The sequence below is a fragment of the Phacochoerus africanus genome, chromosome 6, assembly GCF_016906955.1.
Source record: "Phacochoerus africanus isolate WHEZ1 chromosome 6, ROS_Pafr_v1, whole genome shotgun sequence".
Lineage (NCBI taxonomy): Eukaryota > Metazoa > Chordata > Mammalia > Artiodactyla > Suidae > Phacochoerus > Phacochoerus africanus.
The window spans coordinates 42,341,107-42,485,285 of NC_062549.1; the positions used below are offsets into that span (position 1 = coordinate 42,341,107).

A 144,179-nucleotide genomic window follows, 5' to 3' on the forward strand; every position below is an offset into this window, starting at 1 on the left:
GTTAACCAACTAGTATCCATGAGGATGTAGGTTCGATCCTGGGCCTGGTTCAGTGGCTTAAGGATCCGGTACTGCCGTAAGCTGTGGCGTAGGTCGCAGATGCAGTTCAGATCCCGTGTTGCTGTGGCTGTGGTGCAGGCCGGCAGCTGCTGCTCCAATTCGACCCCCAGCCTGGGAATTTCCATATGCAGCAGGTGCGGCCCTAAAAAAGCAAAAAACTGAAAAAACCAAAAAACCCCCCAAAGTTCACTGGATGTGAGTGAAGCCTGGAAGGATCCTTAGGGTGGGGGGCTGGTAACTGGAGTCCTGATTGCCATTGGATAACTGACCCCCAGGCCCTGAACTTTAATTATCATGCAAGCAGCCACCAGAAGCTTAGACTCATTTGTTAGCAACAGGAAGTGTGTGGGCTATTCAGAGCCTCCGGAAGGACCTTTTAAGGGAGCCAGCAGCTCTGTGGAGTTAAGCAGAGCAGCCTGGAGATGAATGGCAAGCAGCGGGGCCCCAGGAGTAAGGGCTCTGACGGCTGGTGAAGTCACCCTGGGGTGTTGGATGCTAATGGACAAAGGTCTCAGCCTCCACGGAAATGCAAGTGACGCATGCATCTGTGAGTCATGGGGGGAAGAGACTCACAGGCTTGCCCCAAACCCAGGGACCCGAACCAAGCTGTCACCAAATCTGCCCTCCCCTAAAATACATGATTAATTATGATAAAAGCTGCTTACAGATGTGGGGCTCCAAGCTGGGTTTGCAATTAGCATGGAGAGAAGGTGCTTCACATTCAATTAATTTTTATCTGACCTGCCTGATCTCCTGCAGCAGAGCTTCGCTCCCTGTGTAAGGATTAGATTTTCTGCCAGGGCAGGAGGGAGATGTGGCTCCAGGTCCTTCCAGACTGGAGAATGTATTTGTGAGCTGTGCAAACCGAACAGATGAGGGAATAATGAGCTTAATTGTCCTCCTGCCTACCCCCTGGAGACCCGGGGAGGCACAGTCAAACCTGTTCTTTTGCAATATGAAAGGCCAATCAGGTGGCAGTTTTTTCCTTAAGAAAGCATAATTTTTTTAGCAGAAAATTTCCAGCATACAGAGATAATGTTGACACTGCAGTGGCAGAGGGAGAGAGGCAGGAACACGAGCGGTGGGTCCCTGATGTTCCCTGCGACCCCTGGCTTTAATATGCACCTGTCTAGACATCCCCCTCCCCTGCACCAGTGCACATGGGGAACATGTTAGGCTGGCTCTGGGCACAGCCAAGAATGGGCTCTGGAAAAAGCCCACACCTTGGAGAGGGATTGGACCACCAGAGTGAACAAGGGATGCTAGGGTGAGCCCAGGCAGATCTCCTGATCTGAGAGCCCCGTCCCCACCAGGTGGGGTAGAGCAGGGTGGTCACAAGAATCCTGAAGTCCTGGCTTTTGTTGAAAGCAGGGATGGGAAAAGCCAGTGGGAATTGTCACTAAAGAGGAAAGTCCCAGGTGGCTGGTGGGGATGACATTTGAATGGATTGGGAGGATTTGGCTCTGGGGATTTGGGGTCACTTTATTCAGCCTTCCAAGAAGGCCAGGGAACAGTGAAATGCTACATCCAGGGAAGCCCTGGAGTCTGGAGTTTCAGGAAGAAGGGTTCAGACTTCTTACCTCCTAATCAGATTTACTCAGAAAGCTTGAGTCACACAGACCCAGTTCCACCTCTTCCCTGTTGAGTCATCTTGGGGAGGTTATTTAACCTTCTAATCCTTACCCTATAATGTAAAGGTAATAAATATCTCCTCATTGGGGTTGATGTGAGGGTCAAGTGAAATAATACCGTCATACCTGGGGGTCTGTTACAGGGGTGTCCTGAGCCCTGCAGCCCGAGACTCACCTTTTCCTCATTATCCTGAAAGACTTGCCTGAGGCCCAGCCCACACACTGTGGCTTGTCCCATCTCCCTTCCTTCAGGGCTCTCCGAATTCATGGGGGGGATTTTGTTTCCCTCCTGTTGATCTCTCATTCTGATTTCCTGCCTCTGCAGAATTTTCAAGCCCTTTCTGCATCTTTCCTGCTATAGTTGCCCTGCTGTTACTGCCCTCCATCCCCTCTCTTCACCTGGAAAGGTATCATTCACTAAGGAGGTCGAGTTTACTGAAGATCTGGGCCTAGTCAGGGGGTGGGGTGTGGGTGGTTCAAGAGTGCTTATAGTATAGCCAAGAAAACAACCCAAAGCTGAGTGTTACCCTTCTAATGTTTCTCAGCTATTCCACAAGCCATTTCACTGTATCAGGTTTCTGTATCAGTTAGCTATTGCCACATAACAAATTACCCCCCCCCCAAACATAGTGGTCACACGTCTGTACATTAGTAATTGAAGATCAGTGATGTGGCTCTTCTGGTTTCAGCTGGACTCTCCTATGGATCATTAGTGTGCTGACCTTGACTGTGGTCAATTTGCTGATCTTGGCTGAACTCTCACACATCCAGGGACTTGGCTGGGACACATAGGCTCTCTTTCATGTGGTTTCTCAACTTGCAGCAGATAAGCCCAGACTTGTTCATAAGGCAAGTGAGTGGAAGCGTACAAGGTTTCTGAGATGTAGGCTTAGAATGGGCATTCTACTATTTTTGCCGCATTTTATAGGTCAAAGGAACTCACAGGATCAGCCCAGATTCAAGAGGAGGGGAAAAGGAATCTAATTTTGGATGTGAGGAGCTACAAAGCCACAAGGCAAAAGGTGTGGATACAGAGCAGAGTGAAGTACTGCATTCATGTTTGGAATTCACCACCCCATCTTTTCCCCTCAGGGTCTCTCCTATTGTATCATTGTTGGACCTTCAGTCTCTCCTCCTGGACTGTCTGGACTCTTTGCAAATATTCTCTTCTCCTCTTTCTAATTTCCCCAACTCTTCTTCCTATTTGAAGAAGACTCCAATTTCTTGTAAATTTATTATGCAAAATGTTTACTTTTCTTTGCCAACAAAGTTTTCCTTTCCCATTATGTTCTCACCAAAAATGGTCTTAAAGTGTGTTGATTAAAGTATACTAGTGGTCCTCGACCCGGGCATCTGTCATCTGTAACAGTCACCTGCAAAGCTTTAAAAAATGACTGATGTCTGTGTTCCGTGCCCTGGTCTAAGGTAAGCTTTGGATGTTAGTTGGTTAGTTTGTTTATTTATTTACTTATTTAATGCTGCATCCATGGCATATGGAAGTCCCTGGGCTAGAGGTCGAATGATCTGCAGCTGCAGGCCTACCCCAGAGCCATGGCAATGCTGGATCTGAGCTGTATCTAAGACCTATGGCACAGCTTGTGGCAATGCCAAATCCTTAGCCCACACAATGAGGTCAGGGATCGAAACTGCATCCTCATGGATACAAGTTGGGGTCTTAACTTGCTGAGCCACAATGGGAACTCTGGATGTTGGCATTTTAAAAAAATCTCTCCAGGTGGTTCTAATTCATAGCTAGGCTTGAAAACCACTGGAATACACAAAAGCATCCTGTATCTCTGAGATGAATTTTGCTCCTTTTTTAAAGTATGGACATCTTAGAAGCTGGCTTTTATTTTTAATGAGCAAATTACCCCTTCATATTACATGTGTATAGTATCCAGAGCATTGCAGGTACTCAGAAAATGCAAGCTCTCATCGCTGTTGCTATTGCCATCTCTTGCCATCGTGGATAATACAGTGTGGTGGTAAGGAATGTAGGCTCTGAAGTCAGACCATTTCACATCTCTCCACCTCAGTTTCCTGATGTGTAAACAGGAATAATTAAAATTGCTGTTTCATAAATATCTACTTACCTCGTAAGGTTTAATGTGGAGATTAAATGTCATAATCAATGAACTTAGACACAGAGTAAGTATTCAATAAAGGGTGTGTAGTAAGTAATTATTGTCTTATTCTTTCAGCACCCCATTGTTTACAGAGCTCACCCTCAGTTTGCTTTCTCTTTGGTCCTGATTTCAGATCAAATACGATGATAACGGATGGGGAGAGGGGGTGGTGAGGTTATACTGGAGTGTGCTTTTGTCCAGGTTGCAGAAGAGGGACTTTTCCATTGCTTGGGGGAGCCCTCAGCTTTGCCAAGGCTAGATTAGTCACAGCAATAAGAAAATTCTCTGGAAAACTTGGGAATCTTCTTTCTTTGCCAAGGTGAAGTTCTCTACAGCCCAAACCTTCATTTTAATAGAGGCAGCTTCAAACTTGTGCAATGACTTGCATAGTGCATAACTGGCACATTAAGCTCAGTTCAGATGTCCCGAGATAATAGATGTGAGCAAGGATGCAAAGATCTGCCAGGAGCCTGGACCGGGTCTGAGTGCCAGCCTGGGTGGTGGGGTGCAGTCAGCACACAAAGGGAATGGTGGGCGGGACAGGGGACATCTTCGAATCACAGAATCTGTGGGAACCTTTGATGTCCAGACCCACATACAAGGGAAGAGAATCCTAGAAGAATTAAGCATAACCAAATCCACATAACTGATGATGGGCTGAGCTCACACCAGGAAGACTCATGAGATTTTTCACTGTCATTGCGTCCTTCCTTATACCAGGCTTGTGTTGGGTCTTTCTCTTTACTACCTCAGTAATACCCACGGTTCCAAGAAGTAAGGATTATTGGCTCCTTCTTGTAGTTCAGAAAACTGAGGCTTTAAGAAGTTACCATGTCACAGGAACTCAATGAAGCGTTAGGTCACCATACAGCCTGTGACATCACAAAGATGGTTTAAGGTGTTGGAATGATCTAAAAAAAAAAACCCTCCTATAAAATTCCCATTCACCTGAACACTGCTCGCCTATCTGCAAATGCAGAATGAGATTATCTCCATGGTATGATTTTAGGAAGACCCTAGGAAAAGACAAAATGCTTTCCAAAAACTTGGGCAGCTCAGTACACGTCACAAATATGGAGAATTCAGAAGGGAAGGGCACGAATAAGATCTCTGTTGTATGTATAACTGATTCACTTTGCTGTACATCTGCAAGTAATACAACATTGTAAATTGGTGGTGCTCTATTAAAAACTTTTAAAAAGATCTTTGTTGGAAAAAAGTCCAGATTCTAAAATATTTAGAAAATATACAATTTTATTATTGTCTCTGTTATAAACCAACATATGTAATATTGTTATGCAGAATAAGATGGAATAAAAAAGATACATCCCAACAGCCTTATTAATGCTTCATACTGATTAAAAAAAAAAAAACCTACAAAATTAGGGTGCCATGTAGTAGAGCAATTAAGTTTTTAGACTTGAGAATCACACTTCCTGGGTTCATATCCTGGTGGTATCGCTTTACTGGTTGTGCTACTTTGTGCTTAAATTCTCTGGGCCTGTTTCCATCTAGAAAATAGTGATAATGATAGTGTGTAGTGTTGTTTTGAGATCTCAATGCGTTCATGCATCATTATCTTCTTTCCAGTGCAAGATTCTCTTAATAGGAATCCTCTCTGAATTACTGCCTTATTGCTAGTAATACGTTTTTTGAAGCAAGGCAACCACTTTCCCGGTTTCAGGTTGTTATCTTTGCATCAGACTGTCTGGGATTACCTCTTGTCAACTTTAATTTACCACTTACCCATGGTTGCCTTGGCTTAGAATGATGCTTTTGCATTACTTTTTATATTAGTTATAATAATTTGCATTGGCCTACTGTTTGCAGCAAGAGGTGCCATGGAGGGGAAGGCTGGTTCTCCCGAGTCATGCTCACCAAAAGAGAGTCGTGAAGGATCTGGCTTGTGTTGAATGTACCTGCTGGGTCACACCTCATGGATGGGTGTGTTGTTTTCTGGTCTGCATCCAGCATGCCCGTGGCTGTGCTAAGCACTCAGGCTCTTACCTACTCCTGGTCCCCCTGGAGATCAGGCACTGGACTAAAGCAGGGATAGGGTTATTTGGCGGGCATGGAGAAAAGAAAGACACAGATTGCTTTCTTTCTTTCTTTTTTTAGAAAAATTTTGTTTCTATTTTTTTTTTAATTTTTAATTTTTGTCTTTTTAGGGCCACACCTGCAGCATATGGAAGTTCCCAGGCTAGGGGTTGAATGGGAGCTATAGCTGCTGGCCTACACCATAGCCACAGCAACACAGCATCCGAGCCACATCTTCAACCTACACCACAGCTCACGGCAATGCCAGTCCTTAAACCACTGAGCGAGGTCAGGGATCAAACCCGTGTCCTCATGAACGCTAGTCAGTTTTGTTTCCACTGAGCCACAACGGAAACTCCAGGCTCAGACTGCTTTCTTGGCCCAAATAACAACACAAACTTTAAAAGCAAACAGCACAAGTGATTCTCTGACCATCCTCCTGTTATGCATCTCCGCCTCAATGTTTCTGCCAGCAAAACACTCAGCCACTAACAAGGGTGATTCTGAGCATAAGCCAAAGACACGGTTTCCCAAAGGGAGCCCTGATACGGGTCACATGGCTTTAGAAGGGACCAGCCAGAGATCAAAGAGCAGCCTTGCCTCTGGCTGCCTGCCTCTCAGTGAGCAGCTCTTTGGAATAGCTCTGCCACAAAATGCCAGCAACCGTTAGTCTGAATTTGGGCTGGCAGAGATAAGACGCCAGGGGGATGGTCTGGGTGACAGTTTTTTCAGGGCCTCTGTAAGATTCTGCAATAATTGACGGTTACCAAGAAGGTGTGATGCAGAGTTCCTGTTGTGGCTCAGTAGGTTAAGAACCTGACTAGTATCCACGGGGAAACAGGTTCAATCCCTGGCCCTGCTCGGTGGGTTTAGGGTTCAGCGTTGACATGAGCTGTGGTGTAGGTTGCAGACGTGGCTCATACTGGCATTGCTGTGGCTGTTGCAAAGGCCAGCTGCTGCAGCTCCGATTCGACCCCTAGCCTGAACTTCCATATGCCGCAGATTTGGTCCTAAAGCAAAAAAAAAAAAAAAAAACAAAAAACAAAAAACAAAACAAAAAAAAACAAAAAAAAGAGGGTGTGGGGCATTCTCTTTGTGGCTCAGCAGTTAATGAACCTGACTGGGAGTCATGAAGATGCAGGTTTGAGCCCCAGCCATGCTGAGTATGTTGCCGTGAGCTGTGGCGTAGGTCGCAGATGCAGCTTGGAACCTGCATTGCTGTGGCTGTGATGTAGGCTGGCAGCTGCAGCTCTGATTAGACCCCTAGCCTGGGAACTTCCATGTGCCACAGTTGTGGCCCTAAAAAGCAAAAAAAAAAAAAAAAGAAAAAAGAGGGTGTGATGGGTTGGAACATACAGGCATATCTTGCTACCAAAAGCATCCCTGAATCTTTTTAGAAGAGGAGGTATGGTTTGTAGTCTACAGGCTTAGATGTTTATCTATGTATTTCCTAACCCGCCCCCCACCAGGTCCCCTAACCAGAGATAAAATCGTGGAACAACAGGTAATAGTAAATATTTTCCATCCCTGGTTTCTTCTGTTGGAGGTATTTTTCTGAGTTGTTTCCCTTATCTCCAGGGCAGCATGCAAAGAAATCATAGGCCATATGGAAGCTGAAGACCAGTGTTCAAAATTTAGATTCTTCTGTCTATTAGTGGATGGATGCTGGGGCCAGTCAGTTAAATGAAGAGTTTCTTCATCTGTGAAATGGGGATGATATAACAATATTTACCTGAGAGGTCCTACATATAGCATCTTAAATAAATACTGCCTGTTTTCGGAATCAATGGGTTATTTTGTCTCCTTAAAGAAAGAAATAAAATTGTACTTTTGAATTGAGGAGATCATCAGGCATGTGGCCTCTTTGGAGGGTCCCAGAAGACTCCTGGTGTTTGGTGTTATAATCTGGAGACTTCCTTAGTCACTTTTTGTTTGTTTGTTTGTTTCTTTCTTTCTTTCTTTCTTTTTAGGGCCATACTCATGGCATATGGAAGTTCCAGGACTAGGAGTCAAATTGGAGCTACAGCTGCCAGCCTACTCCACAGCCACAGCAATGCCAGATCTGAGTCGCATCTGTGACCTACGCCAAAGCTTATGGCAACGCCAGATCCTTAATCCACTGAGTGAGGCCAGGGATCAAACTTGAATCCTCAGGGATCCTAGTCAGGTTCTTAACCTGCTGAGCTACAACAGGAACTCTTTAGATGTGATTAAAATTTAAATTGGTGGGCTTGAGTAGAGCAGACTGCTCTCCCTAATGTGGTGGGCCTTACCCAATCAGTTGAAGGCATGAATAGTGCAAGACTGATCTCCCCTGAATGCGACTGAATTCTGTCAGTTGATGACCTTTGGACTTAAACTGGAACATTGGCTCTTCCTGGCTCTCCAGCATGTAAGCCCACCCTGCACATTTTGGACTTGCTGGCCTCTGTTATTGCATGAGTCAGTTCCTTAAAGAAATGTTTTTCTTTTTTTTTTTTGTCTTTTTGCCATTTCTTGGGCCGCTCCCACGGCATATGGAGGTTCCCAGGCTAGGGGTCGAATTGGAGCTGTAGCCGCCGGCCTACGCCAGAGCCACAGCAACGCAGGATCCAAGCCACGTCTGCAATCTACACCACAGCTCACGGCAACGCCGGATCGTCAACCCACTGAGCAAGGGCAGGGACCGAAGCCGCAACCTCATGGTTCCTAGTCGGATTCGTTAACCACTGCACCACGACAGGAACTCCCATAGAAATGTTTTTATTTTGATTCTGCTTCTCTGCAGAACCTCAACTAATTCTTGGTGAGACAATGAGAACATCAGCATTTTCTGCTGCCTCTTATTAGCTGAGGGACTTCCCTTGACAATGCTGCTCTTTTTCCATAAAGTTTCTGCATTTTAGAAATACTGTAGTCTTTTCATTATTTCCTTTTTTGGGGGGATAAGTTAAAAGCATAAAACAGGAGTTCCCTGATGGTCTAGCAATTAAGGATATGGCATCGTCACTCCTGTGGTTCATGTTTATGTTGGCCAGAACGCTTTTGCATGCTGCAGGCATGGCCGCAAAAAAAAAAAAAAAAAAAAAAAGGAAGAAGAAGATAAAAGCATAAAACAGGGGACAACATGGTCATTATTAGATTGTAATATGTTCATGGGAATCTTACACTAAGACTGAAGACACAGCTCATGCCTCTTTTGAAGACAAAATGAGACCATACAGCCAGTTTCTGTCAACATACTTCATAATAAGGACCTACAAGGCAAGGATCATTTTAATAATTATAATAAGATAATAATAACCATAGCTGCTACTTAGGAGTCCTACCAATTATTAGGCACATATAGGACTTTACATATATTATTTCCTCAAACACGATAGTAGATTTGGGAAGCCTCCCCAAATTCCTGGGCAATCTCAGCAGGCTCCCAAGATATGGTGATTAATTTCTGTATCAGTGGCAATGATACATTTTGAGAGAGCGCTCTTCAGATCATTTTCTACTAGATTCTTCCCAGCTCAATTTTATCTTCTCCAAATTTCCCATGTGATGGAGTAAATATGTATGGTGAAGGTCATGTTTATCGAGAGCCAATGGCAGAAAAGCCAGCATGTTATTCTGGGTCGTCAAGTATTCTGGTTTAGAGATATCATATAACCATATGCAGCTGAACAGTTGTCAGATATATTTAATTCAATAAGATTCATTTAACACTCTGCCTCTGGAATAGAATTGCATTTTGATGAGTCACCAGCCTCTTTAGGATATCTCGCTGCCTTTGGTTCATATTTACGGTCATCAATTCTCGTTGTATTGTGTCATTCATTTCTAAATCAATAGGATGCTAAATAAATGAGCCCTTAGTGCATTACTTGCTGCAGGGGGTAAGGGGTTGTGTTTGTCTATAGAAGTATCACTTGCGATCTATTTAAAAGTGATATAAGGTGAGGGAGGAAAAAGAGCTGTGAAATATTCTTTCTCTTCCCTCATTGTCTACCAGCCCCTACTGGGCTTTCTCGATGTTTTTGTCCTGGATTTGTTGCCTTGATCAGTGACAGAGGCATAAGTTGTCTTCTGAACTCACCTGCCTTCTACAACAGGCGTTCCTCCCTTCTTTGCTGGTGCCGTTGCCCTTATTTCAGTGGTTGGGATCTTCACCCAGGAATTGCTCTGCGCGTGATGTCTGGAGTGACACCAACCCCTGGTGTCTGCACAGTGCTGCTGTGGCCTGCCAAACACAGACAAGGGAGAAAGGGTTTTGTAGGCAGACTTCCCAAGGTGAGAGGACAAATGAAGTCACTTACTGGCTGTGTGACCCTGAGAGGATAACTCAACCTCTCTGAACCCTTTTCTTATCTCTAAGAAGTAGGGGGTGATAAAGCCTATGCCATGGGGGAGGAGGAGGACCATGAAGATTCAATGAGATAATTAATATAAAATGCTTAGTACATGGTGTGGAATGAAAAGTCAGGAAAGGCAGTGAGTATAATTGTTTGTAACTCTGCCATCAGCTCGGATTTCTCTGACCACTGGAGACAGAGAAGCCCAAATTGTGCCGCAAAAGGCTAAAGACATCCCCACGAGGTCTGCAAATTCCTGAGGCTTAATCTCAAGTGGACAATCTGCCCCTGCCCTCTACAACCCCCTTTGCTCCCAGGTCACCGGCTCCTGTGTCTACAAGCGCGATTTCTGTTTCGCTCTGCATCCACTGGCCATGGGGTAACTCAGGGAAACTCTTTACATCATTTAGACGCTAAGGAGAACAGTTCTTATGTTTCAATACTACTATTTTAGTACTTTGACCTCCACATTTGCCTTCCAATTCAGGAGTTTTCATTTAAATTTTCGGAAAGGACAGATCCATAGTGTGGAATGAGAGGATCAGCACATGGGGTGATGGGGGAAGAGCCTCTTCTTTGGCAGCTTTCCAGTGAGAATATGCTCATCACTGTCTCCAAAGAAGTAAATGGCCTTGATTGTTTGAGCAAAAAAAAAAAAATCAGAAATCACTCATTGCTGACCCAGATCCTTTGCTCAAAATAAAAACAAGAAGGTAGGGATGTCAGGGTGTGTTCGTGTGTGCGTGGGTGTGTGTAACTTAAATTTTTTCATTTTAGGAGTTCCCATCATAGCTCAGTGGTTAACGAATCCGACTAGGAAATATGAGGTTGCAGGTTCAATCCCTGGCCTTGCTCAGTGGGTTAAGAATCCGGTGTTGCCGTGAGCTGTGTTGTGGGTTGCAGACTCGGCTCGGATTCCGCATTCTCATTTTAAAGTTTTGTAATATAACATTTCAAAATAAACAAAAGTGGAGAGAATAATGTAATAAACCATCATCCCCCAGTGGCTTTGGCAATTACCAGATCATGCCTAATCTTGTTTCATCTCTGCCCGCTCTCATAGCCCAAATAGATTCCTCTGAAGCACACCTCATACAGCAAACTACTTCATTCACAACTCTTTTCATACATACTGCTAAATGAGAGCTCTTTAAGAACTGAAACCACGTAATCATTTCACCCCTGAAAATGGACAACGATGGACTTCCCATATTTATATAATTTTTAAAGAAGGATTGGTTTGTTTCAGTCAGGTCCAAATAAGGTTAAATTTCTTTTAATCTATAGTCCATTAATCTTTTTTCTTTTCCTTTTCAATTTATATCTGAGAAGAACAGAGTCATCTCTCCTGTAGTTTTTGTTTTGGATTTTGCAAACTCGGGTATCATTTATTGGTAAGCTGTTCCTCTGACCAGCATCTCCTGTAGACTAATGGTTTAGATCTATAAGCTGGAATTGAAGGTTTGATCCAATTTAGGTATGATTTTTTAATAAAGAATTCTTCATAAGTGGTATTGTGCACTTTTCTCAGGAGGCATGTGTTGTGACCAGTTGTCTGTCTGTTGCAGTTTATAAATCTTTGATTAGGTCCATTTTTATTAGGGGCTGCAAAATGGTAATATTCTAATTCTAGTATTTATTTATTTATTTATTTTAGGGCTGCACCTGTGGCATATGCAAATTCCCAGGCTAGGGGTCCAATTGGAGCTACAGCTGCCAGCCTACGCCACAGCCACAGCAACTCAGGATCCAAGCCATGTCTTCGACCTACACCACAGCTCATGACAACCCTGGATCCCTGACCCACTGAGTGAGGCCAGGGATTGAACCTGCATCCTCATGGATACTAGTTGGATTCATCTCCGCTGAGCCACAACAGGAAGTCCCAGTTCCTTCATTTATTTACTGGAAGACTTCAATAAAGAGAAACTTTTCCTTAAAATTATTTGGTTATGCTAAGATAGAGTTTGTATAGCAAGGGAAGGTGAAATCCTTGATTCTGACATGTTTGGAGAATAATGAATTTGTCCTCAGGCATCCTCTAGAGGTGATCAATGAATTTTTGTTGTTGAATATAACTAAAACTGCATGGATTTTTTATGCTGTGAGCCATACAGGAAGTCCCCACATGGATTTTTTTTTAACATATTTGATGTGCTTCAGTTTATTGCAGTCATTATTATTATTTTTTTTCTTTTAGGGTTGTGGCTGTGGCATATGGAAGTTGCTGGGCTAGGGGGTCGAATCAGGGCTACAGCTGCTGGCCTACCCTACAGGCATAGCAATGCCAGATCTGAGCTGCATTTGTGATCTATGCTGAAGCTTACCATGAAGCCAGATCCTTAACCTACCGAGTGAAGCCAGGGATTGAACCTGCATCCTTGCAGACATTATGTTGTGTTCTTAACCTAATGAGCCACGATGGGACCTGCAGGAGTCATTACTCTTGTTGGGTCTCAAAAATTTCCATCTTTTGCTTCCAAGGGCCTCTTCCTGTTTGCTTCTGAAAACTTTGATACAACCCCAATAGTTTTTCCTTGCTGTCCATTATGACAAATGTTCTAGGCACATTTTGTACATTTTCTGCTCCAGACTTAGAATCAGCAATTTCTCCAAGGAGGCTTAGTTCCTTTAGGGCTGCTCATTTCTTACGAGTTGGTCATCCTTTCTTGGCTATTTCAGTGGACAGAATGATAAAGAATATTTAGGCAAAAATGCATCATGAATTTCTGCTAATATTTTGAATTTGAATTTAGTATTGCAGGTTTTTTTTCATTTAACTTCTTTGATTTTGTATTTCTATATTTTCCCTCTTCTGCCTAAAATCTTGGATCCAAACAATATTAATTTAATTACTTGTGGCTTTACTATCTATACTTACTTATTTTTTTTATTTATAATGGTTTTTATTTTTTCCATCATAGCTGGTTATAGTGTTCTGTCAATTTTCTACTGTACAACACATCACATGTATACATTCTTTTTTCTCACATTATCATGCTCCATCGTAAGTGACTAGATAATTGTTCCCCATGCTATACAGCAGGATCTCAAAATAATGATAAGATCATTGCTAGCAGAAAGATTTCAGAAAACACTTAAATAATTTTTTTTGTTTGGTTTTTAGGGTTGCGCCCATGACATATGGAGGTTCCAGGCTAGGGGTCAAATTGGAGCTGTCGCTGCCAGCTTATGCCACAGCGGCAACAATGTGGGATCTAAGCCATGTCTGCAACCTACACCACAACTCATGGCAATGCTGGATCCCCGACCCACTGAGCAAGGCCAGGGATCAAACCCACATCCTCATGGATTGTAGTCAGATCCGTTTCCACTGAGCCACAACAGGAACTCCTGAAAACACTTAAAGATTTTTAAAAAGTGATTTTTGTTCTTACAATCTATCCCACTGGGGTTCACAGTCATATTACGGTTTTAAAATTACTTGGATTAGTTCCTCTCAGGTTATGCTTCCAACTCAATACAGGGTGAACTTCATTTGTTTCACTTGTTTTATGCTTTTAGGAATTGCTTTCTTTTCATTTTGATTTAATGTTGCTTTATAGTTAGGTGAAAGTAGTTACATGATTCCAATGCCAATTCTATACAATCAGTTACATTCAGAGAAGTTCTAGCTTATGTTCTCTTTCCACTTTGATCTCTCTCTTTCCTTATGGCAACGATTAAACAAATGTGATTTATCCATTTTCTGAAGTATAACAAAGTGCACACATATTTGCGCTTATGTATGAACATAACTTTTACACATACAAATATATGCATGTGTATATAGTTCAATATTAGATAAATGGTGGCATACTATATATACTTTTTTCTGTCTTGCTTATTTTGCTTAATAGTTAACCTAGAGATTGCTCCATAATGGAATATAGAAATCCTCCTCATTTCTTTTGACTGCACTATTCATTCTGTGGATGTATCGCATTTTATTCAACCAGAACCTTATTGTGGGTATTTTGGTTGCTTCCAGTTTTTGTTTTTATTGTTGTTGGCTTTATTTTGTTTTGTTTTGGTAGTAACAAGAGCTGCATTGGGAGTTCCCATTGTGGCTCAGCGGGTTAAGAACCCAACTAGTACCCACGAAGATGGGTTCCATCTCTGGCCTTGCTTAGTGGGTTAAGCATCTGACGTTGCCGCAAGCTACGGCGGAGGTGGCAGATGAGGCTGGGATCCCGAGTTACTGTGGCTGTGGTGCAGTCCTGCAGCCGAAGCTCCAGTTTGACCCTTAGCCTGGGTATTTCCATATGCTGCAGGTGGAGCCCTAAAAAGAAAAAAAAAAAAAACCCAAAACAAGTGCTGCAATGAATAACCCTGTCCATACATGTTGGGATAATTTTTCCAGTGTATCTGTGGGGTAAATTTCTAGCAGTGCGATTTCTAAGACAAAGGGTAAATGTAACTTTGCCAGTATTATCAAATTCCCATCCATGGGGTTGTATCATTTTGCATATTCCCACTAGCAATGCATGAGAGTAACTTTCCTTATAGCCTCTCTAACAGGACATGTATTTTAGGTTTTTATTAATCTGATAGTTAAGAAAGTGTCTTCGATTTCAATTTTTCTTACTTTTAGTGATGTGCAGTATTTTTTCACATGTTTTAGGGCCATTGGCGTTTCTCCCCTATAAATTATTATTGTTCATTTTGCTTGTCCTTTAATCTACTTTTTTGGGGTCTTTTTTGTTTTTCTTTTTAGAAACTCTTAGATGCTAAATATTTCAAACCTTTCTCTGTTATATGTTGTATGTGTTTTTTTCTTCCAGTTTATCACTTATTTTTTCTTTCCTCTTGGTGTTTGTTTCCATGCAAAATTAAAAAAATAATTTTAATAAGCTTATTAATCTTTTCATTGTTGCTTCTGGATTTTGAGTTATGGAAGTTTTCCATTTCCTGATTGTAGAAGAATTCACCCCAATTTTATTCAGGTTTTTTTGTTGTTGCTGTTTGTTTTGTTTTTTTAAACAAGGCAAAGACTCAGATGTTTGGTTAAAGCCTGGAAGGCAGTTATTCTGAGTCATTGATTGAAGGCCTTATATAGTTTGTTCAACTCATGAATTTCTGTGGTTCAGAGTCAAAACTCATGAACTTCTGTGGTTAAGAGTCAGAACTCAGCAGATTTCCAGTTGTGGCTCAGCGGTAAAAAACCCAACTGGTCTCCATGAGGACATGTATTCAGTCCCTGCCTTGCTCAGTGGGTTAGGGATCTGGTGTTGCCCCGAGCTGTGGTGTAGGCTGCAGACACAGTTCAGATCCCGAGTTACTGTGGCTGTCGGGTAGGTAGGCAGCTATAGCTCTGATTCAACCCCTAGCCTTGGAACTTCCTTATGCCATGGGTATGGCCCTAAAAAGACCCCCCCCCCACAAAAAAAAAGAGTCAGAACTCATCCATTTCTGTGACTGAAAGAGCAAAATTTCCTCAAAAGTGTCTACCGTACATGGATGATACTAAGAGTAACTTGCATGATACCCCTTCAGCCTTGAGGACAAATAGAATTGGAAAAAGCCTCCAAGAATCCAGCTAGTTTCAAAGGAAAAGAGCTTCTGTTCTTTGGATACCAGTCAGGCAGAGAGCAAAGCTGATATGATTTCATGAAATGATAAGCCTGGCTTGCATTCCAAGTGTTGGAGGACAATTCTACGTCTAGCAGAGTTAACCAGAGGGTTGCATCTAGACAAGACGACCATTTTTGCCCCCAGAGAAGCCGATTTGGATGCTCTCCAAATTTGGGGGTGGGCTGGGGCTCAGGTGGTGTGGTTCAAGAACAAGATGAAACAAGACTGGACATAAGCTGATAACTGCTGAAGCTGAGACGCGGTACATGGCTTCATTACCTTATTCTCTCTACTTCAGCTTTTGTTTAAAAATTTCCATTGCAAAATGTTGAAGCAAGAAAATTCAAGTCACACACACACACACAGCCTGGCTGAAGCATTTGGTACCTAATTATAGACTACAGATACTCCTGTGGGCCTTTTACATCTATTCTTGAATCAAATTAATCACCAGCAGAATGACTAACTTAGATGAACCTGATTAATTTATACTCTTGTGGAAAAGTCTTTACTAAGTTACCTTTTAATGTTATATACCTTGCTGTTACCAGTGGTGGATGTAAACGATGCCCTTATAGAAAATATTCCTGCATCTTCTATGTAATCAATGCAAAGAGATCTTATCCTGTCAGATCTATATACTCTAGAATTGAAGGCTTGATCTGATTCAGATACATTTTTTTTCAGCCATACCAATAACAAATGGTATTGCACACTTCTCCCAGAAGGCATCTGTGACCAGTTTGCCTATTTGTGATGTGGCAGCCATTGATGGTCTTTGCCTAGACTCATCATCTCAATGATATCCTCACCTCATTTATTTACTGAAAGATATCTATGAGAGTAATTTTTTTCTCGTGACATTACACTTCCTCTCTATACAGCCTGGTGGACACATTATAAACCTGGAAAATGCTATGAGAAGCTGCCGCCTTCTTCAACCTCAGGAGACCCTTACTGAGCCCAGGAGTCTTCTGGAATGGTGAGCACGGCATTTGGACAGTGCAGACTAGATGAATTCATATATGTCCTGGAGGGATATTAGGGGCGGATGAATAAGTAGGTCTGCTTTAACCTTGTCTATTTGAACATTAGCCAGTTTTCCCAAAGCAACAATTTCAATGTTTTTGTTGTTGTTGTTGTGCTTTTTCAGGGTCGCTCTTGTGGCATATTCCATATGTTCCTCTAGTTCCCAGGCTAGGGGTCCAATTGGAGCTGCAGCTGCTGGCCTTACACCACAGCCACAGCACCACCACATCTGAGCAGCATTTGCAATCTCCACCACAGCTCGAAGCAATGCCAGATCCTTTAATCCACTGAGCGGGGCCAGGGATCCAATCCGCATCTTATGGATACTGGTTGTGTTCGTAACCCTCTGAGCCATGACAGGAACTCCCAACAATTTCAGTTTTGACATAAATTCTCCAGAACTTCTTTGGACTATGTAAAACAGAGTTGGTTGTATACTAAGACCTCTTCTGGTTGGTGGCAGTAAAGCCACGCAGGGCTAAGCAATGAGAGAAAGGGTGTAGTCGTGGTGCCAGGGTAGAAGCTGGGACTAGGACATCCCTATAAAACAGGAGCAGTCACAGTGGCAAAGATCTGAAGTCAATACATTTGAGCTCAAACCCTAGCTCTGTAACCTACCAGCTATGTGTCCTTGAGCAAGGCATTTGGCTTCTTTGAGCCCCAGTTTCCTCATCTGTAAGTGGGGCTTGGACATTGCGACCAACCTTTCAGACTTTAGAGATAACATAAGCCAAGCGCTTTGCCCAGTGCCTGGCAGAGAATAGACACTCGCTAAATAGAGATCATCAAAGTACCTGCTTAATGATCAGGGTAAATAGTTAAGCAGGAATGGGGGCCCATCCCTAAATTCAACAGATGGACACATCCAGTGGCAAAATAACTTCTGGAGTAATTGAATGGGTTACATTTGAACTGGGCTGGGAGACTTGTAGGCGCCACAAAATATAAAGACATTGCTGCAAGATTATCAAGTTAGGGCAACTCTCCCGTCAGCTACCAACAGAAATCAGAGTTCCCACCACACTTCCAGGAGTCATTTGGTGGGAAATATGTCAAAATCGTGTTCACTGTGAAGTCTAATGACTCATTTCAAGCTTTCTCAGTGATGTTTGCTGTATGTTAGCTTTTAAAATAGAAACGTACAGAAGGATTTGAGCTTAACTTTCTGTGGCTTCCTTTGTATTCGGTTTGGTGTGGTAACACCACCAATTTTAGTTTGCTAGCAGACTTTGTAATCTGGTCAAGCCTCCTAGTTACCCAGGCTTGTGACAGATGAGGCTAATTGCTGTTGCTTTCTGGTCTGAGTGTTGGTTGGGAGGCAGATGGAAACACTCTTTAAGGAGGCAGAGTGGAGTTGAAAGGCTCTTTGAAAAGTAAATAATGGAAAATGTTGGGCTCTCCTCTTTCCACCTTCAATATATACTTAAATATCTTGGCACCACTTTTAGACAGTTCAGAGCTCCCTGCAAACACCCCCTAATGCTCTTTAGTTTTCCAGCCCCTTAATTGAGCCATTGCTGTTACAAGTTCAAACAGAGTAGGGGTTGTGGTATGGAGGATCTGGTCCAAGACTTCCAAATCCATGTTGGTAATAAATATTGAAGTGAAAGGATAGTCTTGGAATTGAGATTTGGATCCTAATTTGCCAGTCTGCAAAATTTGTGGTCTTAAACACTCTGACTCAAATAAAAGTAGACTTGTTTATTAGGGAGCTGAAGAAAGATGGAGAGAACTAAGTTCTGGTTGTCTGTGTCAGGCTCAGGAACTGTGCCATGGAGACTGTGGGAGTGGTTCCCTGATAATTCTCCCTCCATGCTTTCCCTTATGATCAGCAAAGAAAAGGACCAAAGAGTCCTACATTCCAAAGACGGAAGAAAATGAATTTTCAAAGTCCAAGGTGCCTGGAGACCAATGTTGAATTCCAGAAGGAAGGTCAGCCTGTTGGCATTGTGGCATTGTGATACCCTAGTATCAGAGAGCATGTCCGTCACTGAGGAGAGGATACATTTAGAAAGCCCACAGAGATACCTCTGTGGAAAAAGTGCACCAGGCATCATGTCTCTAGACATATTGGCCGCTAGACCTGGCTGGTCTGAGCTGAGCTCCAGTAAAGCAAACCACTTCCTCATTGGTTCTGAGAGGGGGTGACCTTGCTCCAGACCAGGGGTGACTGGATCCGAGCCAGCCAGGTGATGCTCTTGCTCCATAAGGAAGTCAAGGGTTATCTAAGAGGATAGCAGCTGGGGAAGAGATTTGAGTAGACAGCTGGTGGGAATGTCATCGTGGTGGAAGTATTGATGTTTTGGCCGTGGCTCTGTGAGCTGATGCATCTTCTTAGTGGACCTGAGCCACTCGTCTGTTTGCTGTGTCGGGCGGGTAAGTAGAACCTCACAGGGGACCGTTCTGCAGGCTATTACAGGAGTTCAGCCTTGGGTAGCTGTGTAGGGCTTTGATTTTTTTTTTTAATTTACACTTGGATTCAAGCCTTGGAGAATCTATTTTTATCTTCTTTGTTTCTCAGTTCCCTTATTTGTAAAGTAATAAAAATAATAACCTCACAAGGTTGTCATGGGGATTAAATGAGATGATATGCGGAGAACAGTTAGGAAAGTGCCTGGCAAAGGGCAAGCTTTGGACCAGTGGGTCCCATCCTCAGCTGTGCCTTTGATACCAAGGAGAACCTAGAAATGGTTGCTGTCAGGTCACTAGAAATCAATCCAGTCAGAATGCTTATGATTCTGTTCCTCCAGGGCTGAGAACCCTGCTACTGAAAATTACAACTTGTCTTCAGAAAACTCTTTTGGGGGCTAGAAAAGAGTGGTGGCTTTTGGTTAACTTTCAGTCAAGGCCTGTGTTCTTAACCATTATTGGGTTTCTTTTATATAAAGTGGTAACTTAGAGAAGGTACAGCCACCTCTGTCTTGTAAATCGATTTGGATATAGTCCTGGTTCTAGGCAATGCCCTTTGCGTCTAAGGCTGAGGGAGCAGGATTGGGAAGGTATGGGAGTGAAAAAGTCCCTCTGGAGCTCTGCCCCTGTGAGACATTGGTCAAGCTCATCAGGTTTAAACTGGGGACAGGTGGGATTAGTGTGACTCCAGCAATTTAAAGATGCTCTGCGGGGGCCTCCACCATGCTGTAAGAGCTTGTTTCCTGAGTTCTTATTTGGAGCTTCAGAACCTGGAGCATCTCAGAACCTGGAGCATCTCAGAACCTGGAGCATCTCGGAATCTGGAGCATTCCAGACCTGGAGCATTCCAGAACCTGGAGCGTCTCTCCCCAGGAGATCCCATCCTCTCCTCCTCCTTCCTGTGCACTGTAGGGCCCCTCCTGAGGACTGGCTCAGGCAGGGGAATTAAGTGGATTGCAGACGTGAGATTCCAGTTCCTGGGTTTTCTCATGTAGTGACTGGAAAATTTCAGGCTGAAGATAACAGGGCTTTTCCAGGAATTCTCCTGGGTTGTTACCGACACTAGGCTTAATGTTATCCTGAGCGGGAAGACCAAAGGGAGAAAAAAAATTTCTCCTGTCTCTTGGGTTACTAGGTTTGGTTACATAGAAAGAAAATCGTCTTCCCTTTTTGGGTGAGCAGCAAGTTCAAAGGGTTTCTCTAGTGCTCAGCTGCCTGAGAGAGAGACTGAAGCGCCTGTGATCACATTGCTGTCTTCCTCTTCCTTCTTTGTTCAGGGCAAAAGTAATCTCAAGCACTGAAATGTTCTTATTCACATATTAAAATTAAAACATTCATGGAGATCCCATTGTGGTGCAGCAGAAACGAATCCGACTAGGAACCATGAGGTTGCGGGTTTGATCTCTGGCCTCGCTCAGTGGGTTAAGGATCTGGCTTTGCCTTGAGCTGTGGTGTAGGTTGCAGATACCACTCGTATGTGGCATTGCTGTGGCTCTGGCGTGGGCTGGCAGCAACAGCTCAGATTAGACCCCTAGCCTGGAAACCTCCATATGTCACGGGTGCGGACCTAAAAAGACAAAAAGACAAAAAAAAAATAAATTACAACATGTGGGATTTCCCTCTGTGGTGCAGCGGGTTAAGGATCTGACATTGTCTCTGCTGTGGCTTGGGTCACTGCTGAGGCGTGGGTTCGATCACCAGCTCGGCACAGTGGGTTAAGGATCTGGCATTGCTGCAGCTGTGGTGTAGGTTTGCAGTTGTGCTTGAATTCGATCCCTGGCCTAGGAACTTCCATATGCCGTGGGTGAGACTGGAAAAAAAGAAAAGAAAAACAGAAAAAAAAATCTGAAGTTCAAATAAAATGTTCAGTAGACTGTGAAAGAAAAAAAGTCTGAGGGAAGATGAGTATATTTGTGTCTGCCAGATTCAGCCTGCATGTCCAACATCAACCCAACTGCAGTGTTGTCTCAGAGAGATCCTGCAGAAATGGATCCTAAATGGTGTGGGAAAATGAATCTCCAAAACATATTTGCTAAAGAACATTTACTGGTGGATAAAGCACAGAATCCCTAAGCTGTGTTTCTCTTAGAGTACAGAAGGCTTTAAAAATGTTGATCCCTCCGATGCAACCCAGACCTCCTGAACCTGGAAGGCCCAGTTTTAATAAACTCACCAGATTCAGAAAGCTCTAGAAGGCATTTGTCCAATGTAGGGCTCAGGATATGGCTATTGACTAACCATTCTGCTCACAGGATTCCCCAGCAGTTTCCTGACGTGGGTAACTACAGCCAGATTAAGGACCTTGCCTGGAGGAACCATCTATAGATGGAGTTAAAATTTTCCTGAAATAAACAACTGCAAACGAGGTCCAATCTGTTCAAATAGATAATGGGGGTGGGGGCGGGGGAGAACCCTTTATTAGCCTCAGACTCTCTTTGGGGAAATTTTTAGGCTGAGCACATGTGACTATTAGCTAATAATCTGCAGCTGCGTTATGTATGTTTCAGTGTATCTTACTTGGCATTAGCGATTTATTTTACTGAGTCTTAAATCATTTATTGATTCCTTAAAGTGTTGTGGTTTGGAAAATTGCCCAAAACAGCAAATCCAAATTTTTATAAAGTTTTCATCTGGTAGGCTATCCAAACTTTACTCATTGCTAACTAGCACTGTCCATAAATTACACATTACTTAAATAGTTTCTAGGGCTAAGGAGAAATGGATGAGACATTATTATAGACAGAAGGGCTAAAATATTTAAATACCATGAAGCTGTTAGTCAGAAGAATTTGCCCACGTCTTTTCAATTCTCCACTTGTTTCCATCATATAATTTATAACTACTTTGCTATGATAAAGGGAATTAGTAATCTTTATCAATTAAATTTTCTTATTCTTCCTCTTATTCCTGAATCAATATTAAATTATTGAACTAAGGTGTTCCTGTTGTGGCTCAGTGGTTAATGAACCCAACTTGTATCCATGAGGAAGCAGGTTCGATCCCTGGCCTCGCTCAGCAGGTTAAGGATCCCGTGTTGCCATCAGCTGTGGTGTAGGTTGCAGACGTGGCTCTGATCTGGCATTGCTGTGGATGTGGTGTGGCTGTGGATATGATTTGACCCCTAGCCTGGGAACTTCCATATGCTGTGGGTGTGGCCTTAAAAAAGACAAAAAAATTTATTGAACTAGAAATGCTTCATTTTCACATGAAAATGAGTACCTAAAATGCAGTCGTGTTTATCTTGAATCACGGGGCAGAACATGCATGCTCTTAAGCTTTGGATTTAATCCGGAATGATAAAATCTAGATAACTTTATAAATTATAAATGTATGATTTAATATATAAATGATGAAACACACATCTCTGAGAACCATGCTAACCCGTTATCGTAGAGAGTACAGAAAAAACCTTTATAATTATGAGATGCAATCACCTCTGCATTTCTCTGATGGGTAGTTTGGGCCTTTTTATTTTTTTTTTCCTTTTTCAGCTGCACTGATAGCATATCGAAGTTCCTGGGCCAGGGATTGAATCTGAGCTGCAGCTGCGACCTACGTCATGGCTGCAGCAATACCAGATTCTTAACCCACTGTGTCAGGCAATACCATGGAGACAAGCTGGATCATTAGCTCACTGTGCCACAGTAGGAACTCTGATTTGGAACTTTTTAGAGTTTAAGCAATTTGATTCTTTGACTTGGAAGTTACAGCCTAGGAGTAGCATAAAATATATAAAGCGAAGCCCAATTTAGGTACTTAGCCATCTCCTGTTAGGAGCGGACTCACATAGAGGAACTTCTTCATATATATATGTGTATGTGTGTGTGTGTGTGTGTGTGAGTGTGTGTGTGTGTTTTCATTATAGCTGGTTTCCAGTGTTCTGTCAATTTTCTACTGTACAGCATGGTGACCCAGTTACACATACAAGTATACATTCTTTTTTTCTCACATATATTTTTTATTACTTCCATGGAGCCAGAAGGAAAATAATCTGGCAGAGTCCACAGTTGTGGTGAATAGATTGGACTTTGAATCAGAGAGAATAGGGTGGGAGTCCTGAGTCTGCAACCACAGGCTGTGTGACTTGGGCAAGAGGTAAAACCCCTCTGTGCCTTTGTTTTCTGTCTATTAGAATCCATTTCATGGCTGGTTATAAAGATTAAATGTATATCATATTTTAAAACTGATATACCAACACGCTATGAATGTAGCTGTATAATATCACTAAGAAATGATGACTATAATAGCAATACATAAATACATAATATACATATACAGAATATATACATATATACATAATATATAAATATATATATATACATAAATACATGAATAATACATAAACTCTTTTTGTCTTTTCAGGGCCACACTTGCAGCATATGGAAGTTCCCAGGCTAGGGGTTGAATTGGAGCCGTAGCTGCCCACCAACACCACAGCCACAGCAACATGGGATCTCAGCCACATCTGTGACCTACACCATACCTCACAGCAATGCTGGATCCTTAACCCACTAAGCAAGGCCAGGGATCGAACCCACGTCCTCATGGATACTAGTTGGGTTCATTAACCGCTGAACCACGACAGAAACTCCCATAAACTTTCTTTTAAAGAAAATGTTATAGGTTTAAAAGTGCTTTTTGCAAGCATTATGAACAAGTCTCCAAAGAAGAAGCAAACTCCTTTCAGAGTAATACCGCAAGATTCTTGTCATTGATTCATGAAATGAAACATACAAGTGGAAGCTGTTTGAATTTGTGGGACAAGGTCATTTTATTCAACTCTTGGGAAGGCAGAGGTGTTAAGAATGTGCGAGTTGCTTTAGCCTCCCTAACTTCATTTCCCTAAATGTAGTTATGTTGATTGTGAGACAGAGGAAGAAGGAAATTTCTTGGGCTTGTAGGTCAGCCAAGCCTGCTAACCACTGGCATGCAACTAGGTGGTTTCATTTCAGGGTCCCCAAGACATATGAGGCTTAGAGCAAGCAAAGGGTCTTCTCCAGGGCTCTGGGAAGGAAGAAGCCCGTCTAGGCAGTAGGCTGGGCTCTTGTGCTTTCATTGTGCTAGAAATCTAGATGCACACCTAGAGATAAATGGAAAACACGACACAGCTCAGGAGAAGCCCAGAAAGGAATGTCAGAATGAATATCACATTTGATATGAAAATAACTTTGATTTTCATCTTTAGTGTAGATTCCAAGAGTGACTGAGGGGCGGGAATCAGAATCTGTCTACAAGAGGCCTTGACTTAAGAAATCTGGGGCTCTTGGTTTTTGCTGTTTAATTGGAAACCTCATTTTGAGTGGAAAAAGCAGTCACTTTCTCAGAGTGGTAAGAAAAAAGGTTTGTGTCTTGGGGGAAGGCTCCTGCTGGTTGGTTGTTTTATGCAGACTTTGAAGTGGTACCTTGGATTTCAGAAGCAGGTGCAGCCAGATGGCATCATTGGTTGTGCCTTCTGAGACATTCCCCATATCTCTTGTGGCTGGTTATCAATGAACTGCATCACTGCTCAGACATGGCACCCTGTGCTCTGTTTGTGTTTGAGAGGGAATCTACATAAATATTTGTCAATTGAGTCTTTTATGCAGACACTGCTTGGGAGCAAAATATGGATAAAACTCTGATGTCATGGAGCTCACCCTCAACAGATGGTTGAACATACAGAAAGTTTTTCCACTTTAACTTCTTGTCTTTTAATTTATGGAACCTTCTAAAAATCAGAAATCAGAAATCAACTTTGAGATATATTAAATGTGAATTAACTTCTTTTCATACAAACCCATTTCTTTCCTGGAGTGCATGTAGTAATACCTTTTATGACATCTGATGGTTCCTGAAAATCAATAAACCAGTCAATGGTTAATGTTTGACTGAAGGCAAAGGGAGAGGCTGGGGAAGTGGAACACTGCAGAGGGAGTGTCCTCTGGGGGAGCTACTCAAGTTCCAGAGAGACTCTCAACAGCTGACTGGAAGAAAATAACTTTTAACAACCATTTTGTTACCTGCTTACAGAAAGGTAAGGCTTGACATGTCTTAACTACGTGGATAACATATTTCTTTATGAATAGCAGAATAGATGGCGGAGGGGTTCCTTAAGAAGTTGCTGGACAAATTTATTCCTTGAGGGGTGCTATGTAGTGTTTGTTGGGAAAGGAATTTTATTCCTGGTATGACAAGTTTTGCTGATGGAGCATAATTCCTTTTGTGGTTTCTTTCTTCTCATTAGTCTATATCTTTTCTAAATTCATTTGATGAAGCAGTTTGGGTTGAATCAAGCTTGGTAGTGGAGTGAAAGAAAAGACTAAGTTTTGGAATGTTTAAATGAGGATGACACATTCTTTGTAATTAAAATGTAAAAGTGCCTAGCCTTGAGATGCCCTGCAGCTCTTATAGTCTACAGATCAGAACTGGAATTTCATTCTCACGAGGTGTCATTTCTCAGATGTGGTCTTCAATTAATTGAACATTTGCAGTTCCTACTGTGGTTCAATGGGTTAAGAACCCGACAGTGTCTGTGAGGATGATGGTTCGATCCCTGGCCTCACTCAGTGGGTTAAGGATCTGGTGTTACCACAAGCTGTAGCATAGGTTGCAGATGCGGCTTGGATCTGGTGTTGCTGTAACTGTGGCATAGGCCGGTAGCTGCAGTTCTGATTCAACCCCTAGCCTGGGAACTTCCAATGCAGGTGTGGCCATTAAAAAAAAAAAAGAAAGAAAGAAAGAAAAGAGAAGAAAAAGAAAAGAAAAGAAAACAAAACCCTGAGCATTCTATTTACTTCTCAGAGAAGGAGATCCAATTTAGGATTTTCAGGACTGTCTGGGACACAGAGGGGGAAGGGGAATGAACAAGAGAAAAAAAAAGCAGTGGAATAAGAATTGAGAATGGAGAGATCTGCCTTCCCAACTGGGAAAGCAAAGTTGATGTATGTGTTGGTTAGAGTCTGGTCTTTCTCTCAGCAGAGCTGGTGGTGGTGATATTAGCTAATGAGTGATTATTCTGAGATGTCAAGCGCGTACAGCTTATTGGTATCTTTAAATGTTATAGTCCCTGCCTCCGTCCCAGTTTTTTTTTTTTTTTTTTTTTTGCTGTGAGTGACTTTCTGGGAACAGATGCCCTCTGTGACGGGAAATGCCAAGCAAGAGATAAGAAGGGCATTGCATTCTCTAATATTTTCTTGTCTTGATTTTTTTCTTCAAAAACTTAGATCGCAAGGGAGGACCCATTTGAAAAAAGGAGAAAGCACATGTGTAGATGACATGGAAGATTTATCTCTCACCAGGAAACAAAATGAGTCTTCCTGAAGGTTTATTATAGATTATAGGAAATAGAGTTTATGAGTCCTCAGGGTTGGTTAGATGGGTTAGGTCAGTTTCATCATTTACTAGCCAGTGGGCACTGAGAAGATTGCTTAAGCTCCCTGTGCCTTGATTTTCTCATCTATAAAATGCAGACATTTGTCTAACCAAGTAGTTGTTAGAGTAAATTAGATAAGCACGTAAAGAACTCAGTCCATTGTTTGACACACAATAGACATTCAATGAATGTTAACTCTCTTTTCCAGTAGAAAGTTCAAGCAGGTGACTCAGGTCAAATTGAGAAGTGGTTTCATTCCCTTGAGAAAGAAATTCAACAGTAATTCTACTATAACTACAACTTACAATGTACAAGGGAGCAACTAATTCTTTTTTTAAACCAGCAATATAAGCCTATTTATTTATAAATTACAGATGTACGATTGCACTACTATGTGTATTATAAATGATACACAAAAGCATTTAGAAGGATGACATGAAAATTCAACGCAAATAAAAAAATTTTCTCGATTTTTTTTCTTCCTGGTTCTTATTAGACTGTCTTTCGAACCTCAATTTGGAGAACACTTTTTATTTTGTTTACTTATTTATTGACTTTTACAAGAACATATGGAAGGATATTTTTTACTCAGGATAAGAAATGATTTCTTAAATCCAAAAAGCATGGCTGTAAGGAAAATCATGATAAATTTGAGTACACTGAAATTACAACCTTTTTTTTCGGCACTTTAACTTTGTTTATTAAGGTTTTTTTTTTTTTTAATTAAAATGTAGTTGATTCACAATGTTGTGCCAATTTCTGCTGTACAGCAAAGTGACTCGGTCATGCATATATATGCATTCCCTTTCTTATAGTATCTTGCATCCTGGTCTAGTCCAAGAGACTGGATATAGTTCCCTGTGCTCTACAGTAGGACCTCATTAGGGAGCCATTAATTCAAAGAAGTGAGGTCCAACAAGATGAGAGAATAAGAAAACACTTGGGTTTTGCTATTTTTGGTAGTTTTTTTTTTTTTTAAATGAGGCATTTTAAAGCCTCTCTGATGTTTCCTGTATCAGTCTTCCATTGAGGTGTGGGTGTGGCATCCTTTGAAACCTGCTAAGATAACCCTGGAAAAAAGCCATCATCCTTCAAGGTGAAGACTGCATTTCCGGTGCCTCCTCCCTTCTCTTATGAAAGGCAAAATATATCCTGGCAGCAACTCTACTTCCTGTTCCATTGTCAAAGTAATGCTCTGAAAAGGAGCCTGTGCTCCCACTTTTCTTCCAAATGAAAAGAAATGACCCTGAGAAGAAAAGCTGGGTATCAGCGTGCTCCTTTTTCCAAGGACCCACATGTGACTGCTGGTTTACATGGGCAGAAATACCCAAATGTATTTGTTGATGTAAGAGCATATTCCTTCAGAAATCCCTGGTGTCAACGTTAGAGGGGACTCGTTGTTCTGTGGTCTCTTCATCAATTAAACAAGGAAAGAGGTACTGAAGATCTTTGGGGAAATATCTACCTATCTCCTTGTTACTAGTGAGAACAAACAAGAATGTTTACTTTGGAACAAGAAATATGAACTTAACAAAAGCAGATATTCACCCAATGGTTGAGGTTTTAACCATACTGAAGAGGGTTTTTCACCTAATATAAAAAAATACGTAACAGACCAAGCTTTCCTTGGCTATCATGTATGTGGCACAAAGAAAACTTAATTTCTCTTCAAATATTCTGTAAGATTGACATTGAATTCTCTCATCCATGATATTCTGAATCAATGATTTCTTTGTATTTTAATTTTTTAAGAAACATTAGGACTTGTGTTTTTGAGTAAGAGACAAAGAGAAATCAAAAGGATAGATTTGTGCCCTTAAAAAATGTCTAGGGGTTCCCATTGTGGCTCATTGGGTTAAGAACTCAACTAGAATCTGCGAGGATTCAGGTTCGATCCCTGGCCCTGCTCACAATCTGGCATTGCCATGAGAGCTGTGGTGTCATTCGAAGATGGGGCTCAGATCCCATGTTGCTGTGGCTGTGGTGTAGGCTGGCAGCTGCAGCTCCGATTTGACCCCTAGCCTGGGAACTTCCATATGACACAGGTACTGCCCTAAAAAGAAAAAAAAAAAAAAAAAGAATGCTTAAACTAAAGATGTGATATCTTCCTCACAAGGAATGTTCTGTGCTTGGTCTCTGTCAGAGTGGCAGCCCTTCCTCCACCTCACTGAGCTGTTTCCTGCCCTGTAGGATGACAACAGGCCTTGTCTTGTAGGATTATTATGAAACTTAAGGAAGTCGTCCAAAAGACTTAACTTAGTAAATGCTCACTAAATGCTAGCTTAAAAAAAAGTTTCAATTATAAAAACTAACTCCTGAGTGTGATTTCATGCTGATATGGTAAACTTTATGAAGATAGAATTAAATTCATTTTCCCTTTCCTCTCTTGCCCATGTCAGTTGTCAATTATGACTTAATTACAGAAATCAAAATGTTAGGCTACTGTACTTGAATATGACTGCACAATTTTGTCATTAGAATTCTTGCTTCAAGGTCATCTTATAAATGAGCTTAGTATTACAGTAATTCTTTTTTTAAGTATGTTATTGAAGCATAGTTGACTTACAATGTTGTGTTAATTTCTGCTGTACAGTAGAGTGACTCAATTACTTTTCATATTTTCCATTATGGTTTACTACAGAATATTGAATATAGTTCCCTCTGCTGTGCAGTAGGATCTTGTGGTTTATCCATCCTATACATAACAGTTTGCAACTGCTAATTCCAAATTCCCAATACTTGTCTCTCTCCCCCTCCCTCCCCCTTGGTAACCATCGGTCTATTCTCTATGTCTGTGAGTTTGTTTCTGTTTTGTAGATAAGCTCTTTTTCCCTTTGTTTTAAATCTCCATATTTAAATCCTGGGGTGGACCTAATTTAGATCTAGCTCATACTGAATTTCTAAGGCCACACTGTGTAATTTTATTATCCTGACACTCATCTGCACCTTTTATAATACACAAAGAAACGTATAACACTTGAAGAAACTCTTTGTCAAAAATAACGAAGCCACTTTTTTTGAGAAATAGCGATTTCTTGCCTCCTCTTTGGGTCAGGAATGACCCTTGTGATGTTGTTCTGCTAGATGTGGAGGAAAGGAAGTCCTCCCTCTGCCTCCCTTGTAGGGTTTCTGAGATGTAAACCTGCATACTTCTGGGAACACAACACCAACGTCCTTACTGGCAAGTGGCTTAAGACATCAGAGAAGCACCATGGTGGAGTAGCCACCTGCGTTCCCAAGTGGGTGCCTCCCTTCCCTCTGACCTAGTCTGGACACCACTGGCGCTCAGGACTGGGGCACCCTGAGCCACTTCTAGGAGTGGGCCTCTCACTCCAGCTGCCCCTTCCTTTGCTCCCTCTGGGGAAGTGCTGGTGGGTCTTCTCATGATTATTTTCTTTAATAATTATGCTAGTAATTTGTATATACATCAATTATATAAATTAATAAATTTATATAATTTATATAAATATATTCATATAATAAATATGTAAATAAATAATATATAATAAATATATAAATATATAAATGTCTATAATTTATATAAATTTTATAAATTTAAATTAAATATAAATTTAATTATAAATCAATTATATCAATTATATAAACAATGATATAAATTTAAAATATTTTAAGAGGAGCCATCTACCCCTCCCATGAGCCTATTTCCTCGCCCGTGAACATATTGATTAAATAAATAATCACCCCCAATTTTGCATATGCATAAATCCAGACTTTCATATGCTGAAAGGTTGGCATATTTTCATTGCATAGTCTAGTGAAAGAAGAAAGTGCTGACATTTCTGTGTGTGTAGGGTGGGAAGGGGGCAATCCACCCTTCCTTTCCTTCCTTTCTTATTCCTTGTCAGTCTGAAGTGCAAGGCAGCAGCCCAGATTTTATGCCTCCCTCTTTGTTTCTAGCTTATTAATGGCCACTTTAATTGGATCCCTAATTTGCTATGAGTGCAAATTGGTCAGATCCTCCTGTGGTTTTTTCCTAAATCTTAAGAGATGTAATTCTTACAGAGATGTATGTATCAGGGATTTGTGAGTGAGACCACAAAGATGGGCATGATTGAGCTGAACATTTCTTGATGAAGAATGGTGTGAGCAAGTTTTTAATCTGATCTTTATTCATATCTGGCCTTGCTGTGTAATTTATGCCACTCTTAGCAATATACAATGCGGAGGTGAACTAAATGGCACCCAGGATATTTGGCACTGTTTGGTCCTGGGGGTTTTATGAATTCTAGTCACATTCTTTCCTGTCGACATTACCTGTGATAGTTGAAACAAATTTTGCAGCTGTCTCCTCCTGTCCCTTCTTTGTTTCAACCTCAGAGCATGGTGAATTATTTTACTTCAAAGCCTTTAATATATATATATTTTTTCTTTTGAGAGCCACACCTGCTGCAAAGGGAAGTTCCCAGGCTAGGGGTTGAATCAAAGCTGCAACTGCCACCCTACACCACAGCCATAGCAACACTGGATCCTTAACCCACTGAGCAATGCCAGAGTTTGAACTTGCATCCTCATGGGTAATAACTGGGTTCATTACCACTGAGCCACAGTGGGAACTCCCAATACGTGTATGTGTTTTTTTTTTTTTAAACCAAAAAAGATGAGTGATGACTGATTCTCTTTGGGTTTTGCCTATCACTTAGCTTTTTGTAAGTGGGGGGAAAAAATCAATGATTGTGTATTGATTTACTTGTGGGTTTTGAGAACTGAGACCTAGAAATTCCCTATCCTTACTCAGATAAATGGGGAAATGACAGGAGTATCCAAAAATGCCTCTTGGAGGCACTGGAGCCCAGCAGGAGCTTGGAGCAGACTTTCTGTGATGCCATGGGCACTGCATATATAACTGAACAAAGCCTCATTGGAGGCCACCTCTATCTGGGATGACAGCGTCTTTGTCAGTCAAAACTAGAGTTCCTTGATATATTAGTTTGCTAGGACTGCTTTAACAAAGCACCACAGCCAGAGTGGCTTAAGCAACAGAAATTTATTGTTTCACAGCTCTGGAGGCTGGAAGTCCAAAATCAAGGTGTCTACAGGGTTGGTTCTCTGAGGGCCATGAGGTTTGGTATGAAGCCTCTCCCCTTGGCTTACAGGGGCCGTCTTTCCCTACATGTCTTCATACTGTCTTTCCTCTGTGTGTGTCTCTGTGTCCAAATTTCCTCTTTCCATGAGGACACCAATCTATTGGATTAGGGCCCACCCTTATGATGTCATTCTGCCTTCAGTATCTCCAGAAAGACCCCGGCTCCAAATCAGATGACATTCTCTGGTACTTGAGAGTTAGGACTCCAACATGAATTTTGTGTGTGGGGCAGACATTATTCAACCCATAACACTTGGCTTGATTAAAAAGTAAGAGATGCCTGAGGTGAAGGTCAGAGGGGAAATGAGAAGGAGAGATGGTACAACACAGAAATAGATGTGCCCTAGGAGCTAAATCTAGGCTGACAGTCCTCTGGGAAGGTGGAGTCATGTCAGCATCAGAAGAGGAAGAGCAGCCATGGAGTGAAAAAAGCAAACAAACCTTTGGAAGTTTTGGAAAGATATGTAACAGATTAAGTGATCCTAGATGTCTTATTTGTGAGAATATCTGTGCTTTCAGAGGGGGAATAATGTATGAATAAGCACCTAGGTGTGAACTGAGCCAGACAATGTGATCTTGGACAAGTCTTATAACTGCTTTGACTCTTAACCTTTTTTTTTTTCAAGAGTTTCTTTACTTTGATTCTCAACTTTTGATTTTTGATTTATAAGAGACAAATTTTAACAGTACCTGTTTCACAGGGTTCTTAAGAAAAATCAATAAGATACTTCATATTAAAAAAAATCTCATCATGTACTGAGACAAAGGGCTTCCAGTACAGGTGAGCTGCCTTTGTGTTGTTATTCTGGCTGGACACAGATTCAGGGCATGGAGAACTTTCCGTGTTTTCTGGGCTGTGTCAAATTCAATGAAGGTATCAGCCCTAAGCAGCAAGGCCAACAGCCCTGGTTCCATATTTGTAAATGATCCACGGTGAAGGCAAGCGGTGGTGGCTTTTTAAAACTCCCCCCACCCTTCAAACCTTTGACCTTTGTTGCTAAGGATGTACTCGGCCTCTCAGATAGTTGCCATAGAAACCGTGTGAATTTAGTCTTTGTACCTGAGGGAAACCCTGACAAATAGCAAAAATCCCCAGCAGATGGTTGGATCAAGTATTTCAGGTAGTTCAGATAAAATGTCACTGAATTATCTGGAAATCTACTCCAATCTGTTTCCAAGTAGGGTTTATGAAATAATCTATCAAGTGTCTATGGCGTGGTGGTTTTAGGCAATTTCAGTTATAAACATGGTTTCCCTCCAGCGTCATTATGATCCAGGATGTGATACTCATTGGAGAAATTATGTCCATGCAAAGAGGAAATACAGACAAGGCTTGTTTGAGAGGCCGAAGTTCTCTTCTGGCATAATCCTAGCAGTGGTGTAGTTTGCCCTGAATCATTCAGACAAAGGCTTTGCCTCTTCACTTCACTGACTGTGAAGATGTCACTGTGAAGTCTGCTTCTTGATTATCCTCCTAACCAGGGCCATCGAAAGCTGGGAATTGTGACAGATGTCCTGTATGACACTGTTTAAAGTTCAGACTAAGCAAACTTGGGTGGCAGAAGGAATTTTTATTTGACAAACACTCTTCAAAATATTAACTTATCGAGTCCCATAACTCTCAAAGGTAGGTAATATTATTATCCTTGCTTTACAAATGAGTAGGCATGAGTCAGTGGAGGAGCCAGGATCCAAGCCAGACAGACTAATAACCACATCGTGTGATAGATTTGTCTACAAAGAAATCACGGGACCCTAGGCATGGGAGCAGAACACAATTACTTCCGTTGCTCACCGGAAATGTGTCTGTGAGGGATGAAACTAAATGTAAATGACAAAATAAAGGATGAGTGCATTGCTAACTTTACTTTTTAGGTTCCATTAAAGCACCCCAGACCATGGCCTGTGTGAGCATTTGACTAAAGTGAAGCATTTATTTTATTTTTATTTGCTTTTCTGTCATTCAAATTATATGTCTTTGGAAGATTGAAAGTGCTAAAAAAAAATCACTTCAAGGAGAGGTGATGTATATCAACCAGTTCTTATTTACTAAGCATAAATCTGTTAGTGTATTTAAAAGAGAAATAATCCTTTCGTCAACAATAAAAATGTGTTGTTTTGCATCAAAATAAATGTTTAAATCTTAAATTAGTTTCCTTAAACATTTTCTGTTATTCTGAACACTCTTATAGATTGGACAAAGCATAGGATATGAATGTTAGACATTCATAAATGTTTTAGATTTTAACCAACATCTACTGAGAGCTTAATATATACAAGCCATGGCAGCTGTGAGCAATTAAAAAAATTTTTTTTAAAGTAAGGCCTCATCTGGAAGGATTTTGTTTTCTAGTAGAAGCAGAAACAGAGGCATATAAATAAACAATGAAAAAATAAAATAAAATACAGGCCAGAGGGGCTTTAAGAGGAAGATGCTTCCAGCTGGAAATCAGAGAGGAGGTAGGTTCTAGCACCATGAAGCAGACCCTGTACTCCTTATTTTGTTATCACAGTTCCTAGCTCAGGATCTGGCACATAATAAATCTTTTTACAATTTGGCGACTTTAAAATAAATGAATGGTCCTAGATGGAAAGGAATGAATAAAAGTGGAGGTGAGAAGGATAATTTCAATCTGGTTTAATGCAGCAAATAGCAATTGTCATTTACTCCAGGTGGGGCCCTATGCCGGGTGGGGAGAACAGCAAGTGCCGAAGCCTGGAGACAAGGAAGCTAGGTGCAAAGTCCATGGGGTGCTAGGCATTACTGGGTGTGGGGAGGGAGTGGGAGATAGGCTGGAAGAGCAAATTGGGACAAGTATTGGAAAGATCTGGTGTGCCGAAGGGTTTGAGGAGAAAGATCCTAAATGTGTCATTATAGTCTCTACTTTTACTTTTCCTAAGCAAATATTGATTGATGGCTGATCATGTTCATTTTGCTAATAAAAAAAGACTTGTTAGACTTAAGAATACAGATTTATTCATTTAGATGTATTTCACATTGCAATCGTCTAGAACCTGGGATTGCCATTTGTTTCTGTGTGTTTCCAAACCACATAAGCATTCTAAAGTAGCAAAAAATGTCTTGTATGTGTTTAAGAGAAGGAGCCAATCCTAAAATGATGTTTGGACACAGAGACCAAATGGATTCTGTTGCAAAAGCTCATTTCTAAACATTCACAGAATTTACAGATCTAACTCACTGAGAGTTTTAGTCACAGGTTTTATTTAAAACAGCAGTAGATCCTTGGGACAAGTTGCTTAAGCAAGTTTAACTTATAACTTCATTTAGAGCAAGTGGCTTCATTTATAGCAAGTACGAAGAATATGTACATTTTGCATATCTCTACATCTCTATGCCTGCCTCTGTGTCTCTTCAGCTATCACACTCTATAGGGTTACAGCAAAAAGAATCTAAAGAGGTTTTGGACTTTGACATCTGACAGATCTGGTTGGAAGCAAGGCAAATGTCACTTCATAGCTTTAAGCAAATGGCTTAACTTTGAACCTCAATTTCCTTATGTAAAAAATAAGAATAACATTTCCTAACTCATTACGTCTGTGGGATACTCCTGAGAGTACATATTTATGACTGAGCAACTGCTCTGTATTTTCCCTTTGAGGAAACTGAGGCACAGAGAGGTTAAGTAGTATAGCTGAGACCACACAGCTAATGAAATGCAGAGCTGGGTTTCCAATCCAGACTCTGACGCAGAGTTTACCTTTTGTACCTCTGTCATTCTGTTTGTAAAGGCTTCTTTACTAATTTACCATATAGGTGATGCTTAATAAATGTTCATTTCTTTTTTTTTTTTTTTGGACATACCTGTGGCATGCAGAGGTTCCCAGGGATCAAACCCAATGGCACAGCATCGACAATGCCAGAACCTTAACGTCTCGAGCCACCAGGGAACGCCAATATTCATTTCTATCTTTATCTCCCAGGGTATTTGTGACACTAAAATGAGATAGTACTTTGATCTTTTCAAAGTTCAAATATAAGCTATCCAAAAGTAAGGAATTAAGTAATTTCAGGGTCTAAATTTTTAGAGTGGCTAGAATTTTGTACATTTTATCTATTTGGATTATCTAGTGATATAAGTTTAGTGTAGAAACTTTAAAACATGAAGAAAAAGATGAAGTATGCCAAGATCATCCATAATTTCTAGAGACAATAAAATCATTGGAATTTTTATGAAGTGACTGCATTCTTCATTTCCTTGGCTTTTTGCTTTGTTTTAGAGTCCAATATTATGATAGGCAACAGCCCTGCTTTACAGGCCATGTGGAAAATTTATCTCAGCTCTTAAAATCAGTTGGGATGTGTCTTAGAGCAAAAGTTATAATTTCTATGAAATATGAAGACACAAGGAAAGAGGGAAAAATAATGTTGAAGAAGAGAAGAGGGGCAGAGTTTAGATTCTTTTTTTTTTTTTTCTTTTGGTCTTTTTAGGGCTGCACCCACAGCATATGGAAATTCCCAGGCTAGGGGTTGAATCAGAGCTGCAGCTGCCACCCTGCACGACAGCCACAGCAGCATGGGATCTGAGCCACGTCTACAACTTAACACCACAGCTCACAGCAACACCAGATCCTTTACCCACTGAGCGAGGCCAGGGATCAAAACCTGCGTCCTCATGGATACTCATCAGGTTATTACTGCTGAGCCACAGAACTCCCAGAGTTTGTATTCTTACTGGGTTGCTTCTGGAGTAATAAGAAGTACATTTTCCCTCTGATTTAGTGCATAGTTAGCAACAAGGTTTTGAAGAGCAAAGAGGTGGCTGGAGAGGTCTTTGAATGAAGGATTGTGAACCTTCTTGAGTTTTTCCTGCTTGAAGAATCTCGTAAATTTGCAGCTTTAAAACAGAACCACTCAAATTTTAGTACCTGCTTATTTTGGCATGGGCCAAAACTTATCTCCGTCATCCATATAATGAGTGAAAATTACACTTACTGCCAATCATTTAAGACTCTTCAATGGAGAAGACTATAATAAAGTAAAGCAGTTATTAAAGAAATGGAATTGCCACAAGTTCGTTTCGGGATGTTGACTTGTGATGGCTGTGGATAAGGTATCATTAAGCTTCTAGAGGATCAAGCTGTTCCACAGAAGATGCCATTATACCAGGCTTATACCTGAATATCGTCCAATGATCCTTTCTGCTTGGAAAGACGTGGTTTTAACAGCCTGGGAAGTAATCAAGTTATCTCTGGTTTATTCACAGGAGTTTGAATAAAGAAAACTATGACGATGCAAGCCCGACTGGACTGCTTGTGTCTCCTGACACTTTACTTGGTAAGAGAAGAGAATGTTCTGTATTTATTTAGCACAATATTTCTCATCATCCTTCTACCCTGTGCCAAGGAAGCAATGGCTATCATCACTTAAAAAAAAAAGTCTATCAAAATTAACTCATTGTGTACGAAGGACACATAGTTTACTCCAATGGGCTATTTTTTTTTTTTTGTCTTTTTGCCATTTCTTGGGCCGCTCCCGCGGCATATGGAGGTTCCCAGGCTAGGGGTCACCAGCCTACGCCAGAGCCACAGCAACGCGGGATCCGAGCCGCGTCTGCAACCTACACCACAGCTCACGGCAACGCCGGATCGTTAACCCACTGAGCAAGGGCAGGGACCGAACCCGCAACCTCATGGTTCCTAGTCGGATTCGTTAACCACTGCGCCACGACGGGAACTCCCCAGTGGGCTATTTTTGATGAGATGGCTACAAGTCATATGTCTAACCTTCAACCAGGGAGGTGCTTCCTCCTCAGCTCTTAAAAGCAGATGCCACTTCACAGGCAAGGTTTTCAAATATCCATCAGCCTTAGACCTTCGCATGCAGCTCAGGGAATCTGGAAAGAAAAATGTACTGATACAAGGGTTAATCTATGCCCCTTAATCTTGACTTTTTTTAAAAAAAAACTTTGACCATGAGAAATTACCACTGAAATGAAGAAAAGTATTTTCTCTATTTTCAACCCTGCTCTGCTTCTGTACTTTTCTTCCCATATATGGTTTGGAGTTTTCTGGCCAAATTTGTCCTTAGGTCACTTATTGAGCTAACCCTATCAGCTTAGAGGCTTCTAGAAGTTGGAGCTGGAGGGAACGTGGGGAGATCAGCCCTCGATCTGGGGTGGAGAGAGGAACACCATCTTGGCTTTCTTCAAGGGGCTCTTAAAGGGGCTTTCCACAAGGGGATCACTTGCCAATTTGTTGTATTATGAAGCAAGATTACAGAGAAACATTTGCTTTCCCCTTAGGAGGAATCTTCTAGATCCTCACACTGCTAATCTTGGTTCCTTTCTTCTAGGGAACATATAACATAACAACATAAAGCAACATATAACATATTGCATTTCAAGTTCTAGAGAGCTGCTGGAAGCTTACACAGTTCAACATATCTAGAGTGAAGTAAAGCCAAACTGGTAAACCCACCAGAGATTTCCTCTTGGTGGAGGGAAGCTGTGATTCTAACTTCAAGAGCAATATGCAACCTCACAGACCTCACAGGGCACAAAACTTGTCGCTAGGACTACAACTGGGTCAAACATCACTTGACTTCTCTTCCTGCCCTCTCAAATGTCCTTTGCTGTCAGTATTATCATAGAATGGTGGTGAGGTCAGGCCAAGGTTTGAACTTGGCACTGTCATTTACTGATGATAGGAATTTGGCTGAGTTACTAAGTGCGGAACCTCAGTTTTCTGCCCTGCGAAATGGGTCTAATAAGAGCGCTTATCGACAATTAAATGAGATAATGCATTAATAAAGCCCTTGGATCAGTGACTGGAACAGTTTAGGCACTTGATAAATATTAGCTCTTATTATGAATACTTTTTTTTTTTTTTTTTGCTTTTTAGAGCCAAATGTGCAGCATATGGAAGTTCCCAGGAAGGAGTCAAATTGGAGCTATAGCTGCCAACCTACATCGTAGCCACAGCAATGCCAGATCCTTAACCCACTGAGTGAGGCCAGGGATCAAACCCATGTCCTCATGGATACTAGTCAGATTCTTAACTCCCTGAGCTGCAATGGAAACTCCTATTATGACCACATTTGAAATATTCGAAGTCTACACTCATATGTACCCTGACCTCCATGAGGAGGACGGGGTTTTAGTCATCTTTGCAGCCTCAGCATACAGCACAGTGCCAGGAACAAGGGTGAAATTAAATACGTAATTATGCACTTATATGAGGAAACAACAAATGAGATCTAAGAGGAGGGAAGATTCCATCATGATAATTTGGTATTAGCAGGCTCATTTGCTTCTTGTTTAAGACGGGGACACACATTTTTCTTCCCAGATAAAGGGTGAAAATAAGTTTTCCCTTTCCATGCTCTCATCCCAGTGGGGTTTCTATCTGGAGTAAGAAATACTGCCCAAATCACTGCTGGCAGCAAGCACCTTGCCCATGAGACAGCAGCATGCACCGCTGTCTCTGGGTGAAGGAGGGAGGCTGCGATCTGTGTGCTGGGACTTCAGGGGCGTTGGGAGGGAGCCATTTCTCTCCCGCCTCCACCTACTCCCCTTTTGTGAAGACTGGAAGTTTAGCTGGAGCTTCTTTCCTCCGGCATAAGGCTTTATTCAGTAGAGGTAGCAATTTAAAACGATTGCCCATCATTTATTCCATACTATGAGTGCCTCTCCTGTTCTTTTCTGAGAACTGGTTCTCATAGGGGTTGGAAAACACTGCAAGAGTATATCACAAGGGCACCAGAGAAAGAGTAAGTAAGTGATCCGGGGTTTGGGAGAGAGTGTTGAGTAGGGAAGCAAGGAAATCAATGAGAAACCAACTATTTTTGAGTTTTGCCTGAGATTGTGCTTCTTCTAGAAAGAAGAAGAATAAATACTATATACATATACAGATGCCTAAATAGTATATAATCCATGCAAAGAACTCTTGCTGGAAAGTACACTGAGGGGAGCTACCAGGCAGGCAGATTTGGCAATTGCATGTGGCCTTTGCTGGGCTGGAAGGCAGTGTAGCAACATGGCAGAGTTGGGGTCTGGTTGTCCAACAGAGCTGGTACCATCCCATTGCAGCACCAATTATCTGTGCCTCTGCTGTGGGACTTCTCTGGAGATATGTTCTCTGGAGGATCTGAAGAAATGATGTGTACCAAGGGTCTAGTTCTACAGCTGCCATCCAGGAAATACTCAAAAAACTCAGCTCCATTCTCTTTCTACCTTTCACCTCTTTGTGCAAGAGGGTGTTTTTTTCCCCAAATCTTTTCACGAGTTTCCACCATAGCATTCGTCTTAGTTCTGGCTGTATGGCTGGATGACTCATGATGCACACATGCATTTTGAAATCTTTATAGCTCAAATAGCCAGGTTAATGGCAGAGATTTGTTGCCCTGATAAGAGAACCCAACCCAACTTTGAACCTTGCAACTGAGACTTATCCTTTTTTTTTTTTATGTATGATAAATGAGCCAGCTTGTCCACCTAGGAAAAAAATGCAGGTTTGTGAGATCTGCCTGACTAATGTAGTTTTCCTGGAGATGCTGTCACTGATGTGATCAACTGAAAGATGGACAGCTTGCTGATCTGAGCAAGAAGTTGATGAAGGGAGTTTGCTGTGAAACAGTAGCCCTTGAAAAATCATTGCCCTCATGCTCTACCAGTCAGGGTGGTGACTGGACATTTGTACCCATTTCTTGTGCCCCGTCTTCCAGAGGAGCTGATGGAGCTGGAGAAGATGTGGAAAGAAGTGGAAGGGAAGAAGGGTCCCCAGAGGAAGACACACCTTGAAAGGAACTGATGAGCTAGAAGTCTATAAAATGATTGTGTCAATTAAGAATGCTTTTAGGGAGTTCCTATTGCAGTGCAGTGGAAACAAATCTAACTAGCATCCATGAGGATGTGGGTTTGATCCATGACCTTGCCTGGTGGGTCGGGGATCCCACATTGCCGTGAGCTGTGTTGTAGTTTGCAGATGTGGCTTGGATCCCGAGTTGCTGTGGCTGTGGTATAGTCTGGCAGCTGTAGCTTCGATTTGACCCCTAGCCTGGGAACTTCCATATGCCATGGGTGCGCCCCAAAAAGCAAAAAAAAAAAAAAAAAAAAAGAATGATATTAGCTGCAAGCAACTCTAGAAGAATGTCTCCAGTAAATAGGAGCTTTTTTTTTTTCTCAGATAACAAGATGCCTACAGTGGGCGGTCCTGGGCAGGTTTAGCAGTTCTCTGATGTTATTAGAGATTTGGGCTTCTTTCTCCTTGCTCTACCATTATTTGAGATGGTTTTGTGATGGCTGCCACAGCTACAGACAGGAGGTCCATTGTCTGAGTAAGAATAGCAGGGAAGGAAGAAGGGTGATGCCAGATACATCTGTCTTCTTTCATCAGGAAAAACAAGCTTGATGGGCACCATGCCCCTCCCTGCCCCCCAAGCAGACTTCACCTCTTGTTTCCTGAACCAGAACTGGGTCACGCGGCCACCCTCCTAGCTGCAAGGGAGTCTGGGAAAGAGCTCACTTGTCTTCCCAAGGAAGAGAGCTTGGTAATGGCCGAGGGTGGGCAGCCAACCCAAGGGCCCATCACAACTCTGAGGGAGAGGAGGCCAAGTTCCAAAATCCTCTGTGTTCTTGTTTGTTAATTTTGTTGTTGTTGGACAACCCAGATCAACGTAAGAATAAGTGAACCAAGGGATATAATACAAGATCTTTTCCTTATCATTTCAACCTAATTCTTTTTGGGTTTTCCCAGTGTTCGTAGAGCAAGAGTGCACTCTCTCTCCATAAAGAAATGGACAAAACGTTCTCTTCCCCCCAGTTCTTACTTCTTTGGTTTTACCTCCATTCCCCAAACCATTAACTTTCCACATCATACTTCTGATTCTAACCTATCCCATCCCTGATCCCCACCTCAAATAGGAAGAACTACTTGGGAGGGAGCAGAACCGCATTAGGTCTGGGTGCTGGATCCTGTGTTCCAGAGGGCACCCTCCATGGTGGGGTCTGGCTGGCTGTCCCTTCCTGCATGCCACCTGCTCCGCTCTGCCTTTGGTGACACAGTCATGATGGGAGACAAGGGATGGGAGGATGTGTCGCTGAATGCTCCGATCCTTCTGGGTTAGGAGTGCTGGGAATCACCATCCTGCACAGCCCCCGCTGCCAGCTTTCCCACCAGGCTGAATCGGCCACTTTGGCTCCCCCTGGTGGGTAGTGCAGAGTAGTGGCTAAGACGGCTGGATCTGGAGTGGAAGGTTGGAATCCTGCTTCTTCCACTTCCTGTGCCTCTCTGTGCCTCAGTCTCATCACCTGTGAAGTGGAGCTAGCAATAATAACTTACCCCATTAAGTTGTAGTCGGGACTGAATGTACTTAGGACAGAGCTCAGCATATATTAATTTAGCAAGTGTGAGCTCTTCTTACTGTTCCAGCCACCACTTGTTGCCCTTCCAGCTTGGACTTGGGTCTACTCCGGGAGGAGGGGTTGAGGGTGGCTGCTTGCCTGTCAAGTTCAGGGTCTTTGGATTTTAGAAATGTTGTAGGGCTACTGCTTGAAGTAAACATCTTTTGCTTTAAATTTTTTTCTACATGAGTATAAATTGCTAGTCAAATGTTAAAACAACAAGTTTTCTTAAAGTTACAGTTCAAATTTGGATTCGGATTTGCTAACATTTACCATGGAACAATGTGCCAAGCCAGCATTGTACTAAATGCATCTATTTATTTTCCCTCTTATAAATTCAGTGGCCTTTGAAGTGCCTGATTTCTAGGGTGCAGGAAATCTGCCGTGGATTTCCTTACACACTAATGCTAGCAGAGGGAAGGGGTTTTAAGAAGCTGGTGTAGAACCATGTAGAAGTTAAGGGCAGAGAGCCATTGTCAGAAGATCGTGAGCTTTCCTTCAGTTAGAGCCCAGTGTGTGTGGATTTTATTCTGGGCAAGTGGCTAAACTCTGTGAGCCTTATTTGTAACATGGGCATGTTAATTTCTCCCCACAGGGTGATGGCTTGAAAGGTTGAATGAGAAAAGCAATGCAAGGCTCTTAGCAAACCTTCTTGACATAGTGAGCCACTACAAATATTAGACCCCGTGCAGCCTGTTTGGACTAGATTTCACATTGTTTTGAGCCAGGATAGAATCTGAGGTTTTGTGTATTCATCCTAAAACCATAATAAAACCAGCAAGTGACACATACATTCATAGTAAATGGTGATGAAAATTTTCTTTTTCTTTCTTTCTTTTTGGAAACAGACAACTGGATACGGTCAAGAAGGAAAGTTTAGTGGACCCCTGAAACCCATGACATTTTCTATTTTTGAAGGTCAAGAACCGAGTCAAATCATATTCCAGGTAATAGCTGTTCTTCATCACTGTTATCTTGATTTTGCAGGCTCTCACACTGGACTTTTACTCCTTTATCTACAGTGCACCCGGAAATAAAACAGAGGCATAGCAGATCTCATTATCGAGAATGATTTCAGGGAGTTCCCATTGTGGCTCAGAGGAAATGAATCCGACTCGGATCCATGAGGATGTGGGTTCAATCCCTGGCCTCACTTAGTGGGTTGGGGATCCCACGTTGCTGTGGCTGTGGTGTAGGCTGGCAGCCGCAACTCCAATTCAACCCCTAGCCTGGGAACTTCCATATGCCAATGGATGTGGCCCTAAAAAAGAAAGAAAGAAAGAAAGAAAAGAGAATGATTTCAGAAGCTAAGTTAGACACAAAGATGAGTGACCTCGGTATTGGAAGACCTTCTACCCGACATCCTTGTTTGGACTCTTCCTCCATGGTGTCTGGGGCCAGTCCTCCATCCCTGGGGCGGGGACCTGGGTGCCTGTGGGCTCTGTCTCTCCCCCAGGATGGGAAGGGAACCAGTCTCTGGAGTGGGATGGCCATCTGAGCTTGTTCAACGAACTGGCTGTCTGAAACATTTGAAGATGTGGGTTTTCTGGAGTAGTGCTGGAATGGCCTGCCTTCCCCATCACCTCCCCTGAACCTACCTGTGAGCCCTCACCTATGGGTTGGTCTAGGCACACTGGGAAGCATCATCCTGTTTAACTAGTTAACTGAGAAAAGCATCAGATTGAGGTGTGGACTGTAAGGGTGAGGGTGGGGGCAAGAGACTTCAGTTGTAAAGGGCACTGAAGTAAGTAATTCTAGAAATGTGACAGGGAGAGGGAGAAAAACATACTCCTGCATTGACCAGAAATCCCCTGGGGAAGCCGGTCTGGCCTTGGAGTGGTTGAGGATGCGTTGATAAGCCTGGGGTCTGGGGCTGCCCATGATCCCTGACCCCATGCACTGGGGGAGGAGCGGAGGGTTACTAACCTTCCCTCCTTTCATACAACACAAGCAGAGGGTTACTAAACTACCACTTAAGGTGGATGCCTTCTGTGAACTGCAAGCATTTGCTTTGTTGGACAGCTCCCATCCACGGAGGAGAGACTGAAAGCTGTCTCATCCCACCTTCTCTCATTTGGCCCTAGGTGAGTGCAAAGGGCGCCATCGTAGGAGCTGGTGGGGGTGGACCTGTAACCCTGTCCGCCTCCTGGTTCTAGAGGCCTTGACTTCTCCAAGGGGAAGTCAGGCACTGAGGGAAGAGCAAATGCTTAGAGAACTGGAATCTGATAGCAAGAGAGGAGCATTCCAGCAAAGGCAGAGCCATGCGCTAGGAGAGGGCAGGCCATCCAGGGAGTCCTGGCAGAAGGCCAGGCTGCTTGGGGAGCAGAGAGCCTGGAGAAGAAGGTGGGTGAGGAAGCTGCAGACATCAGAAGGGCCCTGACTCCTGAGGCTCTTAGATTTCCTCCCCCAAACAATGCTCCTGAATCAAGTTTCCATTCAGGGCTACAAACTGGAGAGGTGGGGTGGGTAGGAAACTGGAGAGGGTGCAAGGAACTGATTGGGAGTCTATGGTGAGGGCCTACACCAGAGATAATGTGCTTGTTTACTAACTTTCTCTGCCTTGCCAGGGTGCACTTAGTTATAGATTTCTCACGTACCTTTAAAAATTTTTTTCGGTGTTCCTGTTGTGGCTCAGCAGGTTAAGAATCTGACTAGTTTCCATGAGGATGTGGGTTTGATCCCTGGCCTCGCTCAGTGGATTAAGGATCTAGTGTTACCACAAGCTGTGGCGTAGGGCTTAGATGTGGCTTGGATCTGGCATTGCCATGATCGTGGCAAAAATTTCTTTTCATTTGCGTCTTTTTTGTCAATTTAATTTTTATTTTCTATTGGGGTATAGTTGATTTATGATGCTGTGTTAGTTTCAGGTGTACAGCAAAGTGATTCTGTTATACATATACACATATGCACTCTTTTTCAGATTCAGTCCCCATATAGGTTATTACAGAATATTGATCATTTGTGTATTTCTATGCTCCATGAGCTGGTAAGAACCTTGTGGGCTGGGCATACATTTATCTTCTTTTATTTACTCTGTATGAAGCGCCTGCTGTTACAAGGTGCTATGCTGGGTACTGGGGACACAAGATGGGCCCAACCCCATCCAGCAAGCTCGTGGAATCATAGAAGGAGACTAACAAGTAAGCAGGCATGCAGTGAAGGGTTCTGATTGGAGTCTGATGGGATGCAGAGGGGACCAAATGCACGTGGAGAAAGGCTCATCATTTTAAATGAGGATGGTAGTGGGTGAACAGAAAAAGTTTCATTGACCCCTAAACTGAGTATTTAACATTGAAAAGGTGCTCACAGACACAGAGCAGGCCCTGAATATTGCATGGGAAAAAGCATGGGGGTATGCATTTAGCAAGGAAATGAAGTTTAGGGTGGGAGATGGTGTGCAGTCAAAGGTGAGGCTGCCAAGGTCAGGGAGTGGGGTTGTGGTGGGGTCTGGACTGGCTCCTTAACCTGTGGTAAGCTGCAGGGCACCATGGGAGAGTCAAAGAAGGTGTGAGGGAATTAGACTGTGTTTGTTCAGACCTACTCTGTGATCACTTAGAGCATATGATGAAGGCATGAGCCTCGAGGTGGGATGGCTCTTGGGAAATGTCAAATAGTGATTTGCCATAGACCAGTGGGAAGTGATGGAGGCCTGGATTAAGAAAGTGAAGGGGGAATGGAGAGAAGGAGATGGGTAGGATCAGCGTGAGGAAAGAAGTCACACCTGCTGCGATTGGTTACAGTGAGTGCGGCGTAATGTTTTCAAGGTTCATCCATATTATGGCAGGTATAGTACTTCATGTCTTTTTATGACTGAATCATATTCCTCTGCATGAATAACAACAGTTGCATATCCATTTATCATTTGATGGACATTTATGGTTGTATCAATAATGCTATTATGGCCATTCAATGACAATTTTTTTGTAAGGACATATGTTTCCAATTCTCTTGGATAGTTCCTATTGTGGCTCAGTGGTTAATGAATCCTACTAGGAACTATGAGGTGGCGGGTTTGATCCCTGGCCTTGCTCAGTGGGTTAAGGATCCTGTGTTGCCGTGAGCTGTGGTGTAAGCTACAGATGCAGCTCAGATCCCATGTTGCTGTGGCTCTGGTGAAGGCCGGCAGCTATAGTTCTGATTAGACCTCTGGCCTGGGAACCTCCATATGCCATGGGTGCGGCTCTAAAAAGCAATTCTCTTGGATATATGCCTAGGAGTGAAATTTATGGGTCATAGTTAATTCAATGTTTACCTTTTTAAAGAATTGCCAAACTGGTCTGCTAAACAACTGAGCCATTTTACATTCCCACCAGCACCATATGAGATTTCTGATTTCTCTGCATCTTTGTCAATGCCTGTTGTTATGTTTTTTTTTTTTATTGTAGCTATTCTAATGGAAGTAAAGTGGTATTTCTTTGGGGTTTTGATTTGCATTTCCCTAATGTTAAAGACTTTTCATGTGCTTATTGGATATTGGTATATATTTTTGGAAAAATATTCAAATTCTTTGCCTATTTTTAATTGGCATATTTGCCTTTTTGCTGTTGTTAAGAGCTCTTTTTTTTTTTTTGCCTTTTCTAGGGCTGCACCCACGGCATATGGAGGTTCCCAGGCTGGGGGTCTATTCAGAGCTGTAGCCACTGGCCTACACCAGAGCCACAGCAACGCGGGATCTGAGCCACGTCTGCGACCTACACCACAGCTCACGGCAATGCCGGACCCTTAACCCACTGAGCAAGGCCAGGGATCGAACCCGCTACCTCATATTTGCTAGTCGGATTCATTAACCACTGTGCCATGACGGGAACTCCAGAGCTCTTTATGTATTCTCCTTATCAGACACATGATTTGCAAATATTTTCTCCCCTTCTGTAGCTTATCTTTCATTTTCTTGATTGTGTCATTTGAAACAGAAAGGCTTTTAATTTTGGTGAAATTCAATTTATTTGTTTTCTTTTTGTTTGTGTTTTTGATATCATATCTAAAAAACTATTGCATCAATGTGACCAAAATTTATTGCCTATGTTTTCTTCTTAAAGTTTTATAGTTTTAGCTCTTACATTTATGCCTTTTATCTATTTTTAGTTAATTTTTGTGTATGGCGTGAGGTAGGGGGTCTAACTTTATTCTTTTGCATGTGGATATCTAGCACCATTTGTCGAAAACACTTTAAATTGTCTTAGTACCTTTGTCAGAAATTAATTGACTATAAATGCTGAAGTTTATTCCTGTAACCTGCTTTGATTCCATTGATCTATATGTCTATCCTTATACCAGTACCACACTCTCTAGAATACTGTAGATTTGCAATAAATTTTCCAGATTGTTTTGGCTATTCTGGGTCTCTTGCATTTCCCTATAAATTTTAGGATCAGTCTGTCAATTCTACAAATAAGACAAAACAAGACAAAAGTAATTTTGATAGGGATTTTGTTGAATCACTGTCTCCATTGGGGAATATTACTATCTTAACAATTTTCTTTCTTTTTTTTTTCTTTTTTGCTTTTTAGGGCTGCACCTGCAACATATGGAGGTTTCCAGTCTAGGAGTCCAATTGTAGCTACAGCTACCGGCCTTCACCACAGACATAGCAACATCAGATCCGAGCCATGTTTCGACCTACACCATAGCTCACAGCAATGCCAGATCCTAAACCTATTGAGCAAGGCCAGAGATCAAACCCACAACCTCGTGGTTCCTAGTCAGATTCATTTCTGCTGTGCCATGATGGGAACTCTACAATTTTCAATTTTTAGACATGGGATGTTTTTCCATTTGTTTAGATCTTTAATTTCCTTAAGCAATGTTTTATATTTTTCAGTTTTCAAATTTCTTGTTTCTTTGGTTAAATTTATCCTCATGTATGCTATTTTTTTGATTCTATTGTAAATGGAATTGTTTTCATTATTTTCAGATTTCTCCTTTACTAGTGTATAGAAATACAATTGATTTTTGTATATCCATCTTTTATCCTTCAACCTTACTGGGCTTATCAGCGGTAAAAGAAAAATATTAGATTCTTTAGGATTTTCCATATCTTAAAGAATCATATCATTTGTGAATAGAGATAGTTTTTTTCTTTCCAATCTGGATGACTTTTATTTCCTTCTGTTGTCTAGGATCTAAAGTACAATGTTATACGGAAATGACAAGATTGGGCATCATTTTCTTGTTCCTGATCATATGGGGAAAGATTTCAGTCTTTTACCATTAAGTATAATGTTAGCTGTGGGTTTTTCTTAGATGCCTTTTATCAGGTTAGGAAGTTACCTTCTATATAGTTTACTGCATTTTTTTAAATCATGAAAAGATGTTGGATTTTGTCAAATGATCTTTCTGCCTCTATTGAGAAATATCTGGTTTTATCTTGAGTCTGTTAAAATGAGGTAATAAATTAAATTGATTTTCATATGTTGAACAAGCCTTGTATGCTGGGATAAATTTCACTTGGTCATGACATATAATTCCCTTTTATATGTGGCTGGATTCAGCTTGCTAGTATTTTGTTGAAGACTTTTGCATCTATATTTATGAGATATTGGTCTGTGGTTATATTGTGTTTTTTTTTTTTTTTCTGATTTGCTTATGAGGTTGAAACTGCCCTCATAGAATAAGTTGGGAGGCATTTTGTGAAGGTTTGGTGTTAATCCTTCCTTACTTGTTCATTAGAATTCACCAGTGAAGTTATCTGATTCTGGGTTTTCTTTTGTGGGATTTTTTTGGATTACTAATTTAATCTCTTTACTTATTATAGTCTTATTCAGATTTTCTATTTATTCTTTGGTCAATTTTGGTAGTTTTTGTCTAAGAATTTATCCATTTCATCTAGGTTGTTGGATTTGTGGGGAAACAATTGTGTATTCTATTTAGTCCTTTTTATCTCTGCAAGGTTTGGTAGTGATGTCTTTTTTTACATTCCTCACTTCAGTTATTTGATTTTTGTCTCTCTTTCTTTCCTTGGTAAGTCTAGTTGAAGATTTGTCAATTTTGTTGATCTTTACAAAAAATATTTTTGGTTTTGTTGATTTTCTCCTTTGCTTTTGTATTCTCCATTACATTAATTTCCACTCTAATCTTTATTTCCTTCTGCTTGCTTTGGGTTAGTTTATTCATCTTTTTCTAGTTTCTAAAAGTAGATGATTACTTATTTGAGATTTTCTTCTTTTGTAGGCATTTACAGCTATAGATATCCCTACATATACTGTTTAAACTACATCCCATTAGGTTTGGCATGCTGTTTTCAATTTCATTCATCTCAAAGTATATTCTAAATTCCCCTTTGACCTATTGGTTATTAGATTATGTTGTTATATCCATATCTTTGTCATTTCCCAAATTTATTGCAGTTCTTGGTTTTTAATTTCATTCCATTGTGATCGGAGAACATATTTGTATGATTTTAATGCTTTAAAATTTATCGAGCCTTGTTTTTTGATCTATCATGCGATATGACCTGCAGAATGTTTCATGTACATTTCAGAAGAATGTGATGTGTCAAGACTTTTGATGATCAGAGTGTTCCGTAGAAGTCTATTAGCTTCTAGTAGGTTTATAGTGTTGTTCAATTTTGTATTTCCTTGCTGATCTTCTACTCGTTATATCCATAACTGGAAGTGAAGTTTTGAAGTCACCAACTATTATTATTCAATTGTATATTTTAAATTCATTCAGTTATGGCTTCATGTGTTTTGCCATCTATTTGAAGGTACATGTATATTTAAAACCATTGTAGTTTCTTGATGGATTTGCCCTTGTATCATTATAGAATGTCCTTTTTTTTTGTCTCTAGTAACAGTTTTTGTCTTAAAGTCTGTTTATCCTGATAGCTTAATTTCACCTTCATTTTGAAGAATAGTTTTGTTGGCTACACAATTCTTAGTTGGCAGTCTTTTTCTTTTCTTTTTTTTTTTTTTTGCCATTTCTTGGGCAGCTCCTGTGGCAGATGGAGGTTCCCAGCCTAGGGGTTGAATCGGAGCTGTAGCCACTGGCCTACACCAGAGCCACAGCAGCGTAGGATCTGAGCTGTGTCTGCAACCTACACCACGGCTCATGGCAATGCTGGATCCTCAACCCACTGAGCAAGGCCAAGGATTGAACCCACAACCTCATGGTTCCTAGTCAGATTCATTAACCACTGAGCCACAACGGGAACTCCAGCAATCTTTTTCTTTCAGCGCTTTGAACATGTCATTTCACTGTCTTCTGGACTCCATGAGAAATGAGCTGTTCAGTTTATTGAGGATCCCTGCACTTTCAAGATTCTCTTTTCATTTGTTTTGTGTTTGATTATGATGTGCCCAAGTTTGGGTCTCTTTGAGTTTACTGTGTTTTGAGTTTATTGAACTTCTTGGACACATAGATTAATGTTTTTCTCAAATTTGTGAACTTTTTGGTTAGTCTTTCTTCAAATAATCTTTCTGCCCTTTTAACTCTTTCCTTTCCTTCTATGACTCCCATTATGCCTGTGTTTGTTTGGCAATGCTCCATTGGTCTCCAGGATTCTATTAATATTTCTTTTTAATTTTTTTTCAAGGGTGACAATCTCAACTGATCTGTTATCAAGTTCACAAATTCTTTCTTCTGCTAGCTCAGGTTTACTGTTGGGCCCTTTGTAATGAATTTTTCATTTCAGTTACTATGCTTGTCAACTCTAGAATTTCTATTTCTTTAAAATAATTTCTATATTTTTATTTATATCCTCTATTTGGTGAGATATTTTTCTCATACAATTGTTCTTAAAGTTTACTTTAGTTAGTTAATCTGTTTAAAAAGGATAATTTAAAGTCTTATCTAGTAAATCTAACATCTGGGTTTCTTCAGGAGCAGTTTCTATTGACTGCTATTTTTTTTCTTTTCTTTTTTTTTTTTTTTTTAATGTATGGGTCTTACCAGCCTTTGCCAGTAGATTCTGTGTGTATGTTGGGCACACCTTCAAGGATGTGGCAAACAGTTTACATTTGTGCCTTAGCCTTTACTTCCTCCTTGCACAGAGCCTCAAGGTCAGTCAGAGGTGAGAGATTAGGGCCATCTAAGGTCTTTCTTGGACATGTGCAGAGCCCTACTTATGAACATGGCTTTTAGACTCCCAGAAATATACCAGAGGTTTTTGATTCCTGCCCCCCCCCCCCACATGTCCAGGGACACCTCATTCTCCAGATTTACCTTTTAAATTTTTTGGTTTGCTTCTTGTTTGCATCAGCTATTATCACTGCCTCAGGTAGCTGCAGTGTTAAGCATTTGCTGATGATTATTTTTAATTCCCCAGGAAAAAAATTGTTGCAGTGAGTGAGATTTGAGTCGGGTCAAATAAAGACAATCTACATGAGTAGGTGTTTCTAGGGAGCTTGCAGATAGGTTAGATAATAACAGTTCTTTGGGGATGGGACTTCTGGGAAACTCCATATCCCTTCTGTCTCCTTCATCGTACCATGGTTGTGAGGCGGTTCATTCTCAATAGCACTGTATATCTTGAGAAAGGATGATGGAATTAGGGCAAGTCAAAGTAACCCAAAGCTTGGTTCTTAATGATAGTCAGCAATTTTCTTTTTATTTTAAATTTAATTTTATTGAGGTATAGTTGATTTACAATGTTGTGTTAATTTCTGCTATATAGCAAAGTGATTCAGCCCATGCATGTACACATATCCATTCCCATATAGGTTATTACAGAACACAGGGATTTTCTTAAACATTCCTTGGACTTTTCAAGCATTTGATTAATTTCCAAGGTTCTGAAAAAGTTGGTATTTACAATTTTTGCCAGTTCTTCATGAATTTTATGGAGGGAAAGTGTTTTTTTTTTGGGGGGGGAGGTGCTGCTCCTGTGGCATATGGAAGTTTCCAGGCGAGGGATAAATTAGAGCTGCACCTGCGGTCTGTGCTGCAGCCACACCAACATGGGATCTGAGCTGCACCTGTAACCTACACCACAGCTTGTGGCAATGCTGGATTCTTAACCCACCGCGCAAGGGCATGGAATGAGTCTGCATCCTCTCAGACACTATGTTGTGTTCTTAACCTGCTGAGCCACAAGTGGAACTCTGAGGGAAAGATTTCTGTGAATCCTTACTCTACCTTTCCACTGATGTCTGGGCTTTTTATTTCAAGTGCAAAGTAATAATACTTCCATTTATTATATAAACAACATAATATCAACAAGCAAACACTCAAAAAAAAAACCTCCACCCACAATCTTACCCATTTAACACATTAACTGTTTTTTTTTTTTTTTAATTCCATTTCTTGCCCACTGACATGAATACTTTTGGTACTGTTACAATCATAGTCTAGATTTACTCTTATATTCTCCTCTTGGTACTTTATATCATATTGTTGTTTCTTTTGCTGCTTTGTAATTTATAGAATGAATATTTTAATGCTTAAAATTCTATCAATTTTATGTGTTATGTAATTCATTACCTTTCTTTTTGACCATTGAGGAGTTTTCAACTTTACCAGTATTATAAATAAGATTACTATAGCACAAGCATGCAGTTCATTGTTTCAAAGGTATTTCCTCAGGATAAGTTCTGTTTAGTATTGTTTGCTCTCAAAGGCTGAAAACATTTTATGTTTCAAGTTATTTCCAAAAGGATTATGCTAATTTATATTTTCATCAATAATATATATGTTTATTTATGTCCTTTATAACATTGGCTGTTAACGATTTTTAATTTGTAAATACATATAACATTAAAATTATTAATGAGGTTGAACAACTTTTATTTCTGCTTTATTTTATGTGAATTTTCTCTTCTTCTGGTCTTAAAATTACTATAGCTATCCCATATATAATCATTGATATTTTCATCACTTCTGAAAAAGTGAGATTGTCATATAGAATCTTGCCATTTAAAGCCACTTTCAAATTATTTTCCTTAATATTAAAATGTCTCAATCATTGTCACAATTTTTAGAAGTACTAAATGATGTCTTTTTTTTTTTAATCGTAGCAGTGAAGCTATCCTTCTTAATGTTTCCTAGTAGTTTTATACCTTTCAGATAGTCCCAGAAAAATCTCATGTAATTTAAAGTATCATTTAACTTTTGTCAATGTATTGAATTATGTCATATTTTTTTTCTTGAGGGAAATGTATATTTTGAGTGTTAAATTATTAGTGTTCAAGCAAACTTTTAGAATGCATCACTTTAAAAGCTTAAAACTTCTTATTTTAGTGATTGTGCAAATGAAAACATTACCTGAAATTGGTGACTTATTACAAATTCTACAACCTAATCTAATTTTTACTTTTCCCCAGTTTAAGGCTGATCCTCCTGCTGTGACTTTTGTACTAACTGGGGAGACAGATGGCATATTTCAGATACAACCAGATGGACTTCTGTATCACAACAAAACCCTGGACAGGGAAACAAGAGCGGTTCACAAACTCCAGGTGAACTAAGACCTGATGAAGGACACTTAACACCAACCTCTCTGAGCACCCTTCGTCCTGGAAGGATCACTGGCATCTTTATCCCTGGCATGGAACCCTGTTTCAGCATGCTTTGCAAACTTCATTTGTCCTTTCATTCTCTTATTTTTTTTTTTTTAACCAGCTAGAGAGGGATGTAGCAAATGTACCCTCGTCTCATTTTTAGGCTTTTTGACCAGAGTAACCCAATTTATATTAACAAGGCCTGACTGTGGCCATAGTAAGGCACCTGGATCAAAACCAAGTCAATACTTCTCTAATGTTTCGCTGGTATCTGCCTGAGCTCTGGACCCACAAAGAAGGCAGCATCAGTGCTAGACTGGAGCTCCTGTGGGCCTTGCAAGAAGCAGAGGTAACCAATGACTAAAGTCAGAGACTGACTAAAGAGATCCTCCTTCCTTAGTTTTCACAGGAATGGTAGAGAACTAATTGCAGGAAAAAAGAGCAAGCCAAAAGCTTTCTGTTGGTAACTTTTACTGCTGGCTTTGGAGGCGACCACTAAAATGCTTCTGTAACAGGACATGGCATTTCCATATCCTCAAGGGTCAAAGTTTTCTTATTTCATTCATTCCAACTATTTAGAAAAAAAAGCATGTCCAGTGTCCAGCACACTCCACTGCTGGAAACACAGTCATGATTATCTTGGTTTAATTGATAGAACTTCTATTTGAGCAGCTCCCAATCTGGGCTTTTATGGGTGTCTTTCTCCCCTGTGGTCACCAGGTTATTTGTTATTTGGGCTCTAATTCCCTTCAAGTGACTTTTGGGTGTGTGATATGAAGTCCAGACTCACCAAAGCGGTTTCCCTTTCCTTTCGACATCAGGTCTCAGCCCTGGATGCTCATGGCAACACAGTGGAGGGCCCAGTCCCCATCACCATAGAGGTGAAGGACATCAATGACAATCGGCCTACGTTTCTCCAGACGAACTATCAAGGCTCAGTCAGGCAGAATTCTCGCCCAGGTAACAGGCAAGGGGCAAATGTGTGCGGCTAACAGCGGTAGCTGTCATTCACTAAGCTCTTACTATCTTATTTAAATTTCGCAGTAGTCCCCTGGGATTTGTTTTATTATCCCCACCACTCTAGGGCACAATTTCTCAACCTTGGCACTGTTGACATCTTGGGTCTGATAATTCTTTTTTTTTTTTTTAATTAGGGGCTGTACTATGCATTATAAGGTGTTAGGCAGTGTCCCTCACATCAACACACCAGATTTCCCCTCCAAGTCACAATAGCAAAAGTATCTTCAGACATTGCTGAACATCCCCCGGGGAGGGGGGCAAAATCACCCCAGTTGAGAACCATTATTTTAGGGTGAAAATTTAGAATACCTTAGAGCTCTAGAATACTCTAGAACCCTCTGGAAAGATAAGCTTACTCTCTCACATCCTCCTTGGAATCCACTTTTTCTTGGTCACTGCTGGCTCCTAGTTCTTTTTCTTCTCTTACCTCCAGCTCCTAGCTATGGCTCCTCCCTTTGCTGTTCTCTTACCTTTCATTTCCATAAAAGTCCCTCATCAAGGCACGGGTGTGTGCTGCAGGCTCTACTGAAGATGTAGAGGCATGAGGTGCAGCATGTCAAAACAGTGTACAAAATAAACACGAGTATTAGACTTTGGGTTCTCAGAAAGACTCTTGGCCATTTCCATCATCCCACTGTCAAATTTCCTTCTGTGTTGCTTAATCTTCTCTCTCACTCCTCAATGCCACTTCCAATAACTCAGGAAGAATATTCTTTCCACTTTATTTATTTATTTATTGGTTTGTTTTGTTTTGTTTTGTTTAGGGCTGCACCTGAGGCATATGGAGGTTCCCAGGCTAGGGGTCCAATCGGAACTACAGCTGCTGGCCTACACCACAGCCACAACAATGCAGGATTCAAGTCACGTCTGCGACCTATACTACAGCTCATGGCAACACCAAGTCCTTAACCCACGCTTGCCAGGCCAGGGATAGAACCTGCAACCTCATGGTTCCTAGTCAGATTCATTTCCTCTGTACCCCAATGGGAACTCCTCCGTCCACTTTATTATGTGGAGTAAGTTCATGTGTCTCTGTCCCTGAGGTTACATACTAAAGGCTCATTACTGAACTCTGCTAGGTAAAAATCTTCTAAGTTTTATCCTTTTTCTCTTCACTAATAGCATCTTCTAGATCAGCGGTTCTCAAGTTTTTTGGATTCAGGGCTCCTGTATTCTTGTGAAAACTACTATGGACTCCAAAGAACCTTTGGATTTGGGGACTCTATCCAGTGGTGTGCTGGTGAATTTTAATAGCTGTCTATTTAGGGGTGGGGAACCCTGATTTGTAGCATTTTCCTTCTCTTTTCTTTCTCTCTCTCTCTTTTTTTTTTTTGCTTTTTACAGCCACACCTGCAGCATATAGAAGTTCCCAGGCTAGGGGTCAAATTAGAGCTGCAGCTACCGGCCTACTCCACAGCCACAGCAATGTGGGATCTGAGCCACATCTGTGACCTAGAACACAGCTCATGGCAACACTGGAAACTTAACCCACTGAGCAAAATCAGGGATAGAACCCGCATCGTGGTGGATACTGGTTGAGTTCGCTTCTTCAGAGCCACAATGGGAACTCCCAGCATTTGTCAATTTCTGTGCTATAAATACTCCCACCACAACCTATTTTAAGCTACCAATGGTGTTAACAATTGTCTCACAAAATTTCCAGAAATTCAACTGGTTCTCAAGAGCTGGCTCCAGTACATCTTTGGTTATATCTGTCAATATTTATCATATTTGAAATTAAAACTGAGAAATTAAAAATATTTGTTTTGTAGTTGATTTAAAATAATAAGCATATTTTAAATTTTTAAAGCTTTTTTCTTTCAGTTTTATTGAAATATAATTGACACGGAGTTCCCGTCATGGCTCAGTGGTTAACAAATCCGACTAGGAACCATGAGGTTGCGGGTTTGATCCCTGGCCTCGCTCAGTGGGTTAAGGATCTGGTGTTGCCGTGAGCTCTGGTGTAGGTCGCAGACGCGGCTTGTATCTGGAGTTGCTGTGGCTCTGGTGTAGGCTAGCAGCTACAGCTCCGATTAGACCCCTAGTCTGGGAACCTCCATATGCCGCAAGTGCGGCCCTAAAAAGACAAAAAAAAAAAAGAAAGAAAGAAATATAATTGACATACAGCACTACATAAATGTAAGGTGGACAGCATGATTTGACTTATATACATCATGAAATGATTATCACAGTAAGTTTAGTGTACATAAAAGAAAAAAAAGCATTTTTTCCCTGTGGTGAGAACTCTTAGGATTTATTCTCTAACAACTTTAATATATGTCATACAGCTCTGTTAATTACAAAATCATGTTGTACATTACCTCTCTAGTATTTATAAGTTTGTATCTTTTTTGGGGGGAGGGATGCTGGCCCATGGCAGGCAGAAGTTCCTGGGCCAGGGATCAAACCCTCACCTCACCAGTAACCCAAGCCACAGAGGTGACAATGTCAGATTCTTAGACCACTGAGCCATCTGGGAACTCCAAGTTTGTATCTTTTGACCATCTTCAACCAATTCCTCCTCCCTCTACCTCCACCTCTGGTAACCACAAATATGATCTCTTTTTTCTTTTTCTTTTTTTTTAATTTAATTTTTTCAGCTGTACCTAGGGCACATTGAAGTTCCTGAGCCAGGGATCAAACCTGCACCAGAGCAGTGACCCAAGCCACTGCAGTGACATCAGATCCTTAACCTGTTGCACCACAGGAGAACTCCTGATCTCTTTTTCTATGAGTTTGTTTTAAGTATGGTCAACTTACCATGCTATGTTAATTCCTGGCGCACAACGTAGTGATCTGATATTTTTTTACATTACAAAATGACCATCAACTGTTTTAGCTTATGTACCTCTACCTAGAGCAGATCTCTTCCATTTTCTCTGCTTGTAAATACCAACTCATCCCAGAAAAATCAGCTAAAAAGTTGCTCCCTTCGTGACACTTGCTTCATCTGCCCCATAGATTTAATTGCTTTCTCTTGTTCCCATGACACTTAATTTTTTTTCATGTAAGTTTTAATTGAAGGATAATATGCACAAGGAAAAATAAATCTCATACATTTCAGTAATTATGCAAAGTGAACTTACTACTGCCACAAGCACCTAATTCAAAAAACAGAATGATATTGGAGTTCCCATCATGGCTCAGCGGTTAGCGAATCCAACAGGGATCCATGAGGACAGGGGTTCAATCCTTGGCCTTGCTCAGTGGGTTAAGGATCTGGCATTGCCGTGAACGGTGGTGTAGGTCACAGACATGGCTCAGATCCTGCATTGCTGTGGCTTTGGCGTAGGCTGGCCCCCAGCCTGGGAACCTCCATATGCTGTGGGTGCAGCCCTAAAAAGACCCCCCCAAAGAAAAGAAATACGATAATACTAGGACCACAAAGTTCTCCCTTTCCACTTCCAGAGACTATACCTCCAGTCTGAATTGATGTTGGTTTTGCCTGTATTTGAACTTTATATAAATGGAATCATACTATGTGTTCTCTTTTGAATCTAGCTCCTTCTCCCTTGAGTCTTTGAGATTCAGAAAAGATGCTGAATAGATGTAGTTAATTTGTTCTCATTGCTCTTCAGCAGTCCACATTTATCTATTCTACTTCCGATGGTCACTGAGTTGCTTTCAGGTTTGTGTTGTTAGCAGAGTGTCTTTTTGTAGTTGTCCTTTTTTTTTTTTGTCTGTGTCTGAGGCATGTTAAGTTCCAAGCGCAGGGATTGAACCTACATCACAGCAGTGACCCAAGCCAGTAGTGGCAACGCCAGATGCTTAACCCACTGCCCTGGGGTGGGGATTTACCAATGTTGTATTTTTTAATCTTTCCTTTTAACACTTCCTCATTGTGTTGTAATGATTACATTCCATGTCTTACATACTAGACTTGGTTCCCTGAAAGGCTTTGTAACTTCAGTGTCAATTATATTACATGAGACATCGTAGAACTTTAAGATGTTTGTAAAGGAAGGAGCATCTGAAAGAATCCTTCTTTAGTTAAAACCCTTAAATGTAATACATTTACCTTTCTTACAGTCATGTGTGAGAAGTGGGCCCATTCTTTTTTTTTCTTTGTCTTTTTTTTTTTTTTGCTATTTCTTTGGGCCGCTCCCGCAGCATATGGAGGTTCCCAGGCTAGGGGTTGAGTCGGAGCTGTAGCCACCGGCCTACGCCAGAGCCACAGCAACGCGGGATCCCAGCCGCGTCTGTAACCTACACCACAGCTCACGGCAACGCCGGATCGTCAACCCACTGAGCAAGGGCAGGGACCGAACCCACAACCTCATGGTTCCTAGTCGGATTCGTTAACCACTGCGCCACGACGGGAACTCCAGTGGGCCCATTCTTAATTAAAATGTCTCTGGAAATGTATGACCAAGGATGATCATACATTGTGATGATCATAATATATATAATGTTGAATCATTATGTTGTACACCTGGAACTAATATGCTAGTAGTATATTATATATTACATATATATTACATCAATATACCTCTTTTAAAAAATTCATTATTTTCATTAATTTACAATGTTCTGTCAATTTATGCTCTACAGCAAAGTGATCAGTTATACATATAAATATACTCTTTTTCTCACATTATCCTCCATGATGTTCCATCGCAAGTGGAAATAGTGATTAGATTAGATATAGTTCCCTGTGCTAAACAGCAGGATCTCCAAACTCAATAGTTTGCATCTACTAACTTCAAACTCCCACTCAATCCCAGACCCTCCCCCTTCCCTATGGCAACCACTAGTATGTTTTCCATGTCCATGAGTTTTTCTGTAGACAGGTTCACTTGTGCCATATATTATATTCCAGATATAAGTGATATTATATGGTATTTGTCTTTCTCCTTTTGACTTACTTCACTTTGTATGCGAGTCTGTAGTTCTATTCATGTTGCTGCAAATGGTATTAGTTTGTTCTTTATTATGGCTGAGTAGTATTCCATTGTGTATACGTACCACATCTTAATCCATTCATCTGTCATTGGACATTTAGGTTGTTTCCATGTCTTGGCTATTGTGAATAGTGTTGCAATGAACATAGGAGTGCATGTATCTTTTCCAATGAAAATTTTGTTTGGGTAGATGCCCAGAAGTGGAGTTGCTGGATCATATGGTAGTTCTATATTTAGTTTTCTGAGGAACCTTCATACTGTTTTCCATAGTGCTTGTACCAGCTTACATTTCCACCAACAGTGCAGGAGGGTTCCCTTTTCTCCATACCCACTCCAGCATTTGTCTTTTGTAGACTTACTATTGATGGCCATTCTGACTGGTGTGAGGTGGTAGCTCATTGTGGTTTTGATTGGCCTTTTTCTAATAGTGATGCTGAGCATTTTTTAATGTGCCTTTGGACATCTGTATATCTTCTTCAGAGAAACGTCTATTCAGGTCTTCTGCCCATTTTTCCATTGGGTTGTGGACTTATTTTAGAGATTAAGCCCTTGTCAGTTGCATCAATTGAAAATTTTTTTCCCATTATGTGGGTTATGTTTTTGTTATGATTTCCTTTGCTGTGCAAAAAATTTTAAGTTTGATAAGGTCCCACTTGTTTATTTTTGTTTTTATTTCTATTGCTTTGGGAGACTGACCTGAGAAAACATTTATATGGTTGGTGTCAGAGAATGTTTTGCCTGTGTTCTCTTCTAGGAGTGTTATGCTGTCTTGTCTTATATTTAAGTTTTTAAGCCATTTTGAGTTTATTTTTGTGCATGGTGTGAAGGTGTGTTCCAGTTCCACTGATTTACATGCAGCTGTCCAGTTTTCCCAGCACCCCATATTTTGACTCCTTTGTCAAGGTCAATTGACTGTAGGTGCCTGGGTTTATTTCTGGGTTCTCTCTACTGTTCGATTGGTCTGTATGTCTGTTTTGGTACCAGTACCACATTGTCTTGATTATTGTGGCTTTGTAATATTGCCTGAAGTCTGAGAGAGTTATGCCTCCTGCTTGGTTTTTGTTCCTCAGGATTGCTTTGGAAATTCTGGGTCTTTTGTGGTTCCATAGAAATTTTTGGATTGTTGTAGTTCTGTGAAAATTGTCATGGGTATTTTGATAGGGATTGCACTGAATCTGTAGAATGCTTTGGATAGTGTGGCCATTTTAAGGATGTTAATTCTTCTAATCCAGGAGCATGGAATATCTTTCCATTTCTCTGAATCTTCTTTAATTTCCTTGATTAGTGTTTTATAATTCTCAGCATATAGGTCTTTTACCTCCTTGGTCAGGCTTATTCCTAGGTATTTAATTTTTGGAGGTATGATTTTAAAAGTTATTGTATTTTTGTATTTCTTTTCTAATATTTTGTTGTCAGTGTATAGAAATGCGACCAATTTCTGAACGTCAGTCTTGTATCCTGCTACTGTGCTGAATTCACTGAGGAGTTCGAATAGTTTTTGTGTGGAATCCTTAGGGTTTTCTGTACAAAGTATCATGTCATCTGCATAGAGTGACAATTTTACCTCTTCTCTTACAATTTGGATACCATTTCTTTTGTTTGTCTGATTTCTGTGGCAAGGGCTTCCAGTACTATGTTGAATAAAAGTGGTGAGAGTAGGCATCCTTGTCTTGTTTCAGATTTTAGTGGGAAGGCTTTCAGCTTTTCTCCATTGAGTATATTGGCTGTGACTTTGTCATAAATGGCTTTGATTATGTTAAGGTATGTTCCCTCTATACCCACTTTGGTAAGAGTTTTTTTAAATCATGAATGGATGTTGGATTTTTTCAAGTGCTTTTTTTGCATCTATTGAGATGATCATATGGTTTTTTGACTTCTGTTTTTTGATGTGGTTTATTACATTGACTTCGTATGTTGAACCATCCTTGCGAATTTGGGATGAATCCTGCTGGGTTGTGGTGTATGATCTTTTTAATGTGTTGTTGGATTTGGTTGGCTAAACTTTTTTTTTTTTTGTCTTTTGTCTTTGTTGTTGTTGTTGTTGTTGTTGTTGCTATTTCTTGGGCCGCTCCCGCAGCATATGGAGGTTCCCAGGCTAGGGGTTGAGTCGGAGCTGTAGCCACCGGCCTACGCCAGAGCCACAGCAACGCGGGATCCGAGCCGCGTCTGTAACCTACACCACAGCTCACGGCAACGCCGGATCGTTAACCCACTGAGCAAGGGCAGGGACCGAACCCAAAACCTCATGGTTCCTAGTCGGATTCGTTAACCACTGCGCCACGACGGGAACTCCTGGTTGGCTAAACTTTTGCTGAGAGTTTTTGCCTCTATATTCATAAAAATATTGGCTTATAATTTTCTTTTTTCATAGTGTCTTTGCCTGGTTTTGGTATAATGGTGATGGTGGCTTCATAGAATGTCTTTGGGAGTGTTCCTTCTTCTTCAGTCTTTTGGACAAGTTTAAGAAGGATCAGTATAAGTTCTTCTTTGTATGTTTGGTAGACTTAGCCTGTGAAGCCACCTGGTCCTGGACTTCTGGTTTGTAGAGAGTTTTGTTTTGTTCTTTAACAGACATATTTAAGTTCATTTCTAGTGATCATTCTGTTCAAATTATCTGTTTCTTCTTGAATCAGTTTTGGTGGACTGTGTGTTTCCAGAAAGTTGTCTATTTCTTCTAGGTTGTCAGATTTATTGGAATATAATAGTTCATAATATTCACATTTTTTTTTTGGTATTTCTGCAGTATCAGTTGAGATTTCTCCTTTTTCATTTCTTATTTTATTTGGGTACTCTCTCTTTGCTTCTTGGTGAATCTGGCCAGAGGTTTGTCAATTTTGCTTACTCTTTTAAAGAACTAGCTCTTGGTTTTATTGATTTTTTTCTTTTTTTTTTTAGGTCTATTTTATCGATTTCTTCTCTGATCCTTATGATTTCCTTATTTCTGCTGACTTTAGGTTTTGTTTTTTGTTTTTTTTTCAAATTCTTTTAAATGGTAGGTTAGATTGTTGATTTGAGATTTTTCTTCTTTTTTGAGGGAGGCCTGTATTACCATGAACTTCCCTCTGAGAACTGCTTTTGTGGCATTCTGTAGATTTTGTATGGTTGTGTTTTCTTTGTAATTTGTCTCAAGGTTTTTAATTTCCTTTTGACTCCTGTTGACCCATTGTTTTTTTAGTAGCATGTAGTTTAGTCTCCAAATAGTCAGTTTTTTTCTCATTTCTTTTCCTGTGATTGATTTCTAGTTTCATGCCATTGTGGTCAGAGAAAATGCTTGGGGTAATTTCTATACTCTTAAATGTGTTGAGGTTAGTTTTGTGCCCCAGGATGCAGTCAATCCTAGAGAATGTTTCATGTGAACTTGTAAAGAATGTATATTCTGGGTTTTTTTTTTTTTTTTGGATGTAATGTCCTGAAAATATCAATTAAGCTTAACTGTTCTATTTTGTCACTTAGGATCTCTATGCCTTATTGATTTTTCTGTCTGGAAGATCTGTCCATTGATGGGAGTGACATGAGGGCTGCTCTTGGTTTGGATTCTTCCTTTCTCTTTCCTCATTGTGGGCAAACTGTTGTTCCCTTGATAGGGGGTGTGCAGGCACATGTCCTGCTCATGCTTCCAAGGAGGTGGGGGCAACAGCAGTGCTTTCAGGTGTTGTCCAGTACTAGGCCCTTGGCAGTGGCAGTGACCCATGGAGAGGTGAGGGTGGCAGGCTACACCTGGTTGCAGGACCCTTGGCAGTGGCAATGGTCCCCCAGGTAGGTGGGGGGCTGTGCCCTGGGGGCCCTTGGCAGTGGCAATGGCAGGGCATGTGTTCCCAGGGAGGTGAGGGCAGCACTTGGTTGCAGGGCCCTCTGTGGTGGTGACCCCTGGGATAACTAGGGTGGCAGATGGTACCTGGTTACAGGATCCTCAGTGATGGCAGGCCACACCCACCTCTGGAGTCTGAGATGGTTGTGGTGGTTTTGTACCTGTCATCATAGCCCTCAGAAAAGGCATCCTGCCACCTGAGAGTCCATCAGTGTGTGCACAGAGAAAGAAATTCCTATAGTGGTTCCACCCCCCCCACCCCTGCCTCTTGGACCCCCCCCCCCAAAATGGTGCCTTGCTTCTCCAGTGGACCTCCTATGGCACTCCCCTGGCTATGGTGCATCACTCTCTAGCCACCTCAGTCCTTTCCCTGGGACTGACCTCTGAAGCCTGAGCCTCAGCACCAGTCCCCACTTGAGTGTCTCAGGATGTGACGTGCCAGGTGGTGATTGTCTTTGTGGCTCTCTCTCTGGCTTTGCCCAACTCAGACTGAGTACTATGCTTTTCTCTGAGGCTTTGAGCCTCCCCCTCTGTCTCAGCAGATCTCCCCACCAGTTAAGTTATGTGGCCTCCCAGAATGCAGATTCCTTTCCTCTTTCACAGTTCCCTCTCAGAAGTTCTGGTCCCATCCTGATTCATTTTTTCTCTTCTCGCTCTCTCTTTCCCATTGTTCTACCCAGTTATATGGAGTGTCTCTTGCCTTTTTTGGAAGTTTGAGGTCTTCTGCCAGTGTTGAGTAGATGTTCTGTGAGAATCATTCTACATATAGACTTTTTTTTGATGCATTTGTAGGAAAAGGAGAGCTCCACATCCTACTCCTCTGCCTTCTTGATTCTGGATCCTTAATAAGCATATTTTAATAAAAATAACTGTATTTTTGAAAACAAAAGGAATTATAAAGAAGACTGGCATTGCTTTAATCTCTGCACATCTCTTTAATGTTTGGATTGATTGAGAACAATTAGATTCTCATGTCTGCTTCTGCATTCATTCTGTTGCCATATGCTCTTTTGTTTGAAGCATATAAAGTAAAACTCTTCTTACATAGATAGGTAGTTGGAAAAGAGAGGAGTGTTGTTAATAGCATTTTCATATAACTGCAGATATTCTCTGACATTAGACCAAAACTCAACAATTTGTGGTTTCTCAAAAGCCAGTTCCAATGTGGAATCTGAAACTATATCAATGCCTTTCTTTGGGTACTCTTTTATACTAAAATCCATTGAGTTATCCTGTGATTTGAATGGCTCTTTTATACATTCATGAGTTTGGCTCCATTGACCCTAAAATCAGTCGCAAAGACCCCTCATGGTTCCTGGACCATACTTTAAGAAACCTCATCTGAGGGGAAAGGAGCAAAATAAAGATTTATTCCCCTATTGATGTGAATTATGGCATCTTCCTCCATTTTATTTCTGTCTTTTAGAAGGCAAATGTGGCTATGTTTGGTTTGGGTTTCAATTAATATCTTTTTTTTCCTGGGTATATTTTGTTAAACAGGAAAGCCCTTTATGTATGTCAATGCTACAGACTTGGATGATCCAGCCACGCCCAATGGCCAGCTTATTTATCAAATTATCATGCAGCTTCCCAAGATCAATGATGTCATGTACTTTCAGATCAACAACAAAACGGGGGCAATTTCCCTTACTGCAGAAGGTAAGTTAAATGATATCCTCATAGGACTCTCTGAGTCAGAAAAAAGGACCTAGATTTGTATCACCTGCAGAGACCTCTCCTTTTCTCACCTCTCCTACTTCTCATAGGATCCCGGGAATTAGATCCTCTTAAGAACCCCTTTCTACAAGCTGGTGGTCTCAGTGGAGGACATGGGAGGTCAGAACGAGCATTCCTTTAGTGACAGCACATCTGTGGATATTACGGTGAAGGAGAATATTTGGAAAGCACCAGAACCTGTGGAGATTGAAGAAAACTCAACTAATACTCACCCCATCAAAATAACTCAGGTAATGGCCAAGGAATGCTTAGAGCCCTCCCAATCAAGGCACCCACTTTGTAAGGGCTCACCCTCATGGTCTTCACTGACATTTTTGCATAGCGTAATTATAAAGTGAATTAAATAAAATCGCTGGAATTTTCCATATGGGTGTATTCTGGACTTTACCAACTTGCATTCAGATACGTGTGTGTGTGTGTGTGTGTGTGTGTGTGTGTCTATGTCTATATCTATCTATCTATTTCAGTTTTAAAAGAGAACTTCACTCACTTTCTTTTTTCATTTATTTATTTATATATTTCTTAGGGCCACACCTGCTGCATATGGAAGTTCCCAGGCTAAGGATTGAATTGGAGCTAGAATACTAGTCAGATTTTTTTTTGTCTGCACTTCAGTGGGAACTCCTTCACTCACTTTCTAAGTAGCTAACACTGTTATTTGTTGTTCTCTGTCAATAATGTAGGATATGCCTGCCCTAGAGTGGGTTGTCTATGATACATGTACGTGATTTGAATTTGGGGCTGCAAATATTTTTGAAAGGCTTCTTTTTATTCCTGTGGGAAAAATCTCTATGCGAAAGATGCATCACAAGCTCAGGGACAGAGATAGGACTGGCCAAGAGTAAGAGCTGAGTAGACAACCGTTATCCTTGGAGCCCACCCCTCCCAATTCCACCCCCTGTGGGTACCTCTCCTTTCCATTCAAATCCTCCCCCTGTCCCATCTATAATGCTGGTATCTCACCCTGAGTCCCCTCCTCCTTCTTTAGCTCCTGGAAATCCATTCTGGGGGCCACCCAGATCTGATCTTTTCTGGAAGATCAGGGGGTTTCCTGACACAAAAGCTGTGAGTTAGTGGGAGAGAACTGGATTTAGAAGCAGATAAACAAAACTGAGCTCTTGCTCTGTTACTTTAAGGACTGATCATAAGCAAGTCATTTAACTGTAATAAACTCCAATTTCTCACCAATAAAATGGGGATAATAAGAGCTGTTCAGATTGTTGTGGCAATTAGTGTCTGTGGAAGTGGATAAAATGTATTAATGTTATGAGGGAGTCCTAGTCTGTAGTACCCCTGAGTTTGTTTACATGACAATGTTGTTGTCAAGGGGCTCTGGAATTGCCTGTTCCACCATATTCATTGTCTAACCTAAAAGTTTTTTTTTTAATTTTAATGTTGAATTGATGAATTTCACCTTCAGGGGGAAAAAAAAAAAAAAGGGAAACCATGAAGTATTCTGCTTTATCAGCTAAGAAAGAATGTCAGGATGCTTTACTGTGAGAACTTCAGATTGGGTTCCTTTACTAAAGCCTTCCTGTTTATTATTCAGGTTACCTTCATAGGGATTTGTAAATGCATATACTTATTTGCTCTCAGGGCTGTCAAAGAAAAGAAGATCCAAGAAGCCACATCCAACACTCCGGCTTGAATAGTACACTTTGGGTGTCTTGAAACTGAAGAAGAGTGAAGGGAGACAGCTCAAGAGAGAGAACTTGGGCTGGATTTTTAGGGCACAGGGTGGGCTCGCTTACAACAAAGAACATGGCCTTTGGTTTGGACAGAGGGTGGTGCTTAAATAACTAGCAAGGGACAGTTGCTTGATACCCTATCGCTGATATCTTGGCTTGAGAGGATAGTTTAATGTGAAATTTTCAAATAGCTGTAGGACCTTGGACAGGCCACCTAAACATTTTGTGCACTAGTTTCCCCATTTATACAATAGGGATAATGATAGTCTTGACCTTATGTGGCTGTTTGAGGATTTAATGAGATAACACATAAAAATGTTTAGAATTGTGTCTGGCATGAGTAAACCCTGAGTAAGTATTATTAGTAGTAGACTATCAGAGAGGGCAGGCTCTGTCTATAGCAAGTAGACTAGTCTTACTATTGAGTTTATTGATTTTTTTTTTGCCAAGTTGTTTACAAAACAATGCTAGGAGTTGGCAATTATTCTTATCCCTGATGTCTTTAAGACTAAATATTTAGGGAGGGAATGTTCTTTATTTACGTATTATTTGTCTTGCTTTAATAACAGTGTGGTGAAGAGTTGAAAGTGTCTCTTACCCTCTTCACTGGTGAGTTTTGGGAGTTCATCATCCATCATGGCTTAGTTCTCAGATAATGCCAGCTACTAAGTACATTTTGTTTGTCCCTCCCCACCCCCTTTTTTGGTTGTGCCAACAGTATACAGAAGTTCCTGGTCCAGGGATTAAACCCATGCCACAGCAGCAATACAAGCCGCAGCAGTGACAACACCAGATCCTTAATCCACTGAGCGACCAGGGAGCTCCTATTTTTTGTTACTTAAATTGGTGTTTCATGATATGAAGCCTTCACAGTCAGACTTCCAAAAGAACAACCCACAAACTCTTTAGAGGGTTCACAGAGAATCACTTTAGAGAAGGAAAAATACCCCATGTGCTTTTTTGGAGCAATGTAACTTAGTAAAAAGGAAAAAAAGGGGAGGAATTATTTTAGGTTGAAAATGAAAAGGTAATTTAGTAGTTATAAGAAACCTCAGACATCCAAACAAGGTTGTCAGAAATTTTAAATCTAGATCCAGAAAGTTGCTTATTTCCTTTCCTGTTCGCTCTGTCCGAATGTATCTTTCCTCACATTTCACTTTGGGCCCTGTAGGTGCGGTGGAACGACCCAGGTGCACTATATTCCTTAATGGACAAGGAGAAGCTACCAAAATTCCCTTTTTCAATTGACCAGGAAGGAGATATTTATGTCACTCAGCCCTTGGACCGAGAAGAAAAGGATTCAGTGAGTAAAACTAGGGGGGGAGTTTTGCAGATCAAGACAAGATTCTGTGCCCATGGATATCTGAGAGCAGAAAACAATTTTACTTAAAAACAAAAACACCACCACCAACAAAACCACCCAAACTGTGTTCTGAACCTCAGAACATCATTGCTCTCAAAGACGGGATAATATCTCTGCAAATTCCACCCATTTTATATTTTCTTATTTCCAAGTTCTAAGTAAATTGAAAATAAGGGAGTAAATGAAATAGCATTGAAATAGTTATTTTCTCTGCCTTTTGAAGAGGGGTGATGAAGGAGTCATGTTTTAACTCTGATCTCGTTGTAGTATGTTTTTTATGCGACCGCCAAGGATGAGCTTGGAAAACCACTTGCATTCCCACTGAAAGTTCAAGTGAAAGTTAAAGACATTAATGATAATCCACCTACATGTCCATCTACAGTGACTGTATTTGAGGTCCAGGAGAATGAACAAATAGGTAAGAAACTGTGTAGCTCTTCTCCCTATGTTAACTCTGTAGTCCCTTTCTCCTCCCCATGGGGTAAAAGGTAGGGGGGTACACCTGAATGGGGATCAGTTGTCCATGCCCAGCACAGTGTAGAGATTGCACTTTGGGACTCACACAGGTACAGTATTTAGGCTCAAGCAGTATCTGAGTAGTGTTCTTAAATTGGAGCTTTTATAACCACCACTACTCCTAGCACTATTACTGCCACTACTATTACTACCACCACCACCCTTACCACTACCACTAGCACCATAACTATTTACACCAATCTCCTATATACATATATAAGATTATCTCATTTGCAAGGTTTTCTGAGAGATTATTTGCCCTCCAGCAAGCTGAGTGACAGATAAAATCCCACCAAATGTGCCAAATAATTTAAACAAATATTTACACCCAATGTCAGATACCTGGCAACTGACCTTTGATTGATCAGCTTGGAAGATGAAGTTCAAGTCCTATCTGTTTTTATTCTTTTCTCCTTGACCTGTGTCATTTCCTTAGGCTGATCCAGGAAAGCTTTAGTTTTGTACAGGAATAACTACTACGAGCTCACTATGATTTCTGGGATTTTTTCTTTCTCTCTCTCTTTTTTTTTATTAAGCATTTAATTAATTAAGTAATTAATTTAGTCTTTTTAGGGCCACACCTGTAGCATATGGAGGTTCCCAGGCTAGGGGTCAAATTGGAGCTGTAGCCACTGGTCTACACCACAGCCATAGCAACACCATATCTGAGCTGTGTCTGTGATCTACACCACAGCTCATAGCAGTACTGGATCCTTTACCCACTGAGTGAGGCCAGGATGACCTGCATTCTCTTGCATATTCGTTTCCGCTGAGCCACAAAGGGAACTTCCAATTTCTGGGAGTTTTTCAACTTCCCTGGATTTGGAATACCTCTTATCTATAATCCCTCAATGTTGAGCCCATTGGCTGAGCAGGCTGGCATTGCTGGAAGTATTCTGGTCTGTTTCGTGTAAGTTTCAGGATTTACAAAGTGAGTAGGCTCTCATGACTACCATTCCTAGGGCTTAGCTGTCCTCCTGGGTACATCCTCCCCGCCTCATGGACCTTCTCATCATTTTCTCTTGATCTCGCTACTCTTCTTGCCATAATCTTTTGACACAGTAGGTGCTATCTTGGTGGCATGGTGGGCACCAGCTTGCATGGCTTGCTTGCTCAATGCAAGAGTCATATGTAGACTGCGTATTGTCAGCGTGTTCTGCTTAGGTCTTCTCTTTTGCGTTTATTCCATTTCTTGCAACAACAGGAAGAATTAAGTGACAGTTTGAAGGGTTTTAGTTAATAATACAGAAGAATCTTCTCACAGTGACAGTGGAGTAACAATGAAGTATGTGACAATAGTCAAGAAACACTTATAGCATCACCTTTTGGGGAAGTATGGGATGCTCTGTGATGCTGAATGAAGGCAGAAGACTTTGAAGGCCTTGTAGATGATAACTCAAGTCTCTTTGCACAGGGCCTAACATTTTGTGCATTAGTCATCTATACTGCCTAACAAATTGTCCCCAAATTTAGCATTTTGAAACAATGAACATTTATTATCTGACAGTTTCTGTGATTCAGGAATCTGGATGTCAGGTGAGTACCTCTGATTCAGAAGGAGAAGCTTAGAGAGGGAGGGAGGGAAGGAGAGAGCTTGAGCTCAAAAAATGGCAACCAGAATGGAAGTGTCTTTTTATAATCTAACCTGGGAAGTGACATCCCATAACTTTTGCCATATTCATTAAAAGTGAGTCACTAGGCCCAGTTCACACTCAAAAGGAGGAGGTTACGCCAAGACATCAATATCAGGGGTAGGGGGGATTGCTAGGAGCCATCAGAGAGGCTGCCTGCCTCATTGGGAGGAAGACACTAGTTTTCTGAGAACTGGTAAAGAAGTCATTGTTTGTAGAATAAAGTTTTCAAGGGTTTAGCATGCTCTTTGCCTCTTGAAAATGAGAATATATTTTGTAATAATATTTTACAAAGTCTTGAGTTTTGGATTTAATGGACTAGGAGTTCTTATAAATCAGCACAGATTGAGTCTTTTCTATATATGTAGCCTAAAAGGAGTACAAACAATGCCCCTGCCCTTTGGGGGGCTTACGGTCTAGCTCAATAAAATACTAAATTATTCATTAGTATATTTATTTATTTAGTCTTTTGGGGGCTGCACCTGCAGCATTTGGAAGTTCTCAGGCTAGGGGTCTAATTGGAGCTGAAGCTGCCAGCCTATACCACAGCCACAGCAATGCCAGATCTGAGCTGTGTTTGAGACCTACACCACAGCTCATGGCAATGCTGGATCCTCAACCCACTAAGTGAAGCCAGGGATCAAACCTGCATCCTCATGGGTATTAGTTGGGTTCATTACTGCTGAGCCACAATGGAACTCCCTCCTTAGTATATTTATATTTTCCTGTTTGGTGTCTTATATTAGCCAGAATCTTGTGGGACTCATGTCCCCAAGTCTCAGCAATGCCAACATTAATTCTGAAATCCCATTTTCTACCAGGTTCTTTATGTTCATACAGGAACGTTACCCTTTTCTTGAATTTCTATGTCCCTAAGGTATTTCTGAGTGCCCCAAGAGATGCTGTATATATCTCTGACTTGATTTGGGCTGCTGCTTGTTCCTGGTTCTTGTCATTTGGAGACATGGCACTCCTTTCACATTTGGGTTATTCACAAAATTCTGTGCTCCCACTGAGCAGTGCCCCCTACTGGAGTTTCCCTGCCATTGATGTCCATAGTCTTCATAGCGCCTCTGACAGCTGGAGGTTTCCTGTGGCGTGAGAAAAGAACAGTGTCCTCTGTGTTATGCTCACCTGCCCAGGGGGAAGGACCAGAGTGGGGATGCTCAGACACCAAACAATCACAGAATTTACTTTCTCATTGCAACAGACAGATGCTTTTCATACAAAAGCAGAGGCCTGTCCCAAAGGTAACATAGTTGCTTGTGATGGGCTCAGAAATGGCAGCTGCTACTAAACTAGTTACACATTCTCTTCTGCTCTGTTGCTCATGTTGCCCCTCCTGCCCACTCCCACCCCCAGACATGTCTGCACCTGCCAGCTCTGTTATGGACATGAAATTGGTACTTCCATTCCTCCCCCCACAAACTCTCCAAATTTCCTGGTAAATCAGTAGATACAAAGTAGTTTGGGGAAGGGGAAGAAGCTGAACTCCACAAGTGGGGTGTACATATTCAAGTGTTAGCCCCCACATGGGATTCTTGCTGTTTGTGGAGAAGCCCACAATTCCCATTTGTCTGAGCAGGATGACCCAGCACCTATCAGAACTCATCCAGAGCTGGGTGGAGCACTGAGTCATAGCTGGACTTCTGGAACTCCCTGAACTGAGACACTCACAGAGATAAAACTTAGGGTCATAAAATGCAGCAGAGCAGAGAGGATGGCTGCCTGCTCTCTGCCCCCTGCTGCCTTTATCTTTGGGGTGGAGTCAGTCTCTGCACTTGTTCCATAAATTTGCTTAGGAGTAACCATAGTCGGCTTGTCCTTGTTTAGTTATACCATTTCCCTTGTGTATTACCACAAACTTGGTGACTTAAAACAATGGAAATTTATTTTCTCACAGTTCTGGAGTTTAGAAATCAAGATGGCAGCTTGAGGAGATTTCTTCCTTGCCTCTTCTGGCTTCTGGGGGCTCCTGGCCTCCTCTGGCTGCTGGTGGCAGCATAACTTTAGTCTCTGTCCCCTTCTTCACATTGCCTCCTGCTCCATGGGCATCTCTGTATCTTCCCTTCTTTTTAAAAAAATATCATTATTATTATTTTTGGCCACACTTGTGCAATGTGGGAGTTCCCACCCAAGCCAGGGTTTGAACCTGTTTCATAGCAGCCACCTGGGCTGCAGTGACAATGTCAGATCCTTAACCTGCTGTGCCACAGAACTCCTGTGTCTTCTCTTAAGAACACCAACCACTAGATTTAGGGCTTGCTCCAAATCCAGGATGATGTTATCTCAAGACCCTGAATTGCATCCTCCCAAAATGAATATAGTGACGCCTTGATCCCTAGCACCTCAAAGAGTGACTATTATTTCAAGAAAGGGTCTTTAAAGAGGTAATTAAATTAAGTGATGTCATTAGTATGGATCTTAATCCAATAGAACTGGTGTACTTTTAAGAAGGGAAAATCTGGACAGAGATAAGTATGGGGGGAGACCATGTGAAAACACAGAGCAGATGGCCATCTTCAAGCCCAGGAGGAGCATCTCAGAAGAAATCAACCCTGCTGAAACTATAAGCAAATAAATTTCTAGTTGCAGAAACTATAAGCAAATAAATTTCTGTGATTAAAGCTACCCTGTCCGTGGTACTTTGTTATGCAGCCCTAGCAGACCAATACACTTCTCTTCACACTGCACTATGGAAAGGGTTGGAAGAACCAACATCAATCTAAGAACTTTAGTCTGTTACTCAGAATTATTTACAGTGCTTTTTAGAAACCTGTTTCTCCAGTGAAACCATTTTAAAATAGATTAACAGGAGCCTGTAATGGATGGATTTCCTTCTTTCCTTCTCTACAGGGAGCAATATTGGAACCCTTACTGCTCATGACATAGATGAAGAAAACACAATCAACAGTGTCTTGGGGTACAAAATTGTGGATCAAATCCCCAAAGTTCCTAGGGATGGACTATTCCTGGTCCAAACCTACTCGGGAACATTACAGTTAGCTGGGCAGTCCTTGAAGAAGCAAGACACTCCGCAGTACAACTTGACAGTAGAGGTTTCTGACAAAGGTTAGTATCACCTTCACTGTGTAAAGAGTGAAAATGTGAGTTTCCTTTCTAATTGTGACTTGTTCCACTGCTCTAATGCCTGGGGTATTACAGAAAGATGCCATTTAAGAGTTCTTGCTTTTGGGAGTTCCCTTTATGGCTCAGTGGTTAACGAATCTGACTAGGAACCATGAGGTCGCGGGTTCAATCCCTGGCCTTGCTCAGTGGGTCAAGGATCTGGCGTCGCTGTGAGCTGTGGTGTAGGTTGCAGACGTGGCTCGGATCCCGTGTGGCTGTGACTCTGGGGTAGGCCGGTGGCTACAGCTCCAATTAGACCCCCTAACCTAGGAACCTCCATATGCTGTGGGAGCGGCCCTAGAAAAGGCAAAAAGACAAAAAAAAGTGTTCTTCCTTTTTACATAACACGCATGTAGCACAGAGGCAGCTGGTCCCACATAGTAATAGCCAGAGATGCAGCTCAGGCAACATTGCTGTGTTGGTCCCCTGAGAAGTAGATGCCAAGAGGGTATTAAATATATTAGGGTTTTATTAGGGGAATTGCTTGTGAGAAAAAATGGAGAGGGATACAGAGAAGGCTGGGAGAGCCATCAGACCTCAATGCAAGCCTGACCTTGAGTGAAGGAGAAAAGGAAGGAAGGCGCTGGGAGTACCAGAGACCACTTAATAGTCAAAGGGCAAGATCATTGGGAAGTCCAAAGCTGGTTGTTGAAGGAGTCTGTGATCTCCAAAAGCTTGCCTACCTTGCTCAGTCACTGGATGGGGACAGCCAATGGCAGACAAGGTCTTGATGCAAATGTGGTGATGGGTTTCAGAGCATGGCAGTATGTCAATTAAGATCCCTGTTGTTAGGGGTTAACAAGGCACGTTGTCATGGCTATCCTGATTGCAAACAAGAAAATTAGTTATTATTTCCCAAGTCTCCCTTTCAGACTCAAAGTGTTCTCCCGTATGAAAGTAAAGGAAAAATGCATCTTTGGGGAAGTTTTGTCTTCTGTTGGCTTCTAGTTGGCCATTTGACGATGATACCAGGAGACATTCTTCCTTACTCCTTATCCAATTTCAGAGCAAGCGGTTCTTAATCTTTATTAAGTTACAAACCCCTTTGAGAATCTGATGAAAACTATGAATTGCTAAACAAATGCACACTTTCTCAGGCAAACTGCATAAACATGCAGACATATATGAACTCAGAGACAAGCACATTTTAGGATCGTGGATACTCCTCGGTTAAGAAACTGCCTTAGAGTTAACTGGTATTGGATCTTAAATAACCAAATAGCTCAGATTATGCCAGGAGACAGATTATATAGATGTGGAGAAGTAAAGAGCATCGTTTCACATAGAGCCTCACATTTTTTCCCTTTACACAGATGTTGAGATATTGAAGAGAACTGGGATTGAGCAGGCCCCCAAAGCAGAATGTTTGAGATGTAGTGATTTGGCAAATATTAAGGGCCTAACATAATGTCTAGTGTTACGTTAAGAGGTACACCAGAAGTGAGTATAATAAATCATTCCTGTCCATGATGAACTGACAGCTTCACACTCTTAGCCACCCATCCTTTCAGCATTTATTGAGCATTTACCTTGTTTGATGCACCATTCAAGGTACTGGGGACATACAAATGCATAAGGCTCAGTGTCTGTCTTTAAGGAGCCTTGTGACAGAGGAGGTGGACATGCGAATAAATACATTGCAAGAAACCTGTACAAGGTAGACCGTGAAGGCATGAGTGACTTGAGAGGGAGAGAGTGGATAAAGCTTTCTGGTGGAGCTGTCACTGATCTGAATTTTGAAGGATGAATATGACCAGTTACATAATGGTCTAAAGGCTCACGGAGGAGAAGAAATCCCAAGTGCAAATGCATGAGGACCTAAAGCAGTTTGAGGCTGTAAGAGCATAAAGTGCCCATATGGACTGTCAGATTATAGATTGCCCAAGTATGTGAGAACCTCTATAGAATATATGGACCAGACTGTACAATGCATTTTTTTAAATGTCTGTATGTGTGTTGGTGGAAGTAAATACACATTCAATTGTGTACTGCAGAAAATTAGACAGTAGGCTGTAATTAATATAGTTTTACATAAACTCAGGGGAAGGCCGTTCAGCAGGAGGCCACTGCTAGCCCAAATGAGGTTTGTGCGGAGCAGGGAGTTAGTGCTTTCAGGCCTGGGACCTCCTGAAGCCATCAGCCATTCTTGCTGTCTACAGATGTTCTGGGGACTAGACCCAGCTTTCATGAACACCCACTTATTTTGATACAGTTACTAGTAGATTGCATACCTGGCCTCATGTCTAGTGCATTGAACACAAGCTCTGGAGCCAGGCTGCCTGAGTGCATTTGTCAGGGTCCCAGCAGGAAACAGATGATGTCCCTCAAAAGGAGTAACCAAAAAGAGGATAAAGAAGGAATTCTTTGTAAAGGCTGGGGTGGGGGGTGTTGTGGGCAACCAACAGGAGATGTGAAGTACAATGGACTTTGTTTCTTACCCTGAGGTGAAAAGGGGTCAGGGAAAGGAATATTTCCTGAAGGAGCAACTGAGCCTATGACTCTAGAAGAGGCTGATGGCAGTGGGGAACTAGACCCTGACCCTGGTCCAACTGCCCTTCCTCAGATCTCCTGCCTGTGCGCCCACTGGTAGAACCCAGATGTGCCCAGAGGGCCAGGATGTCTACTGATGTGGTTCCTTACATTGGCCTCCCAGGGCACAGAGCAGGATGAAGGGGCGGGGGGAGGGGACAGAGAGGGCAAAGGAGAGCATGGATTTGAATTCTGGTTTGACCACTAGTTAGTGGTATGACCTTGCTCAAGTTACCTACACCTCTGTCCTTTAGCTTTCTCCTTTGAGAACTAAACGAGAATGATAATAGTACCTACACCATGGAGTTAGAATAAAGATGAAATGAGTTAAGGAAGCAAAGAACTTAATACAGCACCTGGTACATTGTGGGTGTTGGTAATTTATTTTATGAGGAAAACTTTGGCTCTGTTTCTATCTACATCTTATAGACAAACTATCACACAGAGACCTTGAGTGACACACCCAAGCTCTCACACACCTGATAAGTAGCAGAGACAGAATTTTTTTTGCAGAAAGTTAATTTTATTTCCATTGAAATATCAAAGCTTAAGATGAAATACACTGAAACATTTTAATGGGATTAGATTGTTTTATCTTTATGCTTTTTTTATCTTCAGTTTTTCTTCAGTGAATAGGCATTACTTTAATTTTTTTTTGCACAAAGAAAAATAAACTTTATTATTGGTTTTTACCTAATTTTTTATATTGCAATGATGATTTTTACTACATTTATAGGTGTACCATGATCATCACAACCCAGGTTTTTTTGTTTGTTTGTTTTTTGTTTTTGTTTTTGGTCTTTTTTTATCTCTTCTAGGGCCACACCAGTGGCATATGAAGGTTTCCAGGCTGGGGTCTAATCAGAGCTGTAGCCGCCGGCCTACGCCAGAGCCACAACAACATGGGATCCGAGCCATGTCTGCGACCTACACCACAGCTCACGGCAACGCCGGATCCTTGACCCACTGAGCAAGGCCAGAGATCGAACCCACAACCTCATGGTTCCCAGTCGGATTTGTTAACCACTGAGCCGCAATGGGAACTCCACAACCCAGTTCTATAGCATTTCCATCCCAATCCCCCAGCCCATCCCCTCACTCCCCAACCTGTCTCAGAGACAGAATTTGAGGAGTGTGGTTCCAGAGCCCAGAGTCTTAGCTGTTGTACAATATGGTACTCATGGTTAGAACAATGGCAGCCCCAACAGAAAATCCATCATGCTGTTTCTCATTCTGGATATTAAGTTGAACCTGCTGTCTCTGACTAGGTCTTTGAGTTGTCAAACTTACCCAAACCTGTGTGCATTCTGCATGGTTCTATGAGCTACCTCTGCCTCTGTAGGCTGGGCAGCCAGGCCCCTCCTTTTTTTTTTGGCTTTTTGCCTCTTTTAGGGCTGCTCCCATGGCATATGGAGGTTCCCAGGCTAGGGGTCGAATTGGAGCTGTAGCCGCTAGCCTACACCAGAGCCACAGCAACACAGGATCCGAGCCGCGTCTGCAACCTACACCACAGCTCATGGCAACGCCAGATCCTTAACCCACTGAGCAAGGCCAGGGATCGAACCCGCAACCTCATGGTTCCTAGTCGGATTCGCCAACCACTGAGCCACGACGGGAACTCCAGTCAGGCCCTTTGAAGGGGGCTAATTGTGCCCTTCCTCCTGCCCTTGGACCTTCCCATCATGGGGCAGAGGAGACAAACGACAGTAAGTGCTGTCAGAGTTCAGAGAAGGAAAGACAGAGAGCTGGGGTGCTCAAGAGAGGCTTTCTAGAAGGACAGTTTTGCGCTGGGCTTTGAGGCCAACATAATAAGTTTCAGTAGTCAGAAAAAGAGGCTTCTTCATAGAAAAGAAACAGGCCTTCTGGAGTAGGGGCAGGCAGAGGGAGTGGGAAGCCCAGGGCAGCCTCATGCTAGGTTTTCTTCAGCCTCCCCTTGGTGACCAGCTCATGGGTACAGGTGGGGGCAGAGAAGTCTCTTAACCACATAAGCTGCATGTTGATAGTAAAATTGCGGCTATGGCTGTCATTTCACTTGCCAGTTGTTTTTCTTTCAGCTTCTGCCTCCCCTAGCCCCCCGCCTTTTTAGGGCCACACCTGTGGCATATGGAAGTTCCCAGGCTAGGTGTCAAATTAGAGCTGCAGCAGCTGGCCTACACCACAGCCACAGCAACGCAGGATCCGAGTCGCGTCTGCAATCTACACCACAGCTCACTGCATTGCCAGATACTTAACCCGCTGAACGAGGCCAGGGATTGAACCTACATCCTCATGAAGACTAGCTGGGTTCTTAACCTGCTGAGCCACAACTGGAACTCCCAGGTTTCTGGTTTTAATGTATGATTTTTGTGGTATGACTCTTTTTCAGATTTCAAGACCCTCTGCCATGTGCAAATCAACATTATTGATATCAACGATCAGATCCCCATCTTTGAAAAATCAGATGTGAGTAGTTTTCTTGTTTTTTCTTTACTTCGTCCTTATTACCTGACTCCTACTTCTGGAATAAAGACACGCACAGCAGTCAGGGAAAAGGCCAGACTTAATATCTTAGTCAATGCACTGGTAACAAACTCAGATATCATCTTCAGTGGAAATCTTCAGGGAATAATAACATTCATTGTTACAGCATATGGGACTGTCTGTTTATAAACGTCTGCCAACGGCTCATTTATTCCAAAGACTGCTTAAAAGCTATCGCCACAGTCTTGGTCAAATTGAAAAGAGCTGAAGGGCTGCTTGCAGTTCGTCATTATATAGTTTGTGTCCACTAAGAAAACAAATAGATTACTACTAGGTCTCAAACAAACATTTTTAATCAAAATTTAAAATTTGGAATTTTGGCACCTTCACCACATTTGACAATAATTAGATGTGAGAAAGGGGGAAGAAAAAAAGTTGATCTCTGGTTTATGCCCCCCAAATGTGCTCAAGACATTTGCAAGAATTAGAACTGGGCAAAAAGAAAAGGAGAGAAAAAGATCAGTTGAGTATAGCAAGAAGAATTCAGGTTCCTGTTTACTTATTGTTAATGTGGGCTTTACACTTGGGGTAGTTTTATCATTGCTTCCCTTAAAAATGCTGTGTCTCTTTATTTATTCTGGAGGAGAGAGAAGCCCTTTCGACTAGATTGTTATGTTTGAAATCAATGTTGAGGCAGCCCAGAGCCTTGTGATGATGTTCATAAATCAAAATAGGAATAAGGCAGTGACAAAGAAAGGGAATTGATTTATGGGAGGGTTTGGGGAGGTAAAAGTTGTGACGGAATATAATGTGTAGCAGGCACTGAGGTTAAACAAGCATGAGACTAAGAGCCTATTTATTCTCTGTCTCCATTCTCTTGGGCATTTGAGCCTCTCTGTATGTCGCCGTTTCCTTGCATTACATCTAGTCAGTGTCTTTAGGTTGAGGCTAAAAGTCCTGCTTTGGGAATCTCAGAGCTTGGAAAGGCAAACTGGGCTCTAAAAAGAGCGAATCCACATCTTTCACTGCTGGGGTCCTCTCCTGGTCTCTGCCTGTTACCATCTTCATGATCATGATGCCAAGATACATGATCTGGGGGTTTTCAGTGGAGGAGTGGGAGATAGTCTAGGCCAGTGATTAAGTGCGCCAGCTTTGATGTTGGACAAACATGAGTTTGAATCCCAGTTCTGTGACTCACTAGCTATGCGGTCTCAGGTGAATTTTACCTCTCCAGTCCTTTGCTCCTCTGTCAAATGGAGATGATAACACTCAGTAGGGTGTTTTGTTTTGTTGCTTATCTTTAGTGACCACTTATTGTATGCCAGGCAATCAAGGGCTTGAGCTGCGTTATCTCTGTAAACCCCCACAGCAAACATGAAGTAGGTTCTATCATTATTGTTGTTGTTATTATTTTTTATCATTATTGCCAATGGACAGATGATGAACCTGAGACTTAAAGAACTTATTTCAAGTCACCCAACTAATAAACAGCAAGCCTGGGGTTCATACCAGGCCATTTATCTCCAAAGTGGCTCTTAACCACTCTTCCTTGATTGATTTAAGAATTAAAATAATGTGTGGAAAGTGCCTCCCGCATGGTGGGTACTCAATATGTAGTAGTTATTTATCTCATCACTAGTATAATGATAATTGCAGTTTAAAACATGTTGGATGTGGTGGAGGAATCTGTTTTAGAGTCCTATCAGTAGCTCTCTGAGATGTCGTGTTTCTTGGTACAATGGATATCAGTCTAGAAGTATGACTGATGCCAAAATCAACTGCAACCTACTCATCAACAGGAAAAACATGCTGGGTAAGTACTGATGCAAGCTATGACTGTGTCTACTCTGACACCAAAGAGACAGGTTTGCCCTTTGACAGTTGAACCTGATGACAATGGACATTCTCATTGTTTTCTTCCCCTGTTTCCTTTTCAGTATGGAAACCTAACTCTCCCTGAAGATACAGCTGTTGGATCCATCATCTTAACCATCCAGGCCACTGATGCTGATGAACCACATACTGGGAGTTCTAAAATCCTGTATCGGATTATGCAGGGAGACAGTGATGGACGTTTGGAGGTTGAAACAGATCCCCAAACCAATGCTGGCTATGTCAAGGTTAAAAGGTAAAAAAATTTTTCATAGATTAATTTACTTAGGACCATTCAAGGACCTATAAGCAGAGGTGACATATTAGCAATGACCTCGTAGACATGTGATAAACTCCTGGAGCACTCTCGGTCATGCCTGCCCTCCCAAAAGACAGAAGATCAGGATTCTTGTTTTGGGTCTGTCACTACCTGACTGAGTAGCCTTTGCAGAGGGAGGTAGGATTGTCAGTAAAAATATATAAAATACAGGATAGATATGTCCCATGCAATAATTCCTGGTTGTTTATCTTTAATTCTGATTTAACCAGGTCATCTATATTTTTTTTGCTAAGTCTGGGGTGAGGTAGTGCTCAGGGCTTTTCTTTTCGCTTTGCAAATGTATGACTGGGTGAACCCTATGAGCCCTTTAGGCTCTAGACCCTTTATTCCAATGGGCCACCTATAGGCTCCTCTTTCATAATGATGGTGGAAGGTCTCCATTATTTTTATCTTTAAGTTTTATTAAAGCATAGTTAATTTACAAGCTTGTGATAATTTCTGCTGTACTACAAAGTGATTCAGTCACACATATGCACATATCCATTCTCTTTCAGATTCTTTGCCCACGTAGATTATCACAGAATACTGGTTAGAGTTCTCTTGCTATACAGCAGGTCCCTGTTGGCCGATCATCCCATATACTTCAGCGTGCATATGCCAGTCCCAAAGCCCCAGTCCATCCCTCCTCCCCTCACCACCTGTCCCCATTGGTAACAATAAGTTTTTCAAAGTCTTGAGTCTTTTCCTGTTCTGCAAATAAGTTCATTTGTATCCCCCCCCCTTTTTTTTAGATTCCACATATAAGTGATTTAATATGATGTTTGTCTTTCACTCTCTAACTTCACTTAATGACAGTTGTTTTTAGGTCCATCCATGTTGCAAATGGCATTATTTCTATTTTTTTGCTGTTTTTTTTTTTTTTTTTAAGGGTTACACCTGTGGCATCTGGAAGTTCCCAGGCTAGGGGTCAAATCGGAGCTACAGCTGCCGGTCTACACCACAGCCATAGCAACATGAGATCCAAGCTGTGTCTGCAACCTATACCACAGCTCATGGCAACACTGGATCCCTGACCCACTGAGCAAGGGCAGGGATCGAACCCATACCCTCATGGATGCTAGTGGGATTCGTTTCCTCTTCACCACAAAGGGAACTCCTAATTTCATTATTTTTTTATAGCTGAGTAATATTCCTTTGTATATATGTACCACATCTTTTTATGACTTTATTTTTTTATTTAAAAAATTTTATTGTAGTGATTTATAATGTTCTTTCAATTTATGCTGTATATGTATATGTGTGTGTGTATTCTTTTTCTGACGTTATCCTCAATTGTGTTTCATCACAAGTGATTAGATATAGTTCCCTGTGCTATACAGCAAACTCTCATTGCTTATCCACTCCAAATGTAATAGTCTGCATCTACTAACCCCAAACTCCCTGTACATCCTGCTCCCTCCCCCTTGTAAACTGCAAGTCTGTTCTCCATATGTACCACATCTTCTTCTTCTTCTTCTTTTTTTTTTTTTTTTGTCTTTTTGCTATTCTTTGGGCAGCTCCTGCGGCAGATGGAGGTTCCCAGGCTAGGGGTCGAATCGGAGCTGTAGCCACCGGCCTACGCCAGAGCCACAGCAACGCTGGATCCGAGCCGTGTCTGCAACCTACACCACAGCTCACGGCAATGCCGGATCCTTAACCCGCTGAGCGAGGGCAGGGACTGAACCCACAACCTCATGGTTCCTAGTCGGATTCATTAGCCACTGCGCCACGACGGGAACTCCATGTACCACATCTTCTTTATCCGTTCCTCTGTTGATGGACATTTAGGCTGCTTCCATGTCTTGGCTATTGTAAATAGTGCTGCAATGAACATAGGGGTGCATGTATCTTTTTGAGTTACACAGTTTTCTCTGGATATATGTCTAGGAGTGGGATTGCTGGATCGTATGGTAGTTCTATTTTTAGTTTTTTGAGGAATCTCCATACTGTTTTCCATAGTGGTTTCACCATTTTACATTCCCACCAACAATGTAAGAGGGTTCCCTTTTCTTCACACCTTCTCCAGCATTTATTGTTTGTAGACTTTTTGATGATGGCCATTCTGGCTTGTGTAAGTGGTACCTCATAGTAGTTTTGATTTGCTTTTCTCTAATAATTAGTCATGTTAAGCATCGTTTCATGTGTTTTTTTTTTTTTTTTTTACCATCTGTATGTCTTCTTAGGTAGGTATCCTTTAATAGACATGTTTTAATAGACAAATTTATCCTTTCATGCCTTCTTCCCAGCCCACCCCTTACTTTCATCTTCTATGGAATTGCCAAGTCCATTGCCTCTTGCTTCATCTCTTCCTTTGTAAGGTCTGGGAAGTCTGGAGCCAAAATCTTGATTGCCATTGTACTTGCTGCTTTACAGAAGGTTTTCCCATCCTTCCCTCAGTCTTCTCCCATCCCCCATGGTGTACACATGAGGCTTGACCTTTTCCTCCATGGCAGCCTCATTTATGCTTTAGAGCATGTAAATGGCTTACCAGATGACTCAATAGGAAGCAGCCTTCAATGTCATACAATAAAATGAGAATTTAAAAGGGTCAGAGTTACAGCAATAGAGACTCTGCAAATATCGTTGAAGGCTGAAGGTTTGTAGTACAGTGTGCTGAAGGCTGCAAAAGAAGGCTCTGGGGGAAAGTTTTGAACCAGAATAAGGAACGCTGAAGTAGAGACTAAAAATGAAGACAAAATAGGATAATTTCACAGAAAATGGATCAAAGCACAGGGAGAAAAGTGCTAGTGCCAAAGGAAGCCCTGGTGGTAGAATTTTGGAATTCTGATACCATTATGACCATATACTTACCACTGAAAAGGGTCTCACTGGGTTTTAGCCAAGAGGTTTGTATGTGGACCAACTCAGCATTAGTATTCTGTGTGAGCCTGCTGCTCGAAAAAGGTGCCATTATAACTTCCCCCTCCATCCATGGCTCCCTACAGGAGACAAAGAAGCCAGAGGAAAAGCCACTTTTCACAGTTGGGAGTGTGTGGTCCAGGTAGCATTCACGATCCTTTGCAGGAGGTGGGGTAGATCGCTCCCATCCTTCCCCAGGGACAGAGCTCTCTAGGGATCTAAGAGAAGATAAATCATTCACCTCAGTATGAATGATTCCCACATGTCAACATTTTTTCATGATGGCTTGCTGTGAACCAACTTAAGTAAATTTGACCATTTGTGGCTAATGGGGCCCCATAGGGAGAGGCTGGTAGCCTTGATGGTTAGCAGTAGGTGATACTTATAAGTATCCTCCCATGTGCACTTGACACAAGAAGGTTTGTCACAATACAGCAGACTTCTGGCCAAAATCTTTATCACATTCTCATTTTGTTTGTGGTTATATTCCAAGTGTCCAGAATATTGCCTGATACATCATGGCGCTTCAGTAATTACTGGTTGATTGAGTAAGTAATTGGATTCTGTCCCATATACAGTTATTAAGAGGCAGGGACAAAAACCATCATCCAGCTTGTGCTTAAGGCTTGTGATGTTCCAGCTGTCTGTCCCTTAGTCACTGTAATCACTAGTACTCTAGTAAGAGGACTTGTCTGACCACAAAAAGGTGATGGTAGACAGAATAGACAGGACAGGACTAGAGTCTGGAATTCTGAAGGGTATAATCTGCAGGACTGCCCAGATGCTATACTTTTGTTCATTTGAATGCCAAGAGATATACTATATGTTTAACCAAACTGCATGTCTTGAATATCACTAATATTGCAAATCCTCTTTATAAGATCACTTTGCTAGTAACAAACTTTCTAGCGCAATGAAAACCATCCTGAGGTGTGGATTCTTTTAAAAAAAATTTTTTTTAATTGAAGTATTGTCGATTGACAGTGTTGTATTGATTTCTGCTGTGTAGCAAAGTAATTCAGTTATACAATATATACACTCTTTAACATATTCAGTTATGCATATAGATATATATACACTCATATATATATATATACATTCTTTTCCATTACAGTTTATCATAGGACATTGAATATAGTCCTTATGCTATACAGTAGGATCTTGTTGCTTATCCCTTTCATGTATGACAGCTTACATGTGCTAACCCCAGCTTCCCAGTCCATCCCTCCCCAACTCCCTCCCCCTTGGCAATGGCAAGTTTGTCCTCTATGTCTATATGGATTCTTGATTAGGATACACCAGATGTTAGCCAACTGCCCTTAGGATGTGTGTATTCACTATGACAGATGCCTGTATTCAGTTTTTAGTATTCTAAATAAATTAGATCCTGTTATGTGGTTCCTTGGGTATGGCTTAGCCTTACTAATTCCCTCCCTATTAAGCCATCCATTGCTTCAGAACCATTGCGCTAATCATTTTGTAAAGTTTTAAATCCCAATGTAAACTCTTTTTATTTCCTGACATTTGTAATATTCACAATATTTATTCTATGAGTGATCAAATGATCACACATGACATGCACCTTTTTGTGCTAATTTTTTTTTTTGGGGGGGGCAATCCAGTGGCATATGAAAATTCCCAGGCTAGGGGTCAAATCTTATCTGTAGCTGCCCACCTATGCCACAGCCACAGCAACGTGAGATCTGAGCCGCATCTGTGACCTACACCACAGCTCTTGGCAACACCAGATCCTTAACCCACTGAGTGAGGCTGGGGATCAAACCCGCATCCTCATGGGTACTAGTCAGGTTCATTTCCACTGAGCCACAAGAGTGGGAGCTCTTTGTGTTTATCATTTTTATGTCTTGAAACTAACGTTTTAAAAAATTGTAAAAAACACAGAAAACATACCCTCTTAAAATTTTAAGTGAACAGCACAGGATAGTTAACTGCACATACACTGTTGTACATCAGGTCTCTACACATTTTCGTCTTGCCTGAGAAAACATGCAACTCCCCATCTCCTCCCCCTCCAGCTCCTGGCAGCAGCATTCTGCTTGCTCTTTCTGTTAAGTTTGACAACTCTAGGTCCTGCATATTAAGTGCAATTGTGCAATGTTTGTCTCTCTGTGGTTGGCGTATTTCACTTAGCATAATGTCCTCAAGGGTCTCCCATGTCATAGCATGTGACAGGATTGCTTCCTTTTTTTAAGGCCACTTAATTTTCCATTGTGTGTATACATCACATTTATCTCTTGATGGACATTTATCTTGTGTCCATCCCTTGACTATTGTGCAGGGAAGATGGAAACAAATGTTCTGTTTTTAGTTCTTTTGGATAAATACCCAGAAGAAGGACTGCTGGATCATATAGTAGTTCTAGTTTGAAATTTTTGAGAAGACCCTGTACTGTTTTGCATAGCAACCACACCATTTTACCTTCCCACCCACAGAGCAGAAGGGTCATTTCTCCCCTCCCAGAGGTTGCCTTTCCACGCTCCCAATTATTTCCTTTACTGTGCAGAAATTTTTTTAATTTGAGGTGGTATTTTTGTTTCTGATGTCTGTGCTTTTAGTCCAGAAACCAAGTTACTCAATCGCAATTCTATCAGTACCTGAATTAAAAATGTGTTAATGGCAAGTAAAATTCACCCAGCATCGTGTACCCCACAACTGAAGCCCCTTTCCCTTCGTGAGGCTCTTCTGCACATGCTCTTTAGCTTCTCACTCTGAAGGAGGCAGAAATAAGCCCCGCCATACAGATGAGGTTCAGACCCACAAGGTATAGTCAGGTCCCCAAGGGATGGCAGAGCTAGGAACTTGACCCCAGGCTTCTGGCTTCCCTCAGGAAACGATTTCTACTGGGGGGCTTAGCCATTGCCATTTACTAGCTTTGCAATCTTGACCAAATGCTGTAACCCCTCAGACCTCAGTTTTCTGATCTGAAAAATAGGTGAAATGGTAGCAGCACCTTCTTGAGAAGAAGGTTGGAGAATTTAGTATGAAAATACATATATTAAATAAATAAATAGATAAGTAAAACTCTTGAAAACCTAAAAAAATGAAAATAAATAACAAAAAGTAATAAAAAAGCCACAGCACTTGGAAAAAAATGCATGTATAGCCCTTCACGCGGCCCCTAGCAGGTAGCAGTAAAAGTAATAAATGTCCAGCATTATCTGAATTCTGACTCATCAGAGGGAGGGCAGAAGCCAGGATTCTGTCTGTGGACAGATGTGCTTTCTCCTCTTGCCAAGGGAGCCAAACTTGCCTGATTCCAAGCGTCCAATGGTGTCAGGTAGGGACTGCTGACTCAGCCTCTCTGCAGGATGGCCTGGAAATCAGTAATTTTAGCAAATGCCCTGCAAAGTGTTTCTCCTTTACTCTTGCGTTACCACCACACTTTACTTTTGACACCAGATGTGTGGGTTTTCCTCACATCAAGCAAATCTCCAACCCCAGCCTGAGGTCCTACACTTTAACTCAATTCTGACACTGTCTACCTCTCTCTCCGAGCATCATGTCCCACGGGTATAGGGCTCTGTCCCTCAAGGACTCCAGAAGCCAGTTGCAAGCCCCAGGTTGTCACCTGATTGTATATAAGGTTCTCATGCACCTCTTCCTTGGGTTCGATCATTTGCTAGAACAGCTCAGAGAGCTCAGGGAAACACACTTACCAATTTTTTATACAAAAACGGGTATGACGGAGTTCCTGTCATGGCTCAGTGGGTAACGAATCTGATGAGGAACCATGAGGTTGCAGGTTCGATCCCTGGCCTTGCTCAGTGGGTTAAGGATCCAGCGTTGCCATGAGCTGTGGTGTAGGTGGCAGACGTGGCTTGGATCTGGCATTGCTGTGGCTCTGGTGTAGGCCAGCGGCTACAGCTCCAATTAACCCCTAGCCTGGGAACCTCCATATGCTGCGGGAGTGGCCCTAGAAAAGGCTAAAAGACAAATAAATAAATAAATACAGGTATGATCAATGGGTATGATCAAGAGATACATAGGGTGAGGTGTGGGAGGGTCCCGGGAATAAGAGCTTCTGTCCCTGGAAGTTGGGATGTGTGTCACTTTCCCGGCACATGGGTGTTCACTAACCCAGATGCTCGCTGGACCCCTCACTTTAGGGATCTTTATTGAGGCTTTATCATGTTGACAGGGTTGATCCCTAACTCCATCTCCGCCTCCTCTCCCCTTCCTGGGGAGATTCAAGCTTCTAATCATGACTCACCTCTTCCAGTAACCAGCTCCTGTCCTGAAGCCACCCAAGGGCTCCACCGAGAGTCACCTCATTAGCACAAAAGGTGCTCCTATCACCCAGGAAATCCCAAGGGATTTAGGAGCCCAGAACCAGGGGTGGAGACTAAAATATATATTTTCTATTATTTCCCATGCCCCAAATGATGCTTAGGATTAGAACAAGTTTTAGAAACACTGTTCTCTGTAAGTTTACTTCTACCCCAAGCTCTGGTCTGTGTGATAGATTATCATACCCTTGGGACTAATCAGGTGTCAGGGGGCAGGAAGGCTATTTCTCTGAGCCCTGACTGACTCTGCAGTAACTCTCCTGGGACCCCCTTTCTTGCAATTCAGGGGTTTGTTTTGGCTTTAAGTTTTTTTGAATGCCACACCCACAGCCTATGAAAGTTCCCAGTCTAGGGGTTGAATCCGAGCTGCAGCTGCAGCCTATGCCACAGCCACAGCAACATCAGATCTGAGCTGCATCTGAAATCTATGCTGCAGCTTGCTGCAACATGGGATCCTTAACCCACTGATCGAGGTCAAGGATTGAACCCGCATCCACACGGACACTATGTTGGGTTCTTAACCCACTAAGCCACAACAGGATCTTCAACATGACCTATTTTTGACCAGCCAGATCAAATGGAAAACACATGTGCTATTTTTTCTCATCACGGATGATTGGTGAACAGCTTAAATAGCCCCAGTCTCAACCTCTTTCCTTCAGCACTTTCTCTCTGCTTCCAGGTTGAATCTACATCATGGGGTTTGACCTTTCAAGCACTTGTGCGCAGAAGGGGGATTGTAGTGTAAACGTGAATAAATTCCTCAAATGGGCCCCAGATAATCCCAAGAGGCCGTGAGGGTCTCTAGACTTGGCTTTGCAGGCAGATTCCCGTGTCATGAAAGAGTACACGCGGTTTGACAAGGCTTGTCCTTGTTTAAGCTCTGCTGATTATCATTTGCTAATTTAGTATCTTCCCACTTCTAATTTTTTCCCTGGAAGATTTGGTTCACTGTTTTTCCTGGTGTGAAACTTCAGCAGACTGATGGCATGCTAGTTCTTCTCTTCAGTGTTTAAAGAGCATTGGCACCTTCTCCTGACTGGTGTTCCTGCCCAGGTCTGGATTAATTCAAGTCTATCCCTCCATGGCTGCTCCCAGAGTTAACTTTCTAAATCACACTTTCTTGTGTCTCAGTGGGTTAAGAACCTGACATAGTGTCTGTGAGGATGCAGGTTCCATCCCCGGCCTCACTTGGTGGGTTAAGGATCCAATGTTGCTGCAAGCTGCAGCATAGATCTCACAAATGTGGCTCCGATCTGGCATTGCTGTGGCTGTGGTATAGGCTAATAGTTGCAGCTTGGATTCAACCCCTAGCCTGGGAACCATATGCCACAGGTGCAGCCATAAAAAGAAAAAAAAAAAAAAGCCCACAAATCCCACCTCATCAGTCTTGAGCTTATGGCCTCTCTCAGCTCAGCAAGAGTAAAATCTCAACTTCTTAACTCGATGTGCATAGTCCCCTCCATCACCTCCATCTACTCTCAGCTTCACATGTTCTGTTCAGATAACACAAGCTGCTCCTCATTTGTAGACACACCATGTCATTTCTTTACCCCTTGCCTGTGGTGGCCACACGAAGGGATGGGAAAGCCAGGGAGGGGACTTAGGACTTGATGGATGGTAAGGAGGGGCAGTCCTCTGCCTGCACACATAGACCACTGTGCTGCCTGCCTGAGCCTGGGCTTGGCTGGACCCATGAGGAACAGAGTGCTGGGTCCTTTGCCCACATGGCAGGCTTGCTCTGGGGGTTGCTGCTTTCCTGCTCCGTCTGCCTGGCTTTTTCAACTTGACACCCCTGCCCTCATCCCTTGAGATGATGAGTGGTTTCCTGGGAGTCAGATGCCTCAGCTTGTACACACCTCCCCACTACTGCCAGGTGAGGAGTCTGATCTGACCACGTGACAGTGATCAAGAGGTCATCACAGGGTCGTTCCCTGCAGGCAGTGGCTGCTTTTCCCTTATATCTCAGCTTGGCTTATAGAATTTTATATCCTGTATTTTAACAAAGGTCAGTTGATTCTTATTTTTTATCTCAAGTGACCTTGAGTCTTCACACACAATTCTTTGCCTTCCATATGAGCAAACTTTCTTTTTTTTTCAGGTTTTGATCAAATTTTATTTTAAAAAATTTTTATTATTCTTGATTTACAATGTTCAGTCCATTTCTGCTTTTGAGCAAAGTGACCCAGCTATACATCCATATACATTTTTTTAGGGCCACACCTGCAGCACATGGAAGTTCCCAGGCTAGGGGTCGAATGGGAACGACAGCTATTGGACTACCCCACAGCTGATCTGAGTCACATCTGTGACCTACACCACGTCCGTGATCTATACAACACTCACAGCAATGCTGGAGCCCCAGCCAACTGAGCGAGGCCAGGGATTGGATCCGAATCCTTACGGATTTGTTTCTGCTGTACCACAGTGGGAACTCCCCATCCATATGCCTTCTTTTTTTCACATTATCCTCCATCATGTTCCATCACAAGTGGTCAGGTATAGCTCCCTGTGCTATACAGCAGAATCTCATTGCTTATCCACTCCAAATGCAATGGTTTGCATCTCTAACCCCAAACTCCCAGCCCCTCCTACTCCCTCCCCTCCCCTTCAGCAACCACAAGTCTGTTCTCCACATCCATGAGTTTGTTTCTTTTATGTAAATAGGTTCATTTGTGAGTATATTAGATTTCAGATATAAGTGAAATCATATGGTATTTGTCTTTCTCTTTCTGAGTTCTTTCACTTAGTATGAGAGTCTCTAGTTTCCCTCCATGTTATTTTGTTCTTTTATCATGGCTGAGTAGTATTCCACTGTGTATATATACCACATCTTTTTTTTTTTTTTGTCTTTTTGCTATTTCTTTGGGCCGCTCCTGCGGCATATGGAGGTTCCCAGGCTAGGGGTCGAATCGGAGCTGTAGCCGCCGGCCTACGCCAGAGCCACAGCAACGCGGGATCCGAGCCGCGTCTGCAACCTACACCACAGCTCATGGCAACGCCGGATCGTTAACCCACTGAGCAAGGGCAGGGACCGAACCCGAAACCTCATGGTTCCTCGTCGGATTAATTAGCCACTGCGCCACGACGGGAACTCCATATACCACATCTTCTTAATCCATTCATCTGTCATCAGACATTTAGGTTGTTTCCATGCCTTGGCTATTGTGAATAGTGCTGCAATGAACATAGGAGTGCATATATCTTTTTCAATGAATGTTTTGTCTGGGTAGATGCCCAGGAGTGGGATTGCTGGATCATATGGTAGTTCTATGTTTAGCTTTCTGAGGAACCTCCATACTCTTTTCCATAGTGGTTGTACCAATTTACATTCCCAGCAACAGTGTAGGAGGGTTCCCTCTCCAACATTTGTAGACTTACTAATGATGGCCATTCTGACTAGTGTGAAGTGATACCTCAATATAGTTTTGATTTGAGCACACTTTCTAACATACTTTCTTTTGAATGAAAGCTTGGCCTGTGATGTTGTGTGGGTTTGCATGTTCACAGAGGAGAGGGTAACTAGAGGGTGGGGATTTTCTCCAGAATCTCTTTCTCATGGGAGCCCTGAAGGCCTTGAGAAGGGCCAACACCTGCTTATTTTTATCTTTCCTAGTGGATACACTATGGGTCCTGCGTGTCAGGGAAGTGATGAATGTAAGATAATTCCTATTCTCAGAGAGCTCATGGTCGTTAAGAGTTCCTGTCACGGCTCGGTGGTTAGCGAATCCGACGAGGAACCATGAGGTTGCTGGTTCCATCCCTGGCCTTGTTCAGTGGGTTAAGGATCTGGCGTTGCCATGAACTGTGGTGTAGGTTGCAGATGCAGCTCAGATCTTGCGTTGCTGTGGCTCTGGCGTAGGCCGGTGGCTACAGCTCCAATTAGAACCCTGGCCTGGGAACCTCCATATGGTGTGGGTGTGACCCTAGAAAAGGCAAAAAGACAAAACAAAAAACAAAAAACAAAAAACCCCAAACCCCCAATTGCTAAAATTATATTTAAGTTCTTTTATGGTAGCCTGTCACATGTTGGTTAAGCCTATTCTCGTAAGCTTTAAAATTTGGGAATGTATTGTTTTCTGAAGCAACTCTTTCTGTCTTGGGTAACCCTCACTGTCAAATTCTTCCTCTACCTAAACCAAAATTGGTTTCTTGATTTTCGTTCCTGGTCCGGTTCAGTATAGCTTGAACCAGAGCAGATCCTTGATCTCTTGATTGGTGCTGCTAAACCCTCCCAACCTCCATAAGTTTAAAGTCTTATTCTGAAGTTAAAGTCCTGAGATCCCTGGAAAATCATCTTCCATACAGTGTGGAAATCTCTAATATAAGCATTTCCCAGTGTCTTCTGAGAACTGTCTTGAGAGAATCAGTAAGTTTCCGTTGAATGAATGAATTATCCCAGGGTTAAATAAGTTTGAGGAATGCCGCATTGATTTCCTCTTCTAGGAGAGTCAGAACACACAGCAGCATATCAAAAGTCCTGACAAGTCCTGCAGCAAAGACTTCCAGAACTCTGTTGTACTGTGAACTAAGTTTTTGCTGACACTGGATCAAGAACTGCTGCTCTGTAAGAGGGTTTCTAAAGAACAGAGGGAATGAATCTTAAGGGAGCTAATTATCCCCCAATTAATTTTCCTTCTTGTTTTTTTTCTCTACACAGCCTCTTGACTTCGAAACAGTAGCTGTTCACAACATTGTGTTTCAAGCAGAAAATCCTGAGCCTCTGGTGTCTGGTGTGCAGTACAATGCCAGCTCTTTTGCCTCATTCAGGCTTATTGTGACAGATGTGAATGAAACACCACAATTTTCTCAACAAGTATTCCAAGCAAAAGTCAGTGAGGATGTGGCCAAAGGCACTAAAGTGGGCAACGTGACTGCCAAGGATCCGGAAGGTCTGGACATAAGGTAGAGAAGAGCAGTGCTGGGCAGGCCTAGCGTTGACCATGGCCAGTGGGGAAGAGGAAGGGCTGGGAGGGCCAGAAAAGCTTACACTTGGTGAACTTGGCCTTGGTTCAGGCAAGTGCCAGCACCCTGGGGGGCATTGATGCGAATCCAGCCTCCAGAAAGTGGGAAGCAGGTCAGATTCCACTCCAGTGGGCTTATAGCAGGTCCCAGCTGGGGACCGGTGAGTCCAGGAGGTGGGGTTGGGAGACTGGGCTGTCCAAAGCCAGGCTCTATGTCTGGACCATTACAGGGGCAGGGGTCTGGGGAAGGGTTCTAGCACCTAAGGCAGACTGGGGTTCTAGACTGAAGAATAAAGCAAAAGCCCTTATTGGGCAGACTTGGCCACCTGACAGGGTGAAGGGTATTTTCTCAATGGAGGAGGCATAGGTTCCTCAGTGCTGCAGAGAGCAGGTCCAGGGTAACAAGACTCATTCCAGAGCTTTAGTATCACCTAGTTAATAAGCACATGAATAGGCCCTGAACCCAGATCTTTGCCTCTTTTGTGTAACATTAGCCCTGCTGCCATGGTATGACAAATATTTCAGCATGACTTAAAATGGAAATCTAGAGTCAAAGACAAGTGAATAGAATTTTGAATTTATGAGTGGGGAAAACAAAGACTCTTAAGAACATTTCTCAGATGGATCTAGGAAAAGCTGTCATATATGTGCTATTAAGAGCAGGAAGATGGGGAAGAAAGCTGAGAAAGGAAGTGTCCTGTAAGAGATGAATGATAAAAGTACTTCATGAATGAGGAATAATCAATCGTTCAGATGCTAGTGATAAGTCAGTTGAGGATGACTCCAAAGTTATTGGCCTGACCAATTTAATTCCTCTCTTTCTTCATGCTCCACAAACTTAGACTCCATTAGCACCCAATGGATCTCGATTCAATCTATCAGCAAATATTAGAAATTCTTTCATTGAAATATATCCAGAATCCACCCGCTTCTCACCACTTCCATGATGGTCCAGGCCACCACTATCATCTCTCCATCCCTCCCTGAGTCCATTCACTGCATTTAAAATACGGGAAAGTAAATCAGATCATGTGACTTCTCTGAAAACCCTCCAAAGGGTTTCTGTCTCACTCAGAAACCTTGAGGACATATGATTTTTTATTCATCACCTGTACACACAGCCGAACATAGTGACTGGCATATAGAATATTCTAACATTGGGAAAAATGAATTTGAACTAACACATTATAACTTTTAAATCATTTTACTCCTGGACATGTAGGTTATTTCCAGTGTATTTTTTGTGTTATAGACAATTTTTTGAATGTATGCTTTTTTTTTTTTTTTTTTTTGTCTTTTTAGGGCTGTACCCACGGCATGTGGAGGTTCCCAGGCTAGGAATCAAATTGGAGCTGCAGCTGCCGGCCTACGCCACAGCCACAGCAATGCAAAATCCGAGCGGCATCTGTGGCCCCCACCACAGCTCAAGGCAATGCCAGATCCTTAACCCACTGAGCAAGGCCAGGGATCGAACCGGCATCCTCATGGATACTAGTTGAGTTCGTTAACCACCCAGCCATGACCGGAACTCCCATAAAATTTTTTTGTTACCTTTTTTTTTGTTTTTCTTTTAGGGCCACACCTATGGCATATGGAAGTTCCCAGGCTAGGGGTCAAATTGGAGCTGCAGCTGCAGGCCTACACCACAGCCACAGCAACACCAGAGCCAAGCCACCTTTGCAACCTATGCAACTTGCAGCAATGCCAGATTGTTAACCCACCGAGCAAGGGCAGGGATCGAACTTGCATCCTCATGGATACTAGTCAGATGCTTAACCCACTGAACCACAATAGGAACTCCCTTTAACTTCTATTTAATAGTTTTTATTTGGAGAAAATTTCAAAGGTGGGATTTTTTGATCCAAAGATACAGACATCCTTGTGGCTATGATGCGTTGTTCCCAAAAGACTCTAGCAATTGGTTTTCCTGTGGTTCTAGTCCTGTCTCTCTCAAATTCATCTTTCACACATCTACCAATGAATTCCACTGAAAACATAAACATGACTAGGTCACCTTCTGGCTCACCACCGTTCCCTGGCTGCTCATTGCTTCCCAAGATCCAGCTCTTTCCAGTCTCTCTGGCTTCATCTTTTGCCCTCCACTCTATCCTATTTTTATCCCACCACTGCTGGAATGTCTGACACCCCCACACCCTAGGCTCTTCGACTCTGTGTGTTAGTTTATGCAATTCCTTCTGTTTGAAGCCTCCTCCTTTTTCTTGCTTTAATTTACATCTACTCTTTCAGAAAGACTTCTCTGATTCCCATGAACTTACTTGGAGTTCCACATGACTCCTTCCAGTGTATTTCACATTATATTGGAATTATCTGTCTTTCTGTCTGTCTCTTGGTCCAGTTTGACATTTGCAAAGCCTTCAATAGATGTCTGTTGAAGGAAGAATTCATAGTGCAGGCCAGCAGCCTCTGAGTATCCACTCATTCATACAATGTTTCCACCGTGGGTTATTTAAGTTTTCTTAGAGGGGCTGTTTGCTCACCAATTTTCAAAGATACTTTCAGGTTTCATGTTTTGTTTTGTTTTTGCCAAGCTCTTAGCATGTGGATGTTCCCCAGGCCAGTGGCTGAACCTGTGCCACAACAGTGACAATGCCAGAACCTTAATCCACTTAGCCCCCACCAGGGAACTCCCAGGTTGTTTTAATTGAAATGCTTTGCCGCAAAAGTTTAACTTTTTTCTTCTAGAGTTTCTATTAAAACAAGTACAACCACCACTTTGTGAGGCTGAATAAATCCTCTTCTTGAAAGCTGATGGTATGGAAATAAGGCATTAATAATATTAGATCACGCTCCTTTAAATACATTGCAAGTAATATGCAAGGGATAGCACTTATATAATAGCATTGCAAGTAATATGCAAGGGATAGCACTTATATAATAGTGATGCATAAACTATCTTCACATTTTCATGCAGAGTAATGTGGGCTTTGGGGGGCTCTTTTCTCTTTATAAAGTTATTCACTGAGAGGCGACAAGAGAGGTTGGCTTAGAATTGACTCCGTCACTGGCGAGATCTTCAGTGTGGCTCCACTGGACAGGGAAGCTGAAAGTCTGTATCAAGTTCAAGTGGTGGCAACGGAAGTAGGTGAGCCAAAAAAACCAAAAAATATATTAAATAAGTAAAAGGCAACATGAATGATTAGGGGATTAATCAATAGAAGTGGCAAGAAATGTGAGATGGGTGGGAAACTACACTGGGTCAAATTGCCAGCGTATCTTATGTGGAAGAATGAGTACAAAAATGGAGGGAAGTGCTCACACCTTTTTGGTTTTGTTCAAGGTGAGGAACTGCCTCTTGTGTTCCCTCTGTGGTTTCCTGTAGGGGTTACAGCTTTGAGGAAGCCCCTGTGTCCTCACGAACCACCCACCTTCTTCCAAGTGTTGTGGGTTTTTCCTGGGAATAGGGTCAAGCCACTGCCCTGCAGACCTAGATCCTTACCTTAAACTGCAGTGACTGAGGACACATCCTTTTGAAACTTTTTTTTTTTTTTTTTGCTTTTTAGAGCCACACTGGCGGCATATGGAGGTTCCCAGGCTAGGGATCTAACTGGAGCTACAGCTACTGGCCTATGCCACAGGCACAGCAATGCCAGATCCGAGCCGCCTCTGTGACCTACACCACAGCTCACGGCAATGCTGGATCCTTAACCCACTGAGGGAGGCCAGGGATCGAACCTGCAACCTCACGGTTCCTAGTTGGACTCATTTCTGCTGGGCCATGACAATAACTCCTGAAACAGAAAATGTTTTATGCAATGTTCTCAACTTTACCTGTGCCACAGTCACTTGGGAGCTTGTTCAATACAGACAGGAATTCACCTTGCAGATGGATTCAGTAGATTTGAGTGGCCCTGGATATCTGTTTTGATGAAATAGAGTGAACTTTTGAAAGGAAAGATTTATTATGTTGGTAATCCAAGGATGTTTGAATCATCTTTATATAATCTATAAAAATAAGCTCTCAGGAATAGTATGCTTACCAGTGATAAGGCTGGAGAGTAAAACATTGAGTTTCTTTGTATTTAAATGGAATTTTCCAGCTTAGAGTTGGGATGCTGTTGATCTTATGCTGGTTAGAGCCTCTAATTAAATAGGTGTAAATATATCTGCCTGGCTTATCAAAAAAAAGAAAGAAAGAAAGAAAAGAAAATTGAAAAAATTATGACTCAATAAATACAGTTTCAACCAAAAAAAGAAAACTTCAAAATGCCAAGCCCACGATTGGCAGCTGGAATGGAGATCATTCCAGTAGATGGGAATCATAAAAATAGCCCCAGGGTGTGAAAAGATGAAGGCAAAAGTACTGCAGTCAAGTCAAACCAATGAAGGTAGAGATGCAGAGCTGTGTGCCTGATTCTGAATGGTTGTGGATGAGTGGACAGGCCTCGCTGAGGTGGGCCAGGGACTGGCTCTCTCTCTTGTTGCTAGTTCATGTGCCTCTAGCACATTCTGCTCTCACACTCCATACATTTAACTCTTGATTTAAGAGCTCATGATGTAATCAGCAGGCAGTTTCTGGCTGAGCCTTTATGCTGCGCCTTCTGCTACAATATGCTGTCCCGTGGGGTCTGCACTTCACTTTGGATGTGTCCTCAGGGCCTTCCACATTTTAGAAGTTGCATGAACCAAAATCAGGGTTCAAAACCCTGCGGTGTTTGCAGTTGTTGGCCCCGAAAGGATGCTCGTCAATGAAATGACGTCAAGAACAGGGTGGCTTTTTCTCCTTTGGTTAAGTGTGGTCAGGGACATGGGAGACAGCTACAAAAAAAACAGGCAAACAGGGTTTACTGGAATTGAAGCAGGTTGAAGTCAGAAATCATAGAAACAGCAGGGAAAATGAGAACAGTCCATGTTTACATTGTACTGACGGGCCTGTTCTCAGCACCTCATATAACACCATGGGGTAGGTTATTATTATTGACTGTATTTGATGTATGAAGAAACCAAGACACTAAGAAATTAAATTAAGCCTGTGATCACACAGCTACCAATTGTTTAGTCTACAAAGGTCAAGCTTTTTACCACGATACCACAGCAAATAAGATTTGTGTAGCTTTGTACACTTTTCTAAGAACACTACATGCTGGATACTCATAAAGTCACATGTTTTACAACTGAAGCAACGAGGCTTAGAAACTTAATGAACATGCCCAAGTCAGTGTTAAGGAACAGTTGAAGGTGTGGGTTTTAGAGTCAGACCTCCTGGGTTAGAAGACTCTCTACTGCTGTTTGGCCTTGGGCAAGTCACACGACTTCTCTGAGCCTCAGTCTGCTCATCTGTAAATGTATGTGAATTGCTCTGAAGTAATGTGTATAAAATATTAGCATGTAGTTCTTAGTTATTATTATTATCCAGACTTTTTAACCAGAAAGTGAAACTATGTCTGAAATATAATTTTTTATTTTTATTTTTTAATTGAAGTATAGTTGATTTATAATGTTTGAAATGTAATTTTTTTTAAAGAAAAGGAAGTATCTTCTTTATGTGTCTTTTGGCCATATGGATGTCTTCTTTTTTTATTTTTTATTTTTTATTTTTTGTCTTTTCAGGGCTGCACCTGCCGCATACGTAGGTTCCAGGACTAGGGATCCAATCAGAGCTGTTGCTACTGGCTCACACCACAGCCACAGCAACGCCAGATCTGAGCCATGTCTGTGACCTATACCACAGCTCATGGCAACACTGGATCCTTAACCCACTGATTGAGGCCAGGGATGAACCTGCAACCTCATGGTTCCTAGTTGGATTCATTTCCCCTGTGCCACGACGAGAACTCCCTCTTTGGAAATCGTCTATTCAGATTTTCCGCCCACTTTTGGATTGGGTTGTTTGTTCTTTTAATATTGAGCTGTATGACCTGTTTGTATATTTTGGAGATTCATCCATGGTCAGTTTCAACATTTGCAAATATTTCTCCCATTCTGTAGGTTGTCTTTTCATTTTGTTTATAGTATCCTTGGCTGTGCAAGAGCTTTTAAGTTTAATTAGGTCTCATTTGTTTATTTATGTTTGTTTTTATTTTCATTACTCTAGGAAATGGGTAGATTAACAACAAGGACCTACTGTATAACACAGGGAACTTTACTCAATATTTTGTAACAATGTATGTGGGGAAAGAATCTGAAAAATAATATATATGTATATATATATAATTGAATCACTTTGCTGTGCACCTGAAACTAACACATCGTAAATCAACTACAGTTCAATTAAATATAAAATAAATAAAAACAAAGTAGTGGGGAAAGAATGGATTATTATTCCATTGTTTATTCCATTATTATTCCAACTTATTGATGTAATAAGTTGGGTTTTGGAAATATTAATAAAATTGGCGTATATCACACCATGCACAAAAGTAGATTTGAGGTTGATTGGATATTTTAATATTTAAAATAAAACATAAAATCGTGTAAATAATAGAAGAAAAAGGAAATATCCCTTCTTCTTGTGAGGTGAATGAGAGCTGATACCATGTTTCAATGACTCAATTCCTTAGGTGGCTCCTCCTTGAGCTCCACTGCGAATTTCCACCTGGCTCTCACGGATGTGAATGACAACCCCCCTCGGCTGGTCAAGGAGTACACTGGCTTGTTCTTCTGTTATCCCCCCCAAGAACCTGGAAGTCTCATCTTCGAGGCCACTGATGATGATCAGCAGCTACTTCGGGGTCCACACTTTACCTTTTCCCTTGGCAGCGAAATCTTGCAAAAGGACTGGGAAGTTTCCAAAATCAATGGTGGGTTGTCAGAAGTATATCGAGAAAAACAATGATGGGTGATGGGTTTTTATTCGTCTTGGTGTGCACAACACTCAACACAGAGCTTTCCTCCCTGCTCCAGGAAGGAAATTCATGCTGTGGCTACTTGCACGGGGAAGCTCTCCAGAGGGTTGAAAGCCTCCAGGCTTGGAGGAAGGAAAAATTGTTAACACACAGCATCCCCCTTAGTGTATGAATAGTTGGGCAATCTGAGCAGCATTTGCAAAATTTCCAATAGCAGCTGAGAACAGCATTCATATGATTTTTTAAAAGCAGCTTTACTGAAATATAATTAGCATACAATTCATAGCATACAATTTATTTATAGCATACAATTTTATAAAAATATATGTATACATCATTGAAGCCATCAGCACAGTCAAAATATGAACATTTCCAGCACCCCCAAAAATTTTTTCATGCTCTGGTAGAATCCTTATTTTTCACCCCACTCTGCTCATCGCCCCCCACCCCCACCACAGGTAACTGCTGATGGAGCTGCTTTCTGTCACTATAGATTAGTTTGCATTTTCAAGAATTTTGTTTGATAAAATGACACAGTTATGCACTTGTTTTGTTTGTTTTTTCATTGGAGTATATAAGTCAAATTTTGTATCTTAAACTAGTCTTCTTTTCCTGGGATGAATTCTACATGGTGGTGAAATGTTAACATTTTTGTATGTGGTTGGATTGATTTGCTAAAATTTTAAGGATTTTTCTATCTATATCCATAAAGGACACTGGTTTGTATTTTTCTTTTCTTGTAATGTCTTTGTCTGATTTTGGTATCAGAGTAGTGCGGGCCTCATAGAATGAGTTCAGAAGTGTTCTACCTCTTCAGTTATCTGGAAGAGTTTTATATTAATTTTTTTTTATTTATTCCTTAAAGTTTGATAGAATTCACAGTGAAGCCATCTGGGTCTGAAGTTTTCTTTGTAGGAAGTCTCAACTACAAATTCAGTTTCTTTAATAGGTGGAGGGCTATTCAGGTTATAGATTTCTTTTTGGCTGAGCTTACTAGTTTGTATCTTTCAAATAATTCGTCTAGTTCATTTGATTTGTCTAATTTATTAGCACAAAGTTATTCATATTATTATTTTATTATTCTCTTAATACCTGCAGAACATGTAGTTATATCACTTCATTCTGACATTCAAAAATTTTACTTGTTTTTGTCTTGATCAATCTGTGTAGAGCTTATTAATTTTATTGATGTATTTTCAAAGAACCAGCTTTTGGTTTCACTGATTTCTCTATTTTTTGGTTTGTATTTCCTTTATTCTTTTTTAAAATTATTTTTTATTTTTATAGAATTTTTAAAATTACTCAATTACATTTGTAGGTGTACAATGATCATCACAACCCAATTTTATAGCATTTCCATCCCCAACCCCCCAATGCATCCCCCTACTCCCCAACCTGTCTCATTTGGAAACCGTAAGTTTTTCAAAGCCTGTGAGTTAGTATCTGTTCTGCAAAGGAGTTCATTGTGTCCTTTTTTTAGATTCCACATGTAAGTGATAGCATTTGATGTTGTTGTCTCACTATCTGACTGACTTTGCTTAGCATGATAATTTCTAGGTCCATCCATGTTGCTGAAATGTCATTATTTCTTTCCTTTTAACGGCCGAGTAATATTCCATTGTGTATATGTACCACATCTTCTTTATCTACTCCTCTGTCAATGGACACTTAGGTTGTTTCCATGTCTTGGCTATTGCATATGGTGCTGCAATGAATACCTATATTCTTCTTATATTGTATTTAATTTATTATTCTTCTACTTTTTTTTTCTTTTTTGTGCCTGTGGCATGGGGAAGTTCCCAGGCCAGGGACTGAACCTGCGCCAGAGCAGTGACCCAAGCCACAGCAGTGATAATGCCGGGTACTTAACCACTAGGCCACCAGGGAACTCCATTCTTGTTCTACTTCTATTAAGGTGGAAGCTGAGGAAAATGAGAACTTTTTCTTTGTTAACATAGGGTGTTGGGTGCTATAAATTTATCTCTTCGTGTCATGTTAGCTGTACTCCATAAAGTTTGATGTATTGTGTTTTTGTTTTCATTCAGTTCAAAATACTTTCCTTTAGATTTCCCTTTAGATTTCTAATTTCCCTTTAGATTTCTCCTGTAACCCATGGGTTATTTAGAAGTGTGCTATTTAGTGCCCATGTATGTGGGGATTTCCCACACCTTCCTGGTAACTGATGTCTAATTTAATTCCACAGTGAGCAGAGTACATTTGACTGAAATACTTTTAAATTTATTGAGGCTTTCTCCTTTCAGTACTTTAAAGATATTTCTCCACTGTGTTCTGGGTAGTATTGTTACTTCTTTGGTCCCTTGAGTGTAATGTCAATGTGTCTTTTTTTCTCTGAATGCCTTTATGATTTTCTTTTTCACTAGTTTTTTTTTGGCCATCCCACCACATATGGTGTTCCCAGACCAGGGATCAGATCCAAGCTACTGTTGACTTACACAGCTGTGGTAACTTCGGGTCCTTTTAACCCACTGTGCTGGGCAGGGATCGCTGGGTGGGGATCGCTGGGTGGGGATTGAACCTGTGTCCTGTCCAGGCGCTGCAGAGATGCTGCCAATCCCATTGCACCACAGCAGGAACTCCTCTTTTTCACAGTTTTAAGCAATTTGAGTATTATGCGTTGTGGTGTGATTTTGTTCATTTTTCTTTTTCCTGAGACTTGCTAATCTTCTTGGATGTGAGGATTAAGAGTTTTCATCAAATTTGGAAAGAAGTTAGCAATTACTTCTTCAATTATTTTTTTTCTCTTTCTAATACAGTGTTTGCAGCAACTTCATGGAACATAACTACCAGGAGCAATGACAGTCGACTGTATTTTAATATTCATTTCTACAGAGAAAGTCATGAATCGAGAACTTGAAGGATGCTGTAGCACCCTTTTTGTCATTATGGAGGGTGCAGGTGGAGTGGTGATGCTTTGATAAGTTTAACCCTTATCTAACCATTTCTCAGTCAGCTCTAGTATATGATGCAGAGATGAGCTTTATTCTCGCTCATCTAGCAGGCTGCAGCTGTGTTCTCAGGTCATTCCTTTTTTTCCCTCTTCCAATAGGAACTCATGCTAGCCTCTCCACCAAGCACACCAACTTTGAGGAGAAAGTTTACCACATCCCGATCCGCATCAATGATGGTGGCCGGCCACCCTTGGAAGGGACTGTCTATTTACCAGGTGTGCATTTTGCTGTAGGCAGCTTGGGATAACATCTGGCGGTATGGGTCCCCTGTGAGCATTCTGGTCTTTGGTATGGGATTCTGCAGCTGTTCACCTGAAAATTTATTCTATCAAACACGGTTCTGTTTTTCAGTTACTTTCTGCACGTGTGTGGAGGAAAGATGTTTCCAGCCAGCAGAACACCTCCCTGGGATACCCACGGTGGGCATGGCAGTGGGGATACTCCTCACCACCTTTTTGGTCATCGGTGAGTGTGATTTCTCAGACTCAAGGATTTCTGTCCTGAGCCTCAGAAGCATGAGCTCACCTCAGGGTTTGTCCTCATGGGCTGGGCTGCGGCTGCTCCAATGGCAACCTAGGCAATAGCCAAGGATGTAGATAACCAGTAAACCATATCTGACTTTCCTGGTTGGGAGATACCACTTTAGTGCCACCTTCACCTATCACTGCCTTGCTGGTTAGTGTGGGAAATACAACATAAGAGGCTTTAAAACATTCATTGTTGTATCTCAAGTGCAGGGGCCGTGCCTTTGCTAAGTGTCAGGCACTGGGCTTGATGGGGACACAGTGATGCACATATGCAGACCCGACACTCGCAGAGCTTATGGTCCAGTCTGCCATTGTTGGAACAGGTAGAAGTTAGCCTTCCAGTGGAGGATGAAATATTGAAGAACTCATTCTGTTTTTTTTTTAAATTACTCAATGAATTTATTACATTTATAGTTATAACAATGATCATCACAATCCAATTTTATAGGATTTCCATCCCTCAACCCCAGTGCATCCCCCCATCCTCCGAACTGTCTCCTTTGGAAACGATACGTTTTTCAAAGTCTGTGAGTCAGTATCTGACCTGCAAAGAAGTTCATTGTGTCCTTTTTTCAGATTCCACATGTCAGTGAAAACATTTGATGTTGGTGTCTCATTGTTTGACTGACTTCACTTAGCATGATAAATTTCTAGGCCTATCCATGTTGCTATAAATTCTGATATTTCATTCCTTTTAATGGCTGAGTAATATTCCATTGTGTATATGTACCACATCTTCTTGATCCACTCCTCTGTTGATGGACATTTAGGTTGTTTCCATGTCTTGGCTATAACTCCCTCTGTTATGTTTTCATGACTGTGGATTCTGATTCTTTATTACCTCAGAATAACTCCACTACATCACAGGCCTCCCTCTGCCTTGGCCCCTGACCTGGCTAGACAGAAGAGGTCCCTGTCTTTTTTTGTGAACAGCTCAGTGACTGCTGTAGTCCTTGGCCTCTTTCAGCTGGTGTCCTTACCACGAGCCAAGGATGAGAAGTAGATACTTCATCAATTCCTGTGCATCTGAGTGGAGGAGTTTTCACAGTTTCACACCCTTTCTCTTTTGAAGGAGGGGCTGGGGAGTTTCCTGGTAGCTTAGTGGTTAAGGATTCAGCATTGTCACTGCTGTGCCTCAGGTCACTGCTGTGGCATGGTTCGATCCCTGGCCTGGGAACTTTCACATGCCATGGGTACAGCCAAAAACTAAGTAAATAGAAGGAGGGATAGGATTATTCTAAGTATTCTTAAATGTTCTCTTGGCATCTGGTATCTTCTGCCACCATCCGATCCATCATGCTGGATTATGATTCACGGCTCTAAAAGGGATCTCATTTCCTTATACCCTCTGTCTGAATTCCTCATTATTATGACATAGCAGGCCTTTCTGACATGGCCACTACCCACCCATCCTAATAGACACACGGCGATCGTCATTTCTCCCTGAGGACCGCAGTTTGGTGCACACATCTTTTTTTTTTTTTGTCTTTTTACCATTTCTTGGGCCGCTCCCGTGGCATGTGGAGGTTCCCAGGCTAGGGGTCCAATCGGAGCTGTAGCCACCAGCCTACGCCAGAGCCACAGCAACGCGGGATCCCAGCCGCGTCTGCGACCTACACCACAGCTCACAGCAACGCTGGATGGTTTAACCCACTGAGCAAGGGCAGGGACCGAACCCGCAACCTCATGGTTCCTCGTCGGATCCGTTAACCACTGAGCCACAATGGGAACTCCTGGTGCACACATCTTATACTAACTGAGCTGGCCTTTGAGGTCTACTCACTTGCCAAGATCTCCTCTACTTCCATGAATTTTTTCCCCCCACATGCTGCACCTGTGGCATATGGAAGTTCCCAGGCCATGGGAGCTGAGCTGCAGGCCTACACCACAGCCACAGCAGCACTGGATCTGAGCCACATCTGTGACCTATACTGTAGCTTGCAGCAATGCCGAATCCTTAACCCACTGATCAAGGCCAGGGATTGATCAAACCCACATCCTCACAGAGACTATGTTGGGTCCTTAACCTACTGAACCATAGTGGGAACTCCTCTTTTCTTTTTCTATTTGTCCTTCCCATTTTGAAAGGATTTTTGAGTTTATATACCAAGCACGGTTTTCTTTTTTTCTTTCTTTTCTTTTCTTTTGTCTTTTTAGGGCTGTACCCGTGCCATGTGGAGGTTTCCAAGCTGGGGTTGAATTGAGCTGTAGCCACTGACCTATGCCACAGCTACAGTAATGCCAGATCTGAGCCATGTCTGCACCACAGCTCACGGCAGTGCTGGATCCTTAACCCACTGAGAGAGGCTAGGGATCAAACCTGTGTCCTCATGGATACTAGTCAGATTTGTTTCTGCTGAGCCACAATGGGAACTCCCCCAAACAGCAGTTTTCTTTTTAGGGCCGCACCCACGGCATATGAAGGTTCCCAGGCTAGGGGTCTAATCGGAGGTACAGCTGCCAGCCTATACCACAGCCACAGCAATGCAGGATCAAGCTGCATCTGCAACCTACACCCACAGATCACGGCAATGCAGGATCCCTAACCCACTGAGCGAGGCCAGGGATCAAACCCGCAACCTCATGGTTCCTAGTCAGATTCGTTTCCGCTGAGCCACGACGGGAACTCCTAAGCAGCAGTTTTCTAATATGACCATCTGCTCTCATAATTTTACAAGTTTGGTGATCTAGAGATAGAAGTAATAGGAACTTAGAGTTAAATATTTTTACTTTTTTCAAAGTTAGATGGTTAGAATTATTGCAGGATTCTTGGCCTCTGAGCATCCAGTCTTTTCTGCCATGATTCTTCCCATAAACCTGTTGCCAGGTTAATTTCCTTAAAACTACCTCCTCTTCCAAATGGGTCTCTGATATGTGGTACCCATTTAGTGCTAAAATGCACCATGTAGTTTTGTAGGAGATCAGAGATGGGAGAAACCCAAGGGATTAGGTAGTCGACTCAAGCTGGAGCCATGAGGAAGGCACCAAAGCAAATGTGATGCTTGGTGTGGACACAGTGAAGTAGGCTTTAGGTAGATGAATGAGTCCTGGAACAGCTTTCTGTTTGTTCTCATTGGACTATTTCCTCTAGGGGAAGGGGAAGAAGGACCACAGTTACTGAGTGTGTCCAGAGTTCAGGAACTCTGTCAGACACTCACACACTTAGTCTTCAGAGAAGTATAGGCATTAAGTCCTATATTCCTTGATGGGGACCCAGCCAGAGTCACCAGCTTAGATAGGACTTGGGATTTGTACATCCTTACTGAAAACAAGATAAGTGATAAGCTTCCTTATCCCAGGAAGCCCATGCCTAGAATCCCTTTATCACCAGGACAACGGACCTTTGTTGAACCACAAACAAAAATGAAATTATATGAGTCATTTTTTCCTACCAGGGTGCTACTTTGTAAATGCATGTGAGAGTACATTTTAAGATTCCATCTATTTGACTCTGAGTTTTCTCTTTTAGGTATAATTTTAGCAGTTGTGTTTATCCGGATGAAGAGGAATAAAGGCCAAGATAATGTGGAAAGGGCTCAGGCATCTGAAGTCGAGCCTCTGAGAAACTGAATGTGAAAAGGAATGTTTGGGTTTATGTATCAAGTGCTATTTCAGTAACATAACCATACAACCCCCTGATTTTTCTTTTCATCCAACATGTGTGCTATAATTTTTTACAGATATACCCTCTTGCCCTTTAATATTTTATGACCCTTAGATAGTTCATGTGCTATAGACATTAGAGACATTTTCCATTTTCTCATGACACGTTCCCCCTCTGCAAAAGCCTCAGCTGTTTATCCAAACACAAAAATGTATGTGTTTTTTCCCTCTCTGGGGAAGAGCGGTTGATGAAATTTCTTCTTCATCGAGGAGATTTTTATCAGTCATCTACCACAGAACTTCCTGGATTCCATGTATGCTTTTTCTGAGTCCATCCTGTGGCTCCTCCCTCTAAGCCTCCTTTGGTATTTTGCTAATGTGGAAACATTTGTTCGAGAAGAGAGCAAAGCGAAGTCTCAGGAGAAGATAAAAGCACAGACCGGACCCTGAGTTTGAACAGAAACTTCATTGTTATCAGTCCCTGGGGGCTTCTCTGTTGCTTTTCATTGGAGGATTTTGCATTTGGGAACAGCACAAGCCCAGCACAGACCATGCTTCATGAACCCTGGTGCAGAAACCAGCCACTGCCACGTTTTCTCACTATCCACCATGATCACGTGCTGTGCATGTTTTCTTGTATAGTAATACATTTTTGGTTATTATATATTTAATGGTGGAGGAAAATAAGGAAGCATGAAAGATGTGTAGTGACAGAAATCAAGAATAAACATTGGCTGTGGTTTTGTTTCTTGGATCTCTTTGGCTCTGCTTCCTGGTTCTCTGCTTTTGTTGAAGGAAGGACTAAATAACAATGGTTACGATCGTGTATCAAAATTGCCTCCCATGTAGAATTAGCCCATAAAGATAGTTCCACAATTAAATAAAAGTTTACTGTGCTCATGACTGTGGATTGGGACTTTCAAGGTATCCTAGTTCAAGATACACTAGGAATTTTAACAATTTCAAGTCTTAGAGATTTGGAAGCATTTCTAGGCTCTGGAGCTGTTCCTGGCTCTTGATTCAAGCTTTGGAAGCACTCAGCATTACACAACCTTTCAGAATTTTCAAGAATTTTGAGGGAAAATTTCATGTTTGGAAAAATGCTCCTGCAATGACGGCTGAAGCAAGCCATGGAGTTCTGTTTTTCATAAACAGTCCTCTTCGTGGGCTTCTATTATTTAAAAGCAAAAAAGTAAAGCAAAAGAAAATATCCAAACTCTGTTTCTAAGACCTCAAGATTACTTTCTTGTATAACATTATCTCGTTATCTTGAGCTTCAGGATAACATGGAGATCTTTTATCATTATTTTTTTTTTTTTCACATGAGGCTCATTGGAATCTCATAACGGGTGAGGTTTTCTCTTGTCTCATACATTGAAAGACAAAATAAAACAAAAATCCAAGAGAATCAAAAGCAAATTCCCTGCACAAATTACACACCAACCTAAGGAATGGTTTAACTTTCTCAGCAACTTCTACAGGTATTTTACTTGTTTTTGTATTTTTTTTTTTTTTATGGCTGCACCTGAGGCATATGGAAGTTCCCAGGCCAGGGGTTGAATCGAAGCTGCAGCTGAGGCCTATGCCATAGCTATGGCAATACCAGATCCTTAACCCACTCAGTGATGCCAGGGATGGAACCCACGTCCTCATGGATACTAGTCAGGCTTGTTACCACTGAGCCACAATGGGAACTTCCTTAACAATTTTTAAGTATGCAGTTCAGTTGCATTAAGTCCACATTCTTGGGCAATCATCGCCATCATCCATCTCCAAAATTTTTTCATCTTCCTAAATGAAACTCTACCCATTAAACAAGAACTCCCCTTTCCTTCCTTCCCCAATCCCTGATAACCACTATCCTAACTTTCTGTCTTCATGGATTTGACTATTCTAGGTACCACATATAAATGGAATCATACGCTATTGTTCATAATTTTAATATTTAAATTTTTTAATTTTAATTTTTAAATCAAAATATAGTTGATTTATGATACTGTGTTAGTTTCAGGTGTATAGCACAGTGATTCAGTTAACACACAAACATATATATTTGTGTGTATGTGTGTGTGTGTATATATATATATTCTTTTTCAGATTCTTTTCCCTTATAGGTTATTACAAAATACTGGATATAATTCCCTGTGCTATACAGTAGGTCCTTGTTGGTTATCTATTTTCTATATAGCAGTGTTTATATATAATATCAATAATTTAAAACAGGTTTTAAAATAGGAAGAGAGAGAAAAAATAGCACTCAAACCAGAAGTTATCTTAGGAGGAGATTGTCTCAAGGCTAATGCTTTTTTGATTTTGTTAACATTCTTATGTGTCACACATTGTATACACTTAACTATACATTTTACACACCTGTGAAGATATTCATACAATACATACACAATGCGCTCTGTTCTCCAAACACCACACACACTCTCATTGCTCCTAAATTGCTTTCTATCTTTCTTTTTTCTTTCATCTTTTTTTTTTTTTTTTTTTTTTTTTTTTAGGGCCGCACGCGTGGCACATAGAGGTTTCCAGGCTAAGGGTCTATCAGAGCTACAGCTGCTGGCCTAAACCACAGCCACAGCAATACAGGGTCTGAGCTGAGTTTGTGGCCTACACCACAGCTCATGGCAACACCAGATCCTTAACGTGCTGAGCTAGGCCAGAGATCAAATCTGTGTCCTCATGGATGCTAGTCAGATTCGTTTCCACTGAGCCACGATGGGAACACCTCATTGCTCCTAAGTTTCTTCTCCCCAAAGCCTGTCTCATTCTGGCTGGATCCCAAGATGTGTGGTCACATATTGAATGCCCAGCTGTCTACCACAGGGATGCTCAATGGATGTGTGTTAGACTCACCTGGGGGAGTTTTTCAAAAATACTGACTCCCGAAGCCCATCCTGAGTATCTCTGGGCAGGGCACCCTAGCTTTAGTATTCTGAAAAAATATCTCCATGTGAGCCTAATATGCAACCACATTGAGAACTCTTGTTCCAGATGATCCCCAGGGGCCAGGTTAGTACCAGGCTAGTGTGGAATACGATCTTTTTTTATTTTTGTTTTTTTATTATTATTATTTTTTATTTTAGGGCCACACCTGCCACATATGGAAATTCCCAGGCTAGGGGTCAAATCTGAGCTGTAGCCGCTGGCTTACCCCACAGCCACAGCAATGTGGGATCCAAGCCCTGTCTGCGACCTACACCACAGCTCACAGAAACACCGGATCCTTAACCTGCTGAGCAAGGCCAGGGATCAAATCTGCATCCTCGTGGATGCTAGTCAGATTCATTTCTGCTGAGCCACAAAGGGAACTCCGCAATAGGATCATTTGTGGGATCTGATTCAGGGTCCCTCTTCAGAACATTGGCTCCCCAATTCTCCCAACTTTCTGGGCACATTGAACCCTAAACAGTCCTGCTTAGACCTTTTCCCAGATGCAAACTATGCCCCAAGCTCAGGGAAGGTGGGAGGGGCTACTGTCAGAAAAGCCCTGCCTTGGCCCACAGAGAGGCTTTAGCAGAGAGCAGACTGGAGGGTCCAGGCTCAGGTCACTCTGCCAGCACATCAGAGCCTATGAACTCCGGCTGACAAGCAGAGAAGAGAGCTGCCTATGAATTCTGACCATGAAGCTGGGAAAAAGGAAGCTGCCTATGATTTCTGACCATGAAGCTGGAAAGAAGGAAGCTGGTTTCACCTTCAGGAGAGCAGCTCCTTTGTAGACCAGAGCAAAAATTACCCTGAAAATACAAGTTTCTGTAATGTGATCTTGTGCTTATGCTCGGTGAGCTGGCTATTGAAAGGAAAATTCCGGACATAAAACACAAAGACTTCTTTTTTTTTTTTTTTAATCTTTTTGCCATTTCTTGGGCTGCTCCCGAGGCATATGGAGGTTCCCAGGCTAGGGGTTGAATCAGAGCCATAGCCGCCGGCCTCCGCCAGAGCCACAGCAACGTGGGATCCGAGCCGTGTCTGCAACCTACACCACAGCTCACGGCAACGCTGGATCCTTAACCCACTGAGCAAGGCCAGGGACCGAATCCGAGACCTCATGGTTCCTCATCGGATTCGTTAACCACTGAGCCACGACAGGAACTCCACAAAGACTGTTTTTTATAACACAAACAATTTACTTCCCATTTTATTGGGTTTCCACTTTCATATCCTAGCATGGTACAGGCTCCATTCGACATTTCAAAATGATTGCCTGAGTACCTGCCATGTTAGCCATGTGTAAGCATCCGGGCTTTTAAGGCAAGGAGGGTGGCCTCCTGAGACGGTAGACATTCTAAAGGGTAAGAAATCCAGGTCTAATAGTCTCATAATGACTTGTGTTAGAGCACAGGCTGCACTTGAGCCCTCCACAAGTCATTTGTCTCTAACAGCCATAGGTTTCTTTGGACAGAAACCAAAGCGCCCCCCCCCCCCATTTTTTTCACTTGATCCTTATCCTGGGGGAACCGGCTGAGTGGGCAGTGAGACAGGAAGAGGAGTGAGGAAGGACCAGACTATGGAAACAAGTGTCACCTGATAGAAAGATTTTTCATTTCTTCCATTGCAGCCATGAGGTTGATGGGAAAATCCAGAAGCAGGAGGGCTACATTTGGAAGAGGAGGGTAGTGTGCATAGGTGAGGTGGGAATAAAAATAGCACCTGTGTGCTCCCAGCATTTTAATCTCTTAAATTAAGCACAGGACTGGGAGAAAACAAGGTATTTTTAGTAAGAGAAGTTAAACTGAGCCTCTTTGGCTCCTGGCCAAGAAAAGATCCCAAAGGCAGAATTCCTAGCGACTCTGCTCAAGCACCATCCTAAATCAGGCATGGCCTCGGTTGGCGCAGACACAAAGAAACAGAGACAGGTTCTTGAAGTGGCTGGATCCACTGTAGGTCAGGAGGTGACAGTCCCTGGCTGAGGTTCCCTGGTAGTTTTGCCTTTTTCCAAGGGATCTCAGACAGCCTTTCTGGGGTCTACAAGGGGCAGGGATTTTTCTGAGTGAGCCGCCATGGCTTGGTGCATGCTCCTTGAAATCCTGGCACAGTCTGTGCTGAATGTTGGCCCCGGGGTAAGGCTTCCTTGGAGGCTGAGTTCTTCCGGAGCTGTTCCACATCCTCTTGTCAGGTTCATCTGCTCAGCGCCATCTCCCTCAGTCCTTGTCTACATTCAACAAGGATTTGGAGGTGCAGGCGGAGAATCGCGGTAGCGTCACTGTAATAAAGCCAGTGGACTTCTTTGCTCAAGGATGGAGGCAGGCGGTCTGGCAGGATGTTGTTCTGGCCTGGAGGTGCTGCAGAAGCGCCGGGATAGACGCAGTAGTCTTGCCACGCAGGGATGGAGGCCCGCGGTCTCTCCAGGCAGCAGCAATCAGCTCAGGACGGGATGGGTTCTGGGTCGAAGGGAATTGCTCCTCCTACCGACATCTCAGTGTAACAGCTCTGACCTGAGCTCTTTTAATGAGCCCTTTCGCTCAGTGTACAGTAAGTTTTATTTACGCCCTCAGAGAGAGCGGGCCACCCTGAGCAGGGACTGGTGCTGGTTGCAACTGGGTCTCTCCTTATATTCCTTTATCACCGACCAGTTTGGGGACCCCTCTTCTCTTGCCCCATGCCCACTAATTTCCCTCCCCAAACCCCCCTGTCCCGTGCGTGCGTGCGTGCGTAAGGGGGTGTGTTTGGGCCCTCTGATTGGTTCCAGAGAGAACGCCTAATTTGAAGGGAAAAAGGTTATAGGGAGATGCTCAAAGAGCATTCCTCTGGTATGTGTGTGTGTCTTCGTTGTTTGATTGCAGGCCTCCTGTTTTTGGTAAGGATAAATGGCCTATTTTGAATCTCCAGGATCAGAGTCCCTATCCTGCCCTATCTATCGCTCTCAGCTCAGTTTTGCCCCTCCTGTGGCATGGGACTTGTCCAGGCAGGAAACGTGGAAGTATCACCTGGGCCCAGGTAGGCACACGCGTGTTCTCCAGAAGGGCTCTCCAAAGAAGCAGAGGGCCAGACAGAATTAGCCAAGGAGAAGATGTGTGGGAGGAAAGGCCTGTGAGGGATAAAGAAGGACCTCGAGAGGGCAAGGGAGGCCCTGGGTACTATGCTAGGTTGACAGCTGTTGAGGGAAGGAAGGGGAGATGGAGGCTTGATGGGAAGAGTCCTAGCCCAGTTCTGGGGGAGCCTGCGCCGGGCAGATGCTGAGCCCTACAGAAAATATTGTCTGTTAGAAGAACCCATGTTGGGCAGAAACCACAAGCTTTCGAACCCCTGCTGTGCCAGGTTGCTGACTGGCTGGGGCAGAGTTGGGGGTGAGGGCAGGGGTACGAGTGGAGTGACCCTGAAGATGAAGTTGAGAGCTCCCATGGGGGTGGGTAGGTTGGGGAGGGAGTGTGGGAGGTTGGGGGTGAGGGGATGAGGGGGTGGGGGCTTTCAAGGGAATGTCTGAGCCTGAGCCCCCAGTGACTGTCATGGTTAGTTTGTTGTTTTGCTCTTTTGCTTATTAGTCATATATTTATTGAGCTCCATTCTGGGCAAATACTGAGCTGGTCACTAGGAACACAAATAGCTGTAGCTAGTAATTCTACAGCATTCATAATGTGCCTGGCACAATTCTAAATGCCTTAACAAAATATTGTTACTGAATCCTTACAACTGTATGAGAGAGATGCAATTATTAGGTCTCTTGTACAGATTAGAAATTGTGATAAAGCTTAAGTATGTAATTTGCTCAAGGTCACATACCAAATAAGTGACCTGAAAGTCTTACTCTGAAGCCCATGCTCAAAGTTACTGTATTTCATCTAATCTAAGGAACCAGCTATTGTAAGGTGCCTTGTTATTTTATGTGACACTAAGAAAGAAGAGTGCTGTCAATTACCTTTGCGCTGCCATTGTTGGTAAAATGAATCCTCAACCTCAGAGATGTTAAAATGTGAAAAAAAAATGAGTCTTAAATTGGCAGTTGTTACACAGAGGCAGTGTCTTGGTTCTCAGGGGCTGCACAATTGCACAAGGGAGATAACCTAAGCAATCTTCCTGCAAGAGGTGAGCATCAAATATCACCAAGGTGGAGCACATAGAGTGCTGCAGGGGCCAGAGAGGGGGCGACCTTCACTTCTGCTGGAGGGTCTGTGAACCCATCACAGAAGTGGCAGCCAGGTGTGCCTTAGGGTTTTTCCAAATAGAGAAGGGGAGGATGAAATTGGGAAGTTTGGGGTGTTTTAAGGGCCATGGTTGATTATGCTAATGCTAATAATAATTAGCAATAGCTAACAATAGCTAATCATTAAGCTCTTACCTTGTGCCAGGCACTGTGTTAAGGGCTTTCCAAGCATTGTCCCATTTAAACATCAGAGAAGCCCTATGAGAATTTGTTCTCACCAGGAAGAATTCCCGAGGCTCAGGAGGTGAACCCATTCATCCTGCAGGGCACAGCCGGGGGTAATGAACCAGGGTTAAAATCTCCAGCAGCCCCACTCCCATTGCCTCACACTGCTGGACCACCTCTCAGAAGCAAATTACTCTGCTAACACTGGATCGTATGGTTGAAATTGACTAAGAGAGTAAAACTTCAGTGTTCTCAGCAAATTAAAAAAAAATATGAGGTGATGGTTATGTTAATTTAATTAGCTCAAAGAGAGTTCTTTCACTATGTGTGCTTATCACATTGTACAATTTTAAATATCTTATTTTATAATAACACTTTATTTGTAATAAATAAGTAAATTTTATAATAAATATTTTATTTGTCAATTACTATGTATCTCAATAAAACTGACAAAAAAGGAAAAAGAAGAGAGCTGGTGATGAGACATGCTTACCAAAGTCATTCTAATCTCTGTTTCTTGGGAGAAGCACAAGTGAGGGCTGGACATTGTCAAACACAAGGATTGAAGACAGACCCTTGGCTGTCCTGACTCTGAAGTTGGGCAGAGGATGACTGATGGGCAGGAAGTTCTGTGAATGTTGGTGCAAGACTGAGACCTTGCAGTCATTTCGACCTACCCAGAGTTTGCTAAGAGTTTACCTTGAGCAAAGGTCTGTCCTTGGCATCAGGGATAATTTTGTTGTTGTTGTTGTTGTCTTTTTGCCTTTTCTAGGGCCACTCCTGTGGCATATGGAGGTTCCCAGGTTAGGGGTCTAATCGGAGCTGTAGCCTCCAGCCTCCAGCCTCCAACGTGGGATCTGAGCCATGTCTGTGAACTACACCTAGCTCACGGCAACGCTGGATCATTAACCCACTGAGCAAGGCCAGGGATCGAACCCGCCAGCTCATGGTTCCTAGTCGGATTTGTTAACCGCTGAGCCACAACGGGAACTCCAGACATCAGGGATACTTTTGAAGGAAGCTGTGGGCTGAGGGCCAAGTGTTGAATGAGTAAAGCATAAGGTTGAATACTTTCACAGGCCTTCCTAATCCAGGCTCTACCCACTCTGACCTCATATCCTGCCTCCTTCCTCTTGCTCACCATGCTTTAGTCACACTAACCATCTGACACTTCCTTGAGGAGGCTACGTCCCTTCCACTTCTGTTCCTTTATGTGTGCCTCTGCCTGGGACATTCTCCCACCTCCAGCCTGCTTTGTGTGACTTTCTCTTGCTTTAGATCTCAGTGTAACCTTGGTCTCCTCTGAGCTGTCCTGCCTGCTATTTTCCACCTGTTAATTTTCTTCCTAACACTTTTCATGGTGTGTAATATGTCCTTTATTAATTTGCATCTTTAGGGGCAGAAACCTTGTTCACTATTGTGTCCCAGCACTGAGTATACCTCGTAGACACTCCATATTTCAATGGATAAAAGGATTAGCTTAGAATCTAATTATAGAACCAAGATGTACATCTATGACACAGAAAATAGCTGCTGAATGTCTCAAAGAATGGGGAGATTGTTGTGGGAAGAAACTGTCAAGGAGATGAAAGCATTGAACAGGTGGGGCAGGAGATCCCATCGTGGCTCAGAGGTTAATGAATCTGACTAGGAACCATGAGGTTGCAGGTTCGATCCCTGGCCTTGCTCAGTGGGTTAAGGATCCAGCGTTGCCGTGAGCTATGGTGTAGGTCGCAGATTCAGCTCGGATCTGGTGTGCTGTGGCTCTGGCATAGGCTGAAGTCTACAGCTCTGATTCAACCCCTAGCCTGGGAACCTCCATATGCCATGGGAGTGGCTGTAGAAAAGACAAAAAGACAAAAACCAAAACAAAACAAAAACAGGTGGGGCAGAATCCAGAGACTTAGGATGGCCCTGGAGGAAAACCAGCAGGGGGAGAAAAATCCAGTCTGTGGGAGAATGGAAAATAGTTTTCTCTTTCCTGCAAGTTTGAAGCACCTTCATTTTCAGTATCTGGAATCATCCCAGCTTTCCTTACCTCCTGGGTGCTCCTTCTACTTATTCAATCATGGGCTAAGACCATGGTGGTCAGTTGTCCAGGCTTCTCTTTCCAGAGTGCTTTGGTGGGTGCCCTTAGGGGACCAAACAAAACATTGCTACCAAACTCATACGGTTTCTCCTTCTAGGGTTGAGGATGTTTTGGAGGAAACCATTATGGATGCTGTTTTCACTTCATGCATCATGAACGAAGTGATTCCCAATGTTCAGAAAGAACAGATGGGAGTATTTTAGAATCCCTTCAAGGATTTTAGAAGTAGAGATATAGCTCACAGGTTATAGTGTCTTCAGTCAGCTATTCCTGCCCCCTCCTGTCCACCACCACCCCGAACACAAATATAACAGAGCACATCATTTGGTTCACTCCCTGAATACTTGACTTGCACAGCCTTGAATTTCACGGATTGCCATACCATATATTTCTCGAAGGTCAAGACTTGTTGCCATTTTATGTATGTTCTGCCTGATGTTCAATAGGCACTTATTTATTTTACCTCTCTAGAGGGATGTCTGTCTGTTTATAGAGTTTCAAGTTTTATTTTTACTGTTTATTCCTGTGTTCACCTCCTTTTTCCCTACCCCCATCAAGCACAACTCAGAGCAACTTGAGGACTGGAGATCATGGCTTATTATCTTCAAAACTCTTTTGACAGCAAAGAATCTTCATAAAACAGCTTCCTGGTAAATGTTGAATTAAATCGAAGAGTTCCAAGACTTTCCAGAAGATCAGTTATCTTTTTAGCAGAGCAAGTTGCCTCAATTCACCTGAGCCCAAGGATGTTGCCTGTTAAACTATATAAAACAAAATCTGAGTCCTCCTTGTCAAAGACTATTAAAGAGCATAAATCTCATTTTAGCTTTAATTGATCTGTGATTTAATTTGGGAAGCCTCTCTATACCCAAGATGGGACATTATTGAACAAGAATACAAAGGAATGAACTAAAAATAACTTTCTGCTATAATGGAACAACAATCTAAAAATCTAAGCAAAACACTTTGCCACAAACCTCAAGCCGTTAGGAAGCATCTAGCTTTTTCAGAATTTGTAGGGAATATTGATGGCTGCATTTCAGCCAAGGACAACACCATGCAATGGAGCTAGGCATGAAGTCATTTGGGTATGTGTTTTCTGGAACTGTGCCCAGAATAGTTTCTTCTTGACATATGTCCAAGCTCTTTAATACAGCTTAACATTAGTAATGCTCATAGTTTCTTTACAAAATTGTGTTTAGAATACAAAGGAAGGAAGGGAAAATGTTCAGAGTGAGGGAAAGGAGAGAAAAGGAAGGAAGAAAGTGTTTTTTGAGGAGGAGTGAGCCTGCTCCCTGAGAGTGCGTGGTGAAGACTTCTTTGTCAATGAGAGTCTCATCCAGGGGGTCGTCCCGAAGGTTTACATATTTGCTCCCTGGATTAGGACCTTTTTAATGAGATAAGGATTATCATCTTCAGATTCATGCATCATTCACTTAATCCACAAATGATTCTTTCTTTCTTTTTTAATTCCTAAGAAGCAGGCAGAAGCAGTGGTAATGCAATGCAATGCAGTTTCTTTTCTAGTAATCTTCTCACTCAACAGAACCTTGTCAAATATTCAGAGGGAATTTTGGCTGTTCCCAGGTTCCAAGTTCAAGGACTTTTCCACCAAATGACTATTAATTAAATATTTACAGTATTATTTACCCACCTTTGAATATTCCTATCTCTGATATTTCATCATGATCAGATTCTGATCTTAAGATGAACTGGGAAACATTTCAAGGAAATAAAATGTCTGAAAATTCCTTTGTGAGGCTAGGACTATGGAATTACAGAGAGACTTGGAAAAGGCTCCTCATGAGCTGGGAACAGTCAGCCAGAGAGTGATGCAGTTTTCAAAAGCCATGTTAAAAGTTTTGGTGCCTTGGAAAAAGCTCCGAAATGTTCCAATCATTAAATTACTCAACTGAAATCACTTTCAGATGAGCAAATTCAGGACAAACATTACCAAGCTTTTAAAATACATCATATGTTCCAAAAGTAAAATGGAAAAAACAAAGCAGAATCGTCTATTCTTACCCTGCCTTCTTCGGCAGGTGATTTCAGATTTCACACAAGGAAAGTGGAGTCAAAAGAAATCTCCAGTATGTCTGCCCTCAGGGCCAATAGTGGGGATGTAATAAGCTTGGACTGCTGATTCGAAAGAGTTTAATCTTTAAATGGTTCTGCCAGTTAGAATGGTTGATGTCAGGACACTTAATATGAAGTAGTTGCTCGGTTCATTTCACTGATACATGAACACATGGATAAATAACTTCTTATGAAGAGAATAAGGTGAAAACTCCTAAAGTTTGGCAGAGTACCATAGCCCAATGTAAGAAAATAAAAAGTAGCCAAAAAAGGAAGAGAAAAAGTTGCAGATTAAAGTTTTGACCCAAGTCCGAGAAGAAAGCAGCTCCTCTGTGGCTTAGCAGGTTAAGGACTCTGTGTTGTTACTGTTGCGGCTCAGGTTGCTGTTGTGGTGTGGGTTCAATCCCTGGCCTGGGAACTTCTGCATACCATGGGTGTGACCAAAAAGGAAAAAAGAATCAGAGAAGAAAATTATAAAAAGGAGTAAGTGGTTAATGAGTTCAAATGTAACCCAGTGCCTTGAACTGATAAGAGTCAAGAAGATTTAACTACTAAGTGGTAATATGGATGATAATATTTGCAATTGCATACAAGACCAATTAGGTAGGTAGACTTTAACACTGCCTCTAACTCCTGGTGTTCACGCTCTTGTATAATCCCCTACCTTGAGTATGGGCTGGATTTAGTGACACAATCCTAATGAATAGAGCCTAGCAGAAGTAAGGGATATCACTTCTGATAGTAGGTAACAGAAAGACTGTGGCTTCTATCTTGGACTGCCCTCTCACTCTCTCATTTGCTTATTCTGGGAAAGCCAGCTGCCACTTTGTGAGCTATCTTAAGGAGAGAGTCACATGACAAAAACCCTGCAGTTTCTGGCCAATACCCAGGGTGAACCTGAGGCCTGCATGCAGCTATGCGTATCCAAGCACATTCTTGCAATCATTTGCTATGTTAGGAATATGTAATCATAGACACGGATTTCTTTCATTTATCTCAAGAAGTACTGTTGTGCTATTGCTGAAAATCACGTTGAACCACAAAGAATGGTGGCTCAGTGGGCTTAAGGATAAACACAGAAGGGAGTTCCCTGGTGGACTAGTGGTTCAGGATCCAGTGTTGCCACTGCTATGGCGTGGGTTTGATCCGTGCATGTTGTGGGCATAGCCAAAAGGATAAACACAGAAGACATCCTTCCTAATGACTGAGATGAGAAGATGGATGTCTTCCCACATTCAATTTACTCTTTAGTAGTGCATGGTTTCACCTATTGCTTCAAGGTCTGTTTAGAAAATTCCAATCTGATATGGCTAAACAGATAAAATAAATGACCAAGAGGCAAAACAGAATATTTTAGAAATTATGATTTTTTAAAAAAAATGGGACTTTGTTTTAAAGTCACGTTCTTTTTTTTATTGTTTGTTTTTCTTTTTACAGTCATACCTGCAGTATATGGAAGGTCCTGCCATCCCGGCAACACCAGATCTCAGCCACATCTGCCACCTATGCCGCAGCTTGCAGCAATGCCAGGTCTTTAACCCACTGAATGAGGGATTGAACTTGTATCCTCACAGAGACAACATCAGTCCTCAACCTGCTGAGTCACAATGGGAACTCCCTATTTTCTCTTTTTTAAAAAAGATACCTAAAGAAAAACATTTAAACAGGATTGGTTGATACAGGCTTTTGGATGTGATTTTTTCGATTTAGGAAATATTCTGATGTAAGTGTTTTTGTTTGACTTCAGTGTCCTGATGCTTCACCAAAATGAAAAATTACTATTTATTTTTTAAATTACTAAACGATTATACTCAATAAATCAGTGGATCTCTCTATTCTGATCCTCCCCCATCCTAGACCACTTTGATCTTAATTTCCAGGTAAGAGTTGATGGGATGAAACTTGGGGATTGTGTAATAATGACAACTTCACAGTATGGTAGAATGATATTAAAATGTAAAATTTTAGTGGCATAATTTTAGAGGGGATATTAAAATAATCTGATTATCAATATGGCCATTTCAAAATATCAACTACTTGGAGATTTTTGCTAATATCTCTTTGCTTTTGTGATCTCTACTCAAAATGATCAGTATCCCTAATATAATTCCATGTAAATATAGGTGTCCAGCTCTAAATGTAGATGGACAGGAGTTATGTATAATGCTCCTTAGAATGCATTATGACATAGTGGTTAAGAGTACAGGATCTGGGGAGTCTCCCATCGTGGCTCAGTGGTTAACAAACCTAACTAGTATCCATGAGGACGTGGGTTCAATCCCTGACCTCGCTCAGTGGGTCAGGATCTGGTGCTGCCGTGAGTTGTGGTGTAGATTGCAGATGTAGCTTGGATCCCACGGTTGCTGTGGCTGTGGTGTAGGCTGACAGCTACAGCTCTAGTTCGACCCCCTAGCCTGGGAAACTCCATATGCTGTGAATGTGGCCAAAAGACAAAAAAAAAAAAAAAAGATACTGTCATTACTGTCATCTCCCTAGCATTTTCATATTAAAAAAAAAAAAAAAGTACAGGATACCATCTACTGGCAGTATGACATAGGGAAGAACTATTTAATATCTTTGAACCTTAGGTTTTTCTTTTAGAAAATGGGTTTAATAAATAGTATTTGACAGATTATGTTATTAGTATTGTTATCAGATATGGATGTTTAAATTGGACCTGGGAAGGTGATTCCATTGATAATATCATATGTAGGTAAAATATAGATAAGAATTATGCCAAAGTTGTTAATATCAGGATTTCCCAAATATGGCTATGTATCAAAAGTCATTGGAAAAACTTCACCTTCCTATGAAGATGGAGTAAGGAGGTTTGGACTTAACTTCAGACTGTAAACAACTGGAAAATTGGGCAAAATAGGTGAAACAATTGTTTTCATACATTGAGCAACAGGCAGCACATGTCTGTGATTCTTGAGAAAAGGAATAGACAAGGTGAGCCCTGTGAATCCTGTGAATGCCCCAGCTTTCTGCCCAAAGGCAAATTATGGACCAGTGGCACATCAGGAGGGAATCCAAAGAGATTGGCTGAGTTGAAGAGACTGAGAAAAGAGTTTTGGGGAGGCTGAAATGGCTGAACTTGTGGGACAGAGTTCCAAAACGAGGGAGTAACACAGAAAAAGGAACTACAAAAATTTGGGTAGGGGTTCCCTTGAGTCTTTGCTGAGTACTATGCTGTATGTGTATAAAATATGAAATTCCACAAGGCTGGGCCCAGAATGACTAGGGAGTTATAAGCTGAATAATTGGAGTTATAAGCTGAATAATTCCCAAAGCTCACACAGCTAAGGGAGAAATTTGAGATTTGATCAGTCAGACTGATGAATCCTTTTTAATCACCCACAACCTTCAGTGGAGAACCCAGAATAGTCATATCACAGTAATAGGACTCTAGCATTTTTGGAGTGACTAATACTCTGGACCTACCCTAACAAAACTTAAAAACTAGCTTCAAAAGGAATCAAATGGATTAGCAAATAATTGTTTTCAACATAAAGTTCAACAATCTTTAAAGAAATAAAATAAAATTCAGACACTCAACACGGTAACATTTACAATGTCTAACATCAAATAAAAATTTCTAGGCATGCAGAAAGAAGAAAAGCGTGTTACATGAGTAGGAGACAACAGAAACAGATTTGGAAATGACATTGATAAAGGAACTAGTAGACAAAGATGTCAAATGAGAAAGAAATATAGTGAGATAAGTAGCATTATAAGTAAGAATTCAAATAGAAATTCTAGAGATAAAAACACAATATCTGAAAATTTTGAAAGTTCAGTGGATGATATTAATAGCCTATTAGCCACTGCAGAAGAAAAGATTAGTGAACTTGAAGACAAAAAAATAGACTCTATACAAACTGAAGCACAAAGAAAAAAGACTAAAAAACGAGCAGTTCAAAAGAATGAAAAGACAAATCACAGACTAGGAAAAAAGATTTGCAATAGACATATATGATAAAGGACTGTTATCCAAAATACACAAATAACTCATAAAACCTGACAGTAAGAAAATGAACAACCTGATTTAAAAATGGGCAAGAGACCTAAACAGAAACCACACCAAAGAAGGTATACAGAAGACAAATAAGTATATGAAAATATAGGTAACATCATGTCATTAGAGAATTGCAAATTAAAAAAAGCAGTGACACACTACTACAAAAAAATTAGAAAATGTTTTGATTTAAATGAAAAGAAAAACACAACATATTAAAATGTGTGGGATACAGCTAAAGCAGTTCTTAAAGTGGGAGTTTTATAACTCTACATGTTTACATTAGAAAAAGGAGGGCCAAAATCAGTAATCTAAATCTTCACCTTAAAAAACAAGACAAAGGAAGTTCCCACTGTGGCTCAGTGGTAAGAGCCCAACTAGTATTCACGAGGATGCGGGTTCCATCCCTGGCCTTGCTCGGTGGGTTAAGGATCCAGCATTGCTGTGAGGTGTGGTGTAGGTTGCAGTTGCTGCTCGGATCCTGCATTGCTGCATTCCTGCCAATAACTGTAGCTCTGATTCAACCCTCAGCCAGGGAAATTCCATATGCCGTAAGTGCAGCCCCCCCCCCGCAAAAAAAAATTAGGAGTAAGTTAAACCCAAACTAACCAGAAGGTAGGAAATAATAAAGAGAAGAAGGCAATCAATTAGAAAATGAAGGAAAAATAGTGAAAATCAATTCATGTAAAAGCTAATTCTTGGAGAAGAGCAATGAAATTTATGAACATTTTACTAGACTAATCAAAAAGAGAGTGAGACAAGAGAGACACAAACTACCAATATCAGAAACGAAAGAAGAGACATCACTATAGACTTTACAGACATTAAATTGGTAATAAGATAATATTATGGACAACTTTATACCAACAAATTTTTAAATTTAGATAAAATGGACACATTTTTGAAAGACTCAAAGTACCAAAACTGACTCAGGAATAAATAGATGACTTTTATGGCGTCAACCTAGCACTGATTCACTGAATGCTACCGAGAAACCATTGGGTTTGATAAGATTTTATCTAAATATATCAGTGAACCAAACATCGCAGAAGATTTGAGCAGGATTAAAGTGTCCAAATAAAGCCAAACAACCCACTAAACAATAAAATACACAACAGCAATTGATGGCTTCATCACCAAACAGATTTCCAAATATTTTTCACTGAGTTGCTAAACAACTTGAGTCAGTTATTCAGGAGTTTTATAAACGTAGCTTTCAAGATTCAGATGTGAAGGTACTGTGGGTGGGCTTACTTAACACCCAATAGCCATTCCCAATCCCCCTCTCTCGCTTCTTTTCTTTCTTCTTCTTTTTTTTCTTTTGTCCTTTCAGAGCCCCACCCCCGGCATATGGAGGTTCCCAGGCTAGGGGTCGAATCGGAGCTCTTGCTACCAGCCTATGCCACAGCCACAGCAACGCCAGATAGGAACACATCTGTGACCTACACCACAGCTCACAGCAACGCTGGATCCTTAACCCACTGAGCAAGGCCAGAGATCGAACTGGCAACCTCGTGGCTCCTACTCAGATTCGTTTTCTCTGCGCCATGATGGGAACTCCGCTCTTGCTTATTTTCTAAGCCTTCCTTGCATCAAGATAAAGGTAGCCATATGCACCATTCCGGCAAGAAGTATAAGCAGATGTCTGCTAAAGGGTGCAGACAATAAAAGGGGACAAATGGGAGTTCCCTGTTGTGGCGCAGTGGTTAACGAATCCGACTAGGAACCATGAGGTTGCGGGTTCGATCCCTGGCCTTGCTCAGTGGGTTAAGGATCTGGCATTGCCGTGAGCTGTGGTGTGGGTTGCAGACGCGGCTCGGATCCTGCGTTGCTGTGGCTCTGGTGTAGGCTTGGCAGCTACAGCTCTGATTCGACCCCTAGCCTGGGAACCTCCATATGCCACGGGTGCGGCCCTATAAAAAGGCAAAAAGACAGAAGAAAAAAAAAGGGGGGGGCAAATGTTCAGTAGCCATCTTGCAGATGAGAAAATTGAGGTACCATAGCTCTAACATCTTTTAGCTGTTGAATTGGTAATGGAAATAATTATTGATTTTTCATTGTTGTGAGAAAAATCCTTATTTATTTATTTATTTGTTGTCTTTTTAGGGCTGCAACCACAGCATATGGAGGTTCCCAGGCTAGGGGTCAAATTGGAGCTGTAGCCGCTGGCCTATGCCATAGCCACAGCAATGCCAGATCCGAGCTGCCTCTGCAACCTACACCACAGTTCATAGCAACGCTGGATGTTTAACCCACTGAGCTAGGCCAGGGATGGAGCCTGTGTCCTCACAGATGCTAATCAGATTCCTTTCCACTGAGCCCTGATGGAAACTCCAGAAAAATCCCTATTTATTTAAAAAGCTGATGTGGAGCTTTCATTTACTTACAACCAAACAATCTCAGCTGAAGAAGACTAGGGTACATTTATAGACCCCCATAACCAAGAAAACAATCAAGGTAAAAAGCCATCGTTCAGCTCTTCCTTTGACTGGGTATAAAAGCTTAGAACCATTCCTTAGTATTGATGAACTTGTTTTGACACTAATAGATTAAAAAAATAATAAAAACAACAATAATAACAATAGCTATCTAATAAAGACAGTGCTGCGAGAGAGAACAAAGAAGAGGTTTCAGAATCTCTTTTGGCCACTGGAAAGAGAGACAGTGTACCAATACAGGAATTTTTTAACACATCAGAATGGTTAAATTGAGGTTGTGATTCTCCATGTGGCATAATAAAATGTCATTAAGCATTCGTTTCAGCACAAATACAAAGAGGCTTAAAATTTTTCAGTGGCACATACACTGAGAAGGCGTCAAGTCCTAAGAGGATCAGAAAAAGTAAATAAGACACTTTCAGGAGTTCCCGTCATGGTGCAGTGGAGTCTGACTAGGAACCGTGAGGTTGAGAGTTTGATCCCTGGCTTCGCTCGGTGGGTTGGGGATCTGGTGTTGCCATGAGCTGGGGTGTAGGCCGACAGCTGCAGCTCCAATTGGACCCCTAGCCTGGGAACCTCCATAGGCCACTGGTCCAGCCCCGCCCCCCGCCCAAAAAAAAGACACTTTCAACGTTTCCCCAACAGAAGCCTGTGACACTATTTCGCATGAAGGAAGCTTTGCCTCTGTGATTCACTCTGCAAACCCATGATCCATGTTTCTTTTTACATGACAAACCACCAGAAATCCACCTGTTCAGCAGATTATTTGAGGTCAAGATTCAGAGAAGATATTTGCCCCTAAGTGGCTTGTGCTCTATCCAGTTGGAAGAAGGTGGGGCTCACAGAATTTCAGCTAGACTGCTAAGGCCCAGGGAAATCCATGCAAACCAACCGGGCAGGAGGGCAAATGGAGCAAGACACAGTTATCTGCCACCTCCAGTTGAAAAAGAGGGACATCGAGAATGGAATCCACACAACCATGGTGGCTTACTTTTGTTTCTTGAAGGCTAGAGATCTGTTAGCTGACTAGTCTAACTGGTTTCTTGTGTAAAAAGAAGGGCTCTGGGAGTTCCCATCGTGGCGCAGTGGAAACGAATCCAACTAGGAACCATGAGGTTTTGGGTTCAAACCCTGGCCTTGCTCAGTGGGTTAAGGATCCGGTGTTGCCATGAGCTGGGGTGTAGGTCATAGACACAGCTTGAATCCAGCATTGCTGTGGCGTAGGCTGGCAGCTGTAGCTCCGACTGGACCCCTAGCCCGTGAACTTCCATGTGCCGCGAGTGCGGCCCTAAAAAGACAAAAGACCAAAAAAAAAAAAAAAAAAAGGGCTCTGGCATCACTCAGCTCTACCACTTAGCAGCTGGCTATGTTGAGACTGGGGAAATAACTTAAACAAGTTGTGCCTCAATTTCCTCATGTGTAAAATAAGAATAATAATAGCTCCATAATAATAATAATGATTATTACTATTGTTATAATATATCCATTGAGAGCTTACTTTGTACAGAACACTGTTTTAAGCACATTAAATATGATAAACTACTGTGATCTTCACAACTCTATGATATAGAGTCTACTGTTATTATTGTGTATTTTTTTAATTGTAATTTAAAGTGAAAATTTGGAGAAAGGGTAAGAACCTTTCCTGGGGTCTCATAGCTGATAAGTGGAAAAGATTATAAACAGGGTTACTGCTAGGATGGAGTATAATAATGAATATATGTAAAGCCCTGCCTGGTGCACAGTAGGAATACACCATGCTAAATGCTGTTTCTTTTTTATCTTAGGGCTGCACTTGTGGCATATGGAGATTCCCAGGTTAGGGGTCAAATCAGAGCTGCAGCTGCCAGCCTACTCCACAGCCAGAGCAATGCAGGATCCAAAGCCACGTCTGCAACCTACACCACAGCTCAGGCAATGCCAGATTCCTGACCCACTGAGCGAGGCCAGGGATCGAACCGGCATCCTCATGGATACTAGTTGGCTTTGTTTCCACTGTGCCACAACTCCCAAGTGCTAGTTGTTCTTTCTAGGTCACCTTTTGCCCATAATGTTACCTTAGAAGTGATGATGGGAATCTATTGGAAGTCATGAGCAGGGAAGGTAGCACAAAAATAAAAGCAGTGCATCTTACTGAAAACCAAGTTAGTGGGGATAATAACATGCTGGGTAAGGCAGTTATAATTGTTTTCTAGGAAGCCATTGCAGAAAAGCAACCAGCACACACCAGATACAGATCCGTGATCAATGATGAACTAAAGTCGAGCTCAGGAGAGAAACCAATGCCAAGTTCTTACAATGGCAAGGGAGTTTTAAGAGAAAGTAGAGAGGGTAACTCTGCAACAGACATATCCCCTCTGGCTCCTTTCTAAAATAATCTACAGTGATCTAATCTTTTTGTTTTTCTATTTCATAACTAAAGAGTCATTGACTATCTTTCTGCTCCACAGATAACCCCATTCTATTAATATGGATGCTTAGAACATTTTTTCCATTCCCCAAGATATACTTAATGCTAATCCACTCTTGGTTTCATCTTTAGCTAAGCTGAATTTTATGCATCTTTACTTGTATTGCCCCAGCCAGGTTTAAAATTTTTCACTGAGCTCCTATTTTCTGAAAGATGTTTCTTGCCATTAGAAAGATTTGTTATGTAATGAACTTCCACAGAAATATTTTTTTTCTTTCTTTTTTACAACTCTCCAACACAGCTTTCTGTATTGATATTTTTTTGGGGAATGGGACCTTTGGGAACTGTCTTGTGATTTGTGATATGACTCCTTCCTTTCCCAGAGATGACTCCTTCCTTTCCCAGAGACCGTTCTCCTCTGACCAAGCTCAATTCCCTTGGTGCACCTTTGACTGCACCCTCTTCTTCTCCCCCTTTTAGTCCACTTTTAGTTCTCTTTCCACCATCAGCCATCTCTCCCTCTCTTGTGGTTTCCCCTCCACCCCATCCCACAGTCTCATTGACCCCTTGTCCCTTCTAGTTCACCACTACCCTCTCAGCTGTCTGCCCATTTCTTTCTCAGAGTGGTCAATTCTCTCCAACAAGTGGTATCACTTCTAGTTCCAGCATTGCTACTGCCTCCGTCCTATTACCCTTTAAAAATACTCTCTCCTTGGCGATTCATGACTTCCTATTTGTCAAAGGCAAACTTTCTCTGGTTTTGTCACTTTTTTTTTTGTCTTTTAAGGCCACACCACTGGCATATGGAGGCATATGCAGGGGAAATGATTACCCTAAGATGAAGTCAGCCCACCATTGGGAATGCATTTGGTTTTCCTGAGGCTACACTGGGGAGGAACAAAACTGTGATTCCGTTAGAAGAAAGGAGGAAATGGATGCTGGGTGGGCAACCAAGAATTTCCTCTTCCAGGAGGCCATCAGGGCCATCAGGGTTATGCGAGGGTTAAGGGAAATAAGTTGATAAAAAGGAAAACACTTGTTCTCTTAACTCACTATTCACTGAATGCCTCTGTGCTCCAAGTGTAGAGAGGGTTTTTGCCCTTACCAAGCAATTCTCTAATTTTCAGCAGATACCAGCTGGATGCGCTACAGATTTAACTCAATTCCAACACTATCCACCTGGAGCTAGCGTCAGATCCCAAGGGTCAAGGGCTCAGTCACACAAGGTTGCCCCACTCCCCACTTTAGACGCCAATCTCAAACCCAGGTTATTATCTGTGCCTTTGACAACAGGGGTTCTCATGATGCTCCCCCACCTCCCCGGACTTGATCATTTGCTAGAGTGACCCACAGAACGCAGAACAACAGTTTACTTGCTAGATTATTGGTTTCTTATAAAAGGGTACCACTCAGAAACAGCCAGATGAAAGAGATACATAGGATAAGGTATGAGGGAAGGAGTATGGAATTTCCATTTTTTCCCTTAGGACTTACCACCCTTCCAGCTCCTGCATGTGTTCAGTACCTTCGGAACTCTCTGAAGCCCACACTTCAGGGGTTTTTATGGCGGCTTCATTACACAGGCATGATTGATGCAATCATTGGGTACTGGTGATTAAACTCAATCTCCAGCCCCTCTCTCCCACTGAGAAGTGGAGGGGTGTGAGACCAAAAATTCCAACCCTCTAAGCACTTGGCTGGTTCCCTTGGCAATGAGCCCCCTTCTGAAAGTCACCTCATTGACATAAACTCAGATGTGGTTGAAAGGGGCTTGTTATGAATAACAGATGATACTCCTTTAGCCTTTATAACCCTAATCACTTAGGAAATTACAACGGTTTTTGGAGCTCTGTGCCAGGAATGGGGACAAAGAACATATATATATATTTCTTATTATATTTCAATATCACAGGTAGTCAGTATTCAATAAATGCTACCCATCAGTATCATCGTTCTTTTTTTCTTCCAGGTTCCATCAACCCTTCTTTATCCTGGATGTTTTGGCCTTGATCCCAGATGTGTGATCAGACAGATACTTTAAAAACAGTTTTCTGGTATCAAGCAGAACTGTGGGGATAAGACTTATAAGCAGAGGGGACGCAAAACCTTTCACGTCACAACTGTACAAAGTCCTCCTTGGGATGAGGATTAGCCGCAGGTGTAAGAACACCTGTGATGGAAGTTCCCCTCACATGGCTCACTGGAAACGAAACTGACTAGGGTCCATGAAGACGCAGGTTCGATCCCTGGCTTCACTCAGTGGGTTAAGGATCCAGTTTTACCGAGAGCTGTGGTGTAGGTCACAGATGTGGCTCGGATCCTGTGCTGCTGTGGCTGTGGTGTAGGCCGGTGGCTACAGCTCTGATTCGACCCCTAGCCTGGGAACCTCCTTATGCTTCAGGTACAGGTGTGGCCCTAAACAAACAAACAAACAAACACCTGTGGCTTCTGTGTTTGGGGAGCAGAGAGCTGGCACAGTCCTCGTAGGTTATTTTACAGCTGCAGGAGTTGACCCTGCAGCCTGCGGACTCACTGCCTTCTTCACCACCCCCAAGGCTTCCTTTTTATTTATTAGCTCTTTCTAGCGATAAAACTGTATGCTTATGACCCTTAATATCATTTCTGGCTGAATATCCTGAGCAAAAAACTGTGAGTACAACAGAGATACTATTTTGAAAATAAGAATCTGATATAGTTTTCATTTGTCTATCTATAGTCGTTGAGTCATAAGTCTGAGCATTAGGCTTATTACTCAGACGAAGAGGGTGGTGACTCCTAAAATAGCAAAGGTACTGTTTTTTATCTTCCTTTCTTGGATAGGGGTTTCCATATTAGAACATTCCAGACCTCAGAATGGGTTATTATTATTTTTTAACAAGGCCATCTGGCGGAGTTCCCGTCGTGGCGCAGTGGTTGACGAATCTGACTAGGAACCATGAGGTTGCGGGTTCGGTCCCTGCCCTTGTTCAGTGGGTTAACGATCCGGCGTTGCCGTGAGCTGTGGTGTAGGTTGCAGACGCGGCTCGGATCCCGCGTTGCTGTGGCTCTGGCGTAGGCCGGTGGCTACAGCTCCTATTTGACCCCTAGCCTGGGAACCTCCATATGCTGCAGGAGCGGCCCAAGAAATGGCAAAAAGATGGAAAAAAAAAAAAAAAAAAGGCCATCTGGCTCGAATGGCTGCTTTCATGAAGACACAGTCTTCATATTTTCTGCTTGGGGGTAAAGGGAAACAGCATCACAAAATAAGGCCCTGGTGAAGGTCCTCTTCTCCAGCCACACTAGAGTCCTTTGCTCTTACCTCTGGTCTCATTGCTTTTCTTGTACAATTCTCTCCTTTTTTTTCTTTCTTTTTGCCTACTGTTAATTTTGCCCTTCCTACCAGACCCTCAAAATTCAAAATTCACCCTCAGAAAATTTATCCTCAGAAATTCACCCTCAGAAAATCTTTTTTTTTTTTTTTTGTCCTTTTTGGGCCACACCTGCAGCATATGGAGGTTCCCGGGCTAGGGGTTTGATCGGAGCTGTTGCTGCTGGCCTATGCCACGGCCACAGCAACGCCAGATCCGAGCTGCATCTGTAACCAACCCCACAGTTCACTGAGAGAGGTCAGGGATCCAACCCGAAACCTCATCGTTCCTAGTTGGATTCGTTTCCGCTGCGCCATGAGGGAAACTCCTAAAAAATCTTTCTTGAACAGCCCTGGATTATACAGGAACCATTTATGTATCACTTGAGATTCAGGGGGGAGGTTCGAAAGAAAATGTTAATTTTATAGTTTAGTTCTGCCGTATATGTCTATTCCAAGGACAACATAGTAATTGTACATGTGGTAAGCGGAAAACAAGGGAGGTGCAGCCAATCTTATTAATTGGATATTTCATTCTAATTAAATGGATGCTATTCTAGTGGGTACAGACACATCAGGTGACAGAGACAGAGCTGTTCAGAAATTTATTGCTTGCTTTTGAAATGTAGCAAAACACACTCACTAACCCATCAATAGAAATCCCATTGAGATACATTGCTCTCAATGGTTCTCCTGTAGGCAGGTCCCTCTGACCTTTGAAGGTGATCAGTGCAGTGATGACATGTCATCATTAGTGAGCTGAATCTGTATAACGCTAGCAATTGGGAATGGTTTTGGACACAAGAATCCTCTTTCTTTTTCCCGATCTTTTCTTTTTACTGCCATATCTGTGGCATTTGGAAGTTCCCAGGGTAGGGGTCAAATCAGAGCTACAGCTGCCAGCCTATGCCACAGCCAGGACAACACCAGATCCTTAACCAGCTGAACGAGGCCAGGGATGGAACCCTCATTCTCATGGACACTATGTCAGGTTCTTAACCCATGGAGCCACAACGGGAACTCTAAGAATCCTTTTTCTTATTTACTTTTTTTTTTTTGCCTTTTCTAGGGCTGTTCTCGTGGCATATGGAGATTCCCAGGCTAGGCGTCTAATCGGAGCCGTAGCCACTGGCCTGCATCAGAGCCACAGCAACGCGGGATCCAAGCCCAGTCTGCAACCTACATCACAGCCCACGGCAACGCCAGGTCCTTAACCCACTGAGCAAGGGCAGGGACCGAACCCGCAACCTCATGGTTCCTAGTTGGATTCGTTAACCACTGCGCCACGACGGGAACTCCATGAATCCTTTTTCTTAATCTAATGCTATGTTGGAGAGCAAACCCTCCCACCTATAGGAAAAAAAAAAATCAGTCTGTTATAGGTAAGGTAGCTCTCAGAACACATCTTTCTTGATCCCCAAAGTAATTGTCACAGATTCATTAGCTTCTCCTTGTGGTGGCCATATGATGCTGTTAAAAATTACTATTTTATCTATATGTATAATCCAATTTTTTTCAATATTCTTAAAAATATATTGAGATTACACAAAATTTTTAAAGACACCATCTATTTCTAAAGCTAATACCAAAAGTATATTGTGATTAATTCACAGGATTTACTCATCAAATCCAAAGCGGGCAGAGGGGCACCTCAGAACAGCTGGGATCATGAGATACTGAAGTTATCAGATAATAGGCTTTTGACTGAGATTCCATAGTGCTTCCACTCCAGAGTAGCATTTTTGGATTGTGTATCTTCTTTTAGACAGACTTCACCTGTCATGCCCACAGGATTTTCCAAATCTTCTTTCATCTGCTGGGACTTTTTATCTGATAGTTTCTGTATTCTTCCTTTAGTCAAACTCTTTACAGGGATATGTCTTTCTCAAGTTTTTTCTCTATACCTTTTATGAAGAGGTATCCTTTTAAAATTTCAATTCTGCAGTGTTTTTCAAAAATTTCTTCACCTGGGCATTTGATTATTAATAATCAATAACATTTTGTCAGGTAAGTCAGTGACCATTTCATCCCCTCCAATATGGAGACGCTTGGAGTTAGTTCAGTCTTAAGATACTGCTCCATGAATGATTCAGTGGAACTTAATCCTTTTGTTCAGTATAGACGAGCATTTTTTTTTTCTTTGTCTTTTTGCCTTTTCTAAGGCTGCTCCCGTGGCATATGGAGGTCCCCAGGCTAGGGTCTAATCGGAGCTATAGCTGCTGGCCTACGCCAGAGCCACAGCAACACCAGATCCAAGCCATGCTGGCAACCTACACCACAGCTCAAGGCAACGCTGGATCCTTAACCCACTGAGCAAGGCCAGGGATTGAACCCACAACCTCATGGTTCCTAGTCGGATTCGTTAACCACTGAGCCAAGACGGGAACTCCATAGATGAGCATGTTTAACAAGAGCATAATGCAAATGATTCTTTCCAGTCTCCTCCAAAGGCCCATATCATGGCTCTTAGCCAAGTGACCTTTCCCTCTTAACTAGCCTTTGCTCAAGGAGAGGAGATGGGCCAGTGACAGCTGGTCTAGGGTTCTCATTTGCAGGCTTCTTAAACTTTCTTGGAATGAAATGCTGACTTAGTGTTAGAAATGATTGTGTATTTTACATCCTGGATTCCTGGGACCCAATAAACAGGCCGATCAGGCGGATTTCAGTAACTTTCTATTGTGCCTACATATAGCTGACACCATCTGAGATTGCAAGAGAGCTGAGAGAAAGAGTAGAATATGGATTTAATGGAAAATAACACTCCAATCCAAATTGTATTCTTCTGTTACTTTCTCAAAGTACGCTATTCCTTTTTGGGTCCTCATTTGTTAATGCTCATCTCCCCAACTCAGGAAGCTCTAAGAGGGCAGGAAACTTCTCCTTTACAATTATTGTTACTATTTTGAGGTATTATTTACCTATTCAAAAACAAACATTATGTGCATATATACCCGTGTATCTTCCACCTAGATCAAAATATAGACCATTTTCTTTTTTTATTTTCAATTTCTTTTTTTTTTAAATTTTTTTACTTTTCCACTGTACAGCAAGGGGGTCAAGTTATCCTTACATGTATACATTACAATTACATTTTTTTCCCCTACCCTTTGTTCTGTTGCAACATGAGTATCTAGACAAAGTTCTCAATGCTATTCAGCAGGATCTCCTTGTAAATCTATTCTAAGTTGTGTCTGATAAGTCCAAGCTCCCGATCCCTCCCACCCCCTCCCCCTCCCATCAGGCAGCCACAAGTCTTTTCTCCAAGTCCATGATTTTCTTTTCTGAGGAGATGTTCATTTGTGCTGGATATTAGATTCCAGTTATAAGTGATATCATATGGTATTTGTCTTTCTGGCTCATTTCACTCAGTATGAGATTCTCTAGTTCCATCCATGTTGCTGCAAATGGCATTATGCCATTCTTTTTTATGGCTGAGTAGTATTCCATTGTGTATATATACACCACATCTTCCGAATCCAGTCATCTGTTGATGGACATTTGGGTTGTTTTCATGTCCTGGATATTGTGAATAGTGCTGCAATGAACATGTGGGTGCATATGTCTCTTTTAAGTAGAGTTTTGTTCAGATAGATGCCCAAGAGTGGGATTGCAGGGTCATATGGAAGTTCTATGTATAGATTTCTAAGGTATCTCCAAACTGTTCTCCATAGTGGCTGTACCAGTTGACATTCCCACCAACAGTGCAGGAGGGTTCCCTTTTCTCCACAGCCCCTCCAGCACTTGTTATTTGTGGATTTATTAATGATGGCCATTCTGACTGGTGTGAGGTGGTATCTCATGGTAGTTTTGATTTGCATTTCTCTTATAACCAGTGATGTTGAGCATTTTTTCATGTGTTTGTTGGCCATCTGTATATCTTCCTTGGAGAACAGTCTATTCAGGTCTTTTGCCCATTTTTCCATTGATTGATTGGCTTTTTTGCTGTCAAGTTGTATAAGTTGTTTATATATTCTAGAGATTAAGCCCTTGTCGGTTGCATCATTTGAAACTCTTTTCTCCCATTCTGAAAGTTGTCTTTTTGTTTTCTTTTGGGTTTCCTTTGCTGTGCAAAAGCTTTTCAGTTTGATGAGGTCCCATGGGTTTATTTTTGCTCTAATTTCTATTGCTTTGGGAGACTGACCTGAGAAAATATTCATGATGTTGATGTCAGAGAGTGTTTTGCCAATATAGACCATTTTCATCACTGCAGAAAGTTTTTTTTAAAAATTAACATATAGTTTATTTACAATATTGTGCCAATTTCTGCTGTACAGCAAAGTGACCCAGTCATACGTATAGATTCATTCCCTCAGAAAATTGTGATATTGTGACTTCCCCGTCAATATTCTGACATATACCTAAAGGTTAATTTTGCCTGTTCTTGAACATCATACAAATGGAGATAAACAAGGAGTTCCAGTCATGGCGCAGTGGTTAACGAATCCGACTAGGAACCATGAGGTTGCAGGTTCGATCCCTGGTCTTGCTCAGTGGGTTAAGGACCTGGTGTTGCCATGAGCTGTGGTGTAGGTCAAAGACGCAGCTCGGATCCTGCATTGCTGTGGCTATGGTGTAGGCCGGTGGCTACAGCTCCAATTAGACCCTAGCCTGGGAACCTCCATATGCCGTGGGAGCGGCCCTAGAAAAGGCAAAAAGACAAAAAAAAAAAAAAGAGAGAGAGAGAGATAAACAAGTATGTATACTCTTTTATGTCTGCTTTAAAAAAAAAAAAAACCTCAATATAGGAGTTCCCATCATGGTTCAGTGGTTAATGAACCTGACTAGGAACCATGAGGTTGTGGGTTCGATCCCTGGCCTCGTTCAGTGGGTTAAGGATCCAGCATTGCTATAAGCTGTGGTGTAGGTCGCAGATTCTGCTCAGATCCTGCACTGCTGTGGCTGTGCTGTGGCGTAGGCTGGTGGCTACAGCTCCAATTAGACCCCTAGCCTGGGAATCTCCATGCACCTCAGGTGTGGCCCTAAAAAGCAAAACAAACAACCAAACAAACTCAATATACATGTTTTTGATATTCATCCATATTTTTATGTCACCAGCTTTTTCCCTATTGGTGTATAATATTCAACTTTGTGAATGTATCACAATTTATGTACCATATTCCTGTTGGTAACATTTATTTCTAGTTTTAGCTACAATGAATAAAGTGGCTATTAACTATGTCTTTTTTTGTTTGTTTGTTTGTTTGTTTTGTTTTGTCTTTTTGCCATTTCTTGGGCTGCTCCCGTGGCACATGGAGGTTCCCAGGCTAGGGGTCGAATCAGAGCTGTAACCACCAGCCTACACCAGAGCCACAGCAATGCAGGATCCGAGCCGTGTCTGCAACCTACACCACAACTCATGGCAATGCCAGAACCTTAACCCACTGAGCAAGGGCAGGGATCGAACCCGCAACCTCATGGTTCCTAGTTGGATTCGTTAACCACTACGCCACCAAGGGAACTCCAACTATGTCTTTTTACAACAACACATTAACTTCGTTGGGGTATACACTTGGGGTAAACACTTGGGGTAAAATTCATGTATCACAGGATAGTATGTTTAACTTTAGTACATATTGCTCAGCAGTTTTCCAAGATAGCTGTACCATTATTCACTTCCCTTAGCAGAGACAGAGAGTTCTAGTTGCTCCATATCCTTGTCTGCACTTGGTGTTGCCAGTCTTTTGTTTTAGCCATTCTGTTTAGTGTGTAGTGGTAACTCATTGGGGTTTAATTTGTATTTCCCTGATGAGTAATTATGAAAAAAAAATCTCTCTCAGGATAATATTTTCTTTCCCACATCTGTAAACAGACTATTTGTTGGTTGACCAGAGTTACTTGACTAAATAGAGATGAAGGTATCATGTTTCCTATGTTCTGCTAGCCCAGTTTATTAGAATTCTTTGTTCACTTAAACTGAACTTTTAAAAAGCATAGAATTTCTATTAGAAGTTTTACCTTTACTTTCTGAGACATGTGGAGAAATCATTTCAACAAAAAGAATTTTCCTTGGGCCATTATCTCTGAAAGTTTGGTTCCAGGAGAACTTTGTGGGATAATGTACTGGATTTAATATGTTTCCCCTCCAGGAGTTCCCATCGTGGCTCAGTTGTTAATGAAGCCAACTAGGAACAATGAAGTTGCGGGTTCAATCCCTGGCCTTGCTCAGTGGGTTGGGGATCCCACATTGCTGTGGCTCTGGCATAGGCCGGCAGCTACAGCTCCGATTAGACCCCCTTGCCTGGGAATCTCCACATGCCGCGGATGTGGCCAAAAAAAGCAAAAAAAAATATAGAAATGTTTTTTCCCCCAAATTCATATCTCTATAGAAATTTAGAATGTGACCTTTTTGGAAATAGGACCTTTGAAGATGTAATTAGTTGAGGTCACACTAGATTAGGGTGGACCCTAAATCCAACATGTGTATGCATATAATAAGGCCATGTGACGACACACAGGAGAAAGAAGACCATGCCAAGATGAAAGCAGAGATTGGAGTGGTTCAGCTACAAGCCAAGGAAATCCGAGACTCCTGGGAGCTACCAGAATCTAGGACAGGCAAGGAAGAATTCTCCCTAGAGCCTACAAAGCCATGAGAGAGTAAATTCTATTGTCTTAAGTTACCCATTTTGTGCCAATTTGTTATGGCATTCCTAAGAAACTAATAGAGATGGCTGAAAGGAGAACTCCATACCCTAGGAAATGGAGCAGAGTCAGCTAAGAATTCTAAAAATGACCCATGTGGTGCACTAATGTGGAAGCTCTGTAGGAGAAATAGCAAAGCTTCAGATGCGATTTTCTTTTTTGGTAAAACTGAATGATAAGATGAGGCTGATGAGAACTACATCCTTGATATTTCAAGATTCATTAAGTAGCCGAGGATTAGGGCAAACAATATTTCTGGGTTCCAATAGGCTCTTAGGAGCTGACTCACTACTGCTGAAGACTTTCTGTTTCATTTGCCTCCAAGGAAACTGACAGTCTCTCAAGATAAAGCACAGCTCAATGCCTGTTACAAAGTAAGAGATCAATAAGTATTGCTCAATAAACTTTGCAGTAGAAGGGTCTCCTTCAGTTGTCAAGCAACAGAGGCCAATTGATTATGCAAAGACTGGGACATAGATTGTTTCTGGGAGGGACCCAGGGACTCAGAAAATGGCTCTCAGGGACTGAGTGTCTTTTATATCTCAGCTCTATGTTATCTCTATTCTTGGGTATCTTTTGTCCACCTCTCTTTGTAAAGGCAAAGAGAACCAACAGCAGTTCTAGGCCTACATAATTCTCTCAGCTAACGATCCTAATGAAAAAACAAAGGCGGGATTCTTTCTTATCAGTTCCAGAAACAGTCCAGTATAAACTGTGATTTATCCTGTTTGGATAAAAATAACTGTGATGGGGGTGCGGAGAATTCTGGACAGGCCCAGGCTGAACCACAAGGATGGAGAATGGGGAGGGATATTTCTCTCAAGAGATCTCAGCAAGCAAAAAACATATCCATCACTTGCCTAAGCTGTCATTTGAAGTCATCTTTGGAATGGATTGCCATGTTGGTAGTTGCTCAGCTTTCTTTCTTTCTTTTTTTAAATAGCATTCTTGTTGTCTCTAGAAGTTTCATTCCTCTATCAATCAGCAGTCAGAAGAAAACAGACCATCAGTAACAGCTCTTTTCTGGAGCAAACTTCCCTGGGCTAGCATCCAAAAGCCAGTAGAATACGACCATAGGATTTCAAAAGAAATAAAGGCACTAATGGAAATTTAAAAGAATAAAAGTGCAAAGATTGAACCTCACTGGTTCCCAGCACAAAAAAGACCCATTTTAAGATTGGCAGAATTGGGTAGCATTGCAAGGATTCTTCCAATTTCTGAACCTTGAATGAAATCAAGCGGGGTTATCAGTTTGAAAACAGAAAGGGATCTATGCTTGCAGAACCAAATTAAGCCTGATTGAGATGCTTTATCATCATCTTGTTGATGACTGAGATTTCTTTCTATCTCCACAGGACAAGAATTAATCAAACTAACTTTTTAATTAGTCAAAATAAAAAGGATTTGGGATACAAGCACATTTATTTTATGCTAAAAAGGAGGGAAATTGAGTTAGAAATGATTAGCAGCTAGCATTTATATAAAATACTAATTGTATGTCAACACTAGGCTAACTCAACGCTTTATATGAAATAATTAATTCTCCCACTATCCTTATAAGGCAACATCCTTATACCATCTCCGAGACACTTCTAGAATTTTCCATTTAGCCATTTAGGGTATTTTTAAATAATGCATTACAACTTTTAAATTCCCATCTCTAGAGTCTTGGGTGCAGAATGAGAAGCAAAACCACTCTGGTCCACATGGATTGTAAGCAGCTCTTTGCTGGAAACAACCCTTTGGAGGAAGCAGTTCCCTGCAGAGGGCCCTTTTGTCCCATCACTTTAGCAAAGCTATATTTTAAACTAACCAGGCTCAAGTACACCTTGATCACACACTGCCTGGCCTAACCAGTTGATTCTTTTCTTAGATTAAAGAAGTAGAATAATGTGAGAAAAAAAGAAAGTATATATGTATGTGTGACTGGGTCTCCTTGCTGTACAGTAGAAAATTGACAGAACACTGAAAACTAGCTATAATGGAAAAAAAATTATTAATAAAAAAAAAGCAGAATAGAAGAATAAGTAATTCACAGAGGACTATGTCTTTTCCCCAATTTCCCCTTTAGTAATCTCATGAGCAGCCTTGTGAACAAGGTGGCATCTGGAGAAAGATCACAAGGAATCGACAGGCCTGCACATAAGCCTGCATGTCATGGAGGGTGGAGAGGGCTCAGATCCCCTACCTCAATGATTAACTGAGATCGCCTCCCCTTTTTCTCTTTTAAAAACCTTCAGGACTTGGTTCTGGGATGTGAGTCCACCTTCTCCTCAGGTGGCTGGCCTCCTGAATAAAGCAACCTTTTGGTACGTACCAGCATTTGCCACTCGAGTACTGGTTTTCCAGCAGTGATCAGCCGACCTTGAGTTCATTTACAGGACCAGAGAAGGATAAAGCCTGATAACACGTGCAAAGAGAGGGCTTGCCCAGGGCCGGACCCGGCCCACCCTCAGTCCCCCTCCTTGTCTCTGGGCCCATTCTGTTGCCACTTCTAGTTCCACATCTGGTCTCATAAAGGTCTTAAGAACAATGAGGGTGAGCTGCCACAGTGAAGAAGAAACAGACCAAACAGATGAAGACACGGAGGGCAGACCCAGGAGTCCAGGCATGGCTGGCTCCTGAGAGTGACAGGCAGCAGGCAGGCTGGCACTGCCAGATTTCCTCCTGTGCCTCGTCACTGACATTTCTCAGAGTGCACGCTGCAGGTCAGAATTCTCTCAGAACTAAGGCTCTCTCTTTCTCCAATGCTTCTCCACAGTGCCTGAGCTTCTGGCTTATCACAAGAAGTATTCCTGCTATTCCAGAAGTAATTTTTGTCATATCTGGACATCTGCTGTCGAGACTTGGGCCTGAGAAGGAATCCTGGACCTCGTTCTGGCTGAAAAATTCTGCGGCAGCAGCCCTCTCCCTGAGGCTATGACTATTTAAAAAATGATTTTTTAAAAAACTTTGCAAAAGGGTATATGATCATTTTATAAAAATTAAAGGAAAACAAATAAAGAAGAAAACAAGAAACGCAATGTTTCCCACCCACTTAATGCACTAGTTTGTATCCTTCTAAATCTTTTACTCTCTCCCTACAAAAGATTCATACAATGCAAATTATTTTATGATTTGTTTTTTGCATTTAATAATATTCAAGTAAGTGTCTTCCTATATCTGCAAAATACTACTATCATTCATAATTATACAACAACACAGCATTTTGGGTGAGTACAGTTATTTTTACATTTGAAAGCTGGTAGGTGCCATATGTTCCGATAGCTTCATATTTAAGCAGACATTGAAAGACTAGTTGGGAAATATAAAGAAGAAAAATCTTAAATGATGGTTTTCATAATTGTATATCTAAGAATTGGTTTGGTTACTTTTTCCCTTGAGACCAATGCTGCTTCTTCTTATTTCATTAACTTAATTGGTCAGTAGTACGGAGGTTCTGTGTATAGATCCTAAAAGCCCCTGGAAAACTAAACAAAAATATTAGATAAACATTTGATGTAGGTTTTCCTGCCAACAGTCAGAGCTGCCTGCTCAGCTCTCTGGCTCTCCGGGGCATGCTGGTACCCAGATGGAATCCTCAGGCTTTGTCTATGTTCCATGGGCCACATGATGTCATTAGACTTGGGAGGGAGGGTACAGGTGGTGGGAGGGGACTTTACAGCCTGCTTCTCCTACAAGTGCTTCTTCCTTGAACAGATTTTATCTGTCACTGAAATGATTCTTTGACCTTTGTGGAGACTTCTGGGCAGTAGTATTCAGGGAGAGTGCCTTTCTGGGTGTTATTATCCAGTGTGAAGATAATGCTCCCTTGCTTACTATTCTATTCTTGGGCTATTGAGGGGGATGGAGAGAAAGCAGGAACATGTTTTTGTTTTACTTTGTTTTTGTTTGTTTTTGGCCCTTCCCGTGGTATGTAGCAGTTCCCAGGCCAGGGATCAAACCCAAGCCACAGCAGTGACCTGAACCACAGCAGTGACAAGGCCAGATCCTTAACTGGCTAGGCCATCAGGGGATGTCAGCATGAATGCTTAGTAGAAATTTTGTCTCAAGGAAGACCATCCTCTTGAGCTCCTGTATGGCTCAATGGGTTAAGAACCCAACATAGAGTCCATGAGGATGTGGGTTCCACATCGGGCCTCAGTGGGCTAAAGACCTGGCATTGCTGTGGCTGTGGCGTAGGCCTCAGCTACAGCTCCAATTCGACCCCTAGCCCAAGAACTTCCATATGCTGCAGGTGCAGCTGTAAAAAGAAAAAAGAAAAAAAAAAAAAAAGAGCACCTACTCTTTAAGGATGCTCAGAATAGCTGTGTTGCCCAAAGCCAGGGATCGAATCCCGAAACCTCTGGTTACTAGTCAGATTCATTTCCGCTATGCCATGCCCCTAACCTTGACCCAAGGACAGATCCTATGATGGAACATCCCTCCCTCCCCTCACCCCCCCACACCCTGGCACAGGCTGGCAGGGAGCAGCCTCTGACAGTGAGTGCCTCCATTTCATATCTGCTGAAGAGTTTTGCATCACTAAGTTCTAAGACATCTTGGGGTGAAATAGATGAGGTGGCAGTGGGAACAGAGCCTATGGTCAGAAAGAAAATAAAGAAACGGGTCAAGTCAGAGGCAGAGGCTGTGTGAAGAACTGGGCACGCTCTTATACCTGGCTTTCCTGATACCTCCCTGAAGGCACTGGTCCTGATGCGGGACACAGGTTTCCTGTTATCTCTGGCCCAGACCTCCCTCTGGCTGACATGTCTCCTCCTCTCTCTGCATTTCTGACCTACATTTTGGCTTCTCTTAACTTGAAACTCTGTCTCTGGCCTCTAAAATTTTCTCTTCCGTTTAATGATATTTCAGCAACAGGCCCCAACTCTTGTGTTTGGACTTGTCAAATTGACTTTTTTCTTTGTCATTGCCCCCCCTTTCTGACCTTGCTCTGCTGCCCTGAGCTGCCACCCCCTCCCTTGGTGAGGTCCTCTACCTCCCAGCCATCTGCTGGACACCTGCCTCTATTCTGCCCCCTCATTGTCCCAAATGGCACAGAAACACCAGGATGCAGAATTAACTCTGGGGGGGCTAGACTCTTTTTTTTTAATTTTATTTTTAATTGCACATATAATTCCTTTTACTACTTAGATGTCACTGGTTACTGATTTTTTTTTTCTTTTTTAGGGCTGCACCCTTGGCATATGGAAGTTCCCAGGCTAGGGGTCGAATCAGAGCTACAGCTGCTGGCCTATGCCACAGCCACAGCAATGAGGGATCCCAGCTAAGTCAGCTACCTGCACCACAGCTCATGGCAACACCAGATCCCTGACCCAGTGAGCAAGGCCAGGGATCAAACCTGAATTCTCATGGATACTAGCGGGATTAGTCTCTGCTGCTCCACAATGGGATCTCCCTGGACTCTCTTTTAAAGGCCTACCCCAGTCCAGGTTCCTGTGCATGCTCAGCTGTTTCCCACCAAGTCTGCTTTTTAAGCACCACTCTGGCCTGAGATGGCAGCATCTTGGGCCCTGGGCCCTTCCTGCACAGATGCTCCATGAGAATTGTGTAAGGCCAGCTAACCCCATAGCCACTCATCCCTCCCAGATGTGCTTCTTTAGGACAGAAATAGAAGATCAGGAGGGCAAGTGAGTCATCGTGGGAGCATAATCTCCTCTATGAATAACAGAAATCCCCTGGATTAGGTCTGACCTCCTTTTCTGACATCAGCTTTTGTCCCGAGGGACACCATTGCACAGAAGGGAGAGAAAGATTTTTGTTTATTGTATTTATCATTCGGAATCAATTATTAAGAGGCCTGCAGAAGCTCCCAGGCCAGGATTGGACCTGTGCCACAGCAGTGACAATGCTGGATCCTTAACCTGCTAGGCCACCAGGGAATTGCCAAGAGGTGATGTAGTTATTGAGTGGATGGTCACTAGCAGGTGGCACTGCGTGGTGATCCTCATCCTGAATGATCCAGAGTTTTCCATGAGAAGAGCATGAGAATCTTTGCAGCACCAAATTAAAACCAGGCTCCACCTATGGTCTCAATGGGAATGGACTGGTCTCTAGTTCCACTGATAATAAGGAAATTATTCACTTAACTCTGTCAGCCATTGAGAGAAGTGGCCTTTCACTGACAATCTGCATTTCATTTTGGGCTCACATCACTGGGCGTGGAGGTCATGGAGTGTCTAAGAAGGGCCTTGTTGACTCTGTGCTACTCCAGATGTTGTAACAGAATCATTTTCTTTTTTCCTTTTTCTTCTTTTCTTCTTTTGTCTTTTTAAGGCTGCACCTGTGGCATATGGAAATATGGACCTTCTCAGGCTTGGAGTTGAATTGGCGCTGTAACTGCTGGCCTATGCCACAACCACAGCAATGCAGGATCCAAGCTGGGGCTGTGAGCTACACCACAGATCAGGGCAACACCAGATCCTTAACCCACTGAGCAAGGCCAGGGATCAAACCCATAGCCTCAGGGATACTAGTTAGGTTCTTTAACTCTGAGTCATGACAGGGAACTCCCAGAATAATTTTCAGTTATTCACAAACTTACCTTTAAAAGTAATAAAAGTACTTAAAAAAAGTAATAAAAAAGTATGATTGCCACCCCCATCAAGAAACATTTATCTTAGCAAATAAATAATGATCTAATTGGTCTTGAGTTCAGATTTTGTGTCACTCTTAGCTGTTGACTTGGAACAGCTATTATATCTTGTTTTGAGGATTAAAAGAAATAATGCATGTAAAGTGAGCACACAGAAGACTGTGGGTATAGCAAGGATTTAAAAAAAGGATGAGTTGATGAGTTCCCTGGTGGCCTAGTAGTTAGGAATCTGGCATTGTCACTGCTGTGATACAGGTTTTATCCCTGGCCCAGGAACTTTGGCATGCCATAGGTGTGGCCAAAAAATAAAATAAAATAAAATTGAGTTATCTTCATATAAAAATAGAAAACAAAGAATGAGCTGAGACAATTGTATTTGTTTTCCATAGCTGATATAAAATATAGCCACAATTTAGTGGTTTAATACAACACAGAGGGAGTTCCCGTTGCAGTGCAATGGAAATGAATCTGACTAATACCCATGAGGATAAAGGTTTGATCCCTGGTCTCGCTCAGTGTGTTAAGGATCCAGCATTTCCATGTGCTGTGGTGTAGATCACAGATGAGGCTTGGATCCCTCATTGCTGTGGCTGTAGCATAGACTGGAAGCTACAGCTCTGATTTGACCCCTAGCCTGGAAAACTCCATATGCTGCAGGTGTGCCCCCCCCCCAAAAAAAAACCCCACAAAAATTAAAAAAAAAAAGGCAGAAGATGGGATTAAGATGGCAGAATAGAAGGACTGGAGCTCAACTTCTCTGCTAAAAACAACAAAATTTACAATTAAATGCTGAGCAATCTTCGACTAAA

The 144,179-nt window shown here is 41.9% G+C and overlaps 1 protein-coding gene across 1 annotated transcript; it reads left to right on the top strand.

Moving 5' to 3' along the window:
* Nucleotides 1–36,868: 36,868 nt before the first annotated feature.
* On the top strand, nt 36,869–107,149 carry CDH17 (cadherin 17). Its single transcript, XM_047782851.1, is given in 19 exon segments — nt 36,869–36,939; nt 42,853–42,951; nt 53,263–53,397; nt 54,261–54,399; nt 64,669–64,827; nt 64,935–64,963; nt 64,965–65,135; nt 67,765–67,896; nt 68,224–68,374; nt 72,960–73,175; nt 78,127–78,203; nt 80,159–80,349; nt 82,659–82,887; nt 92,239–92,483; nt 95,515–95,645; nt 99,061–99,300; nt 102,413–102,529; nt 102,666–102,779; nt 106,311–107,149. Coding segments are annotated over 19 exon segments (2,727 nt in total). The 5' UTR covers nt 36,869–36,888; the 3' UTR covers nt 106,412–107,149.
* The last annotated feature ends 37,030 nt before the right edge of the window (nt 107,150–144,179 follow it).